General features: G+C 40.0%; 1 protein-coding gene and 1 long non-coding RNA gene across 2 annotated transcripts; both read right to left on the bottom strand.

Moving 5' to 3' along the window:
• Nucleotides 1–25608: 25608 nt before the first annotated feature.
• DCHS2 (dachsous cadherin-related 2) lies at nt 25609–133592 on the bottom strand. The gene is given in 24 exon segments (XM_040555375.1): nt 25609–29730; nt 30744–30879; nt 33513–33799; nt 35313–35443; nt 38250–38401; nt 39906–40117; nt 42529–42639; nt 48667–49521; nt 50741–50950; nt 51195–51329; nt 55457–55696; nt 56352–56658; nt 56660–56705; nt 56707–56762; nt 56764–56975; nt 56978–57197; nt 58221–58378; nt 64451–64550; nt 65351–65538; nt 66894–67913; nt 68867–69103; nt 83166–83397; nt 93393–93584; nt 131748–133592. Coding segments are annotated over 24 exon segments (9906 nt in total). The 3' UTR covers nt 25609–27106.
• LOC121068961 lies at nt 113617–117411 on the bottom strand. Its single transcript, XR_005819167.1, has 3 exons — nt 117082–117411; nt 116554–116667; nt 113617–114474 (listed from the first exon to the last, which is right to left on the bottom strand). It is a non-coding gene; the product is annotated as an uncharacterized LOC121068961 (long non-coding RNA).
• Nucleotides 133593–138159: the final 4567 nt, after the last annotated feature.

Genomic DNA, 138159 nt, shown 5'->3' with positions numbered 1-138159 from the left:
TTTTCTCCTCTTCCTGCACATCAGTCTGCGGTGTGGGAAGGCCCTGTGGCAGGCAGAGAAGTACCTGTCTCGTCCTGTGGACATCCCACCACAGCGTACGGACCACCTCCTGTTTGGTGCTCTGTATGTAAAAAGTGAGGTTTATTTACAGTCACACACACATGCACAAATAGCCCTGAGGGCCAAAAAGAAATCCACAAGAGTCTGAGTTGCATCCTTGCTGATCCCTCTCATAAGCAGTTGGTGCGGCACATATGGTCCATTAGGCCATCGTCCAGCAAAGCACTTAAGCAGTCCTGTAACTTTAAGCGTATGATTAGTCCCATGGATGTCTATGACCAATAATGTGCTTACTCACTGCCTCTGTAGTAGATCCAGGAGAGGAGAGGTCAGATTTTATCAAATCCATGGATATTTGGAATAGTAGGTAAAACAGTATATTATGTCCACATGGCATGCAGTTTTCTGCCATTGATAACCTTTTCAGTTCTTAGAAACAGCTAATTTTGCCATGAGCATATTCCTTTCTGAGCACTAGTCTGGAGGTTTTAAACCTACACCTTCCCTTAGTCAGTCTTGTATGCAGTGATTTTTATTTTAATGCCAAAATACTTAAGTGGACTTTCCTGAAAATTTTGCGTATGAGCTGAGAAGTATGTGTCATTGCTGCTTTGGAGGGAAGGACGTCTAAACACCTGCAACTAGTCTCTGAAAAGAAAATGCCATGCAGAAGCATATACATTGTTTTTCAGGGTATTTCACTGGGCATCGGCAGTAAAGCAAACTGTGAACATTCACATAACCAAAATGTTTGCATTAATGTATCATGAATCCTACAAATTTCTCCTATGAACAAGCACGTTTTCAGAATTAGGACTGGTAATGCATCTTTACTGGCTGCCCCACTGTTCCAGCTACACCCATACCCTGGGGATCACAACAGGGGGTGATCACCCGCATCTGACAGTCATCTGCCCCGCCTCCCCAAAATACAGAAAAGGGAGAAAAAGAGAGAAAGGAATATAATTGCTAAAACATGGGCTGTACTGAGAAATTGCTTGTTTTTTTTTTTTTTTTTCCCCAAGTAATATACATTGGAATCTCAAGTAAATGGAGTGTATAATTCTTTGTGAAATGGACACAGAGTTAACACAGAAACAAATACCCAGAAACACAAAACGGCACATGCACACATACGCATATGTGACTGTGTCTGGGTTTGTTATACTCAGACACACACAGAAATTGCGATTCCTTTTATCCAGTTAATTGTATGGCTTCCCCTAGCATCTTACTTTCTGTACTTTCAAAGCCTCATTTTTTAATTAAAAACACTTAATTTATTTATATATATATTTTTTGAATGACAAAGCCACAGCAGACTTGCGGTAGGCGGCTGGAGTGCAATTACCCAATTCCACAGCACCAGTCCCTTTTCTTTTTGGATGGCAGTCACAGACTCCAGATGCCAATGTACTGAGGCTAATTTTTTCCATCAGCAACATCCAGCTATTTGGCAGGCTGCATTAGCATTTTTGCTGGCTGCCTCAGAGCAGTTCAATGGCAGTGCTCTCCGTATATTGCCTAGGAAGCTGATTTACCTGGGTGGTATTTTAATCAATGTTTTGCCTTACCCATGCATTTTATGCAGTGGTTTCCTACCAATAAATATGCCTGCAAATTATCTTCTCATTAGCTCTCCGCAAAGGTATGTTTTTATTTTTGTAGTTAGGAATCAGACTCCTGTGCTTAAATGTTCTTTTGAGATTCACAGGCTCCTGCGGTCAAAAACCCAGGGTAGGAGGATTCCTGCATCCCTGGGCTGAAGGGCAACAGAAGCCATCCAATTAGTTCTCCTCAATTCACCAGCCAAACTGGGAGAGATGGAAGTGAAATGATTTCAAGCTGATCCCAATTTCAAATTGTATTTGCTTGTTTCATCAGCAGAATACTTCCCTTCTCAGCATTACTTCAAGTTGACTAAAATGTTCTGCGTGGTTCAAGGCTTTTAGAACAAACTAATTTCAAGGTGAAAAGCTATTTAAAAAAATCTATTTTATTTCTAATTTGCATAGAAAATGTTAAAATATGCATTCTTTTTACTTTTTTTTTTCCGACCAGAAGTGTTCATTGATTTTTATATGAATTTAGGAGTAAATGTACTTACCTTGAAGCTTCAATTTTTTAAACATGTCATTAAATTCATATTATAACATATAACTTATAAAAAAATTATTACTAGCTTCATATAAACATACACATGTGTATATGTACACATGCTTGTGCATATTTTTATATATACAAATATATATGCTATTAGTTTATATATATTATATATATGCTATTGGGTGTCTAACATCAGTAGTTTACTTGAAAATATAATGTATGGTTAACGTTTGCTTGACTGAATGGAAATTTGGTCTGCAGGAGCAGAGGGCATGGTTCAGTCAGGACATGGGCAAGGTTGCAGAGAGAATGGAGGCGTCCATGTGGCACCAGACAAAAGGGATGGACCTGTACCTAGGGGTGCTTAAGTTAGATACGGAGAAAAATGTCATCATAAGGTAGCTAGCTAAAAACAGCCTGAGGAGGATGGAGATGCCTAAATGCCGGTTGGAAAAGGTTTTGGTGCAGCTGATGTTGCAGGACAGGGGGGAGTGTCTGGGTGGCACCTAAGCCCCACTTCCACCCTGAGAGCCCAGCCTTGCTCTCCCGGGTATCCTCAACTCTTAATTTCACCAGAGCTTTCCTCCTTTGCAAGGAGCACTCCACATGAGAGATGGCAGGCCACTGCTTACATTTCCTCCAATCAAAACATCTGATGTTTTCCAGGGAACGATGAAAAGTAGCTTCTCCTCGCAGGAAGCCAATGCTGTGCTGCTGCTCAGCTGAAAGGCTGGACTCCTCTCCCATAAGCTGGGTCACAGTGACTAAGCCTTCTGCTGGTTTGCCTATTAAACCTGCACATTTTAATTAGGGGGTTAGGAGAAAGCCTGTTTTCCTTGGAAGGGGAAGGTTGTCATTTTAATTTTTTCCCTTTGCCATTCCCTCCTTTTGGGAAAGTCCCCACGTGGAGCTGAAGGTAATTTGCTTCCACATCAGGAAAAGCTTTGCTGTGGGAGCACAGCCCCTACGATGGGCTGTGCTGCCCTTCCTGCTGCTCCGAGCAGGCAGGAGATCTCCTGCCCACCCTGTAGAAGCAGGTATCTCTGTGCATCCACACTGTGAGGGTGCAGGAAATGTCCAGGAAAAGCGACAGTCACCTGGTGCTGATGTGCCCCCAGACCTCTCCGCATCCCTCCATAGCAATGGCACTGCTTGGTGCTCCGCTGTGAGCTTTCTCCACGTGACAAACAGGTTCTTTATGTCGAGCCTTTTCCTCCTGTGCATTTTTTTCTGCAATCCCAGCTGGGTTTGGTGCTGTCAGAGCCTTCAGAAGAGCCATGCCCACCTCCCCTGGAGCTAGTGACAAGCCACACCAATGACCACAGGAATATTTTGTTTCATCCTTCTGCCTGGAGCCTTTCTCCTCCCCTCCCCAAACCACAGCCAACCCTGACCTGGGGCTGGGGAATGGAGGCAAAGCATTAAAACACATTTTGCTTAAAAAAAACAGTAGCTTAGCAATCTCTCCCCCTCCCTCCCCTCCCCTCCCCTCCTCGTTAGAGAGTGAAAAAGGCATCGTTTTCTTCCTTAATAGCAGAATTTAAGAAAACTCGCCCCTGTGACAAATGTGCTATTACACAATTCATTATCACTTATGAGCAGTTATATATCATGTACAGCCTGACCTCATGGGCTACTTAGCAATCTCAATTTCCATTTAACTCAGCTGGGGGAGGTTCTGTACTCTGGAACTAGGTAAAAAACAAATCAATAGCCTCATTCTCTAGTGCATTTCTCTCAGTCATACTGTCTTACAAAAGAAATTGACAGAAGGAGACCCAAGGGTTAAACTGCAGAGGATGTGAAGCCAAGATAAACCTATGGAGGCCTGAAGAAGTCAGGGTTCGGTGTCAGCCAACACCTCACTCTGGCATGCTTGGGTCATTCAGAAATGAAGGCAAGTTGTGTGTACATGCTCTGTTGATACTGCCATTTGTCCCACGAAGTGTTTCTCCTTGGCCAGTGACAAGTCAGATTCTGGGACATACGTCCCAGTGCTGTTTTATCACCAAGTGCTGCCACATGGCAGATAAAACTCCCTGCTCTCTCCGTTTTGCTGTCAGCCCTTTCTCCCTCAGCAGCTTGTCACACGCCATTCAGAGATTTCACAGCTTTTGTCTATCCGGCAGCCGACGTCTACCTTGTGTGATTTTGCATGCTTACAGCTGCACGTCACGGGAAGACTCAACACCAGCAAGCTGTGACACTTGCAGCTTTCCTTCCCAAACTCCTGCCGCTCACTGCCATGGCCTTGTTTTGCTGGCAAGCCACCAGGAGCAGCGAGTTCCTGCGCTTGCAGCCAGTGACAGCACCCAAGTTGCAATGCTCTCAATCTGGTTTTAGGCTGCAATTTCTTGTGTCCTTACCCAATAACAATTTGACAGCTGTCTTCATACTGGTTGGGCTCCCGCACAGCTTTGCTTCACCTTCCCAAAAGTGGCAGTAGTGGAAAGGAAATACAAAGAGATCAGGGACAGCCGTGTGATGGGCGGAGAGCTTTGCTCGAGGATGGCAGCTCCTCATCCTTTACTGTTACTGTATGATCTGTCACAGATGTCCATAGGCTACAGCTTCCCAGCCTTCTGTAAGATCAGGCCCTGAGAAAAAGAGATCATATGAGGTTTTTTTAAGTGTGGGAAGTGAAGAAAAGAAAAACAGCCGGTGAGCTCTCTGACAGCACACAGCAATCATCTGTCTGTGTAGTTCTGCTTCAGGAGGTGCTTCCAGCCACATGAACCACCAGTGCCACCAGCCAAGCGCAGCTCCAGGAGTGGGTCTCACTTTGCCCTCTCCCACCCCAAGCTCAGGAGCATCTCTTGGCTGACTCACAGGCTGCTGAAAATACAGTCTTGAAGAGATCACACTGGATTTCTTCTGCTTGCATGGCTTGATGCTTAGGAAGTAGTCATCAATCAGACAAGAATGGCGGTAGCAAATAAAAGATTTTTTTGCCCTTTGATAAATATGCTGATTTCTAAAAATTTGTTTTCTTTATTTTTATAAACAAAAGTGGGTAAAATTAAAAAATAATGGCACCGAGTGTAGCACTGCTTAGGTGCTCCACATGAGAAGCCTGTACAGTGCCAGGTCTTCAGAAATCTTCTCTGCCAAAAACCAATCCTTTCTAAAGTTATTTTGTGTATGTATCCAAGAAATTTGACCCATAAAATGGCTGTTTATGTTTTAAAACGTTTCTATAACCTGGGATTCACTTAACTATAATAGACATAGAAGTAATTAATCCTATTCTGCTGGATATTTGTACATACTGACATTGATGAGATTGTTACTTTCTTACCTCTTGTTAAGCTAATGTTCATATTTGATTGCTTGCATAAAACCGACTTAATTCTTACTTCAGCTTAAAAATAGCTTTTTTTTTTTTTTTTTTATTTTCTATTAAAACATTCTGCTTATCTCCTGTAGTTTGTCTAATAGAAGATCTGAAACATGGAACTTTTTCAATATCAAGAAAAATATCGCTTTTGAGGCTGTTTCTCAGTACTCAATATGAAAAGAGGGCCCTGCCAGAAATGAATAGTGACCATGTGTTAGATGATGGAGTTTCAATGCACTTGTTTAATTTGCAATCATACACAAACTTAACAGTAAACAACTTCAGCAAATAATGAGCAATTGATGTAGAGCATTTTTACTGGGGACAATGAGCATGAAAGTCAAGATGAATACATTGCTTCAATTTCACGGACAATGTGAATTAGAAACAGGCTGCATACATTCTGGTTTAACTTAGAGAATAAAATGTTTTCATTGTCTAAAAACTAGATTTATTTTCAATAAACACTCAAACCCTATTTTCTTCCTGCAAGTGATTTTCCTGAAGTTTTCATGAGTAGGGAGTAGCTATCTTAAATATGGCCAATTGATTTTGTTACTTACTTGGCTGTGAGACAGCAAACAATAACTTTCTTGCTATTAATTGATAACTATAGAAAAGATGCAGTGGATCACCTCAGGCAGCTCAGATCAATCTTCTTGTGTTAACATTTGTTTTGAAAACATAACTTTGCAACTGATGGATGTGAGGAAAATTGGCTACAGTCTGTTTTCTGCAGCATTGGTCAAAAGCGTCCATCTTTTAATGCCCAGGAGACTAATTTCAATGTTTGTTGGCTTTCTCAGTTTAATTTCTCCTATGTACATGTCCCAGACCATATCTAAGGGTGCCTAAAGGACACTACAATGACAGTGACAGTTCAGGGTATTTTCAAAGGCAAGAAAAATGGGTAGAGGCCCCATTTTATTCCTTCTTTCACAACTGACCTGATAAGCAACTTCTTGTCTCCCTGCCTTTGTGTCTCCCACAGAGTTTCTCAGCACCACACTTCTTGCTGGATGACTGCAAAGTGCCATCCCAATGAGCCTCTGTCGGTCCCTCTGTGCCCCTAGACTGCAGGAGAGCTCAAAAAGAAAGACAGAAAATCAGCTGAGACAAGCTAAATGAGCCCAAACCCACAAAGTAACAACCACATTCTTACAATAAGAAAGAAATGTCTACAGAATAAGTACTGCCATGGATATAAAATGTGCAGGGAAAGAAATACAGCTCAGCAAAGCGAAGGGAGTAAAGGACACTGGGAAGAGCAAGGGAGAGGTGGGGAGGGAGCTGCCCTGAAAGATAAACAAGCAAGGGGATGGGAAGCAAATGCTGGAAAAACAGAAGAGAGACAAAAAACAGATGGTGGTGAGTAAATAAAGTCAGGGACCTAGCAAGGATTATAAAGCATTTTTATTTAAACATCAGTAAAGGAAAGAACCCATAAGGCTGGTAAAATATTATTTATTAACTCACACTTCTTGCGTTTTATGATGCTCCTCTCCTTTGCAGGTGTATGAACCCAATTCCCTCGGAGAAAACTCACTCTTCAGGTGCGAAAATATTCAGGTGGAAAATAGCCTTGTTCTGGATAAAAACAGAGGGAACAGTACATCCTTGATAAACCAAATACCTCTACAACAGAAATGACGTGCTAATAACTACCGTGTTATTTCTACTGAAGCAACAAAAGCAAGACACACAGAAGGATGATACATACTGACGGTGTCACACAGGGACTTTGAGACAGAACTCTAGCTCTCAGTTTTCTGTTTAAAAACTATACATGGGAAGCAAGGTTTTGATGTTGCTGTCCTGAAACATCTTTACAGATTAGCTAATGACTGTGCAGTTTTCTTCAAGAGCCATTATCTTATTTCCTAACATTTTCCCCCTATGCGTTGGGTTGAGCACAACAGAGATGAGTAGTTACCTATCTAAAATAGCACTTGGTGACAAACTGGCTAAAATCATGCCTCCTGAGTGAAATGTGATGTGTCATGCATTGTATGAGTAGCATAAAACCCAAAAGGCTAAATATGAAGAGCATAATATTTAATGATTAAAAAAAAAAAGGTTGTTGAGTCATGTCTGACTAAATTAGCTGCATCCTATGTCTGTTTAGTTCTTGTCCCTCTAACAGTGGAACTAAATTTGGGGACTACTGCAAAGGACTGACAATACCGACGTAAAATGAGAATATATTTTTCCACAATAAAGGTAAACTCACTGAGAGGAACTTCATTCATTTCTGTCCCTTGCCCAGGGAGTTTTCTTGGCCACTGACATTAACTCTCTCTTGTCTGGGTATACATTCTTGGCATGTATGATAAGGTTTATTGGTTTTGTCTGTTCCTTTAAGGAAATAAATAAATTTTACACTTCTCAAATGACCTGAACATATGTTATATTTTCCCCCATGCCCAAGGAACCGCTTATCAGGCATCTAAGGAAGTCACCTCTTGATGCCCCACGTAGGACAAGAGCTGCAGTCCTGGTTAGCCCTGCTAGCAGCCTCAGCATCTCAACCCATGACTGGCCACCACAGTCTGTATTTTCTCAGAGACTGGACATTTTTGCAAGGTTTCTTACATCAAACTGATGTGTAAAATTCCTAGTTCCTTTCCTCAAATGCTGTAAAAAAATAAATAAAAATTTTACAAACACCGAATCTCTTCCAGGCTTGCATTCAATTTGCAGATGATGTACACATCTGTGTGTTTGCCATCTGGAGGTGAGGAGAACACACTAAAAAGGCCCCTTTTGGCAATGTCAGGATGTTATTTGTGCCAGTTAACATGGGCTTCCCACAAATAAAGACACTAAACCTTTAGCAGTATAGCCACAGCTGCCTTCTTTCTTTAAAGTTTTTGACTGTAGAACACTTTAAAGTGTTAGTGTCTACAGTGCATAAACTGCTGATCTAATGTTTTAGCTTTTAAATCAAGTTGACACTTCTATCAGTCTTAGTAATTCATTTGTGGTTACACAGAAATATTCCCAAACATACACATCACCTAAAACAATTCATTTTGAATGCCACGGAGAGAAAGAAAGGCCTTTTCCCACACAGTGCGTAATTAAATGGTGAAATGCATGCCTGTTACCTTACGGAAACCAGAAGTATTAGGGGGTTCAAAAAGCGATTAGAACAGTTAACAGAAAACGGGTTAGCACAGTGGCTCAAGAGCACAAGTTGCCCATACATCTTGCATCCTGCCACGTGTCACAGCAGATGCCAGACCCACAATGGATCATACCGTGCTGGTTTTGGTACTCTTCTCCCAGGCATCTGCTGCTGGCCACAGCTGGGGCAGGACGTGGGATGGTTCCTATGATCTTCTCCACCATCCTTGGGAGCTGTGGGTATGCTGAGCCTTCCTGCAGCTGTCTCCAGAATGAGCTGTTACACTCTGGGAAGAGACTGCTGAGGCATTCGAGCTGTGCCCTTGGGAGCAGATGCCCTTTGCTCTTTCGTCTGGTGGTATATGTTCCTCTGCTCCAGTATGGTCACAGATCAAGTCTGGGCTAGATGTGCACGTGGGTGCAAAGAACAGGACAGCCTCTGGAAAGCCAGATACTACCACAATCCCTCCACTCTGGGACTATTGATGAATGTTTATGCTCATAGCACTGACTGTTCATTAGCAGAAGTTGTCATTTTTTCATCTGAGATCACTTAGCTGAAGTGTTTTGCCAGTAAATTTCTGGCACCCCTCCTTGTGAGGAATGCCAGACACAGCAAACAGCTCACTGCTTGCTGCATCTACATTTTTAAATAATTGACAGTTCCATTTTGTTAATTTTTACAGAGACATTGATGTATCTGGCAGTTCCTTGAGAGATGCCTCTGTGCTCAAACTGCAGCCACATCTGAAGAAACAGCAGACTGGAGATGCAGTATTTTTTTTTCTTTTTCCTCATCAGGCTAAATACCATCAGTCTCAAATGACAAATATTGGACTCTACCATCTCTTTTATCTCTATACATGATAAAAATGAAACATATTCCCAAAGATGATGCTTTCATTGTGAAATAACCTGTTGCTTTTTAAAATACCATTTTAATTTCCTCTCTCCTTTCCCAAACTCTTCATAGACCACCAGTCTAACTTTGGGATTTCTAATGCTGTCCATCACTAAAAAAAAAATCTAAGCACCCTTTGTTTAAGTTACTAAATCCATTGGGACCTTTCTACAAGCTCTGTCTTGTTTGTTTTTGAGGAAAACCTGATTGAGAAGAGCTGGGGCAATAGAGCAACTGGAAAGGGAGTAGCAGCAATTGATGGGAAGTTCAGAGACAAGTTTTTTGAACAGCAGTTCTGAAGGCAAGAACAATGGAGGTTTTGCTTTTTCCCAAAGAGAGCCACTATTCCTGCTTGCCTTTTCTCTTCTGGGTTTTTGTGTCCTAGCCAGGCCCTTTCAACGGAGCTGTTACACAGTGCAGTTGTGCCTGAAAATCAGCACTGTCACAGCTGCTGTGGTGGCCCAGAGACTGAAATTCAACCTCCTAATGTAGCTGGGACTTGATTCTTCAATGTCAGGGAAGACCTGGCATCCAAAGCTAGGAGCCAGCTGAAGGACTTGAACAGAGGCCCAACATGCTCGCTACATGGAGAAGGCACTTTTGGAAACTAGACCACTTGGATTAAACTGCCTAACTTAATTATTCTGGGGAAAAGGAGGGGAAACTTTAGCCTTATACTCTTTAGTTTATTATCATATCTAAGGCCTTTCTCGGATTTTTGATCAGATGGAATGGATATACTCAAGAGGGAATATCATTCTTTGGTGGGGTCTTTCCATAATTTTACATAACAGATTAATGATTTTACTTGGCTTGTTTATAATGCTCTGTTGACTAGAGAATGGTGACATTTTTTTGGAAGAAATGCTTTTCCTCTGAAAAATGCTTATTTAAGTCCACCAAAATTCTCTCTATTTTGGCTGATGTTTTTTGGCCAAAAACCTTCAAGTATTTCAGAAGAGTTTAAATGTTTTGATTTTTCATTAAAATGAACTGCTTTGATTCCTGCTATACTCAGGACTTTTTAAAAATAATAACAATAATAAAAAAGCTCTTATTCAGCTCTCAAATTCATTTTTGGTGGTGTTGATAATTTTACAAATAGTCAATTCACTGAACCTTCTCCACCCCTTCCTCTAATTTTGGGGGGGTTGTCTATCAAAATCAAAAGCTTATTGTCTTAGCATCTCTGCCATTCAGGGAGCCGGGAAGAATTATTTGTCCTGTTTACTGCAATTTAGAAACGCCTTTTTAGTGGGACGTGCAGCTACAAGGCACCAACACATTCTAATCCAGTTGATTCACAAGAAGAGAGTTCAAAGACAAAGTGGTAATGCTCAAAACAGGGAGCTCATGATCACTGCGTGGACACTGCTCCAAAGATGGGTGGACAAGTTCCTAGGTTTTCCTTGAGTTGGGTCTATTTTTACCTGCATGAGACTGCATGTCTAGAGCTTCTTTTATCTCATTAGATGTCTCACACCTGAAGTTCTTCACAATGCCAGCTTGGCTATACTTCTCATGCCAGCAGAGGCAGCTTCTCACTTGTGAAATGGGGTCATGCTATTGCTTACTACTAGTGATTCCATATTTTAAATTCTGCAGTTCCCTTGGAGGTAAAGGCCCTGATCAGCAGTTTACAGAGTCAGGCTCATTCTCTTAAAACTTTCCTTATCTGACCTTATCTCAGTGGCACAACTTCAGCAAAAGGAAATGACTGTAACATGGCAATGCTTAAATGAGCATCATTTAACAATGGTATTATCACTTTCATGGCTCACCTCTAAGCCCAACCCATATTCAACATGCTCTTGAACAATGAGTGACAGAAAAGGACAGAATTTTTGCCAAGTACAGACACAAAAATGTCCCCACACCATATCCTATCTCCTTGATTACAGGTGCAAGGCTGAAGGCTCAAGTCACTTTTCTAGCCAGAGCACTGTACAGGGAGCTTGAGTTCATCCGTTAGCTACCATGATCAGCTCTTTCTCTGCATCACTCAGTGCTGTGACAAATGTGGCCACCATTGTGCCAAGACAGAATGCCACACTGCAGCAGAAAGTATCTCACTGAACCCCTTTCTCCAAAACGTATCCCTTGACTACTTGTCTTTCCTTGGTCTTTGAGTTAACTGCAACTTAAGGTTTCAAAACATTTATAAGAGATAGGAAACTACTTTCATTCAAGATTGATCCTGTTCATTTCATTGACTAGGTCATGAAGATTTTGCATTCTTATGTCAAAACAAATATGGGGTGGTGGCAGGGGAGTATAATACCTTTCAGGGTCCAAGAACCTCACATAAGTACAGCAAACATTAGCAGGTAAATTCACAACCTCAAAGTTCTATCAAATTAAATTGGTAAATTCTCTTTTCCCTCACCTTGACAAAATTCTGTGCCAGCCTTTGTGAACTGGCATTATGCAGCTTACTACTATTTAATTCCCTCTTGATTCACACCTTAGCCTTCCCAGTATTTTGTTCAGTCAGGCCAACAAGCCCACAGTGATAATGCCAGCTGTCTCCATTTCAACATTGACTTAATATTTACATTTATATGAGTCACCTAGGACACTTATTTGTCATTGAGGACATAAAAACCACCCACATTTAAAGGGCAGCCCTTTCTCAGCGCTTTCAAAACTCTTGAAATCTAATTACTGAGACCTGTGGCTTAACCTGCTTAACTTGTTAGCAGCCAGCATTTTGCCATCAGCTAGGATAAAAGCATCACCTACTTGCCTCTTCTATCTGTCAGCTCCAGTATTTTCCTGACATTAACTTCAGCGCTAAGTCTTTCTGCTTAGCTTCATCCACTGCAGCTGACCCGGCGGGATTAACAGCTCGGAGTAATTCAACACTGCAGCCAGACAGAAACCCAAAAAGCAGCCCCCAGCTCCTCATCTTCACACAGCCACAGGAAGGCAAGACCCTTCTCCAACTGTCCTCTGCAGGAGCAACAAGCTCAGCACGTCTACCTCCAGAGCATGGTGCTAAAAGCACCTGGGATATTTGCAATGAGCAGCAGGGAGGGCTAAGCCTGTGCTTCCTCCATGAAACTCAGGACAAAGAAGTCAAAATTCAATCTTCTCACAAGAATTTTCTCCTCACCCTACTTTTGTTTTGTTCACCCAAGTTTGAAGGTACTGGATAAAAGGTTCGTCTAATCCAGCAACGCTAGTTTTTCCAGAACAGGCTTCCAAGCTCCAGCCATTTGCGGCTAAAGGATTTCCTTAGCCAGAATCAGTGTCTTCCTATTAAGAGTCCTGGGTGGACTTCTTGCACAAATATACACAGGAAGTTTTTAAACTTTTAAAACACAAAACACAGGCATACATAGGTATGCTTTTCTTATTTTTCCCTCCTGTAGACACACATTTGGTTAGGGGAAATTACCTACCATTGATAAGCAAAATCATCATTAGAGCAGCTGCTCGATAGGACCCAAATGGTTACATACACAAAACGAATCCAATTAAAAGCCTATTTTTCTCACAGCCACAGTTTTTGGAAACATTCATTGTTCAGGCTGGAGTTTTCCATGCCTACAGAGATTTTTTTTTTTTTCTTATCCCCCTAAAGTTGAAGCAAAATCTCTGCAACCATTTTCAGGTTATGGGAGAGTGATTCTGACCAAACTTTTTCCAGAAGAGCTACAGTAAAAACAGATGAAGTTTAAAACTTGGCCATAACTGAGTAATCAATGAAAATTAGTGCTTTTGCATGCTTTGAAAGGAATTGGCTTTAGTTTAGCAAGGTTGTGGCTTTTGAAAAACATTGTTCCATGTTCTCATGGCTAAGATGTTGTCTACAGGTAGATGTACTACAGGGGTCACTGAGTGCATGTACTGATTTCAAAAAAAGATAGTTATTTTACTGCAGAACTTGTTACTCAGTGAACTTAACACATGGAGGAATAATTCCCTTTTTGGGGTATGATGTTTGAAATTTTACCTCTGCTTTTTGGAGTATTTCCTTCTATGGTGGCCACATCTGATCATTTTTAAAACTCAGTTGTGCTTGAAACAATATAAAAAACTGTGTAAGAATGTCCAGCAAAGCAATAAACCAGACAAAAACCAGCCTCAGCTTCACCCTGTGACATTTCCTGAGAGTTCTGAAATATTTCCTTATACCTAGGTACCACTCATTTGCACATCTTCATTTTCTTTACATGAATAAATGCTTCCTACAGTGTCTGAAAGGCTTCACTTCTGGCATTAATCTTAAAGAAGGTCTTACAAAGCATATTCCACCAAGTCAATAGATAGCTCTTTAAAATAAGATTCCTCTTCTGAGAATCATTTCCTTGGACGGCTAATTATACCAGCAACTTTTTTTTTCCTTTTTCTTTTTGTCAGGTTTTTATAAAGGACTAAAGAAAGATAAAACCATTCTGACTCATCTGAAAATTGCTATGGTCATTTATTTCCTATTTTTAAAGTCTTTATAGCATTTAGGCAACGCATGAAAGATTACTACCTTGAATTTCTGCACTGCATGGAAATTTTGTTATACAGCCAGCAACACTAAAATTCCAAAAGTTATTTATATGATTAACAGTTATTGTACCAGCTTCCTCCCGGCCCCTCAAGCTCATCTGTTCTTCTAGTCTAATACACTTTCCTATTTTGTCCTTCACCAAAGCTCACAATGCCATGTTTTGAGCCCTTTGAGAAAATAAAGTGTATAAAAAAGATTTGCCAGGTAACATCACACAGAAGATTATGCAAGAACATAATGCTAGAATTGCTTTTAATACTAAAAAAGCTATCATGGATGGCCTCAGGCAGGGTTGGGTACAAAGAAAAACTTTCTTCAATTCTGTGAAATCTTAGGTTTCAACTGTTTTACAGGCTAGAATCCTTTGGCAAAGATGCAGCTATAATTGAATAAAACCTGTTAATATAAATCCAGAAAGAGACAACCCATGACAATTCCTATTCCTTTCAGAATTCAGAACTACTTTCACTATTAATTTTAGCAGCATTCCAGACTGAATAAGCATCTGGTACAAAATGAGCAACTTGTGTACTTTCCCAAACATCCCAAAGACATTTTGATGTTGGGTTCATCAACCTCTAATTACTAGTGTAGGAAGGACTGGAATACTCTGAAGCACCTCAGCATCGCCAAGCAAGAACCAAATCAGACCTGAGAGAAAAGCCAGCTTTGAAATCCTTTGGCAATGTAACATAGCTGTTTGTGTTGGAAACCCGAAGTTACCTTTGCTTTTATGGACAACGAATCCCACTCAACGAGTTATTAATTTATGTCACTTGCCACAGAAAGATTTTAATCCCCTGTTAAATGGTTTTACAGTAACCGGGTAGGACTGTGAGTAGCAAGATACAGAATAAGGAATTTATCCTCAGAGACTGTCTCATTTTGAAGGGTTGCCTTTGATCCCACAAAGACCGAGCTGCAGCTTTAAAGTCAGTCCTAGCAGTGGGTGGATCACTTCAGGAACTGACTGGAGAACAAAGCACATTCCAAACACAGAAGCTGTAGGAACTGGCTTCAAACTCCAAGCTACAATTCAGGGACTTCACCAAAAAAATAAACCTGACTCTTGTGCCAAGCCATATGACAACCACAGAATTTGGGATAGCGTTCAGCTCACATCCTTTTTTTATCTGTTTGTCCAGCCTCCAGCTTTCCCCTTTAAGATCACCAGGTTTGTTCTTCGGCAGTCACTGTCAAACAAAGAGTTATTCCTTGAATCATATTCTGTTTTGCCTGTACCTTGTGAAAATGGCAGGAACTATTTAACATTTATGAGAATGCAACAGAGAAAAGATTCTGGCCTTCTGCTCCTTAGGGCAGCTTAAATACTGGTGATGCTTTTACAATGTTGAAATTCTTGAGGAATCGGAAGACAAAAAAGTGAGAAAAGCATTCAAAGTGCCTATAATAAAAGAAAGGGAAGGAAATAAAAGAAGTTAAAGATTTATTTTTCCTTTGGTGAAAGCCAGCAGGGAATTCTTGAAATTCTTTAATCTGTACTGAGCTACATCTTCTAGATCTAAATGTGAAACTGTACAGGATTTAAATGTTTGCTTCCAGATGCATCTCAACCACTGGCAATTTCTGCTCCCATGGAAAGTCTCCCTCGTGTTCCTCAGCATCTTCTACAGCGTCTTCATTAAAAGTTGTTTCTGACCCATAAATTTAGCTTCTGATTAGTGGGGTTAGTGAAAATCATAAAGCTATAGATTTCTTGCAAAGGGAAGCATAAACTGAAGTAATTTTCACGTTGTGAGCAATCTTCTACGTATCTAAGAGAATAATCCTGAGAGAATTCTCACTGAAGCCCTGGGGAGAAATGGATTCAACTGAATTATTCCCAGATGGCTAAATTGCAGTTTCGCATTTGCAGATATTGAAGAAAGGAAAACTGTATAGGTGCTGCCAAGAAGCTGAAAAGATGTTAGAGATAAGAAAAAGAGTGGGACTCCTCTTTCCTGTGCCCCATCACAGAAACAGGCACCTGGGTTGAAAGCCATTTGAGGAAGGGAACTGTTTGTGTTGTGTTTGTATTGCAGCACTGCCCAGGAGGAAAATCTGTAGGAAAAAACAGCTAATTAAATCACCAACAAACTATTCAAAACAACAAGTAAGCCACTAGGGAAAGTTCCCAGGGAGGAGATACTACTGTTATGTTTGGAGTGTTTCTGCCAAAATTTCCACAAATGTGCCATAGAAAACCATCCACATTTTAGATTAAAAATGGATACAGAACGTCCGAAGACCTGACTCAGCCTTTGAGCCACAGATGACACTTTGCAGACTTCCAGCAAGGAACTCGGGATCCAGATGGTACTTTCATTTGTGCAGGATTTACATGACTCAGATCCCAGTCAAGCAAGATGCCATTTTCCCCAGAATACCAAGTTTCCAGCTTAAAATTCTCTGGACCAAAACATTAGGCTTTTTCTTTAACCTTGTTTTCCTTTCACTTGTGTCTGTCTTTCTCCTTGAAGACTACTTTCCCTGCCTTTTCCTTTCCATAAAGCCCAGCTCTAGCAGTTTTTCTCTGTCGGTATGTACTCAGCTGAGGAAATAATGTAGCATGGAGGACTACCCATTAGTAGAAAGTCAAGCCTCATTGGAGATGGCACTGGTTTTCTATAGAGCCTGGGTTGGCAGCAAGATTTCTTTGCTGGGCTAGCGCAGTGACAGACAAAATGAAATGGTATTTTATCTTGTTCCTCTGGTTGCCTACCCTGCATTTTGCTCTGTTAATCCTTTCTTACTGCATTAATTTAAAATTATCTTACCTCCTCAATGGTTTCTAACAGCCACCTTAAAAAAATGTCCCAGACAAGGAAAGTGGGCTTTTCTCTCCACAAATAAATTATGAATCTCCCCTTTGGAATTACTCTGCCCCAAATAAAAGCTACCTGTAAGCTTAATGACCCTCCCAGGTTGCAAACAAGAGATTTAAATCTATTAAAAAGCCAGGAAACTCTTACTACTTAGGATATAGGATAAAACATCTCTCTGTGGCTCTAAGGATAAAACATCTCTCTGTGGCTGAGTATCATGAGACATTCCCCCTTTAAACACTGCATCAAAAATTCTGCAGATCATTTTAGAGGCTTCTAAATATGTTATTTATAAATTCCTTTCCTCTCCCAGAATTCTTTATAGTTGGAATTGTAGCATTAATGGAGTTTGGCTCTACAGACAGAGACAAAAATAGAAACAATAAAACTTTAAAACTTACTAAAATATTTTATGAATAAGCTGCTGTAAAATATCAGGCATCTACAGAGAAAACTGTGGTGTGAAATACTCTAAAGGTCTTAGAGTATTGTTGCTTATTGATGACAACCTCCAAAACTCACTCATAGCATCTTCACTCAGAAATAGTGCATCTTTCCAAATACACTCTGCTAAACATTTTCAGACCACATTCTGAAGTGTTACACTGTTTATACATACCCCAAATACATACCTTACCTCTTTTGATATCTCTAAAATGGAGAAGATTTCAGTAATAAAATATTTAAGAGAAAAGTATGCTCTCGGTCCTCTGATTACCACTCCCCAATCTGTGTTCAGTTCCCAAAACAACTCTGGCAGGAACAGATATGGGGTGGGGGAACAGAGGTGGTGGAAACAGAAGATGTAGAGTCATGCAATTGGAAGCTTAATAAAATGCCTTTGAATTATCATGAATTATTTGTTAAATGTGATAATCCGTATCACATTTCAAAATACTGGGATGAAAATTCAAGCAAAATATTTTAAAGTATTTGATTCTCTGGGTAAATTTTGAAACTTCTCTATTGATCCAAAATTCACATCAAGAAATGGCAGTTCTACACAGCCTAACGTAAACAGAGGTCTGAGTTATGGTGCCTTTAAGAATACTTAAGTCTGTGCCAATACTCACCATCCAGGACGCTATTATCTCAGCGCATTCCCTTTTATAACTGTATTCATGTTTTATGCAACTTTTTTTGAATGACAGTATTTTTTTTCTCTGTGCAAAGCGAGGTAAATTCTTTCTTCAAATACAATTATGTGAGACATTAGCTATTTAAATATTAAACATATCTTTCTGGTTTGTACAACTGAAGATACATGAAGAACCTCTGACATTGTTTAGGGATAATAAGCATTATCCAGTTCATTAATAAGTGAGAAGAATGCTAATATTACTGAGGTCAGAGAACATATATGAAGATGAATACAGATAAATTAACAGCCAGGATATTTTATATTCAAGAAACAAATTGGAACTGCTTGCAAATACTTCAGGTCTATAAATTGTTGTTGTAATAATTTTTGGTATTATAAGAATGTTAGAATAACAACTACATTCACTTCAAGATGCTGAAAAAATAGGTTCAGATGATAGCCACAAAAATTACTAAGAGAGAAAATGACTTACGATGTGAGAGTAGAAAAAGTCAATATTTTTAGGAGGTAAAAAAAATAGATTTGCTTCACAGTGAGCAATCATACCAGAAGTTCAGGTGTGCCTTAATCTAGAGCAGAAAAAAGTATTATAAGAAATAATAGCTGCAAGATGAAGTTTGACAAATTCAAATATGAAAATAATCCAAATTTCCTCCAATAAAATAATCATGCTCTATTCCAGACAGTCTTGTTTCCACCATTACTTCTAACGGGAAACATTGAACAACCCAGAAAATCTATCTGCAAGGATCTCCACTAGTCACCTCATTCCCGTGCTGTTCTTCTGTGGTATTCCACTTGAGCTAATATATTTCCAATAAGTTAGCTGGAGCAAAGCATGCAGTAGCACAAAGCATGCAAATGTATTTTTAGTTACAGACCGATTTCTTCCTTTTATCTGAATGGTTATTTTTAAATCTAAACAAAACTAACCTGTGATCATAGATGCAAGCTTGTTTTCTACAGTCAAGTCTTCCATAATTTTCTAATAACTTATCTGAATAAAAATTAAGGTAGATAATCTTTTGTCAGTGATGCTGTTAATTAACTATGTAAAGAAACATGTTAACTATAAAACAAATGAACACCTTGGTCCTGGTATGATTTGTAATATCTGTTCAACAGCCACGTACATGTTATTACAGAGAAGCATACCACAATAACAGGATTTTCCATAATATCTACAATATGCCTGTGACTAAGCCAACTTTAGTATCTACAGCAGACTCTATAACCAACCAAATACAAGGGAAATAATTCAACTAATTTCTTCCAATGTAACAGTAATCCAAAGCAGCTTTATTTTTGTGTCCCTTCCCATTTCTTAACAGTCTACTACATTAGCAATCATTAGCGACGTGCAGTACTATCTCATCACCTTTTGCCTTTAGTTCTGCTCTTCCTGATTAAAACACATTTTTTGATACCTGTGTTGCAATTGTAATTATTATATTTGATTTCACATCCTGCAGGAGTAATTGAAGTTTCACTGTTCTGCAAGGCATCTCTAGAAAACATACAAGAACCTCAGCTGTAGCTGACTAACCTCATCCAATACCATACCTGATCTTTCATTGCTCATTGTATCATCTACCTGATCACTGTTGATGATGGCAATACTTCTTTCTTACTGTAACAGAGTTACCAAATAACTTAGACCAGAAGGGACCTCTTGAGGTCTGTAGTTCAACCTCACGCTCAGAGCATTGTCAGCTTTAAAGTTTGATCAATTTGATCAGGGGCCTCATTCAGTTTTGTGAAGCTCCAAATCTGTGCCCACTCCCTTTGCTTCTGTGACTTCTTTCTCCCTTATCTCTTCCCCACTTACTTTCTGTGTAATAGAACCAGACTTGAGAAATTGTGTGTCTCTTCCCTTATCTTCTCTGCACTGTCTTCCCCTACCCTTATCCTCCTTCCAGATGGGCTGGCAAAACTCTGCTGGAGATCACCAAAGATGCTACATCTTCATGCCACAGCCTGCCATCACCATCCTTCATGAACTCCAGCAGACAGTTTCTTTTGTTATGAGATCATAGGCGGAGAAAGCAAGCTTTTTTGTTCCTCAGCGGGCATTTCTCCTGTTGGGTCTTCAACACGTAATTCTGTTCCTGGCAGGCAGCACACTACTCTGTCTTCTGGATCAGCTGAGCTGACTGGCACTCCGTTCTTAACAGAGTGTTCTTTAAGACAGATCTGCTCAGTGTCCATACTTATCTTCGCTTTTCCTTATCCCATCTTCTCTGCTATAGACTTTCACATACTACCCTTTTTGCTCATTGTTGAGACTCACAAAAACTCTGCTTAGGAGTTACACCACAGTAGTCAAGTGTACACGCACTCCAGAAATATGTAATTCAGCAGTCACTGGAAGGATTTTGCTCATATGATTTATAATGAATTTGTCTCTTAGGAAGAAGACCCTGAAATTTCTCCTTTCATTATGTATTTGAGGCAGCTTTTCAGTAACTTTGGAAGCTCAGCAGGTCATGGATTTGATGATATTCTACCAGTCCCTACTGTTGCCAACAAGCGTGACTGATTTTACTATGGGACACAATACCAGGCACTTTTGTTTATACATGTGAGCATTATCATTGCTACAAAATGAAAGAGCTGTAATGCAGGACTACTAGCCCTACCACTAGGCATCCAGAGCACTACACCTAGCAGTCTTGACTACCACAAGACCTGCTTAAGCGCTTAGTATCTCAAGCAGGTGGGCAAACTGGACATGCCTTTAATTCAGCCTAATGTTTTAAAATCCAATTATCAATATGTCCTCCTTACATCATCATTTAAACTTTACACTAGTTGCAGTAATTACATTTCCTTGTTTCTTTTTGTTTGTATGGTATAAATTAAGTAGTGATATTCAAGTCATAAAAACCTCATTAAACCCCATCCAGAAACTGTTGGTAAGAGGAGGCTTTGTGTTACTAAAACCTCATATATATCTAATTATAATGATGGAACAGACCACATTGTTTTAATAGGAAACTTTCACATCTTGGTTTCACACCTTAACTGATTAGGGTCAAAATCCCCAATTTTCAGTTATTAAAACTGAGTTACAAGAAACATATGGGGGATGAAATTGTACACATTGGAACATTTTAGCTAGACATGGAAAAATTTTGGAGGAAAACTGGGCGAGTTCAAACATATCATTGGTCAAGTACAGTACACAATATCCAGCAATGAAGATATATGTATTTTTCTACCATTCTGCTGCCAGAGCAGAGTAGGCTGCTGAAACCTTTCCTCGACTTCCATCCAATGAATATGTGGTCAACCAATGGCACACCATGTTCCAGTAGTATGACAGAAGCCAAAACTCAGAGCGCAAAACTGTACAACTGTGCGGTTAAGCTTAAAAACAAAACAGAAAAAAAACATGCACCTCTCAAAACAAACTAACAAAAACCAACCACCACACAACAACCCATTCAAGAAACGCCAAGCCTTTTCCTGCTACTGTGACGTTAGTAGTTGTTAGTGTCATTTTGAAGACTAATTCTACCCAGAACTTGACCTCAGGTAATGTGCTTACAGTATAAAGATGAGTAGCGAAATCACTATACAAAGGCATGGTTATTCTGTGCGTTCAATAAAAGCACTAACAAATGAGGCAGCAGACCATAGTTTACACAGAAGTAGAATGATGAAACGGTAGGGTGACCTTTTCCTTACAGACCTTCTCAGGCTTCTCTAAAAGGCACTCCAAAATAAGCATATAAAGCAAGACTCGCATCAATCACCATGTAGCAAAGAGGAACCTCCCCTCCGAACCTCCCCCCACCCCATGCTGGTTCTACTCTCTTTTCCAGGCTCTTGATTTCACTTCTTTTAATGCTTCTTCCTGCTGGTTTACAGCCCTGCACACTGGGGAGCCAGCTCTCTGCTGCCAGTGACTCTTGTTACAGTACCAGTAAGGCACACATGTTGTCCATTTCTTCCAGGTGCATATTTTATCTAAGCCCCACTGAAATCTGTGGAAGAAGTCTTGGGGTGTTGGATCAGAACCCAGTATTTTCAAGCCTTTTGAAATTAAATGAACCCTACAATTTGTTAAAAGGGAGATGCTGGAAATGTGTCCACACCCAGATATGCAGGACTTGAAGCAGGAATTTCTGAGGTCAACACAAGCAGGCTTGACTTGCTACTCACTTCGTTTGGTTACGGAACCAATAATGCCATTTTAGAAACTCTCTTGAATTCCCCACCTGAAAGTTTTCAACCAAATGCAGTGGGCATACATAGGGAACAGAAAGGTATTCCTCCAAGTTGGGCTGATGAGCGGGCATCATGTAGCTCCATCCATTCTCAAACATGTCAGCTCAATGCACTATGCACAATTCAACTTCCATTTTCTGAGACCGCTGACAGCTTTTCACAAGCGGTTTACATGCAGTTTTAGGGCAGGCAACTCAGAGTGTGTTAAATACTCTAAGCTTCAAAACAGTGTTTAATATAAGATTATTTTCCAGTGGATAAGGTGACATGGACAGGGCTGATATTTTTAAACATAGTTTGTAGTGCTGCAATCCATTGTTTTGAACTACATATTCAAGATATTTTTCTAGTTGTAGTGAGATTTTCAACTAAAGTTTTGAATATCACAGTGGATAATTTCAGTCCTTTAACGTGACATCTGTATTTTCAGGTATTTGGTTTGGCATCTAATGCTTCATCAGGCACAGGACTCATTTGGGTCAGTCAAATGCACAGTAATGGTGCAGAAACTTTGATTCTTGTGACTATGATTAGCTAAAGGATTTGGTACTTTCTACATTGCTGAGGTAGCACATACATATCAAGAAACAGAACCATTTCACAATTTTAGACTACCCTAATACCTCTCAGTATTCCTTATAGATGGTCTTCTATTATGTTTCATACTTTGTACAACAAAAGCATTTTTATTTTTTTTATAAGTAATAGAACTAGCTGCAACGTAAAGTGCAAGCCTAAAAGAGAAGGTTTTATAGGCTCAATTTTCCTTTCTGTAAGGCCCCTTCTTTTGCTTAGGCAACCACATTTTTCCACTGTTTTAAAAATATTGTGCGTATATACAGTGGAATTTTCAAAGCCACCACGAGGATTTGGATGCCAGACTGCAGTTCAGTTTAATGAGACCTGAACATCCAAATCCCTACTCAGACTGAATATATATTAGACTTTGCATACATGATGGTGAACAGCTAGCAGAACGAGCAGCTATGCAAGACCCAAAAGTATACTCAATTTGATATTGCAACATCTTAGTTGTTCCAACCAGATCATCATCAGCAAACTGAGCCACACAATGCCTTAGTCAGTTGGTTCTGTTGAGCCAGATACTAGGAGCAAGAAGCTGCAAAGCCATTTCATTTGCAAAGTAAGCCAAATTCTAAATATAAACCTACCATTACAGTATATTCCATTACAGTCACAAGTGCGTCCCATTCCAATTAGTGTTTTTACAGGATTTTAGGGAACACCACCCTCTATGCTCAGCAAACTTGTGCCAGTTCCCTCCCTGCAAGGATTCCCCATGTCCTTCCTCTACCCCAGCGGCTGGTTTTCAAGGACCAATGAAGTTAGGACATGTTGGGAGCTCTGACCAAGGAGAATGTTTAATTACAACACCCCTGCACACTGCTGCCTATGATGGCCACCTAAATCACCAATTGGCCTTTGCCTCCATGGGCTGTAAATTTATAAAGCCATACGGACACAACTGTCTGTCTGGTGTTAGCTGATGTTCTAGCAATGTTGTTTTTTTTTTTTGTAAGGACAGCACATTTTTGTCTTATAGGTCTCCCAAGAAAGGTTTTGCATATATTCATACTAACTGTGAGGAAGAAAACCTAGGGAAAATTCTTCAGAAAGCTACATGTCAGTAAAAGAAAAGCAAAGAGAATCGATAGCAACCAATTATAAATAATAGTAGGAATGAGCCTTGCAATAGACTTGGCAAAAGACTTGGTTCATTTTTATCAGAACTTTTTTTTTTTTTTTAAATCTAGACCTGGTTTAGGACCAATTCCTGTCTTTAGTTGAAGATAAACTACAAACTAAATATGGACTTATGTAAGTTACCAGTGTTTTTCTCATATCATTTTAGAAAATAGGTATATATATTTTTATAATCCTTAAATGATGAATTCCCGAAAACTATGAAAGTTTTTCCTCTTTGCACAGGAATCTGCTTGAATGTCAATTTAATGATTACTCCTGGTAGATGGAATTTTGATATCCATTTGGTAGTGATTTACACCAGTGTTTTCAAGGCTGCCAACAAGAAATCCAGAAGGCAGGCAGCCAAAATTCCAGAAGAGACAACTGTCTTTTATTTTATAGCTTATGCATTTTGAGCTTAATATGATTTTCCACTAACAAGTCCTGTACCTTCTCCAAAGTGTTAAAACTGGTGTGCAGAATTGCAAGTAACACAGCCTCTTCAATTCAAGCTAATATTAAACTCATGGTAAATTATAGATGTTACACTGTTTACTTAGGGGAAAAAACAGTAAGGTTAGAAGAACTATGCATGATTTATTGCAAACATTTGTTTCAATAGCCACTTCTTTAAGCTTGACAGTATACAAAACAACAATATGTTACCTAAGTGTTGTTTCCTGTTTGATGCAGAATGAGCTAATACACAAAAAGACATGGAAAAAATTCTCGTAGCATTTAAGAGGAGCACAAAGTATGTCTTGGTTATTTCATGTGCTTGAGAAATAGGATATGAGTCACAATCCTTTCAGAGAGGCATCAAAACCAAAATATATTTGAAGGAGCAAAAAGAACAGACACAAGATTTGCTCATTTTCAGGCAGAATTACAGCAGGCCCATGTTAGCAAGCATGGTAAGGTCCAAATCTTTGTACAAAGTATGACTGCATGCCTGAAGATCTATAGCACTAATATTATTCCATTTGCAACAGCAATATTTGTGAAGAAAAAGCTATTAATCCATTAATCTATAATCTATACTTGAAACAACACCCTAGATACCACTTCATATTCATCATTGTGAAAGATAGTTTTGCTTTTTGAAGCATTTGATCTTCCACCAATCACCCACTGCAAAGACGATCCCTCTATCAGGATAGCATGTGCTCATTGCTCCTACTAAGAGCAACAACAGCTGCCACTTGACCGTGGCTGCCTGAAACTAAAATGATAGCAGCTGAGATGCTGACTATACAGAAAAAGCAGTTCTCTGTGTCTTGTTTGCCTCCTGAAACTACAAACACGCAGAGCTGAACATCACAAAGAATACCTCTCATTTAATCAGAAATGACTTTACAGTCAAGACACATGTCAAAACCAAACAAGCTGTAGATGGTGTAATTTTAACAGGTGGAAAACAAGTTTTGTGGATAACCTTTAGCCTTTATAATAGAAAAATCTGCTAAGTTTTAAAATAGTGTTTTATTATTTGAGCTATGAAACTATTACGTGTTGATGTCATGGCATCACATTACAGTTGCTTTTTATGTATACAGATTTCTCACTGAAACGTCATTCAAAAATTAGTATTTTCCATTCAGTTGCAAAAATAACTACTGCATCAATAAGCAGCCAAAACAAGTTACTTTGAAAGCTCATGAATTAATCTTGAAACTTCGGTAACTGCACATGCAGTCTATATCGACATAAAAATGCAAAAACACATTTTTTGCCTTCTTCAGATATAGGTCCAAAGAAGTTTATCCCACAACCCTGGGGTAGCCAATCTAATGGCCCAATTCATACTGAAACAATGGACTTGAACTGATGCTCTATAACCAGATATGAACTGGGAATGGCTCCTCCTCTTTTCTTCCTTCTTCCTGGTACAGGTTTTCATCCAACTATAAAACTTTTATTCCTGTCTTCTTTTTTAGACTACATTTTAGACTATGTGGCAGTGTAATGAACACATGCCAGCTTTAAAAGAAACACTCTTGCATGGATCTCATTGCATGTTTGCACCATGCAGGTGCAGCCTTAGAAACAGGATCTTATTTGAAGGTAGGTTATGAACCCACAGGTTGTAAACCAGCAAGGATCATGACATGTATGACTGAAAAAACAAAAGGCATTACACATGATACTGATCCTACATGATCATTCAATCTAACAGCACTGTATGCATTTCCTTTTAGCTGTTACAACCTATACAATATACACCCTCTGTACATATCCAACTTGGAACAGGTTCCCACGCACTAATTGCTCTTACCTATAGGTCAATTTTACTATACATGATGCAAAAGAACCATCAACGACTTTTAAATATACACAGAAGAGAAACCAGAGTTACTCTAGATGTATTTTCTGTGTTTTATTGATCTGATACAATATACAAGCATACACAGCAGTATAGGCATGTGTACATGTCTGGATATACGTACATAGACGAAATGCAATATGTATGATACATACAACAAACAAGGCCAGGTATCTGGTCTTACAGAGATGTGCCCAGCACAGGTCCAAAGAGCAGGGTGGAGGCATATGAGCCCTTCACAACCGTAACACTGTCCTATCCTACAGCTGCCTGGGGACCGGGATCCTTCTGTCCTATTGACAGAAAGACAATAGATATTTATTACTCTAGGAATAAACAGGAAAGTTACTTTTATCTTACCATTGGTTATTATGTTTTCCAGTGGACCCTATGAGTGATCTGTTATTATGCAGATAAATCATGACTTTTTGGCCAAAACTGCCATACTTGCACATCCCTATAGTACCCTCTCCTGAAGCAACCACAGCGGCAGTCAGAATCTACCAGCATGCTAATACAGGTTTTCCACAGTAAACAGTTACTACCATTAATTTGTTATTGACACATTATGAGAAAAAAAACAAAAACAAAAACTGTAAACTCGATCAAGTTGGATATCAGGCACCTGTCTGTCTGATTTACATGGGAAACCACACTTGCTGGGAGCTGAAAAAGGAGAAACTTCATGGACTCACAGCATACCCTACAAAGAATAAGAAGGTTTGTTAGAAAGTTTGTGGCTATGTTAATATATTAACATTTTCAGCTCTTGAAAACAGAAAGAATACTGGTGATACAGTTCCAACAGGTGTATTTTGCTTGTTAAACAAAAACATTTCAAGCCATACATTTTTCCACAGACTACCATCATTTAATAACCTAGACCTGAATTTCTTCCTCCGTTGCAAGTTCATGGCTTGGACAAATAAGACACGTTCCTATCATTCTCCCATTAGACATTACTGGAGAAGTAGTAGGTGTCTGCATGGTAAGCAAAGAGAGAGAGGGAGAAAAACTGGGGGTCATAGCTGGTGAAGGGTATCCAGAATTTTGGATAAATGGAGAACGAGGGTATTTTTTAAATACTTGCACTGATATTGTATTTGGCATTCGAGGTGGCACTGTCCTTACGCCAGGCTGAGCTATTGACGTTATCAAGGGAGGAGGAAAATTAGATTTCTTTTCCTTAGGGAAGCTATGAATGTGTACACTTTCATCCTTCAGTTTTGCAATATCATTAAACACTGAGGCAAGAGGTTGAAATCTGGGTTGCCAGATGAGCACATTATCCCAGTTGTAACCAACTCTAAGATCCTCGTCAGAGGTGCCACGAGTTACAAGCGAATCACACCCAGAGTCCTGCCTATCTGATATCAAGACATATTCTCTTGTGAGGTCTGCCATTATGTCCTTCTCTTGTATTCCAATTTTCTTTAGTGTCTGGGACAACACTGTGTTCTTTGTATAGGCAACATCACAGGCTTCTTCTCCACCTTCACCTTGAATGGCCTGCATGCTCTCCATACTTCGTGTGGTAGCCACAACATCAGTTTCACCAGACTGCCAGGAGAACTGGTCAGACTCTCTTGGGATTCCCGAATCTGGTACCCGTGAGCCTTGCTCACTCAGCACAGAGCCGGCCCTATTTCTACAAGGATATTCATTGATCCTTTTGATTTCCTCATCCTCCGCTGTTTCTCCTTCAGCAGAACTGCGGCCACTGGAGTCTGAATGCCTGCAGGGGACACCATCATCCTTCCTCTCTTCGATTCCTGCCAAGCTCAGCCATTCTGCTATGGCACCCATGGGAAGCATACTGCTCTCAGTACTTTGGATTTTCTGGCAGTCCTCATCTTCTCTGGCCAAATTGAAATCAGAAGCCGAGGAGGATACTGCTTTTTCCACACCAGAGTTCATTGTATCTTTCCGCTTATGTCTCAGAATCAGTGCAATAAGGCTGATAGCAAGCAGCAGAAACACTATCAAGGAAACAGAAAGGTTAAAGGTCAGGCTGTATGCTGACACGATGGGATAACTCTCAGAAGAATTAGAAACATTCACAAAAACAGTGCATACAGTGAACTTTGATTCCATTTTTGGGCTCTGTGCTTTTATCAACAATTCCAGGCTGTCATCATTCCATTTGCTGCCATTTTTCTTTCTACGTACACTTTCAGTCAAATATATATTACCACTGGTTTGATTTACAGAAAAGAATGGAGAAGTTTTTAGCAGTGAGTAATGAACAACTCCATCTAGTCCACCATCATTATCTGATGCTGTCACTTGGCCAAGCAACTGGCCTGCTTCGTTTTTCTCAGGGAGACTGAAGAAATACCGATCTTGTGCAAACACTGGGTCAAATTCATCCTTCCCCTCAATATCTACCTGAACTGTAACTGTGGCCAGTGAGTCACCTTTGTCTTTTGCTTGGATTATGAGACAGTACCTATTCTGACGTTCAAAGTCAAACATTTGCTTTGTATGAATATCTCCTGTCAAAGCGTCAATGAAAAACATATCATGGTCTCTGGGAACTTCACGTTGAGCCAAACATGAAGACTGGATGGAGTAGGTAAGATGCCCGTAAGAGCCTTTATCAAAATCCAGTGCATTAATAGAGCACACAAAAGAAAAAGTAGGCAAGTTTTCACTGACTATACAGTTCATGCTGGGAAACAAGAACAGTGGGGCATAATCATTGTCATCTAGGACACTAATATGGACAACAGAAAAAGCCACATTTTTCACATCAGCTCCTCCATCTGTGGCTTGGACAAGTAAAGTGAATTTCATGGTATCCTCATAATCCAGAGTTTTTATCAAATCCACTGATCCAGTTTTCCCATCCAAGGAAAAATACTGTTTGTCATTTCCAGAGATTATAGCATAAGTGATCTCTGCATTAGTGCCCACATCACGGTCATTTGCTGAAACTTCAGTGACATGACTATGTACAGAGGTGCTTTCTTTAAGATTAATATGGTACTCTGGGCTGCTGAATACTGGAGGATTATCATTGACATCCAGTACAGTTATTAGCACAGTAGCAGTTGAATTCAAGGAGGGCATTCCATGATCAGAGGCAAGGAGGATCAAACGATGGGAAGCAGCAGTTTCCCTGTCAAGAATATTGCTCAAAACAAGATTGCCAACGAGTTTGTAGGATGTTTCTGACTCCATGACGCTTGTTTCCACGGTGAACAGATTCTCAGCATTGCCATCAATAATAGAGTATTCCATGTATGTATTTTCATGTGTCCAGTCATAGTCAACTGCTGAAAACACGAGGACACTTTCTCCAACTGAGGCATTCTCTCTCACACTGAGATTGTACAATGCCCTTGTGAACTGAGGGGCATGGTTATTTACATCTTCTATGTGTACCTCTACGGAGGTGACTGCACTCAGGGCAGGATTGCCACCATCCATAGCAGCTATCAGAAGCTGAATACTGGTATTGTTTTTCAGCTGTGACATTGGTTTGGTAGTGTACACTGAACCTGAAAATAAAATAGACATAATAAAAACCCACACTCATTAAGACATGTAAATGTTATTGCAAAAGCTGAATCTTATCGGTCATGTTTAAAAATGACATGGTTGTAATGTAATGGTTGCACACCCCAAAGTAATTCTACGAAATCACAGCTAATGCTCTAAGCCAAGGCCTACCCACAATGATGCAGTATCAAATACACATACTGCATTTAGACTACCAAAAATTTATCTTCCTTATAGCAGGCTGAACATGTAAACTGTAGAAAACAAAAGGCAAAATAAAACATTCAAAAAATTCATCTCACAAATGCCTGGGAACAGAAAGTGACATGCACTTGCTCACTGAACAACAGTTACACATTGTTTTCACAGTATCTAATAATCTCTGAAGCTGACATTATCAAAAGTAATACATACACATGCATACTGAGACACACACCCACCCACAATTTGCTACCTCCCAGAATGTTACAGACTTAGGTCGGAAAAACCAGTAAATCTCTTCACTATTAAAGAAAATTATGTACTTTGGAAAGTGTGTTCTCAATTTAGAAAACTTTTGAATTCCATTTAGGATTATTGAATAACAAGTACTGTAAAGTAGAAATCTTAAAAACATACAGCCCAAGCTGCAGAAAAACTCCATTATGATATGTTCATCTTATTCTGAAAAATAGTAGATATGAACTTAAATTTAATGCAGTCTAATATGTGATCTGAAATGTCATGAGACAAAACAAAACATATATCAATGTTTTATTAAACTACATCAAGGAAATAGCACCTATGAAATGCTGTAAGTAGCTATCTTGTGCATGGTTCAGGGTCAAACAGAACCCTGGTCTTTGATATTATCAGTTCTACAGAGATAATGGCAGATTTAGCCAAAATATATGGTAGACTTCAGTCATCAATGATTTCCAGAATTGATCACTGGAAATAGGTGAGGAATGGAATAAGACTTTTCAGTTTACAGTGAATAAGCTGAAATAATAAACTACGCTTACAGACTCACCATTCTTATGATCAATAGAAAATCCCTCAGCGGAGAGGATTTTGTAGGAAATCATTCCATTATGCTGTGAATCCCTATCCACAGCAGAGATAGTCAGAACAGTGGCACCCACTGAAATGAGTTCTGGAAAGCTCACCTGGCAGATAAAGTAAAATGACAGTTTTGATAAAGCTTAATGAAATATTTTGAACATAAAAAGATACATTTCCCTTCATTTGATCTGGTTAGGGCAAAAAAAAAAAAACAACAACAAAAAAAACCCACACAAATACAATTCCCAACTTTGTAAAGTTTCACCTACCCATTTCCTTCAGGGACAAAACGAAGAGCTGTGATATTGAAAATATTGCATACAATACAGCCAAAATTTATAGTAAGATTTAAATAGTAGTAAAATCCATCTAGTTCAGGTTTAATTATGAAAAATTCAATGAATTGCTGAATTTCTCTTCAGTAATACACTAACGGAAGGAATACTTCACAGCACTCTGCAAATATGACTGGCTTTTCTCCCTGCTTTCAGAAATATCTTGATTTCTACGGATACAATACAGTTTGCAGTGCCAGTCTGGGGAATCTAAAACAAAAACAAAAAAAAACAACAACAAAACCAAAAACAAACAAAACCCCCACAACTCCTAAACCCTGAAAATTCCAGCACTAGAGCCTGAATAATCACCAGATTACTCCTGTAATTTAATTTTAAAAAACATTTTTTTGTTTTCTTCACTTAATCTGGAAAGCCAAGCCAGTCCTTGCTCTTCTTAAGAGCTTCCATTATCTTTAAAGGACAATAAAAGGGTAAAAATTACAGGACTGTGAATAGGGAATTAGACATATAGTCTAAAAAGAAGCAGTGTACCATACTGTCCAGGCAACATATCAAAACATCAGGACTGTGGAGAGAGTTCAGCTGTTTATGTTAGCATAGTCAATAGAACTGTACTGATTTACACCAGTTCATAACCCTGCCTGTAAGTTCTGCTTCTATCTACAAAAAATTCCTAGCACCTGCACAAGCAAGTACTTGCCTAAACTATTTGTCAAAATCAGACACACACGAGCGTTGAGGAAAACTTAAGGCCAGATCTAGAAATCACTTGAGCATTAAAAGTGCATTTTTTTCTGGGATCTTGACCTAAAAGTCTAAGTGGGTGATTTACACAAAGCCTGACAACTCAGATGCCTGAAAGTTTCACAGGTGCCTAGAGTCTGACCCACAGTTATCTGAGTGGCTGAACTGCTTCCCCCACACATGCTCAGAGGTTGAAATTTCTCTACTAAGCCAAATGTTTAAACTTCTTTCTTAAAGCTGTCTGAGATTTATAAATGAAGCATTACTAAATCCAAGTCTTCTGTGGTGCCTCATATATTTGGCTCTGAGCACATCCAGCACACAAAAAGCACCAAGTCAAGCAAAGAGCTCGGTCCACGGGCCTGCAGAACAGCTGAGGCCTGCAGGCACCACAGGAACCAGCCATCTTGTCCAAGCCCTGCTCAGAGCAGAGTCACCTAATGCACATAGCTCAGGAGCATGTATGCTTGTGGTTTTGGATAACTCCAAGGATGGAGACTCCACAGCCTCTCTGGGCAACCTATGTCAGTGTTCAATCACTTAGAACAACAACAAAGTTATTCCTGAAGTTTAAAAGGAATTTCCTGTATTTCAGTTTGTGCCCATTGCCTCTTGCCCTGTCACTGGGCACTATGAAGAACTGTCTGGCTTTTCTTTACTCCCCCCACCAGGTTAGGATACATTGGTAAGATACCTCCTGAGCATCTTTCTTGCCAGACTGAACAATCCACGCTCTAGGCTCTCTTGGGCAAGCCCCACAGCCTAGCCACATATGAATGAGGCCTAAAGAGAGGACTGCTTTGGCAGCCTCATTTCCCCTGCAGCTCCAGACTGTCTCTCTCCTGTCTGTAACCCTCATCGAAGCCCCACAGCCTTCGTCTCCCATGAAGAAGGCAGGCCAATTATTTAATTAAAAGACCTTTGTGTGGATTCCGATTCTGTGTGCTTATTGGCATGGCGCACCGGGCACGAACCCGTGGACAACATCTTGGTGGCCTGTGGCTCCTAAAACAGCTTTGGTTCAAAAACATTGTCAGACAACTTGTCTTCTACAATTGTCTAGTAGTTCAAAAGCTGAGCTGTGCCTTCAGTCTAGTAGGAGCTGTTAGGGAGGTCAAAACCGATACACCCCCACTGCCTAGAAGAGTGCCATGGCTATAAAGCAGGGCTACATGTTACAAACATACATGTTTAACCTACCACAGGGACATTTACTACACCTCTGTAGTGCTGCATAACTGGAAATGAAGAAATGCATGCCATAGTAATTGGGCCAAAATAAACGTACCAACTTGTTTACCATTCTGTCAGAAGGAACAATCAGTCCTGAACAATGGACACTGCTCCCCAAACTGGTTTTGGATTATATCCAGTAACTGTGTGATGAATGCACAGTGTAAGGAGTACAGCTAGCATTCACACCACTTTTCTTCTGAAGCCAGAATATACAAACACGAAAATGGAACAATTCTTCCAGTCCTTTCAGCAGAATTCTTAGGAAAGGGCAGGGGTTTCCTAGAAGAGCATTTTGCACGATCTGCTGTTTCTGTTCTCAGTAATAGTTTGCAGATACCTCCCTTCTTAGTGGTGATCAAATACATTTTTAACACATAAATGTAAACAAGCACTCCCACTACTTATCCTCATATAGAGAAGGACATCACACATTTGTTGTTTGCTTCCCACTTCCCCACCTGATATGAATCCTGAGTAAACACTGGTGGGTTATCATTGATGTCCAAAACAAGGACTGTGAGTTCTGTTTCTGTTTGATGGACAGAATCTGAAACTATGATTCCCAGCTTATACACAGCAGTTTCTTCAAAATCTAATGGTTCCACCACTGTGACTACACCGGTGTGTTGATCGATAGCAAATTTCATTCCAGAACTATTGTCATCAGTAAAGCCAAACTGAAGTGCTGGGTTGGAGTCCGCATCAGTTGCTGACACTTGAGTCACTGTAAAACCAGGCAGGACATCTGAAACAATAATTTTTGGAGTAAGTAAGTCATAGCTAAAGATGATATTACAATTTCTGAGGATTTTGCCAATTTTCTAATACTAAATCTTAGACATATGTAATCTTTCTGCCTTAGATTTTTTTGTCTTATGGCTTCATGTTTTAAAATAAAAGCAAGATCCAGAAATAATACAGAAACAAGTAGCAGATTTCTTCACATGCTTCTGCTTCTTCCCAGTTTTAGTCTGGGTTTTCTTTAGGCTTTCACAGATGCAGTATACTGATAACTGCTTCTTCACCAGCAACAGGAACTTCCATGTTTTTCCACATGGCAACATGTGGAAATGTGATATATGTTTAGCTGACATGAATTTACTGAACAGTGTCACAAAATTCCACAGGAATATTTAACTGAGGCATTAACTGAGTCTCCTGGTCTTTCTAGAATCAACAACCGCAGTTATGATAGCTTTTCCACAGGAGGAAGAGGCCACTAGAGAGATATCCAGCCAGAGCCACATGGCACAAAATCTTAAGGGCTCAATATATATTTTTAGGAGATTTAGAAATTGTATACAGACAGCTTTTGTCATGTGTCAAATTGACAGTACCACAGATTCCAAATTGAATCCGACTATCAGTGATAATCTAATCAAGCCTGGAGCTAACAGAAACTAAACCATTTCCCATTTGCACGCCTGGGGCATTAAGCCTCAAACATGTTGTGCCATGCCCTCAGGCAAATGTTCTTAAACTGAATACAAAAAAATAAATAAAAGCCAGTACTTTACAGCTGCTGTGCATCCACGACTCCTGTTCTTGTCATTACCAGTGGGAGCTAAATTTAGAAAAAGCTAAAAAAAATCACTGGAAAGACAGCCTTGATACGTTCTGTTAACAAGAGGATTGGACTAAGTCTTTATAAACATGCCGCTGCTTATCTTAATGCATCACATATATGATGTCTGTAATTGAAACTGCTGGGCTTAGGACTTAAGATATGCAAGTGCTGAGCTAATGTCACACAACATACCAGATGGGATGAGAACTCTGGAGGTCTGGGCCCTTTTCTTCGCGTTCATCAACTAGATCAAGCTACATAGCACTTTAAAGTTTCATTCAAATTTACAGAAATAATTTCTTTCATCACAATGAACTTCAGAATGTCTAATTTCTAGCAATGCTGGTTTTAACACCAAGTATTGTTATTGCAAAAAAGAAGAAATTGAAGACATCTGAACAATATGACATTGGAGTCCAAAAGGAACAGATTACAGATGTATTTCTGTAGAGTTTGTTTTTCTTTCTGAATTGCCTATGATTTTATTCCAAACTGTTCTTAAATACAATGTCTACAGAGTAAGAACAATGCCTCTGAGAACAAAAGCAGATCACAATTTACTTTGATATTTCAGTATTAATATGATCCATTATCCTTTTGACTATAATCTTATGGTTCAACAAATCACTGAAAGTACTGTCGTGGTCTGACAAATCCTGATCTTATCACCTAGCTGTACCATCACACTTACTTTCTGGGACCTCCACTTCCCCCGGTGGTTGGACAATCGGAGCATTGTCATTAACATCTACCACTTGTATCCTCACAATACTTGTAGCAGAAAGTCTAGGGTTTCCTTTATCAGCAGCTTGTACAACCAACCTACAATTAAAGGAAGCAGCAATTGTCACCATCTGTCAAAAGTCACAGAATTATTCACCAATGATATAAACAGGGAAAAAAACAGGTTAGCTCTTTCAGCTCCTTATTGCTCAATGTAAATTCCATCTTTCTTCCCATAAGGGTCACTGTCTGCAGTTTTATGATTTGTCTCTTGTATGAATGATGTCCAAAAGACTCTAGGTGGCAAAAATATACTGAAAACATAATGACAAAAGGATGCATTTATTTCACGCAATTTCATATGAAATGCAGGTAGTTAAAAAAGCTAGCAAGACTCTTGCAAATAAGACATTTCTCCAGAAAGCAACTCAGAGCAGGGAATAAATTGTAAGTATTGAATTGTCCTTTGGAGGAATCTGACTGTCCTCATTGATTACGGAGAGACAACAGAAACAAGAAAATCAGGTGGTATGAAAACTTCCAAAGTAATACTCAGACAATGTCTGTGGAGATATAGAATAACCCCCCCCCATTATACTGTTAAGTGATAAACTGAAACTACTGAATACAGGCACCATTTGTCAAAGTTCCCACTGGTTTTAGTGGGACCAGAATCTCATAGTCAGATTAAGAGAGCTTGCCTTTAGGCATCCATGTTAGACCTGCATAAGGATCAGTAGTGAACTGTCAACAACCTTTTGATTTCCACAAACAACGTAGCAAAGAAAACAATAAGCAAAGATAAACACAGATAGAAGGATGTTTACTCTGTGGGAACCAGCTTCTAAACAATAAAGAGAAAACTGTTACTGTAAGCAAAAAATTCTTTCTTCACTCTTCCCCACAATTATGAATTATCCAGAATGAAATTTAAAATTAAATCTAACTCAGCAGGTGCTCTAAAAAAAGAGATGATTGAAAACAGATAACATCAAGCTACAAGAAAGAATTTACATGTCAGGGCCCAGCATATCTATTAAATGTTTTGGGTACTAGCAATTTTTATGTGTGTCATGCTTCCTGGGTCTCCTTACAGATCTTCTGAAAGTTTAATTTCTCCCTCTAAGTCACAATTGCTGTTCAAAGTGTCATGGAGATACCAACTTCTAAATGCTCACATGACAGTACAGAAAACCAAGGCTGTAACTCAAGCTGTGGATTGCACTTCCACTCCTGAACCACATAAACTCTGCTCTGGGTGCCCCTGTGGTTTCTGACACTGAGAGAATACAACTTGAATTGCCGACTAATATTCAGTCAGTGACCATGTATAATTCCATACATAAAGTGTATTTTTTCTAGAATGAATATTGGGAAAGTACATATGGAAATATTTTACTAAAAATAATCACTTTCTAAGGTTTCAGGAAAAAACTCTCATAAAAACATCTCAGCCAAGGCATTAAAATTAAGGTTCTGTCAACACTTTCATTACAATCCCTCTTACAAGAGGCTTAGAACTTCTGGGGATGAAAATGTTCAATTTAGATAAAATAAACAACTCCTTGCAAATTGGAAAGAACCAATGGTGTCATTTTGAAATTAAACAGCATAACACTTTTAAAAGCTTCTTTTGCTATTCACTTTTCACCTAGCAACAGGATTAAAAAAGTATTAATAAAGAGAAGGAATATGAAGCTTCAGACTCCTTGAACAAATTGTCTATTTAAACTGCTAGAATTCCAACATAAATACTGAAATAAGTCAGGCTTCCAATTAAAGATAGATATCAGAATTGTTAGACTTACATGTTCAATGCTTCACTAACAGCAAACATCCTTCCTTGGAGGATTTATTACAGGCATTCTTTAAAGTACTACTTGTAAATAAAATGTATTATGCTATTTAAATGACTAAAAATCAGGACTGATGTTTCTGATTCAGTGAAAAACTGAAAAAGAAACTCCAAATGAAGTACTCTGCATATTAAGTTAACACAAAGCATTCCCTTTAGGAGACTATTATCTTACACTGATATTTAAAAAAAATTCATATTCTGTTCATCTTTTTAATGTGGTTTTCTAAAAGTTATTCTGGTTCATAAGAACTGTGATTGGATGATTAAAAATTTGAGGCCCTGGAGGATCAGAAACTTGCAAATACTTTAACTGATGCCTCAGCCATATGGGAAAAAAAAGTAATTTCCACTAACACATATAAAGCAACCTTATTTTTGTAGAGATTGCAGCATATAAAAAGGGTATATTTATGAATCAGGATGCTCTTACTTTCTCTCAAGGCATAATTTGTTTTCTTTCTAAATTCAAGTATGGCACGACTGATAAAGAAAAACTGTCACATCCACTTGATTGTATTTACTCACAATTTCAAAACAGGAAAAAACTAATACTGAGCACAAGACAACTTATAGATGGAAACAGATTACAGAAGAATCTTTATCTGATTATACAGGAAGTTTGAAATATATTCTATTTTAAATCAAAAAACAGAACATGTCCCTGCTTTTTGGATTTGGTTTGAGTGCTTTCCCTCTGCCTTTATGTATAAAAAAATGGTTCCAGAAAAGGAATGGCTGTGTAGATCTTAATGAACTGAAAACCAGGAACTGTCATCATTCCTCTAGTGAATCATCATGCTCACTTATATCAGTAAGTGTTGCAATTGATTGAATAAAACTATTTTCCTTCTTAACTTTGAGAAGTACCCAAGAATCCATGGTAAAAAATGGCCAGTTTTAGGGCTGTTTTCAATGCTGCCTGGCTTGCACCCAGGCTCTGTGGCTAATGGATATCAACTGAAAACTGTAAAACACATACCATGAGCAATCTCATGCTAAAGTGAACAAAAAGAAGAATAAGGTTTTATAAGATCCCTGCATACAAACCTGTAAGATGAAGTGTTTTCACGATTTAGGATTGTGTTAGTTGCTAAAATCCCTCTTGCTGAATCAATTAGAAATGTTGCATTTTCGTTACCAGATAAAATTGAATATTCGGTTTCTCCATTCAGCCCACTGTCAAGGTCAGTTGCAAATATCTGTTTAGGAGGAAACCTGAGGCTTAATTCAAAATAGCAGAACATTATTTCAGCAAGAAAAAAGTATACTACAGTTATCTATTTCTACTTACTTTCCTCTTGACAGCACAGATTTAAGCAAATAATCATATTGGCCCTCAACACAAGTGTCATGTGAGGTCATGAAATCTGCTTATGAATTGAGATAGTATGCGCATAAATTCTTTGCCCACACAATTTGAAATTCAACTACGTAAAGCATTAGAGGTGAATGTAATCATTTTTACACTGTTTACATTACTATAATGTTTCTGTTAGAATCCTATCTCTGTTTAGTGCCTAAAAATGAACTTTCTCAGTAGTCCAGGACTACCCTTTAAAGCATTACTGCTATAAAGATAAAGGGTAAAAGTAATTATTAAAGTTTTCAGACCTTTCATTGGATGGTTCATTAATTACTTTTTAAAATAAAAACCAGCAGCGTAAATGTTGCTATAAAAGCAATATTGTTAATAACATTCAACAGCAGCGCACAGGTTCCCTCAAAGATTTTTCTGACTCTTCAATGAGTTGTCTTTGTATTTTTCTGGTTGTTGAACAAGCATTATAATGAGTACAGGATCCAAACCATGGCAGAGACAAACAGTCAGACGGAATAAAGGAAACATAGTAGAATGTATCATGTCATAAAATTTTGACTACACATCTGGGTTGACTGCCTTTTGATTTTTCTCCATTGCTGGACATATGTTTCTCTAAATACAACGTCCATCAGTTTCTAATCACTTTGCCTGTGAGGCATTTGTAGCTTTCCATTTATTTATTCTCTAGAGGAGGAATATCTTTAGTACCTAACATGACCCTCACTGTGACCTGACCTGCAATGCAAGAACATGTACTGAGGAAATTATGTGTTCTTCTAGTCCAACTGATGTCTTCTTTTGCTCTAACATGGCCAGCTGGAAACACTTTCAGAGAATGGATCCATTCAGAGGAAGAAGTGTTTGCACATTTAAATTGAGACAAGCTGCTCTTTAAGCATCAGATTTTAAATTGAACACTTGGATTTGACTCCACTCCTAGTCTGATGGGTTGAAAGTATTCTTTTTATTGCTACAGCCCTTTCACAGTAGATGCATTAATGCCGGACCCAGCCTACATTGTAACCAGAACCATAGCTTTGAATAATTCTTTTCAACTACTTAAGAGATAAACAGAATATTAAAAAAAAAAAGAAGAATTTTAAGTCCAGCTGCACAACTAGTAAATATATAAAGATTTTTATATAATATGAGATATTTCTCCTTCAACTTGATAAAACTGAAAGACCTGAAGCATGGTCTAGACTAAATCATTGAGTATTTTAGATATGCAAGCAAAGTAGTAGCTACACCAAGAACCCCACTCTTGATTTTTGAAAGATGATGGTGGTCCAAAACAGACTGAGTAGGACTGCATTTGTGACCAAATTAACCAAACTTGTATCTTCGCAGGCTGAGTTCTGTAGTTACAAACATTTACTTACCTGTATGATGTCCGTTTTAGCAGTTTGGCCTTCCCATACCGATGCTTTGTAACAGCTTTGCTCAAATTTCGGTACGTTGTCATTCACATCCTGTATCAAAATAGTCACTCCACAGAGCGCTGAATCCAAACTATTTTCAGCCAAAACTGAAAGATGTATTTTATTCTTAACTTCATAATCAAGAAACTTTGGCTGTTTTACTGTGATTGTACCTGTTTATGAGAGAAAGAGAGACAGATGACATGCATAGTTAGGAAAGAACGCCAACAAAAGCAGTTACGAAACCTATAATGTATGTGGTCTCCTTTGCTGAACACACCACAGAAGTTCAGCAAGCTTCCCACTGTGTCCTCCCTATACCTGACATCATTTTCTAAGTGCAAGTTATTGGATAAATCTCAGCTAAGTTCTTACTGATCAACCACTGTGTTGGCAATTTCCTAAAGCAAAAGAAATCAACTTGTAGAGGGGTTAGAGAGGAAGAAAGCGGCTGTGTGACGTGGGTTCCTTGACATGTGACAACAGACCAGCTGTGTCTCAAGAGACTTCTGGCTCTCATCTGCAGAGTAGCTACATCTAATGCTCCATTTATATACAAACAGGGCAATAGCTTTATCTGACAAATAGGCAAAGCACTTAGATTCCTTCTGATGCAGTGAGTTTCCCCACCAACTGTTATTCTGTCAAAAATAATCAGTGACTGAGACAACAGACAGAACTAGACATCTCCATGTTACACCTGAAATTTCCTTGGAAATCTGTCGTCATTATTTCAATGTTCTAATATAGTGATATATTAAAATTCTTCATTACCATCAAACATAGCCCCTTTGTATGTCAGTTTCATTAGATTTCAAAGAGTTTTGCATTAATTTTTCATTAATGATGCCATGAATATCTATATTCCGAACTTGTGATAGCGTAAGACCCCAACTACCACGTCTTTCTAAGCTAATACTTCTTATTTTGTTTTCTAAGACAAGCGGCAATGATTAATTGCTGTTTATGGATCTCTCCAGTGATCAAGAGTTGTGTTTTGAACATAAAGGTGGCAGGTAGTCTCTATCCAGCACAATACTTAAAAATTATCACATTCTGTATACAGAAAAAAAAAAGTACAGTGGCAGAAGGAATACATTTCAAGAAGGCAGAGAGTAACTGAAAGATCTTTGGGTAGCAACATGGAGCAAAGAATCAAGTTTGAGAAACATCACCTATGAGGACAATGTGAAAGAACCAGAGCCTCATTCTAGAGAAGTGCACGCAAAGAAGAAATAGGGTAACGCTCTTCAAGTACATTAAAGACAAAGGGAAAAACTCTATATCTATTGCTATTAGGTTAAGAAGTAATGAGTTGAAATTCTTTCAGCAGACATTTGGGTAAATTTGAATAAAAACTTTCCAACTGCAAAGACTTGTAAAGACTACCAAGTTTGCAGAATTACTATTGCTGGAGGTTAAGAACATGACAGACTAATGTCTGTTAGATTTAGGCACAGTTGGTTCCCTTTCTGTGGCAGGGGACAGATTAGTTTACATCCTTGGGTCACTTCTAGCTAGAGTTTATGTGATTCAACAATATAATAAATCCCACTAATAAGGGGAAAGTTTCTAGATAGTATAGTGGATGTCTGATAACAGCAAACAATTTTGGAGATTTTTTTTTTTCCAAAGCAGGGTTAATTAACATCAGTGCTTGAAAACTGAAGAGGAGCAGAGCTCTATCTGTTATGAACACCTAAGTTACAGAGGGCATCAATACAACTCCAAATACTTCTGCTTTACAAAGAATGGGTAGAGAGTCACGGGTGTCAAAATTAATATTGAGGAAAGAACTGCTCTTAAAAGTATGGAAAGGCAGCACTTCAAAATTTTCTAAGAAATGGGAAAAAGGTTTTATTACATTTACACCAACTATTTCAATACTCGACTACAATGGCTCAAAAGTCTCAAAGGAAGATTTGCGACATCCTGGGCTACACAAATCCCACTGGTGTTTGTGAAGAAAGTGCTTATGAGACTTAAAACATTGTGTAACCATTTCGCAACTTGGCTGATAAAAAACAAAACAAAACAAAAAACTAGTAGCATCTCTTTGTTTTTTTGGCATTCGATTTTTTGGGCAGTTGATATTGGAGAAGATTTACTTCCTCAGGGATAAACTTGCCTCTGACTATGACAGTCATTCAGCTTAACACTTCTAGCTTTATTTCAGTGAAATGAGAAGGACTTGGAAATCAAGCATATGCACTTCTAAGTGCCTCTCATCTGAACAAAACAAAATCATTTTAAACTGTCCATCTGCAGCAAACATTAGCAGCTCTGCAGGAGTTCACTGCTTGGTGCCTGGTGACAGCAGAATAATCAGAGATGAAAGCCACCAGGAAGTCAGACAGAATGGCATTTGTTAAGAGTACAACCTATCTATGCTACTTCTGAGAAAAACTGCTTATACTGTCTACGGCCAGCCCAAATAGACTATGGCTGTTCAAAAGACAGCTCTCTTGCTGCTCATATTCAGAAGGAACTGAAGCAAACGGAGAAGTTACACTCTCTTACACACCAGGGAAGAGACCACACTCTTTAACCTAGACATACAGTTGAGAAAAACTACCAAGTTTACCTGTAATTGGGTGTACGGAGAATACGCTTTCCTCATCACCAAGGATACTGTATTTTATGCTTTCTCCTGTAAATTTGTGTTCGTAAGCTTCTACAGTTAGAAGTGACGTACCTATGGAAACAAGACATTTTCATAATGTCCACTTAATAAGGTTTTATTGCAATTTTATATTACTTTGAGTGATAGCAGATGCACAGCCAAACACACGTGAACTAGCCTAGCTTCTTATTATCGATTTGAAATAGTAGACAAGAAAAACAAATCCTCGACAACCTTTCACTGTAATGCAACTTCATAGGCAAGGCACTATCTATCCCTCCTTGCCCAGTAAATTACTTGTCTGATTGCGACTTCATCACCTGCCTAATGAAAGTATAAGTTTTTAACTTCTGTTGATTGCAAACTCCCAAGTACCACCAAAATTACCTCTTAACTGAAGTTATATTTGGAAAAGAAAAATTATTATTTTTTCTTTCTAGTGGTGGTGATAACATTGATTGAGTTGAAGGCCAAAATAGACATTGAATATTAAACTCCCTTTCTGAGGTTGTCTGAGAAAGTGTCTTTTTATTTGTGTGGTCTTCTTATTCGGGTTATGCCACCTTTGGTCATTACAATCTAACCTTTTCATGAATTCTTTCAAGGAAAATAGTCCTTTTTGTAGCATGCATAAGAATGCGTGTTACTTCTAAATCACTACAAAGAGGTCCTCTATTTTTCCTTCATTTATCTAAGTTCAATTTGAATTTTTGAGAAATACTTGAAATATTCTTAAAAATTTTAAGTAGTCATTTTCTGACAGATGGAATGAAAAACTGAATGTGTCAAAGGCAGATGAGTTGAGCATTATCTGAATTCAATGAAAAAAAGTAATGATTTAATACAGAATATAAAAGATGTGAAATAAAAATCCTATTTGAAATAGGATTAGAGAAAAAAATCAAACTGAATACATTATCCTAATCAGAGTCATGTTAAACAGAATTGTAGCAAGTTTTATTTAAAAAAATTATCAATATTCTCAAGTAACTGTTCTTTTCAAGAGTTATGAAATCTTTTAGCACATATGGTAATTGATTTTTAACCAATTTTAATTGTTTAAATTAATTTTAATTGATTCCATCCAGCTGTGATGGAATGAGGTTACCATACATCCTGAACTCTTCCAAACAGCATTACAGTCAGCTAGCTATTTTATTACATTACAAAGGGCATGCTGTTCACATTGAATTTTGGAAGGAAGGGCTTTATCTTTAGTGTAAAGGTGAGAGGAAATGTTGTTCTTGGTACCGTTACTTATTTTATTTTAGTACAGTTAGCCACTAATTTTTAAAAACAGGAAATCTTGTTTTATATGCTTTGTAATTCACTCCTAAAATCTGCCAATTAAAAACACAAACACTCTGATTGTGACAGATACGTTTTCTGCACTAGTGAATATATTTATTATAAGGGCTCTGGAAATAAGATCTACCCATCCAACAGACAGATATGAAAATTGTGCAGTTGCTTTTAGGATCTAAAATGGGTATCTTCTGGATGATAGTAGGTTGAATGTTCATTGCTGGGCAACTTTGATTTACAGTCGAAGACAGCAAAAGGGCAATCATTTATAGCATCCTCCTACCAGAGCTAAAGATAAGAAAAAAAAATTCAAGGTCCAGACTGTTTATATTTATCTTCCAACACTGTACTTTTTGACTGCTGGCTTTAGAAGAAAACCTACCACAAACACAGCAAGCAGCAGTAGTTCCATTTGAATCCGTTTTTCAGGGATTAAGTTAATAAAATGTTGCTCTGGGTCCTCAAATTCTAATACTTTAAGTTTTATATTTTCATGTGATTAAAATTGTTTAAACCTTATTTATTTATTTTTGGCAAAGAACATGTTTCCTTTCTGATAAATTTCACAGAAAATGACTCCTTTAAACAGCATTTTTTTTACAGCTCATTGTGAAAAAAATACGACCAAGCTCTGACATCTCTATTGTGATACAAATAAATCCTATACAGATAAATATTAAAAGACAGCACCCATCCAGTAGCTTACAACATCGAGCATATGTGACTCAAACACTGCTCAAGCAGAGGTCACAGCATGTCGCACTGAAGCTTCAGCCCCTACAGCATTCCAAATCACAGTGACTTGTAGCTGCCAAGATGTTGCATGCCAAAATATTGCCTGCCAAAATATTGCCTTCACCTGTGGTTCCTCACAGTCCTTTTCTCCCCCTGGAGCTGAAGTTCAGCAGACCCCTTCTTGAGCCATTTCACTGTGTCAAGCTGGTAGAAAACTAACACAGGAGAAGGGGAGCTTTCTGGCTGTAAAGCACAGTGAAATGTCACGGCAAGGATCAGGTCAGCACTGAAGCCAGTATAAGGAAGGATGGAGATGAGGATCACAGCTGAAGATAGTCAGATGGGCTTGAAACACTACACAATCAGCTTCTAAATTAGTTAAGAATATTAAAGGTATAAGAAGCGCGGTTTAAAATGTTTATGCTTCGTTTTTCAGTTAAATCACAGACATACTGCTTTTGAAAGTATCTCAAACTGTTTTAAAATATCATGCATACCAACTTTTACTTTATGCCTGCAGACTTGAAACTGAAGTAGGGCAGCTTGGGCACTATTTGCCTACCTGGCAAAAAAAGCTCATAACAATGTTTGTTGTATTCTGTGTTCGGACATACAATGCACACCAAAACTGAGCTACCATATAATCTATACAATTCTTTTTCTTCTGTCTTCTGCAGTCAGCCTTGCAGTCTTTTTCTCCTCCTTTATCATCTAATTCTGATTCATCCTTGTCCTTATTTCTTGAGATCTCTTAATTGCTAATGAAAGAAAAAGCTAACTGAGCACAAAGAGATGACTCGCAGAATAAGAGGCTACATATTTTATATCTGTTAGAAAAAAAATGATTCTGCAAATGCAGAGGAGTCAACAAGGTTTTTTGCTGAATCTGTATTCAAGGAAGTGCTATGCATATAATCATTCAACTGAAAGCCTGGTGAATAATAAGGGTTTCTCTGGGTAGCCTCTGAAGAATGCAGAGACCTAATTACGTATTGACTGGCTTCTAAATGCAGTTTATAATATTTAAAGACATTAAATATTTGTTATTGAAGAAAAAATAGAAGAATAGGGTTTTCTGAAGATCATTACACTTGGAGGTCATACACTTTAAGTAAAGAAAATCTGACCATAAGAGCCAGTTCCTGAGGTACTTATCTAAAAGACAATTTTAGACTAAATTCAAACTATGGACCCTTGGCTTTGACTTTCATTGTTTATATTGTTTTGAGTTTTGATTCTTTTAAAAATAAACTTAGAGCTTTCCCACTCTATTAGTTAAGGCAGAAATAAAATGAGGAGGAAAAGCCACATTTATTAATACCAGGTCTACAAATAATCAGTATGTAATGTAAATCTCCCTTGGACTGAATACACTGCTGCTATTCATACTTGAAGGGGTCCCAGATCACATATATCCTGTAAGCTAACTTCTATGGGAGTTTTAATTATAATCATGCCTTTTTTCCTGAGAAGTGAAGTATTTGATATGCACTTATGCTTATATAAATAAGAGAATACTATAAGCGGAGCAAAACAAAGATTAATATTTGGTAAAATCTTTCATACTCTTAAAAGAATTTGATCTTCTTTACAAATAGCCTTTTATTAAAAATACAAACTAAAATTTTGGGTTGAAACCCTCTAGCTTACCCTGAAGCTTTGTGAAATTTCTTTTAATCAAAACAACTTAAATCAAATCTGATTTATGTTTTCTATAGATTGAGTGGGAGAACATCTGACTATGGCATTCTGTTACCACAGTTCCTTGGGGTATTTCCATGATTTCAGGCTGGATTGTCTAGCCTGACCCATAAATGTATCCACACTTAGGAAAATTTAGGATCAGATTAGTTTATCAATTGCTGCAAAGTTCTCATTTTCATTTTCTTTCTTTCAGCTTGTTTCCTAACAAAACCTATCTTTGCTCTTATTATCTTTTCCTGAACAGAAAGAAATTTAGATCTTTCCTGATATAATGCAGGATTAGTGCAAATTAATCCAATCTGTCATGAAAAAGCAGATGCCAGGGTCTTCATCCTACTCTCCATGGAAGAGTGACAATTAAGTTCCTGTGACACATTCTAAAAATATAAGCTTGCTGCATCAACAGATAGACAAAATTCAGAGTTCAGGGCTTCCCTCTCCTTTGCAGAGCAATACGCAATTAATTACTGTACAGTGCTGATTCTAATAAAACAGGGTGTATCTGTGAATCACAGTCAGAAAAAAACAGGTTTAGGCCACCCAAAATTACTTGCAAATCCTGGTCAAATTCATGGAATAAAAAATATATTTTAAATGTCAAGACAAATGTACTTAGGAATTTATACATTTTTTGTATTTGAAATAGAAGCCATAAATGAAGCACTGGTTTCACACACAAAAGAATAGTAATAATAATAAACTTTTATCCTGTGGATTCAGTACTTAAAGTACTCAGAATGGAGTAAGAAAAATGGAAATACTCCTCTGCCAAAGGAGACCTGAATCTACACCTTTCTTATTTCCAGAGGGTGTTGTAACCACCATTCTACTGCATTCTCTTCTATTTCCTGTAGGAAGTCTTCCACTTTTTCCAAAATCATGCATGTTTTTTGACAGACAGTGGGAAAACAAGATGGATGCTCTAGTCTCGTGGCTTGGTCACAGTTCACAACTTTTTTGTGAAATGTTTTGTTTTCAGGCTATTTTATCTATGGTCAAAAAAAAGTCACTTAATCTAAAGTGTTTTTTCACCATATTGCATATTTTTGACCTGTTAACTGAAACATTATTAATACAGCATTATCTTAATTTTAAAATACACTGCTGAAAATTTGGCTTGTAGTCTCAGCGACGTACATAGGAAGAAATGTCTGAGCAATCCTAGCAGTAGTTTCTGCCACAGCCATCTTCGCCCTCAGTTCTCTATTCTGTTTGTAATTACCCATGTATATTGATTGGTTTTCCAAAATTATTAGCACATTTTGTCTTTACTGATTCCTAATCAAATATATAGGCTGTTATTCAAGATCTAAGAATTCACTAGTCTCACGATACCCTTAGGATATAAAGGAATATTGCTCTCATTTTACAGAGGGAAATTTGAACTATAAAGAGAATAAATGACTTGTTCAATGTGAACCTTGTGAGGCAGCTTTTGAATCAAGAATGTAGTCCAGGTCAGACCTCTAAATACGTCTGGTCAATTGTACAGTGGTATTTGTGGGTGGAAAAAAAAGTGAAAGGCACTCCTTTCTGCCCCTCATTATGATGAACCCATCCCCTGAAGCCGGAAAAAGTACTTACCATATCTAATCAGCAGGATGCACAACTACAAATACCCTCTAAATGATAAAAAATTAAAGCAGTAATTCTCATCATTACAATGAACAAAAAATAAATCTGTAAGCACCTTGTGATTTAAGCCGTTTATCTGTTGGTAGCAGGCTCTACCTAGAGATGTACTGTAGAAGTCTGAATGTTGATGTACTACAGTCTCCGAACTTCTTTCCCCTTCACATCACCCTACCCCCTTATTCTCTTTCTGGAAAGTCCAAGACTTAGGTAAGGTTTTACAGTCTCTCTGAAAGCTATTACAGTTCATTAAGGGTTTTGCAAAAGTAAAAAAAATAAAAATAAAAACTTGTGTTGCAACTGGTACATACCACTCATCTCGTCTGAATCTCAGTGTGTTGGCAAGTGAAACAAGGAGTAAGCGCTGTCCACCCATCATTAAAGTCATTTTGCTAAAGGAGTTAACCCCCTGATGTTCAGTGCTTCGCAGGCTGAGGGGCTGGGAACACACCATCTCTGGTACGGGAGTTTTCTGCTTAATGTGAGCAACACCACTGTACACGAGCAGCAAACCTGTGTGCCAGACAACACCTCCAACTAACAGATTATGATCCTTTTGCTGGTATGCTGGCAAAGGGCAGAGGGGTATTTGCTCCATCCAGCTTAACTTTTCCCCGCTGCTGCACAGGAAGGACATTTCCCTACACTGTTTGTTAAAATTACCATCCCAAATGGAAAGGATCCCAACAGCTGCAAGAATGCAGATGGGAATTTGATACCTACCTGCTGCACTGTTCTCAGGCACACTTGCTTCATACAAGTTACGGCTGAACGAAATCTGCTCCTCTTGTCCCTCTGTAAAGATAATGACCATGGCCATGGCTGTTCGAGGTGAGCTACCTTGATCTGAAGCCATCACAAGCAGCTGAGCACTGAAGTCTTTGGAAGCCAAGGGCTGCTGAAGAACGATGGCACCCGTCACTGCGTCAATCTGAAAAACAGTTTCTGGCACCAAGCTAAAGACAACAGCTCCATTTGGCCCCAGATCCACGTCCTCTGCTCTCACAGTGGCTACGGTCTCGTTGACAGCAGTTTCAGCAGGCACGAAGGCCCTGACAAGGTTCTGCAGAAACACCGGGTCATTGTCATTGACATCGTCAACGTACACTACAACGCTGACAGTGGCACTTCTCGGCCAGTGAGCGCTACAGTCACTTGCCACAACCCTGAACGTGTACTGGGATTTGGTCTCCCGGTCCAGTGCCTTTGTGGTAACTATGGAACCTGTTACGCTGTCAATGGCAAATGCTCCAAAGGTGTCGTCTATAAGCCGGTATGTAACTTCACCGTTCAGGCCATCATCTTCGTCAGAAGCAAAAAGGTCCAGGATGGCTGAGCCTTCCTCTAGGTCTTCTCTCACGGAGACGTGATACTGGTTCTTTGCAAACAGAGGGCTGTGGTCATTTTCATCCAGGACTGTTACGTACAACAGTGCAGTGGAGCTTCTCGAGGGCCTGCCTAGGTCATGGCACTCAATTACAAGGGTGAAATTGCTGATATCCTCTCTGTCTAAGGTACGAGTGACCAACAGTTTTCCTGAAGTATTATTTAGTGTGAAGTATTCTCCATCGTTTCCACCTTTCAAACACACAAAATAAAATGATGACAAACAATTGCTTTTGAAGAAGAATCCCTTGTGAATACCACATTAATTGCAATAACACAATCCAATTGCCAGTGCAGCTGGTGTGCTCATGTGTCTTTCACATATTTTTTTCCTCTTATAAGAATTAAAACCTGCATTTCATTTAAATCAGTGGGTGGCAATGACAGTAAATACAGAATATCATATCAATTTACAGAGTGGCTATTTTGCCAGATGCATGTCTTTTTTCCTAAAGCAGCACACCTTATAAAATCTCCTGCAACTATGCTGCTGCACAAAGTGACCTCTTCCCAACCTTAGTTACAAATTCCAGAAACCTATAAAGCATTGCTGACGATTGTAATTACATGCTCCTTGCTCTCTTCTACAAACTTGTCTCTTGGAAGTGAAGAATTGTGCAAGATCTTGATTTGCGGGGGAAGGTAAATATGAAGAAGTTGACAGAAGAAAAGTTAGCATTTTTAGTAACAGTGAATGGCATACATACTTTATAACAAGTAGAAAGACCATTAAAGGTAATTAAAGATCATGAAATTAAAACCAAAAAAACACAAAGGAATTCTTAACTGCTTCTTCAAAGAAAAATTTGTTGGCTGTTACCACAGTAGCTATGTGCCTACCTATGTGCCTCAGCTATTGCTGAGAGCCACAAACCAAAGTAAGCGCAGCGTGCTTGTATTTCTGCACAGATTTTACCGGAGGCTTTGAACAGCTGTGGAGCTTACATTGGCATAATGGACATGTGGAGAGTTTGGCAACATGAAAATTAAGTATAACTTTAATTGGTGAGTGAAAGAAGCTCTCAAGAAACAAAGTTTAAAAAAATATATAAAATAAATAATAAAATAATAAAATTCAGTTAGTTCTTGTACTTACTTGCAAGGGTATATTTACATTCAATACTTCCACAACTATTACAACAGGGACAAAACTATGCTTTTGTGATAAATGCCTCCTTCCAGCATTTGACTGTTTTTGTTCTTCTGTTCTGTACTATTTCAAATCCAGAAAACAGACAAAGTGTGCTTGAAAAGGGCTTATTAATGCTGACAAAGGAGTGAAAGATTTTTTTTTTTTTCCTCTCTACATAAAAGAAGGATGTGGACAAGGCAGGAGGTAGTCTAAAACCTGGATACTGCTGTTTACATGCTTCCTGATTTATACTAACAAAAATGATAGGGTATAACTTACCAATTATTTGGTATCTTAGAGCTCCGTTATTGCCAGCATCCATATCTACAGCCCCAGCAACGTAGACTACTGAAGGCTGTTGATTCTCCAGAATATGAATCTCAGAAACAGGAAAGAGAAACTTGGGAGAGCAGTCATTTTCATCCAGCACTTTGCAGGTAACTGTCACTGTGCTTGATAGTGAGGGAGTTCCACCATCTCGAACCAAAACTAAGGTTCAAAAACAGAAAGCAAATTTTGTACAGAGGGTAGGCGCAACGACGGATACTCTTTAGCAATATCAGAGCAGTAGAGTTATTTGTGTTATGCAAAGTGCACATACTCTCCTGCTCCTGAAAATACTACCACTTCCATCTAATCCAGATGGCAAGAAGTGAACGTAATGATGACGGCAACACCAATTCCATTCCCACCTCCCATTTTACAAGCAGTCCCAGGTATTTCACACTGTTACCTTTAAGGCTGAAAAACTCCTGGGTTTCCCTGTTCAGTGATACAGCTGTTGTGAGTTCTCCATTCTCTGAGTTCATCCTAAATTTTTCAGATCCAGTTCCTGGCAAGATTTCATACTGAAGCAAGGAATTTCGTCCTTAAAAGCAGAATAGAAGCGTTAGTAAAACCGAGCCGCTCTCCTTACATGCTCTCTTTATTTTCCCCCCACGTTCTGGGAAATGGATTATGGATGAAATTATTTTTTTTAATGCAGTGATTAACTGCTTCTTCATTAGCACAAGAGATTAAAATTTAAAATTGGATCTTCAAAATGCTTGTCCAGCTGCTGCATTGTACCTGTGTTGCCTGCCACTCAAAGTGACCCCAGCAGCATTTCTCAGCATCCAGGGCAAGTCTCCAAGCAAGCTCACATATTGTTGTGGTGTAATACAGCACTAGCTTAGATCGTGGAATCTGTGCATCTGTCTTGTGCTCTCCCTGAGGTAATTAATTATTTCTCAACAGGATGTCAGGCAGTGCACCAGGCTGGTCTGGCAGCTCTGTTTCTCCAGTTTCCTCACTCAGAGCCAATACAAGCATCTCTATAAAGTATGATACGGAATAGCATAAACATCCAGAGAAAGCATCCGCTTCTTGGCATGCCCACAAGTTGTAAATATTTGTAATATTGAGCAGGCAGGTGCCTAAGTCCCATCAGGATTCATAGGGTAGGCATTTCCTAGTTGTCTTCAACACAAAAGCCAACTTGGTGGACATTCCCACAGCACATCTCAGGCCTTTTAGACTGTTCATGCTTGTAGCCAATCTCTGAAATCATACTGCTTGCCTTTGTGAAGTCTTGTAGAATTTCCAGAAGGGAAGATTAAAGATTTTCCCTCCCTCAATGTTTTTCTGAATGTCATCTCCAATCTGTTCCTAATTGCACCTACCATTTGCATACAGTACACAAATATTATTCTTCCTGTCCTTCTCTAGGAAATACTAGGCTAAAACCGTACAGGCTTTTACAACTCCTTCTTCCAAAGCTGCCTGAGTTGAACAAGAAATGGGATTCCACATTCCTATGAGTTATGATTATTTTATAATTTATTTCATATTTCATGTAGTTTCAACGCCCATCAGAGGAAAATACAATGTAATCTCAATTACAAGATCGCTAATGAGTTTAACCCTACATTACACTTAAAAGGCAGCAACCACTCATCTTGTACAACTGTGCTCATTCATTTGCACATTCTTCTGTTTCATGCAAACGTGGTTTTTTTTTTTTGTTTTGTTTGTTTGGTTTTTTCACACAATAAACAATCTTTTGGTCACACAGAGACAGTTAGTGCACCCGGAAAACTAAAGTACTCCTGGTAATACTATAACTGCTATTCCGAGTTAACACTGCATCCCTGATGTCAGCTACAGCAGCAAAAAATAGGATGGTCTGCAATGGAGTTGATGGAGAAACACCAAAGTGAGAAAAGAAACAGATTCTACAGTTTTGATGCCCGTGACTGCCTTTGTTTGCCTTTGAATAGCTTTGCTAAGTAGTTGACAATGCTACTGAAATTTGATTGAAGGAATTATTACTGTTATTTGCATCTAAACCAATTCAAGGAAGCAACATATTCATGAAAATACAAAAAAAAATGAGTTACAGAAATCCTTCCAGCTTTCTGGAAGAAAGGAGGAAAATCATGGCTGTAGGGACAATGAAGGAGAATATCTTGAAAACTTGATATTACCAACAGTCTATCAACTCTCAACTACCTTTAAAAAGATATTTGCAACTCTGTCTGCATTTATCCATCCTTAATTACCAACATGCTACAGGCAGAAAAAAATGCATGCCTGTATGCACTGCCAAGAGAGGAGGGTGATGACTCTATGCGTTCATGCGCTATGTGCTTGACATAGCAGCTGACACATCTGCACTTAATCCAACCTCCCAGTTAACTGGTTACTAGTCACATTTTGGGGGGCTGAAATTATAAACTGGAATGAGCAATTGAAGACGTGTGTTTACTCGCATCACACAGTTAGATGTTGGCCTTGGGGCAAGTAGAGAGCTCCCACACTGTGTAGAAGACATATAATATGAGGAAAGGCAGGGTTGCAGTAAGTACAACTAGAGATAGGAGTCAGCGGAACAAGAATTTTCATGGATATCTATGCGGGGAAAAAAAAAAATCTGTACAGGCAAAATTTTAGCAGTGATTTCCACAAAAGACCTTTTGAAGTGGCAGTGAGCTTAAAGCTTGGGTCAAACACAAAGTAGATGACAGCTGCTTGCTCTTTCCTTCACAGATAATACATAAAGTAGAGAAACAAATAAAACCAAACGGTTGATGATGGCTGCAATTGTCAGTAAAAATCATTCCATCATTCCTCCCCGTGGTCAGTCAGGGAACATATGAGGTGAAAGAAACAATACAGGAAGGAAAGTCCTCTTCTGAGACTGGAAATATTACTGAGATTTGAATTGCAATTTAAAGAGCAAATAAAAATGATGTTTAAAATGTGATAAAAAAAGGAAAAAAAGAACACCATGAGAGCAGTTGTCTTACTCAAAAATTATGTCCCAAAAGGATAAGAAAAGTTAGTTATGTTATATTTGTATGGTGCCTATATAAATCTTTTCTTACATTACGAGCGTCATTTCAGTATTTGGAACAATACTGCAACATACATATGAGATTGGGCCAAATCATGAAAACGTGAGAAAAAGACAACAGAAGGGCTCTGATTACTGGAAAAATTATAAAGTAAAATATAATTAATAATAACAAAAATAAACACACACACACAACCACACCCCCCCCCCCCCCCCCCCCCCAACAACAACACAACAACCACCAAACAAAACAGGAAGGATCCATCAGCTCCAACGCTGCTCCAGCCTCAAGTATCTGTTCCATCAGGTGCACAATGGCTGGCCACATGCCACCTGGTAGACCTAGAGTGCCCTTCCTCTCCAACCTGCCAAGCCAGTCCCGCTCCCTTCTACTAATGGCTCCCAAAATTTCCCTTCTGTTGTATTTCCCACAAAAGGTGGGATAAAATAATATAAGGGATGGAGAAAGGAGACAGAGGAATTCAAGCAGATTCCATTCTTTTTCTATATTATCTAGCAATTTTTAACATCAATTCAGCCTTTGTTTTTACAGAGTGATGCACAAAGGAAAGAAAGTACATGGAAGAGTAAGGGAGACAGAGGTAGACGGTAATGCTGCTCAACTGGCATGAAGATGTTCATATACAGGGCTACCCACTCCTTCCTAACTTCCAAATACTTTACATAGTTGTGGAGAAATAGCTCTCCCATACAGCATCTCTGATGAGCTGTGCATCTCACATCAGCCTTTCATAATCAGTATGTGCTCTACTTTAAAATGGTAAATCTTACTGGGAGACGAAAGATGATTTTGCTCAAGAGCTTTATTTTTTGGATAGCACAATCTTAAACCATTCTCAAGATGTGCAGAAAGCAAACTCATGGTAAAGAGAAAGTCATTCACAAAGCTGAGACAAGTTTTAGGACAATTGCAGCAATATCCACAAGTTTAATTCTTTCCTCAGATTTCATTTTACTACAGATCACAAACTCTGTGCAACTGCTTCAGGTTACACCAACTGCATATGCTGTGCTTGGTATTCCTGAAGGTATGATTATCTCCAGCACACAGACCACCTGTAGCATCACATGCATTTCAGATATTCCGAAAGAACAGGTAGTTGAAGAACTGGATGGAGTTTTTTTTATTTGCTCAGCAAAGACTCTCTCACATTTCACCATTTTCTGTGAGCTTATGAACCACCCTTTTTACTCATCCATTTCGTGTATGTTTGAAAAGCAGTGCATTAATATTTTTAGGTATGTAAAATCGTATTTGAAATCCAGAGTGGTTTCCAAAATTCCTTCACAGCTCAGCTACCTGGAAAATCTTGGATGACAGTGCCCCTCTCTGGTCAGAAGAGATTAGTGCATATTTACTGGTTCTCTTACAAAACCAGGACCCTATCTCCTAACTTTTAAAACTATGCAAAACTGATGGAGAGAAACAAAATGTTCAAATATTAACTCTAATGGAGATGAACATTGTTTTCTGACTTATAAACAGAATACTCCGACTGTTTTCACATGAAATCTAGAGCATGCTGAGCTATCCACATCACCCAAGCACTCAGTTTATATTTAATATACTAATCAGGCACCAAGATTTGATCAGTCCACAGTGTTCACAATGAAATGTATAGCAAAGGGACTGAAATTACCTGCGTCTCTATCCATAGCTTCCACCTTTATGACCAGCTCCCCTGGATCCTGGTTTTCACGAACTGCAGTCTCATAAAGTTGCTGCAGAAATATTGGTCTCTCATCATTCACATCAAGAACAACGATGGTCAGAACTTGAGTTGCAGAGAGAGCTGGGCTGCCATCATCAATAGCCATGACCGTCAGACTGTAGCGCTCCTGAACCTCACGGTCCAGAAGCTGGGCTGTACTTAGGAGTCCTGTTATAAAGAAAGGAATCATTAAAGAAGTGCTCTGCTCCAGCTTAGGATGCTAGTCGTTCCAGCACTCACAGCTTCAGTGTAGCAGCGCAGGGCACTCTGTGCCACTGTTGCAAGGCTTCCAGACTGTGGAGCAGATCATTCCCTTTGGAGTCACCCAGAAATACTCATTTTGACATCAGGGAAAATTGGGATTCATGGAAATTGAAGTGAAGTTGAAGTTAAGAGATTTCTTTTTATTTAACTCTTGGCTTAAAGTTTTTATTTAACTTTATTTTCTTTTTGCACATTAGTTCTACAATTAGCAGCTCTACATATAGCATCTACATATATTAATGTAGCTGCGTATACATGCTTTAAGTATGCATTGTGTAAAAATCTGAGTGAAGTATTTCATTGCACACACTTTTTTCCCTGCTTCCCTTAGTGCCCTACTGGAAGGCATTTCAGTACATCTGCACAACACAGTCACAGTGCCATGCATAAATTTCTGAGCTGAGTCTCACTGAGCATGCATACTGAAAGTAGCACCACCATGCTCATCACATGGGGTAGAGTACCACAGTAATGTGGTATTTCAGTATTGCACTGTAAATACTCCCAAATATGACCCTGAGAAGCACAGCGTATGGACTGTAGACAGAAGTTACAGTACCTGTGATTTTATCCAATATAAATGATTTGTTTTCATTGCCTGAAACGATGTGATATGTAACTTGTCCATTTCTTCCCTCGTCAGGATCCTTTGCATTTATGCGGTGCACAAGAAAGCCCACCTCTGCATCCTCCATGACATAGGAAAGAGATGAAGACATGAAACTGGGAGTGTTGTCATTGATATCTAGAATAACAATTTTTGCAGTCAGGGAATCAAGTCTGCGATCAGCCATGTTTATTGTCTGGTCTGTGGCAGACACTGTAAGGATCACAGAGCGAGTGATCTCCCTGTCCAGTGGAAATGCCTGTGACCAAGGTGCCATATGAAGGGTGAATAAGAAAGGATTTTCAGCACGCTACTCATTTCCACAGAATACTCTATTTTGCTGTTCAGAAAACTGCCATCTCGCATCTTTTGCATTGAATGTGTAAACCAGAGTCCCAACAGGTACATTTTCCTCTATGCCAATCACTATGAAGTCATCTTGGAAACATGGGGAATGGTCATTCCGATCTTCTACATCAATACTGAGGAACACGGTGTTATTCTGTGGAGGATTATTATTGTAATCCTTTATAAAGGACTTGTAAAAGGAAGGTGGTGAAGCTGTTTCATAGTCAGTTCCTTGGAAAGAAAAAGGTCTCCCGTCAAACTATCTAAATTCGAAATGAACTCATCAACATCTTCAGCGATACCTAAAATACAATTCCTCCTGTTAGTTGCCAGATGATTACCAGGCAGCTTTACAGAAGTCAGTATTTGTGCAGGTTAAAGTTCTCAGGTATGACCAAGTGCTATGAAATCTTGAGAGAAGACAGGCCTCCCTGGGGAAAGTGGGATTACCTATAACAAAAGCACAAAGACTGCCACATTTTCCCATTGTTATTAGAAGTAGTGTAATGAAAATTATTTTCTTGACAGTTTAATCATTTATCATTTGTGACTATGTAATTATACTAACTATGCCTTGGAAAGCCAGAAAACAAACTTGACATGCTCTTAGCAGAGTTCAAACAGCCCTTGGCTAGTCACTACCAATAACTCTCCTCTTTTCATTCCCATATGAAAAAAAATAAGGGACAAGATAGTCTGTCATCATCTGATATTTGCAGGCATCCAAAGACAGGAGCCGGTGCTCCAACACTGCTACCTCTGCCCCTGCTCCAGAGCACTTCAGCTGCCTTTCTCCCTGGGACAGCAGCTCAGCACTCACACAGCTGGATTGGACAAGGAAGTACGGGTACTATGCTATAACATTTTGCCAAACACGCACAGAGCAGGTGACACCACAACCTGTGACGAGGAGCGTGCAGAGGGCCATGGCCAAGGCAGACCTCCTGCCTGCAGGAAGAGCACAGGCTGCATTTCACACTCCTGTGCAGAGCAGCCCTCTGTGAATCAGCACAAGTGAATGAGCTGTCCTTGCACAGAGAGAGAATTCAGAAAAGATAATATAGCTGAGAAACAACATCTACTCCAACAGGTGTTTTAGCTTCTATCTGTCCCGCTTCCAATCCCTCCTGAAATCTGCTTTTCATTCTGCCTACCTGGATATTTTCCTTCTCTTTTCCAGTGTTCATAAAGACCTCCTACTAAAGCACAAACATCATCTATTTGCAGGACAACCCGTAATATTGTGTCTTCAAAACAAATCAAAATGAATTTGGCCTCTGATTTCCTCACTCAACAGAAAAGCAGTTAGACTAAGGAAAATTGAAACAATATGCTTATTTCCAGATTTTTCCTTCCTTTGATTTATTTCCCTAGATTCTTCCCAAACTGCTTTTTTATTTTTTATTTTGTTATTATTTAAAAGGAATGAAGTATGCAGCATAGTTTTTCTACTGGCACAATACAAACAAGTACCTGGATGGAAACAGCAGTGTGTCCTTGAAGGGAAGGCATCCCCTGATCCCTGGCAGTGACTGTTATCCTGTAGTTTGATCTCGCAGTATATGACAGAGACCGGGTCGTTCTCAGCTCCCCAGTGACAGCATCAATCTGGAAGCATCCTGCACCCTCTTCTATAGGGGAAAAAATGGGTATCTGTTATTACAGATCTCTTCAGCTTGCCAAATGCCTCCATGGCACTGAACATGGTAATTTAATTAACGAGTAAGAAGGAGCAGGGCACAAAGGAAAGGGAACTGCTGCAGCCATTTGAATTTCACGGGCTTATTCGGTTCACCTCATTGAATAAGTAATAATTATAACCTGCTTACTCTAAATTTAAAAATTCAGAGACAGAAACACCGTGGAATACAAAAGCAACTGCTCACTTTTGTACTGATGTTGCTCACATTAATGGTGTGTGCATCAGGAGTGCAGCAGACACCCAAGGACTACCACTCCTGTTTCCAACCTAAGTTGGGAAGCAGGGCCAGAGTAAGTCTTTTTCTCTGAAGTGGCATGAAGAGTCAGTTAGGTGGTGCTGAATACACAGGTGGCTCACATCCCTGGTGAACTACGAGTCAGCAAAGAGACCCCTCTACCCCTAAAACAAAGCAATCACGGTGATGCAGCCTGCCCTGCCTCTGCTCTGAACAGGGAGACATCTGGGGGTGACTAGCATCTTACACTGATTTCTTCCAAAGCAATGTGAATATTGGAAATTACATTTTCATCCATCACCAAGAACTGGCCTCACGCTAATAACTGGCAAGTTCTAATTAAAATTACTACCAGTAGTTGCATCATATAACATTTATTTCAGTTTCAAAGAAAAAATCTACCACAGAAGAGTAAATAGATCTTTGCAATTTCTCCTCCACTTTCAGGGAGCACAATAGAAATCACTCTCCAGTTTTTAGTAAAATTGGAAAATATCTAGTATTTGATGTAGATTACCAGAAATGGAGAAAATCAAATTTGTCCTTACTACTTCTCTCTTAAAATAGTACACAAACAATTTTGCTACATGAATTTTTAATAAGGTGTGCTGGTGGGTTAAACAAAGTCATGTAGCGTAACAGCTGCTATTCTAATAAGCAACTGTGGTAAAAATAAATTCAATGCAGATGTAGTACAGAAAACACCCATAAAAAACACTGTATTTCCATAGGCACCTAAGCGAGCATGAAGCTGTTTATATTCTCCAAATCTGCACATGAAAATTAGTTAGCTGCCCATATAAGTGTTCATTCATATACCCAATCACATTGCCTCTAACTGCAAAATACTTGCACCTGTAGAATTTGAACAAACACTGAGCTCGCTAGTTAGAAAACAGAGTTTTGACAATCTACAAATAATTTTTCTAACGTTGTTCTGTTATTTTGACTGACTATACGGTTTTTAATGGCTCCACGAGCCCTTCTGGGTTGACTCTCACAGTCTGGAACAAATGAGGAAATTGCCAACAAAGGAAGCAATATGTAGTGACAATTATATTGAATGATACAGTCTCACATTCTGTATTGCAATAGTTTCAAATATTAATGCCACATTACTGTTTTCATAAATTGCTTTTGGTTACTTTTCAGTTTTAGGACCCAACAGTATATCTACATACACAGATATGCTATTTTGTCCAATATAGTATTTCATGACACAAAACCCCAGCTAAGAAAAAACAGCAAAGGAGATATGAAAAAAAGAACACTATGTGAATTGCATGCAAATATTTTCAACATTTTGCTAAAATTGACATTTAAAATAATTGATAGTGAGAGCTAACACGAAAAACAAAACAGTAAACAAAAGTGCATGAAAACCATTCCCTTTTTTCTATCAAAACAGATCCGTTAGTTACAAAATTGAAGCCAAAAAGAATACCAGTAAACAAGAAATACTGCATATAACTGCATCTGAGACAGAAGCTACAAGGATTCACCATGCTCCAGCAGTAATGAGGATCGTCAGTATCTCTACCATAAAACACCAATACCCATTTTTCTGTTTGAAGTAACAAGCATATAGTTAAGGTCAACTGAAACAGGCATCATTCAGAGCTTCAGGAGGCTGACGCTTGTCTCACAGGAGAAAGGAATTTACATTTCCTGAATAACATAAAAGAACTGGTCAGAAAAGAAACTACCGTAGTGGTTACTCATTAGAGACTATCATTCTCCTAAATCCAAAAATTGCTTGAAACCATCAATTTAGCACATTTTGCTGGAGACTTAAGTAACAGACAGTCTGCTCACGTTGGAAAAGTGACTGTATAACCAGAGTCCTTCAGAACCTCTAATATGGAATTGTTTCTTATTTTCATATTTTTACCTGGTACTGCACTATCTAAGACATTCAAAGCTGAAATGTCTTGGTTTTATTTTGCTAATATTTTTAATCAGTCTATTTTTTATTTTCTTCATGGACAATTTCAAAGCAGAGCATTTGATTCTAAATAAAAACATCAAGAAAAACAAATCTTGCCATGCATGGATTTCCCTTCATCTACAAACAGCTTAAACAGCCTTTTACGACTATATTCTGATGCTAAAACCATTTTATTCAATTTCTGAATTTCAAAAGCCTACTTAAACAGCCAATCTTGTTTGCCACTGATTTAACAGGATGACACATGCTAAGAGAACAGACAGATCACTTTTAAATACTTTTGCCCAAGATAACAGAGAGCAAGTGGATCTAAGTCCTTGCTTGCTCACTTTCTAAATACATTCCAAATACTCCACATTATTTTTTTGGGAGCTCAAAGCAATGAAAAAGGTGGTTTTAAGTTTTATGCTCAAAGAGTTTGTTTCTCTAAAAAGCTCATGCTCCCTGAGCTTCCAGAAACATTTGCCCAACTTTCATCTCTGTAAGTCACCTGAATTAGGCAACTGCTCCTTTTATCGTACATCCTAAGGGCTTCCCTTTATGCATAAAGAAAAAAAGAAGTATGAGACAAATGGATCAGAAAAGAGATAGAGAAGAGCAGATAAACCATAGAACAGAAAAATATATATGTCAGCGACTAGACTCCAATGCCACCACAATTTCTTCTTGTGCTTTTAACTCTACTCTAACCTGCCAATAAACCAACACGCTGTTTCACTCAGGTTTTCTAACTCTTCATTGCCTGACCTGTCCACCAGGCTTTCATTCACTTGAGTTCTCCAAAGACCAGGCACTTATTCAAATCTGTGCTCTCAAACACAACCACAGAATCCGCAAATCTGGACAAAAATATTGCAATGCAATGTGTGGCTGTGAACTTTGGGAGAACATTCAAGCCTTCCAGGAGGACTGGCACTCAGGCAAAATGGCCCAAAAAGCAGACAGAAAGCAGCACGAGATTTTTCCCCCAAAATAGCAACCTCAGTATGCAGTCACATACATTTTTGCCTCATTTCCCAAAGAAACGTATTTTACATAGTCTTTAAAATACTTGGTGCCTTGGCCATCTCATTGTCCTTTGAGATAAAATTAAAATTGTTTTTCTTAACAGAAAAGAGGTAAGCAGTGCCATGGCTCTGAAATAGTTTGAACACCATGGGGCTGCTGCAGAAATGTAGCCTTCCACCAGGCTAGGAATGCTCCCTACATGATGCTTACACAACACCCTGGAGTGAATCGCAAATATTGGCTTTTCACTTGTCTACAGACGTACATTCAACACTTGCCAGTTTGTGTTTTAGCAGTGCAAACTAGTCTTCTCACAGCACTCTAGTGGTCAAGTTTTAATGTATTTGCAGAATAGGCCCAAAGGCAATCGTAAGAGCCTCTACTTCGCCAGTGCTACTCTTAGCACACAAGCAATCATTTATGATGCACTATAAATACAGGCTTGTTTCTGGTATAAAGGCTATAATATAATCTATTGACAATCATAAAGGTGACCATAAGGGATAACAAACATAGCTGGGATTTACTTCCTTCTGAATTAGGTAATTAGTGATACTACAAAAGTGAGGGATCATGTATTTCCAGACATGTGAACGTGTAGGGATGATTTGTTTTCATTTTCTTGGAAAAGGGAGGCGCATTTTGAAGGAAACACACTCTGAAAGCTGATTCCTCCCAACATTTTTATTTCTTTATTTTTTACTTTACAGATTTTTGCTTGCATAATTTGCTGACATTTGTTACTAGCCCTCCTGCATAGCTTAATCTATTGTTTCTATTGTTATCTGTTGCTACATTTCTTTAAGGTATTTCTTTTTCTCCAGTCCTCCAATTAACCCAATAACTGTGTTTAGTAAATATGGCTTTAAATCAAATCATATTTCTTCCTCAAATTTTAGCACTGAACAGTGTCTCCAAACTAGAAAATACTATTTTAAATATAAACCAGGCAAGAACTTCACCATGAAACAAAAGAGCAGATGTTCAAGGCTGTAAGCCAACCAAAAACAATGACAAACATTAGTATCAGAGAAGCTCAGCTGTTTCTGGATTTGTTTATCAGAAAGATATCTAATTCCAAGACTTAGCTATTTTAGTATTGTTTTTTGTTGTTGTTTATTTTTGCTGCTGTTTTTATCCTTTTGTCCTTTCTAGAGACAGAATTTACAAGACCAGTCGTATTTGTGTTGCTAGTCATTTTTATATTTTGAATTCTTTCTCACAGAGGGGACTTGCTGGCTCTACAGAGAAGCCATAAGAAAATCCAGTGTGCTGTTTGAAGGAAGAGATACAGTGAGATTTGCAGAGAGGCAGTGACCCCTTAAGAACACTTCCCATGGTTGCTGGACCATCACCCACCAAACAAAGGGTTGGATACTACCCATTCTGCAGTTTCGTTTTTTCTTCCAAATCCCTTTGGAAGAGGTGGTCACTTGTATCCAAATTAATGCAATAAAAATATGGCAATAAAACTGAAGACTGATTACCTAAATACATTTCAACTGCAAAATTTTCAATAGAGTTGTTAAACGTCTCATTTCTTTAAGCATCTCTTGGTGGATGAGAGCAAAGTTAGCTCTCTGGCCCCTGTGTATTTTGGATCTTAAAATCCTTCCATTACCCCACAGAAGTCCAAAGGGTACATAAAAGACACAGTATAACATAATCCATAGGAATCTTTCAGTAATTTCACCCTTGGCAAGAAGAGGCTTCAGACTCCCTTTCCCTTAAAGACTGAGGAGTAAAGTAGCTTTATGGTATTTTGTTCTTTACTCAGCAGCGACAAATAATCATAATGAGTTTAAACCAACTGAGCACCCATTTGCACTCTCCCTAAGGAGGAAAGAACACCTGAGAAAACCTGCTGAGCAGACAGAAATATTGGAAATGCTTTCTTTCTCTGATGAAACAGTGTGTTGAATGTGAAAATTATCAAAGTGATACACCAAGCTTAAAAGACACTGATTGCAGTAAGCTGGTAAAATAGAACAGGTACAAAATAAAAGAAAGTTCAGTTCTTGGCATCTTTTGCTGTTTTGAACCAATAACAAATTAAAACAGGAGGAAGAGACACTTTCCTCACTGTTTGCAGATGGAAGTCTCCCTTGTGTAAAAATGCAGTAAGCGATACCTGACAAAAATAGATGACATCTATGTCTCTTACCAGTATCCATGCCTCAGTCCTGCTTGCATTCTCATTTTGGACTACTCTGCTACTGATTCTACTGCCAATAAAGTTGGGTGCTACACATCTGAGTTCAGGGAAAAACTAAAAAGAAGTGTTTTTAAGCAGCTATGCTACGTCAAGCTAATACAAGACTAATAAAAGGGTGCAATATGAACTAAAAACCACAAGCCTCATTGTTTGCCCAGATTATCTGCTGATCCTTCTGAACCCTGTCTCAGACTGTCAAGAACCATTCTTCTAGCAGGAAAATTTTCAGTTGGTCATGGGAAAAGGGAGATCATCTTTCCTTTCTGTTGTTAAACAACTGACTGAAACACTAAACTGTACTGTACAAGATCATGGTCCTAATCCTTTGTGAGTGCTGGGTGAATGCTCTCTGGCTGGCCACAAAAGCAACCAAACCCTTGGGAAAACAGGGCAGTGGGGAAGGAAGGGAAAGAAGGAAGCTCCTCATGCCTCCAGAGATGCTTAATTAGACACATAATGGTCCTCTTTCCTATTTACACAAGCACCACTACTCTAATAGAGACAAGAGAGACATGAAATCCTGCGTGTATATATGCCACTTTGAAAACTCTATTTCATTGCACTTTTGCTTATGAATTCCACTTTAAATTCTTACCTGATTCTATTGAATATAGTACGACACCGTTGTTCCCAGAATCAAAGTCCTTTGCAAAGATAGTGGTGGTAAGTGTTCCTGATGGCTGCCCTTCCAAAACCTGTCATCAAGCAATTTATAAATAACTTACAAACACAAATGCAACAGTAAGCCTTAAAACAAATTCATTCCCTTAGCACAAAAGTTTAGTGCTATGTTTTACATTTTAGTGATGTTTATGGTCAGCACAAATAACATTTCAGAAAAAGGTTAACGCAGTTCTAGCAATCCCCTTTTACTGTCTGCATATATATATATATATATAGCATATTTTGCTAATTCAAAAATATGCATTAATATAACAGACTTGGAGGTCAGAAATTAAAAAAAAATCTACTACATGCATAAACAAAATTATATACACATCCTTTGTATCTAGCAGTCTACAAGGCTGGAAAATCATTTTGCAAATTTTGAAAGTCCCAAATATACCAGGGTCTAAATTAAGAATCTGCTATGTCTCTGTTTCGGTGTTATACTGTTTCTGTTTAATGATTTTTCAGTTCTACAGCAAAAAGGCAATTTAAATACTTCAGGGGTGATAAATTATTCATTTCACATTGATCAAAAAACTTCTCGCTGGTAGATGAGTCTCAATTAATTAACCATAACTGAATCTCAGTTAGATCAGGCGTTGCAGGCAACGTGCTGGCCAGGCAGACTGGAAAACGTCTCATTGTGACCGACTGCTTCACTCTGCAGTGCACCCAGGTAGCAGCCTGACCGCATGCACTGCACCAAGTGCAGACTGTCCAGGATGCAGACTGAAACCCCATTTACAGTTTGAGCTGTTGCCACAGGGTGGTGCTCAGAACAAGCCCTGAACTACGCAGCACAGGCTGGCCGAGTGATGCTACGGACCTTGGCGCTTAGCTCTTTTCCAGGTGCAACCTGAGGGAAGATAGGCTTGTTATCGTTGACGTCCGTCACCGAAATGTACACAGTTGCTGTGGCATTAAGGCGTGGTGACCCATGATCAGTCACTAGCACAGTTAACTGGTGGTGAGCTTGTTTTTCATGATCTAATGCAACCCAGTTTATAATTTCACCTGAGGGACAAAGAAAATGAGGGAGAAAGGGAGTTACATATTATTATGTGTTAGCACCATTCTTACGACATGCAGTAATTATATGTCTTTTGATACACCTTGCTGCTGCTATCAAACCACAGTTTTCCAAGCTCCAACCCACAGAAGTGTTTTGTCAGTGAAAGTGTGTGCTTGTACTTTAGTACTACATTACATTCTTTGCCATACTCTAGGTAGCCCCAAGCAAAGGTGCAAAAACATTTCAAACCGACATACTGACCTTCCAAACAAATCCACCTGTCCCTTTCTTCATCACATTTCAGGACAGATAATCTATGAGCACGGGGTTTTAACTACCGATAAACGGCGTTTACTATGCCCTTGGGTTAGGAAATTCTCAGTACAACATCTGTGAGTTAATCAGGAAGCCTTGTGTCTCCTACATGTTTTGGTAAGCCCAGTAAATAAATCTGACCAAATCTTGTCCCCATCTGCTCAGCCATACTCTATATAGCTGAAGATTTGTGGATGACCAAAGTCCTTCACACAGATAATCACATATTAAGATGATCTTCGTTAATTCCTTTGTTTGCCTTTAAATTTTCATAGATGCACTCAATGAACCTGCTCTGAAATGACAATTTTGAGATTTATAGAAAGAAATCCTACAAGAGCCTCTTCACTGCCCATGAGAACAGAATCTTTGGGAAATGGTCAGACTTTTGCTCATTACATGTTTTGCCTAATTGCATTATTTATAGCACCTGCATTCCTTACTGGATTCCCCTCCTCTGGGCTTTCAGTGTTCTGTTCTGCATCGTTACACTGTGTGGATATAGTATCTATCACACAAGGCATTTGGAATTCACTGCAGAGTACACAGTGTGGTGAAGAATTTCTCTCAGCCAACCTGTTTTTGTGGTAGTCTGTACAACATGAACTCCATCTGGATGTAGCTTGCAGAAGCTTTCACAAATGTTTTAAAACATTAACCGTCAAATATCATAGTCACCCTTATAGTTACTTATGGCTGATCTGTACTTTTCAACTTTACTTGAACACAGGCAATTAAGTTCCTCATAATCTATTGAAGCTATAATTTAAAACTCCCTCTTTTAATTTGGAACAGTCAGAACTTATAACCAAGCGGTCAGAATGAAGCCATGAAAAATCAGATCCTAAGGGTTAGTTTATCCTTCATCAACACGTATTAGATTTATTTCACTCCCCAAATTTTGAAGCTTTTAGTTAGAATATTCATGTACCAACCCGAGATTCACGGCAGTTCCTGAAAGCTTTACACTATTTCCATTCCCTTAGGGAGGGCTGCTTTCCAAAAGCAATATTAGGCAGATTACAAATCATAAAAATGCTACCTGTGTTGGAATTCATCTTGAAATACTTTCCATCAGACAGGAGGAAATAGGAAAGTTGTCCATTTCTTCCCGAGTCTTTGTCAACAGCTGTGACAGTGCCAACCACACCCCTGGGGACCGGATTTTCTTCCATTTTAAAGAAGTAGCTCTCAGGCATAAATACGGGGGAATTATCATTTTCATCCAGGACATTAACTATTACTGATGTACTTGCATTTTGCATGGAGTTTTCATCCTCTGAGGTGCTGACCAGGGCTCTAAAACTTAGTAACTGTGCATATTCATAGTTCAAACGTTTCCGAAGATAAATCCAGCCAGTATCAGCTCTGATTCCAAATGCAACAGAATCTGTGCTAGACTCTAAGGAATACGTCAGCTTGTAGGTAACACCGTGTGGATCAAGTGAGTGGGCTTGAATCTGAAGGATTTGGGCACCCGGAGGGGTAGCTTCACTGACTTCTACTTGATACACCAAGTTCTGAAAAACCAAAGTCGGGCCCATCTTCTGCTCTTCAACAACCACTGTCAATAACAGCAAAGAACTCAGAGGAGGACTTCCATGGTCTTCAGCTGCTATGCGTAGAGTATATTCCTGCTGTTTATCCTCAAACACTGTCCTGGTGAGATTTACCACTCCAAGGCTTGGATCAATGCTAAATGCATTTGACTGATTGCTTGCAAGACTGTATTTGATTGCCCCATTTAGGCCACTGTCTTTATCTTCTGCGTGAGCAATGTAGACAGCAGTGCCAGGAGGCTGGGTGTGTGAAATGATTACTTTATCAGATTTAGTAAGAAATACCGGAGGGTTGTCATTAACATCTATCACAGATACGTTGACCTGGGTACTGCTGTAGACAGGAGAGTTGCCCAACTGTGACTGAACCATGAGCATCACGACAGATTGGGTTTCGTGGTCAAGCTTTTTCTTGGTGCGGATGATACCAAACTGGGGGTCAATACAGAACCTTCCTTGTGGGTCACCAGAGGAAATTCTATAAGAAACCACTTCTACAGAATCTAGAAATGGAAATAATAAACAAAAGTAACAACAACAACAAAGTGAGAGCATGAAAGTTGGTAAGAACAGCTGTGAAGAAGGCATGCTGTTAAAATTAGCAGAATAGATGTAAGCTACACAGATGTTTGACTTTCTTAAGCTCTATATGCTTCTTTGTTCCCGTCCCTGGAGCCCTTCAGTAAAATAAATACTGCACAGGTTTGACCTGAGTGTATATACTTTGCCCATTTGTGCACTGTTTGCTTTTCCTCTCACTGGTATGATAAAACTCTATAGAGAAAATAGTATAATAGCCTCTTGTTTTTCTCTGATCTAAAGCACAGAAAAAAGCCCCTATAAATTAGTCTTAAGGGAATAATTTCACTATACCCAGGCATTCACTACAGCAAGGAATGAAACAGGTAGCAGTTCCCTGAAAGAATAGTATTTTACTGAACTTACTGTTCATGGATGGCCATTGCTATAACTGGCGTACATCAGATGCTATCTAAAGCAAAAACTATCTAAAGTCTTTCTGACAAGGCTGCCCTGCAGCTGCTACCTCTCTGGGAACAGTGGTCAACATCCTGTCCCTTCCAAGGAGAACTGACTAATCATAGATACATGAAACCTCTGCCTCTACCACCTTGCATGTATCCATCACCTGGTACATGGACTCATGGCTCCTACTGCTCTGCATAAAAAACAATTATATGGCTCTCAAGACAGGGTATTTTATGATGGGAGCTTGGCAGGGGTTAACCCATTTCCCTCTAAAAGCATTAAAAAAACCAACAAAACTATATATCTTTAAGGCCCCATAAACACTCGTCTGGACTTCACCATGGGGGGGAGTGGGGGGGAGTAGGGGCAACACATCCAGTAGATTCTTTGAAATTTCTGAATACTCACTATTCATGAGCATTGCTCTTTTTATTTTTTTTTTTCCATGACTAGTGATTTAACAGCTTACCTGGGGGCTCTTTGGCCTTTACAGTTCCAACCAGGCTGTCTTCAGGAGCATCTTCGGGGACAGAAAAAGCATACCGGGATCTCTCAAATATGGCAGGGGCCAAAGCGGTCTGAAGGATGTGTACTGTGACAGCTGCGTTGATGGCAGAAGAAAGACCGCCTCCATCCCGTGCAGAAACAGTCAGGAAGAGTGCAGAGTGTGCCAGGTGACTAAGGGCTGAGATCAGGTAAATAATTCCTGAAACCGTACAGAAATAAGAGAGTAATAAAATAAGTTAAGGATGCACTCTGCCAAATCTAGCAGGATGTCAAAATGCCTTCAACAGGTACCTGTGCTCTAAGAGAGGACCAGACAATGTTGACAAAAAGCTTTTTGAGTTTGAGAAATTAGTAACTTTATTTCAAACAGGATTTGCAGAAACATCTTAAGTCCCCAAATAAAACATCCACACAGGAGGCAGTTGAGTCCCCAGAATATCAATCTTAGGAACAGTGGGCTCTGTGGGAATTATCTGGGAAGCAATCACCTGCTGTCTGGTCACAAGTTTCTGGTAAAATACCCTTTTTCTGAGGTAAATTCTAAGGTCTGTTGAATTTGCAAGCTGCCACAAATCATGTTTTGTCTAAACTACGTGAAATAAGTAATTCTTTGAAAAGAAAATGCAATGCTTTGTCCAGAAATACAGTACTTTGGAAGTGCTTTCCTCAAAATAAATACATTTTCATCCTTTAGCTCTGATGAATGAGACTAGCTGTCTCCAAATACATTCTCCTCTGACTGCTAAAATAAGTCTTTAGTAATATCAGATAATTATGCACGATTTTCAGCTACTCTGTATATTACTACAGAAACCCGCATCTACATTAGCAAACTATTATTACCTAAGATGGTAGTATGGATAGAAAGCATGCACAAGGCAGCAATTCTGGGCCCTCTTCTGCAGTAAAAGCTTGTCTAAACTTCACAGAAAGCTTTGTCTGAGCAGACATCAGTCTTAGTAGTGACAATTACATCTGAAATGTAGATCTCTATGGGATGTTCATAATGGTTCACCACTTGCTGTTGTTCCATGTTAATGATTGTCCTTTGCAAACAAATTAAGGATTTATAAATGAAGATACAAAAACACTGAGTAAGACATTAAACCTTAGAGCACTTTGAAATGTCTGGTCTAGATGAAGTGAGCAAAATACTTAAAAACGTAGGGCAGCACGCTAAATTATAGGGCAATATAGCAGATCACAGTATGTTTATTACTTCAATAAATCGTATTATTTCAATGAATTGTATAATTAAATAATAAACTGTGGCACACAGTTAAAGACCAGGCGCTTTCAGCCAGGTAAAAGATGGAATGAAAAAAATATAATTATGCCCTAGTGAGCTTAGCATTATTTTGTTTGTCTGCTGTCCAGCATTTTCTCTATCACTGAGCAGAAGGAAAACATTTCCACCTGTTCTGAAGGGAGGACAAAAATCCCTCAGTATTCAAAGACTCTTTGGGGGGGGGGGGGGGGGGGGGGTGGGGGGGGGGGGGTGGGGGGGGGGGGGGGGGGGGGGGGGGGGGGGGGGGGGGGGTGGGGGGGGATGGGGGGGGGGGCGCATGTCACAGAATTTGCAACACACAAAGAGACATTTGCAAAGTACGGTTTTAGACATGAAAATGAAGATGAGGTGACCAAAGCAAGGAAATTCTTCTTAGTATAAATGAGTTATTATTAAGTGTACGCTAATGTAAAAATAGCAGTGAGCTTCTAAGTATGGAGGTTGTAGGAAATTCACCAATTCGCCTAATAGGGACCACTTTCTATATATCAATGGATATTTTTAGAAGGTGCCACTGCTTTTTGTAGAAACTGATGAGATCACAAAGCCTCTAATAGCTCAGTAAAACCAAACTTCAAAGCTTTGAGCTACCTTTATAACTTCCTGGCTCTCAGTACAGGTTTAGTAGGGATGATTTTGGCATTCATGCTAGTTATTGAGTGGTCCTATTTGTTAAATGGGAAATGGGGTAAATTAGATGCAATTCAAACTGCCTTAGGAGAATCAGTGAATGATTCAACTACAATATATATTCTGAAAATTGAGTGTGAAGCCACATTAATTGCTACAATGCACTTTTAAGCAGGATAATGGAAAATGCATAAAATCCTTATAAATTTCAATTGGAATGCAGAATATATTCCAATTATGCTGCCAGGACATTATAATAACAACTGTGTCTTGACATGCAAGGGTCTTCATGATCAAGGAAGAATGCTTTCCACTAACAACAAAGGACACTTATACCAGTGTGACAAACTACAGTAAAAACTCAAAGATACAGATAGATTAGATAGATTCAGAATTCATTGCTAATCCAGTTCCTAGGCCAGTACTGATGCAATTCCACGAATAAACCTTATTTTGGCCTTTTTTTTTTTTTTTGATCTTCTGATGATTGGGTTTTACGATTAGTTAGCTTAACAAAGTAGTATTCCAGGGACATAAACTTCTGGCATTTCCTGAGGTAATCTGAGTAACTGTGGCTTGAACAAAAATTTTTAACCTTCTTTTCCCAGAGGTTAAATGTATAGGCATGGATTTTAAACATTGTTGCTGTCAAATTAAATGAAACCTTCAAACGGACTGTATTTTACAAACTTGACCAATTCACTATTGGATATTTTTCTATTGAAAAGGCCAAAAATATCATGTTGGAATATTCAATATATATGTGAAGAGTGGGAGAACTTCTACAGAAAAGCATCATGTTGAGATTCTTACTCTAAAAGCAATAAATAGTGAATCAGAACATCCCTTAGCAACAGGTAGAACAAAAACTGCTTCAGTCCTGGAACTCTGATGACTTTGTGGAACAGAAATATTTCAGAATCAAAACTACTTCTCTGCTGACCTACACAAAACAGATTAAGCACAATCCATGACAGTTCAGACTACTACAGAAAGCAGTCAAGAAAGAAAATGTTTTTTGCTCCTGTTCTTCATGCTTTGCTGTGCCCTAGAGGGAAGAGGCAAGTATATCTCAGCAACTCAGTCCTCTCTTTCAGGAACAAGGATGAACTAAGACAAGTGGCAAACTCCAGGCAAAAGTAGTGTTCCTGATGGTTTCTTCCAGCCTCAAAACTATAAAATTTCCAACATATTATAACCTGTTTTGAGTTTTAATTATATACATTCCGTTTCTTTCAGTATTTGTATGACTAGAGATTAGCTTTGAGTCTGGTGATATGGATTATAACCTATACAGACGTTTCAGACAGCTCTGTCATATGCTAGGGAACATGACACATTAAGCTCTATGACGACTGTTTAATAGGAAAGAAGCTGTAGAAATAAACGGCACCTGGGACTCTACTTTCTATTTAGTTAGGTAAAAATCCCAGACTGGCTAAAATGGACAGCCATGACTGCTTGGGTCAAAAAGAGCTACCACATAGGTGCATTTGATCTCCTGAAGCATGGTGGGGAGAACTCCTGGTACTACATTGTACAGACTTCTGTCTTTGCCCACAGGACTAAACCATAAGATACACAAGGCAGGAGCCAGCTGCATAAGTCACACATCGGTGTACAAAACTCAGCAGGTATGCCTCCACTAAATAGACTGCAGATGAGTCATAATTTTCCTCTCTCTCTCGTTCTGTGATTAAGAAAAGACAGTGGGTTATTATTGTTATTATTACCATAGTCATTTGCAGCCTGGAATTTGTGGCTTCAGAGAACTTAAAAGATAATTGGGTTGCTATGGTACAAGTATATTCTTCCATTATGAAGAACAGCTTCCAGGAAGGCTAATGATGGAAAGGGAACAACGCAGTCGTTAGACAGCTCCTCTGTGAGGAATGCCTTGTTAAGACCAAAACTCCCAGTGTGGGACCACACAGACAGAAGTGTGGTTCTACTTTGAGAAGCGGCACCTTCCTTATGGCTTGGCTTCCCATATATATGGACAGGCTTATCTGCTGTCTTTAATAACATTTAATTCCCACTTCTTTATTCTTTATATTACTGCACTGCCTTGAAGATTTTACCTTTGGTAATTCCTCATTCTGCAGGAGAGTGTGCTGGAATCAATTCTGACTCACAGGTGAGCAATTATATAATTAAATTCCAGATGAAATGTCATCATCCAGCCTCACTTACACCTTTGTAATCCTGTGTTCTTGAATAGATCTTCATGGGTGTGACCGACTGCGGATTTGAACCTTTATAAATCATAACATGTCCCAGAGAATGCCTATAGTGATCTGCATACACATTTTAGATAGAGCTGCAATGCTGGTTGCATGTTGGCAATTGCCACTACAAGGTATGGTTTCGGAAAAGCTCTGCACCAGGGCAGGTTAGCTCAGCACAGCCACACTGGGAGTTAAAGACATTTTGCTGCAGGACAATCTATGCTTACTAGCTAGTGTAAATTGTTACGACAATCCAGGGATTCAATATACTGCTGTGAGAGCTAGTACTAATGAGGGGTGAAATCATGAGTGCCAACTATTTGACCTGCTTCACCCTTCCTCCCTCATGACATGTGCTAGGGCACTTCCAAAAAGTTGTTCTCCACATTGTGCCTATACACAAACAAAGGTGAAACAAAGCTAATGTTTGCCCAAAACATGCAAACACAATAGTGAAAGACAGGACTCTGTGGTACCAGCCATTCTCTGGCAATGTCAAAGTTCCTCTTGGGTTTGATTTTGCTGCACTTATTTTGTTGAGGTGCATTCTACTTCCCCAGGTGGGTTTGCTGCTGTATGCTATTTCTCAAGGGTTAAAGGTAGGAGACAGGGGCCACATGTAATGATTCTGTTAAAATAATTCCTGATCTTCTCTGTGACCCTACGTTCAGTCTTAACATTACAGCAGCATAGATCAGCAAAGTAGGCTCACTCACCAAAGTCATATTTCATATAGAGGAAACAGTGATGGTTATTCCAATAGGATTTCCATGTAAGCCTCTAGCTGATCACTTTGAAAATGTAGTAGTTTTTCCACAAGGTCTTCAAGTAATCAACACAAAAAACAGTTCTACATTTAGCCATTAGTAGGGAAAAAAAATTTCACTAGTCAAGCACTGAAAAGGCAAAGATATAAATCAGGACAGACTAACTTCAGTAACATAGTATGGATCACATAGAAATGTGTATTCATTTAATTAGCTTCTATTTTTTCTTATTGTTCATGGAATAAAAAAAAGCAACTTCAGCACACAGGAAGAAGAATAAAGTTCAACACAACCAATAATGTTCTTTAAGACCACAAAGCTGAATGCCCTAACAACTGCAGATGATGGCCATATTTCTTCAGCACATATCCTAGAATGCAGACAGCAAGCAGATGGCAAAAAGGGATGTATAGCTCACCATCTCAATTCACCTCCAAAGCTGGCTGTTGAACCTGCTGTTCAGTACCACATATAGGGTGGAGCTGACCCACTGACCTGTTGGGAATATGTCTCACCCAACCCATCACGCTAACTTCTTGGTACAGACATGCACGTACAGCTTTGTTCTACACATGTGGCAAAGAACTGCACTAGAAAATTTGCCTTAGACAGGCAGATACAGTTAGGGGACACAGACTTTGCACTAACATTAAAAACAGCATTGTTCTAGGGAGAAAACATTTGACATTTCTATTTGTCTGGCTCATTGCCTATCCTCTAATCTTAGCATCACACTTAGGTTCAAGCTTTAGCCATTCACCTGTATTTAAAACACGCTATTTATTTATTCATTTCAAGTGAAGCTGCATTCTTGATGGTAACCATAACAACACCCTGCAGAACACATTATTTGAAGAGCCAGTTTAATAACTGTCAGGGGAAAGGGAAGAATTAATGAGGAATTACGGTGTTATTTACAGTCTATTCGCATCAATACACACAGCTTCGGCTTATAGGAAGTTATTTTTAAAAGCTTAATCTTCGTGACACAAACACTGTTTGGAATTTCAGTGAATAAGAGGGCTATTTCAAGTTTGAAAGTATTTAGTATTTTAGTGCTTCTATAGTAAATAACTGACTCAAGTTTTATCAGTCACATATCTATATTTGTTCTTTACAGAAGCCTCATCCCCCTGCACCAGGAATGCTTTAGACAGTGTCCCTTCTCTAGCAGATTCTTATGAAGCATCCTCTGTAAAACGTTCTCAGGTGCGGGACAACCTTAAAACGGTGCTCATTAATCACACAAAAAAATAAAATTCATAATGCTCTTAAAAATAGATCACCTCTAATGATTTCAAGAAGTTGAGTTTAACAAAGGCAAGTTTTTGAGACCACTGGTTATATCCTTTTTTTTAATTATTTATAGAAAAGTGTGGTTGCCTATTGATTTCATGAGAGATGGTAGAATCCCAAAGGTAGGCAAGACTAAGAGTGTATCTGAAAGGTTTCAGATACAAGCTGGATCAGACCTATTCAGAGCTTTTAAGTGGGTTCTAAACAGAGTGTTTCATTTAACAGGCTCCCAACAAAGAGCAGGCAAAGCAAGCTGACTGTGCTCCCACCAGCTGCAAGCCAGGCAGCAGCACTCTGAACAAGTTAAAAGGCAACAGGCTGGCCCCCCATTAGCAAGAAATGCCACGGCATTTGCAATGAAGCCACTAGTACCTGCAGCTAACATGAACAGGGAAGATACTCCACTCTGCCTGAAACACTTACAGAAATAATAAGCGAAATAAAGCCCTATGGCTCTAGCTTTATTCAGGTGACTGCAAAACCTGCCTGAAGGCTAACAGATCCAATGGTGCTCAAAGCAATTGAAGAGCTACAGTAGGTCTTACTGGTGACCCAATCAATCGCTAAACTATGAGGGATTACAACTCCTCACCTACTTTGTGAAGCTATTGCTTCATTTAATTTCTTTTTGATATTTAAGTCAAAAAACATTTTGCTTGATTTTCTTCCTCCCATGTTAAATTTCAACATTAAAAAAAAACTCAAATTTCCCACAAGCATATTTGCTGTATATTCTTCAGAAAACTGTCAAATCAAACATTCAGCTCTTCAAAATGCATTTCCTACAGTGCATATTAAAAAAAAAAAAACACCTAGAGATGCTGAACTGACTGCTTGTCATATTTATTCATTACTCTCACAATTTCAACTTGCTATAAACCTCACAGGACAGGACTAGGTCAGTCCCCGTCCCCCTCCCCCCCCATTTTTTTTTTGCTTAGTACAATGATAATGTTAGTACAACAAAGGCTCCTATGACTCACCATAGGACACCAAAACTAAATTGAACACAGAAAAAGGAAGTATTACATTGACATCACCTTTTCTACTTTTTATACTACCACATGTTTAAGTGATTCCTCCCTACCAGGAAAAAAAAAAATCCAGTTTCTCAATAAAGCCCCACATAACTGAAAAGACCCAATTTGCTATTGCATGGAGATTTCATTCTGCCTTGTTTTGTTTTCTTTAATCTAACATAACAACAACTCACAGTACACTTGTTCTCCTTGTATGCAAACAGGTAACACTTCCACATGACAACTGAGTTTAAAAACAAACAAACAAAAAAATCAAAGCATATAACAATGAAGTGGGCTGGACTCTTGCCCAACAAACAGCTGCATTTTCAAAGACAAAGGCAGAGCCTTCCCCCAAGCAACACACGCAGCTCCAGCACTGCCTCACCACCCCCACTACGTCACTTTTGGTTGCTCAGCTTACTGAAGTTTTCCAAAAACTCAGTCAAGGACCTTCTCAACCAAGCTGCCAGCTTGCAGATTCAAAACCAGCTCAATGCACAACCTGATAACAAATCTCCACTGCCATGGTAACCAGAGATAATTTCTTTGAAGGCACTGTGCAAAAAGATGCACGTTTCCAGCACAGATACTGACTGAAGCATAACACAAGCCCAAGAAGATAGATCTGCTGATCTTGTATTAAATTAAGAGCATTACAAAACATTCCAGATACTCATCTTAATCCTCACAAACTGATTTTCTACTACATGGACTCCCTACCGTGTTCAGTTTAACAGTCTAGCAGCATGAAGGCATTTTTTCAAGCCTATTTGTTCTTTGTGTGACTTGGCACTTTTTTCTTCAAGTTAACTGAGAACATGAAGGAGAGGCTTCACTTTTCCAGAGAGACCAACTGCAAGGCTCCAGGACTGCCACCTCCCTGAAAACTAAATACTGGGCAGCCTCAGGAAAGAGGCAGTGAAGTGCAAACCCCTTCTATCTATAGCTTCTGATTAGAAAGACAATACCACCAGTACCTTGTTCTACTGAAATGGAAGAGAAAATAAGAACATGATGTGCTCACTGCCAGCAATAACTAGTTTCTTACTTAACGTTCTGTACCTGAGAACTATACAATCACTATTAAAGAAACACGTTGATCGCCTGAACTTAACTGTATAAACCTTGCATTATTTCTCTCCTCCAAAATGTGAGGTTTGAGTATAATCTTTTCCTCTTCTCCATTTTTCTGTTACCGGCCCACATCACCTGCCTCTTGCAGACCAAGAGCTGTGGCAGTCTATCACCACAGCAGCTCGCTCTTTGTCTCATCTGGTGGATTCTTGTTTCTGAGATCTGACAGTGACTGAAGTACAAGAAAGGGGGGTGGGCTAGAGTATCTGGTTTGGGTAAATACTTTGCATTCTGTTGTGCACAATGAATCTCAAGTACACATGTCGCTACTATTGCATTGTTGAGTTTCTGGCACACAGCTCGCAGGAACTTTTCTCTTTGTACATGATTGATTCTACTGAATTTTATTCATAAAAGAAAAAAAGCTACATACATGAAGAGCTGGCATTATGTATTTTTTTCATGCTGTTCTGCCACAGAGCTTTCTTTCAGGGCCAAAATCTGCACTCTCATACTTATTATAGCAAAGTTTGTATGCTTCAAGGATAATATGCTATTTCTGGTGTCCTTTATGTCATATTACTCAATAGATGAGATCTCTGTGATAAAGGTAAAAGTCCACAAATTATTCAGCTGAGACTTCTACTTTTTCCTTTGTGTCTTAACATGAATAAAATTCTTCAAAGTCGAAAGCCTAGTGAGCTAATCCAATGTCTGAGATATACTCCTCTAATTTACAGCATTGGTATCAATTTCATATGAAAGATCAGAAAACAGTAATTGAAAACTGCAGTTAAAAAATGTGGTCTCAAAATGTTCCAAAATAAAAACATTCCTAATTTTAAATGTTATTTTTGAGAACCTCTTCATATGTTTAGCAAATGTACAATATGCTGTATGAAAATGCCAGAAGTACTTTAAAAATAAAAAAATTTTCCTACAATACTATACGAAAACATCATTAATCATCATAAAAACAGCCTTGCTTTCTTTAAAAAGGATGTATTCTTTTTCTTTTTTTTTTAATGCATATTACAATCTGCTATATATTAAATATTGTGTAATACACAGAGTTGAGCAAAATTTGATATTTTTTCCCTCCAAAAGAAATTTTGGCATTTTAACTTTTATTTTCAACCTGTAGTGTAATAAAAATCAAACAAGGCATTTTAATGCAATGAAAATCTCCCAAAATGCAATTGTCAGAAAATAGCATTTCCATTTTCTTCAGTAAAACAAAACTTGTCAACATTCTTAACTGGAATTAATCTATTCTGGTGCTCTGAACCAAATCAAGAAGTTTGTTTTAACTCAGTTTGACATTAAATTGCATTTACATATGGTACCATAGTACAGTAATGGAAGTAGTACAGCACTAAATTGCATGCTGCCAAAGCAAGGAAAACGTACCAGTGGAAGAAACATGCTGCACTAGTTCTATTCTTAACCCCTCCTTTTGCTTCCATTACCAGACACCGTTAAAGAGACAAGATACTGGACTTAAATCTGCCTTTTGGCTAAGTTAGCAATTTTTACATTCTTAAACCTGTATGTTCTTCATGTGCCTTCTTCCTTTATTCCTCTCCAATGGACTAAGACCCTAGATTGCCCTACATCTCTTCCAAGACATTTTAGCCACATGATGCCTTATGCTATTCAGTTAAAAAGAAATCAGAATGCATCTTAAAGGAAATTGCTTTTTTTTTTTTTAGCAAGTTAAAATTTCCTCAAAAGAATAGTTATTTTGTAGAAACTGTACTTTAAGCTGAGAATTTTTAACACTAAACTACTGACCAGCTTGTAAAAAGGCTGGTCTGTTGTACTCAGTACAGATTTATTAGCATAAGTAAGTAACAGAAGGTATCGTGACAAAGGCCTGAACAAAGTTATCTTCAAGTCAGTGGAGAGATCTCTAATTTCCTCGTGGAAACAATCTTGGTAATATACAAGAAGGATAGTCATAGCCTTTGGTTTAAGCATCTAATATAGTCAGGATTTACAGAAACAAGAGCCTAAATGCCTTATATTGTCAAAAGAAAGAAACAGAGAAGCTAAGATAAATGCTTATATTGCTGCAATGTTGACTGTGAATGCTACCTTCTCTAAATCCTTTTCTCACTACGTTTAAATCATTAATACCTTCAAATGAACATAAATTGATGGCTGTTGCCTTTTACTTCAACTTCATGTCAAAGTTTTCTCCATATACAACAACCAGCTATGGGATTTGTTCTTCAAATACGAACAGACTGCTTATCTGAAGACTGCCATGATGAAGTCACACTGGCCCAAAATAATTTTCAAAGACTTTTATTAATTTTGTTGATCTGAAACAGCTTCCCTGAACCAGGATTGCAATGAGATGATAACCATCTTTTATCCAGCTCTGAAGAAGGGTATCACTAAGATCCACGGAAAAATTAACTTTAAGCTCCTGGGTGAAAGAAAATAATAATGCTTGTAACATAATGGGAGTTGTAAATACAACTGTTAATCCCAAAGTCTTAAAGTTAAGCACTGCATAGGTTTTCTGCCACACTTCTGATTGCACCCTGTGACTTACGTTTTTAATTACCTGCTCAGCCATAACTATAACACTTTCAGATAGGTTGTTAGGTAACGATAGGGAAAATAAACAAGCATAGTCCAGACAGTTTCTTAGCCAGAAGAGCTCTTCAGCTTGCTCTTTTCTAATCAGTTCACGAGAGCTGTTCATAGATCATGCATAGATCAGATATCTACAAAAGGAAACATAACAAAGCCAAGATGTTGTTTACACCAACACTAGAATCAAATGATAATAAGAGTCATGAACTAGCAGAAGAACCAGTTTACAGTTCCCTATTCATACATTTTTCTAGTTAAACAATTCTTAGAGTGTTTTTTTTTTTCCTGTGGACAGTCTATCATCAATCAAGTGAAAAATACTTCATTTCAATTTTTATTGCATTTTCCTTTGAGAAAAGTGTTATTTACAAGAGTGTAAGAGTGTATCCCAAACAATAAATAGAGAAACTAAAAGCTAAAATAGCAAATAAGTGCCACTAATAAGACTGGTTTAGAATTCAAAGAACCTTTTAAATGAGTATCTCTTGGCCAGTGGAAGGCTCTTCTTTCCCGTTCCCATTGAATTTATCAATACACGAAACCCACACGTCACAGTGCTTGAAACAAAAGATGGAACCCGTTCAAGCACCTTGGATGTAGCTCAGCCTCGTGAACTCTGTGTATCAAAAGCACCATTGATATATTACGTCCAGTCAGCGTTTTACCAGCTGGTATGATACCTGTATTGTGACCACAGTGCGCTATGCAAAGCTAATGGCTTTCTTGATACACCCATATAATTGCTTCAACAAAGCAACCGCCAGAAGCAAGCCATAAAAGTGAAGAATTTCAGCTACAGTTTTTATTACTTTGCCCATTTCTCTTCTAAAAATGAAAAGGGAGTTGGGAAAAAAGTGCATCTTTAGTGAGTATTCTAAGTGCAGCACACCAAAAACATCCCTGAAGAACACTAAAATGAGATGAGTTTTTCAAATGCACAACCTAGATGCCATTACCTATGCTGTGGAGAACAGCACCATCTTGCAATTATTTTCATGTACCATGGTGTACTTTGACAAACTGTTAAGCTAATAATTTACATCTCATATTACTGAATATATCTCTGTCCTCTTATACCTGTAACACTACGCATCTCCTTTTGGGTCCTCTAATAGTGATAAACACGAAAAACAATTTGCATCATTGCAAACTGAAAAAAATGCAAAACAGATCAGTGACAGATTTCAAGTCCACAAGAAAGATCAGAAACCCTAATACCAAAACTGCAGTGATATCACGTTTGTCTTATGGGTTTGGTGATTTATCTCCTGAAGAACTTCTGTTCTAATCATATTTGTCTGTCACCCTCTGTTCACAAAATGCAGTCCGTGTAACTCGATGAAGTTCCACACGTAACCTTCAGAGAGACATATCTAAACTAGGACTTATGAGTGCACGCAGACAGCCTTAGCAAGATGAAAACAGGGAAAAATAACTGTCCTAACAAGAGGTGAGGAGGAACGAAGAGCTCAAATCTCTGCGCAGTAACAGTAAGCCACTTTTTCACTTTCCTCTGAATACTGAACAGATTTCACAGGTATTTAATCCACAAAGATTGCACAACTTCTGAGTAGCAACTTGGCAATTTTTATGCTTATTTTGTTTAAATATTGCCAGTCTAAAAATAATTCTTGCTAGTGATTAATCCTAAGCATGGTTGTGAGTGCACAAGGAATAAATACAGAAAACATTCTTCAGGAAAAAAAAAAAAGAAATAACAAAACACCACCCACACCATTAATATTAATAAGTGAAAACAAACACAGCCTGACCTCTTGAATTACTCGGGAGATCTGATTAAGTGCAATCAGATTCCAAGCACTACAATGTTGGGAATAGTGTCTCTAACCTAAATACTTTTCTCATCACGAGATGTCAGTAATAACAACCTCAAGCTACTTCATCATGAATTTGGTCTGCCTTTAATAAAACACTACGATAGATCTGCGAGATAACGTTATCTTATATGTTCTCTGTGATTAAGGATGACATTTTTCCTATGTAAAGTGCCAAAACTAGGAAAAAAAGGGCCAAAAGGTCATGATCTGAGGAAGAACCCTTTCAGAAGAAAGGGCTGCTGCACAGCCAATTCTTCCAGCACAATCCACAGGGTCTCTCCGACCAGCCTACCGGTGCAGTTTTAAAACGACCAGTTAAATGCCTGTGGAGATCCAGCTCCCTAATTATTGATTGACCTATATATTTTTGGCAACAGTTACGCCCTAGAGGATCTGATTTGAAAGGCAGTTGAAGTCCACGGTTAAAGTAAATTATGAAATAGCCAAGACAACCAGGCCAACTTCCTAAGAATATTAGGCTCTTCTGTTCAACAGAATATTTGGGGAACCGTACAAGAAAGTGAAAACAGGCATAATTTTGAAAGAATAGAGACTCATAGTGGTTCACATGCCAAACAGCTTATATATGCATACAATACTCACAGCCCCAAAAATTCTTTTAAGAATATAAAATAACCCACTGTGCCAAGACCATCAGAAAGCAAAACTTTTGATGAGGATACAGTCATTGCAGTATGCAAGGGCTAGCTCTCAAGTTAAGTGGCAGCTGAAGCTTAGCTTTCACTCTCTGAAAGGTACCACGGACATTTGTGGATACATGGTTCACGTTCCTTCTAGCTGACGTTGATAATTATTTTAAGATTAGAAAGCAGACTATACAGGCTGCTTTGTGGACACGGGAAGAGCAATTCAACCTGCCAGATTCAAGCTCCCTTAGAAAAAAATCATCCAGGTTTGCTTTTGCCAAAATTGTTTTCTTGCTTTCTTCATCACACCTTCATTGAACCTCCTGCCAGAAATCAGAAGGGAGAAGGTTCACTGCCAGAAATAAAAAGCGGAAGACACCCTCCTGAAGCTAATCACTGAATCAAACAGGGAGGCAGCTGGGTATGGCAGACTGTGAGCAGAACAGGAGATGCACTCTAGCACAACGTAGGGAAAGATTAGGAAACAGATGAAATGAAAGAAGCATGCTCTTCAAGAGTAAACAAAAAAAAAAAGAATTCAGATATTATTGTATAAAGTAATTATTTTATTTATTCCTTAGAGCGATGATATATTTGTCTGAAACACTGGTGAAGTGACACAATTGCTTGTCCTGTATTGTACTGACATGTACTGTTTCCCTTTTTCCTGTTTATTCCAGTGAATACAAAGGCTTCATGTTAAACCTAAATCCCTCCGTCCTCCTCTAAATTACTTTTCAGCAGAATTTAAGTTTCAGCTTTATGACATGACTCCAGGTGTGTGTGGGGGGGGTAATCACACAACAACACATCATCAGGGAAGAGACATGTATAATTATAGCCTTTCTGAAACACACACAGTACCTGTAGTGGCATCTACTGTGACAAGAGAAGAAAATTCTCCTGGGACCAGTTCGTATGTGACTACTCCATATATTCCCGAATCTCTGTCCGTGGCAACAATACTGATGATCTCTGTTCCTGGCTGCGCGTGACTGCTGATGCTTGTCACATAGGTGGCTTGTTCAAAAACTGGTTGATTATCATTAATATCTTCTATCTCTATACGAACAAAAGCTTGGGCACTCAGCCCACCCTGTTGGATAAATCAGAAAAAAAAAATAAATGCATACAATAGAATGACATGAATCTAGCTTCAGCACATCATTAAAGAACACACTGCAACACAACTGAGCGATGAAAATGTCTACCAAGAAGAATTTAAGGTATATACAGAAAGTATCCCAAAATACTGAGTTCAGACCAGCTACACGCTGAGAACAGCTCCAGTGTGCTCGCTAACAGAATACACAAAGTTCAAATTCTTGTGACTGTGAAGCCTAAACACAAAACTACTTTTGTTAATGCCAACAAGCACTACACACATCAATTCCTGCTAGTCTGACTTCACACGTGTTTACGTTAATCACCTACATGCCGCTTACTCTTTCACAGATAAGATCAGGGCTTAGTAACTTTTTCTGTCTATGAATTTTTCAGATTTAAAAGCGTGACCATTTTAACAGTGAATACAATACTTTTTCAACACTGATTAGGAACACAGGCTGAGAGCAGAGCACTGCAGGACAGCTAGAAGTCTACCTGCCAGGCTGCTGCATGGAAGATCCATTCTCAATTTACCACCCTGGCAGGTTTAAGCAGCTCTGCAGCATACTTATGTGTGCTTATATACATGCACGCTGTATATAAATATGTAAGTATATATGCATGTAAATTGCATCCATATACAAATTATATAGTACATGCACAGTGTCTATATATATACGTCTACATACCCCCACTTCACGTACACAGAACAAAACCAAATTCCCCTGAAGCACATAGCTGAAAAGATTTTTTCATATCAAATTCATAACTGCTTACATAGTTTTATTTCAAGCACGCTTCTGATTTTGAGGGGGAAGAGGTCTGACCACGCTTTCCAGGGGGCTTGGCTCAACTTCTCAGACCATGTTTCTTTCCCCTATGCTAATAGCTGGGAAAAGAGCCAGGCAGCATGCATGGCTTCAGTAAATGTCCCCCTTTGCCATCCCAGGCCTGACTGCTAGGCTGTTCTCACCTGGGTTGAAGCCTCTGCTACAGGCACCCACTCAGACCTCCCCTAAATACCACCTGGGCAGCCAGAAAGCCACCTTTAGCTCTACAGCGAAATCGGAGAAGCAAGGAGCAACTGCAAGCTGGCTTATCACATTACACTGCAGTGGAATCATAATTTGCCATGGCAAAACAGTTTTGCGGCAATCTGGAAGAGATAATTCTGTGGGTGCTGAAGCATTGACCCCACAGGGCCCTGGAGTGAAACAAATGGCAATTTGTCTCTCATAGCCACATAGCCCCTGCGGGGCAGTTGTGAGGAGGGGTTATATTTAGGTAGTGTTTTCTTAAAAAATAAAAACTCATGGCAAATTCTGTGGCAGTGGTGTGTATAACATAGGCACAAACCATCACGTGCACACATGCATGAGTACCTTGCACACACCATACACACTACATCAAGGCACAGCTGGAGGAAGAACCCTGGGAGCACGTGTTGGGAACAATTAGTCATTTACAGAAACTGCTGAGATAGATGGGATGCTGGCACATACAAATGACAAGCTATGCTGAGCATGTCCAAACTTCATTTTGCAATTGCAGTACTGGTGATATGCAACATTGCTTGTAGAGATATAAAAAACATCTAATCCTATGTCTCACTTACTTTCATGAAGGTTGGGTTTAACAGTATCAAATGATTTAGACTCGATATTATTTTTTCTTGCAGTGTAAGAATGTCTCTGAAATTATTTTTGAGTTTATTACTCACAAGATGAGAATTAATTTTGTGGAGAAAATATTATCAGTGTTCTCCCCAGCTTTCCATCAGGATTTTTGTTTTGCTTTGTGTAGCAGTAGTATCCCTGTTGGATGGAGGTGACAGTGCCATAAAAGCTCAAGTATGCAGAAAATTAAGACTGTGTTGTTTAAGACTGTTGTGGATCACAGTGCTTATATTTCACCTGGAAACTAGGAGATCTGGCCCCCATCCTCCTTGTAGCATGCTTGGGTTTTCTTCTGAGAAACGCAAGGCCACAATGAGCCATAGAGCAGTCAACCAGCACCTGGGGACCAGGGCAGGGCAGGGCACTGTACTTCAGACTGCCAAAACAGATGCGAATCACGGCACTGATATGGGGAAGGGTAGATGTGCATACCTATTGGTCTCACTGCCTGCACCCCAACCCTGCTGCAGTGCAAGCATTGCCCCAAGGTCTTGATTTCCCTGAGAAGGAAATCACTGCACAGGAACTAAAACCTATGTACTCTGTTGAAGCCCACTCTCAGAAGATGCCCTGGGGCTGCAGCTCTACAGCTTTCAGGTAGTGCTTTCAGGTATTTTAGGACAGGAATTAGAAACAACATTTCTAAGGAAAGTGAGCATGCCAAGGAAGAAATTAGGTCAAGAACATAAAACATCTAAAAAGAGGCAAGGTTAGAGCAGCATGAAACCAAACTGCAAAAAAGCTCATGATAATGTGTTTAGCTGCTTCTTGCAAGTCTCATTATTGCTAAACAGACATGAAAAACCAAAACCCTCTCCAGAGGATTTATATTTATCCTATGGTGTTATGTAAAGACTGCAAAATCTTTGGAAATAGAGTCAGTCTGGCGATATGGGAGAAGCAAGTTGGAGACCTACTAACTAAATCTCTCAGACAGACCGAATCTTATGATGGAGGCAGACCCTACTTTTCCTGAAGCAGTGTATTCCCTCACATGAGTCAAGAGCAATATTAACTTGGTTATGGCCCAGTTCTTGCTCTGGCTATGAAAATCTTTAAGTAACATCCCAAGTGAGAAGGAACAAACTGCTTCTATTTCTAACCACATGGATATACTTCATCTACTCAGAAGCAAGCACAAAGCTGATCTTCCAAAACATGAAGGCTGATTTAAACAAGTCTGTTGTTGACAGAAAATTACATTTGTCAAAACATATTACAAGCAACAAAAAGCCAGTTGTTCATTTTGAAATCCTGTTTCTCAAATGTTCAGATATTTTAACTATTGTTTTGATGTGACAAAACTAACAATTATGTAGGCTTGTGTAAGAATCCTGTGATTTTGTGGTCCATACAGTAAGAATAGGACATACAAAGCTACCACCAAGTCAAAATAACCATGAGATATATTTTCTTTTCTTTGACAGGACCAAACTTGTAAGAAAATATAAAGCTTTTAGTACCCCTCTTAATTGTCTTTGAAAAAAATTCATTGCCTGTGGCAGGAGAGATACTCTAGATTAACATAGTAGAAGCAGTGCTGTTTTGAATAGCTCTATTTTCTTGACATTATAAAATTTTTAAGAATCTGTCAAGACTTCCACTACAGTCTCCAGCCTTTTTGATCAATGAAGGGTGCTGTCAAATTCATGATCCCAACTGAACTGTGATATCTGACAGGATCTCTGACATGAAAACGTTTTCTTTTCTTTATTAAACCTAGAAGATAGGTATGTAATCTTCAAGTCACCATCCTGTCAAAATAGAGAGGCACTGCCAATTATTTCAAAAGCTTTAACTTCTTTAGAAGCTTTGCCTGTGAGTGTTGAGTGCTTATCTCTACATTAATTGCTTCAGTGTAAAATACAAAGAAAACTAGACAAGTAGCGTATTTACCAAAAAAAAAAAGGATGAAGAGCAAAATATTTCTTTATACTCAAAGACAGCAGAAGAGCCACCAAGGCTTCAGTACCATTAGAAGTTCTTCAGAACCTAAATAAATACCAGCCTACTTAACTGGCCTAGTTGAAGTGTTTAATGAACTGTTGTTCATGTACCTCTATAAAAGTGAGCTGTAACATAAAAGTTAGTAATGGCATACTCTGTGTTGGTAGGCAATTTCATGATCTGCTGTAAATGAATTTGAAAGACAAGATACACTTCTTCGGGGGGGGGGGGGGGGGGGGGGGGGAGCGGGCTGGAATTTAAAGTACTGCTGTACTTCAGCCCTGAAACCTAAACCTGATCCCTTCTTTCAATGAAGAATCTTTCACTTAGAATCTCATGACAAATTGAAAATTATGCCAGCTTTATTTTTTTTAGTAGGGTTTTTATTTTTATTAAAGGAGAACATCTTAAATACTCTTACTGTTCAGGTGAGCTGTTTACCTACTTGTCTCTCAGTATGTCAAAGCTCCTGTTGTGAACAACAGAACTTGAAGACTTCATATACAATTACTTACAAAATGAAGGTTCGGCAGGAACCCAGGCACAGTACTGTAGTACTGTGTAGTGCTGCAAGGCAGCTTTAACCATGTATTCTGTGACAGCAAGGTCAGTTAATGCACAATACATAAAGCTCAATTTCTTCCTCTGTTCTTATTTTTCAAGTATGTGCACTTTGCCTATGCAAGCATTCTTAAGTGTATTTTAGCGGAGTTTTGAAAAACTACTTCATAACAAGGAGCAAGTGACAACACCCAGTGTAAGGCCACACGTAATCCTGAGTAAATTCAGTAAGTAACCATCTTGAGCATGCAGCACACAGATGTGATCATAATGCTCTATAAAACCATACCTTCACATTTAGCAGATGCACTTGTATATGCAAATAGATGTGACTAATGATCTACTTTAAAAAACTGTACTTAAAAGTCTTAGTTTCTACAAGGACATCTGATTTTGAAGTAGTTTTCAGCATCCAAAAGACATCTGATCTATTCAAAAGCAGTTTTTCAGAAAAGGATAAAAAGACTAATGACTCAAAGATAAAAACCTAGAAAAGCTACCAATTAAGTCTTAACTTAATACTAATAACCACAGATGAAATGAAGTATTCTAGTTTCTTCTATATGGCATTCTAGGTCTTCAGTTTTTCAGCTGCTACATTATCTCTGCAGAAGGTTCAACATGCCATATGCAGGCTGCTTTGCTCCCTCTGACCCTGAGTAGTGGACATACCCTGTAGGCCACGTACTAAAGGAGCTTTGTTACTGTGTCATTGTCTGCCAGCAGCCTGCAGCAGGAGGACAGGGAAGGAGCCCATACTAACTGATGAGAACATGGGATAGCATCCTTCCCCACTGAATCCCAGATTAAGTAGTCAAGGCTTCCCGAGGGCTGCAGGGCACTCACCCCGCTCCAGAGCCAAGACAGAACCAGTGATCTTTGGCTCACTTCCACCATTGCCTGGCATAAATTATTTCCATGAGTTTATCCTACAACATGGTATCCCTTCCCCTTGGAGGAAAATATGGCCTAAAGTCAACAGATCTTAGTCTGGGCAAAGGCTGAACAGGTGGGCAGGGGAAGAGATGCATGGACAAACTAAGCATGTACATGCCAAAGGGTGACTTTAGCAGGCAGAGAGCTTTCTTGGGCCAACAAGTTAGGATAAAAGATTTATCCTGTAGTCCAGGATAAAAAAAACTCCAACCAAAAAAAGCCAAACAAATACAAAAAACATCCATCACACCTTTCTCTTCTCATCCAAAGAGCACCAGGAAAAGGTTTAAAAAAAAGCACAGCTATAGGGCATGAAAGAAAGTAGGGCTTCATATGGTACCCACAGCACTACATGCCAGTCAATCCTGGAGTACGCTGAAAACAGAACCTAATGGATCCAGACCTGAGGAAAACGAGCAAGATGAGAAGTCACCGTGGCACAGACTTTCAAACAAGCCCACCACCACCATTCAGGGACAGCTGTCAAATCCTAACGAAGGGCAGTCTTATCAAAGCTCTCAAAACCTCACCTGGAAAGTGCAAAAACAAAGTTCACCCTTTAAAAAGAAAAAAGTCTTTGGGGTGTTTCCATCATCTGAATTCTCAGCATGGCATACAGATTTCTCCTGGACTCCACTGTAGCCAAGCATGTGCTTCTAACACAAACTTACAGTCATGAAGAGGCTTTACAGAGGTCACATGGATCCAGCTGGGATTAGACACACCTTAAGCCCGTAATGATGCATACAATCCCACCACTGCAAGGATGTGGTGTGGCACCCCTTACGGTGTGAGGGCCAGAGAAGCACAACATCCTGCCTGTCCTCTGCAGTTTTTGAAACCTCTTGCCATGCTGATGAAGAGAAGTGGTAGACTGGTACGCGCACTGTGTTATCTAGAGAGGTGTTTGCTGGAGCTGGACAATCCCTGAGAGCAACCTGTGCAAGCACAGGTCATTAGGTCTTCCCCATTTTTGGGGGGAAAACTGCATGGGCCAGGTCTTCAGAGAGTTGAAGCTGGACACACTCCTGAAGGCCTCTCATTGTGCACCAACCCCAAAATTGTGCAACTCGAAGATTTTGGCTTTGAAAACCAGACAACTATTGTCTCTAAACAGATGGTATAGGTGCCAGTAGATAGAGTTTAAACTAGCATTATTCCAATTAAATTTCCATGGACCATAACAGGTTTTGTTTATTTTTGTTTTGCTTTTTATTTCTAAACAGCTGAAGCATTACTGTTGTTGAAAGAAAAAGAAAGATTACAGGCATAAAAATGCAAATAAACAATAGGATTGAAATATGCATGATACATAGCAATAAAGTTTGCCACCATACAGCAGCAAAAATGTGTGCTGTAAAATATAAGCTTTCCTGTATGAAAATGAATTCATTTTAGGACTAAGATAGAATCACTTAAAAGGAGTAATGGAAGCATAAATTTGCATATGTAACTGTTTGGACACCCTTGGGCAAGCAGGAAAAACACTGTAGTACCCACTTCAGTCATGTTTCAAAAACAAAAAACAAGCAGCAAAACTTATCAGATCTAACTTCCACACATTCAGATGGGAAAGAGTAGTAACTTTGTTTGAAAACACTTACTAGAAATCTTGGTTTCCCATATTTTCCTTTTGTAAGGCTTGATTTCACAGTAAGTTTGATCTAAATCTCTAAATTGTTTGTGTTTTCCAAAACAAAACACCTTCATCTGATTTTTTTAAAGGAAAAGATTTTTTTTTAAAGGAAAACATTGCAGTTTCAGTATCAATACAGGAAGTTATCTGACTAGAAGTTCAAAAACTCCTAAAATGCCTACTGAAACCCTGATCTGTCACAATTGCACAACACAGCTGTTTGCAGCCAATTACCCCGGTTAGTACTGGGGTAATTCCAGACAGAGCTGGTGTGCAAGTGACAAGAGTGTGACCCTTGCTATGGGAGCAAGATGTTGATCTGCCACAATCCATGTACAAAGACCCCAAAGTAGGGCTAAATGCAGATGCCATGGGATACAGCGCAAACTTTTCTATAAGCTAGCTACATGATTTCTTTCCATATAAAAAGCATTTCAAGGAGGAGGACCAAATACATATGAAGTAAGAGACTTTGGAACCCAAATCAGTGCTGTCAGCTGATAAAGCTAACACTATGACCCCATTTAAGTCAGCACGATGGCTCCCACATGCTCTCACAGGATGTTTATTTAACACCAGTTTAACAGAATCTGCTCTGCACCTTCCTGTCCATGGGCTCTTGCGTGCCATTTCAGTTCTCCCATTACTGCTTCTAAACAAGGCATAAGAGACAAGACCAACAAGATCCAAAACCATGTAATGGAGCAGGCCTGAACAGGTGGAAGAAACTGATAGCCCTACTGTAAGATTAGCTGAGCACCACCTGGAAAACTTTTTCTTCTCATTTCTAATTAACTTTGTTATTTTCTCTCCTCTTCATCTCTCTTCCCTCCCCTTTGTCAACAGTGACCCTTCACTCTTCCCTCAACTTCTCTGTATACGTTTCTCCCATGATCACAGCCTCCACCTTGAACTGCACACCTAACACATTTAATCCATCACAAACAGCAGCAGAGTGCCAGGAGATAAAATAACCCACTATAGTTCTGCTGTAGAGGCGGCTGGTGGCTCAGCATTTTTTCAGGCATACTGGAAATTTTGAAAGGCAAATATTGATTTTTGGTGCTTTAGTATTGAGGTGTCAGATGACCTAATTTTTTGAAGTGCAATCAATGGAAGCTGTAAAGTGCTGGGTTCCAGTAAAAAGATCAAGTCTTGTCTGTCACAGACAAGGCAATCAAAAATTGAATCCTCCTCCCATTACTGAACTACTGAAAACACAAGGTCCCTAAATGGAGATAAATCACAGACCTACCTTAAAAGTGAAACAATCTATAGTTTCAATGCATTGCCCATTTTCCTATAACTTTTGACGTGAAGTGTATCATCAGAGCAACAATTTAACAAAAAAATGGATCTACCTTTTTCACGTAAACCTATTTTCTTTTCCATTTTCAAGCTAACCTTCTGGACCAGGCCAAAAAGTGTATGTGAGAAACGTGTCAGAATTTCAGTGCTGTTGTTCAGCTCTCACATAGCCTTGGTGAATAGGAATAATTCTGTTATTCCAAGTATTTGTACACGTTCTTTATACAGATCCAAAACATGTGAGGCCCTGCACAAAATCAGCACTGGATGTAGGAGAAAAATGAAGCTATGAACTATTGCAAAGTAGTTTTCTCATGTTATATATTGTATTATTGACTGCTTTATTCTTCATCTTTGACATCTGCACTTAGGTGTACACTATGAAATTTTGCCTAGAAAGAAATTTTGAAGACAAATTACATCCCAGAGAAATTCCAAAACGGCCACAGACTTCTGCTGGGGAAGTTTCAAACATCGTCCCAACAAAAAGACTTAAATTCAGAAATAACCTATATGATAGTTGTATGTCAGGAAACAAACAAGAAGTGATATTATGCTATTTCTCTTCAAAAATAAAACTATAGAAAAAACATATTGCAAAAGGTAGTGTTAATGTAGAAGAATGCTTCTGTAGCCTCTGAAATAAACACTGATTAGTCACAGTTAAAGAAAAATACAGGTGCATCAATTATACACATATATCCAAATTCAACAGCATACAAATATAACATACCCTTGACCACTACATCCTCCAAATAGCATCAAGCATCAACTGCAGCTAGTTAAGTCCATCTACTCATGAATACAGAAATTACAGTACACTGAAGAAATTTGGAGAATTATAATGAAAAGCACATATGTTTTATGGAAAACTTCTAGAAAAAACAGCTTTTTCAAGAAGTGTATACTAGATAGCTTAGGACTACTTTAAATGCAAGCATAATATTCAAAGTACAAAATAAAAACTTTATAGACAAATAATTTATTTTTGATGTTTTTCAGCTCAACTTGTACTGTAAAACGTGACCTGAATAACATGAATCCCTCAGTTTAAAACAGTGCCTTTATGTTAAATGTAAAATTTGCAAACAGCCAGTAACCTCTCTCTTCAGTCTTCTCACAGTTCACTGCTAAAGAAAGTAAGAAAGTTGTGAATGGTCTCCCTTCTGGGCACCTTGTTGCAAACAGCCTTCAGATGGTTTTATGATCATCACTAAACGAAGCTATGAGTTTTTTTTCCCTTCTTTTTGAGAAGTCACTTTACCAAAACCTTCTGTTACATGTCCACCCTATAGAACAAGTGTCCACACCCTGAACAGCTTGATATGTGATGTGAACAAACATCTCCACAGTAATTTCAAAGGAAGACAATCTAAAAGAACGACTGCATAGTGCTCTTTTACAGCTTTGGGCAGTTTTACCCCAATGTACAACTGGGTTTGACAAGCTGATACTCTTCTGTATTTTCAGTCCATTGGCCTGTCCAAAGAAATGGACTGTTCTTCATAATGTTCTTTGTGTGTTTCACTACTCTTCTGACTCCTCCTTTACCTGCTTTGGTTTGCACTGGCCTCAAAGCATACAAGCTAAACTAAAAACTAAATGAAGGATATACTCCATGATAGCACTTAATGCTTAAGCACTCCAGTTGGAGTCCACCATTCCTGAAAAAGAGAAAGAAAATCAACAGGGACTAATGTGTCCTAGAAATGTTTTTTCAATACCTTGTTTAGGAGTGACTCTGGATTTTACAGTGAACCTTTTTGTGGAAGTATCATTCTGTCCTCTGCAGGGGCAAGAAAATTTATTCAGAAGTCATGCAATTTTCACATACTCCATTTCCCTTTAAGGGTACACACACAGCACATCCAAATTGCTAATATAGTCACAAACCTTGCATTACAGCAGGGCAAAACTTACCCCATCTGTAGCTTTTACTAAGAGATCGTAAGTAGTTGGATCTCCTTCTCTGTCAATATCTTGAGACACACAGATTTGACCAGTACGGGGATCAATCTGGAAGGCTTTGGATTTTTCATAATAATGGAATCCATCATAAAGAAAATATTCAATTTCACCAAACTGGTCAGCATCAGCATCTGTTGCCTTGACCTGCAGGGAAACAGGAAAAATGAAAGCAGTAAAACTATACTCAAAATCGATACTTTGTTTTCAAGATGCCTGTGTTTTGAAAAGCAAACATGCATAACACATGATGCCCTATGAATACAAAAAATGCCCTAAGCTATCTGTTTGCATTTTGTAAAATGACAACCTCAGATGCTGCACAGCGTAATTATTGAAACCAGCATGGAAGATCGATTAGACCCTTGTCTGTAACATACTTGTTTATTGTCAATAATCATCTCAATCAAATTAACATCCCATAACTGGAAAGCCATGCACATTAAGCCATGTCACTAGCCATACTTAAAAAAAGGGAGAGGATCTTAATCAGCAGAGGTAATTCATACAGTTCTTGTATGAATTATCATGAATATTACATGTGCATCAGAGAAGTGATGCAGGACATTCTTATCTGAACGTGTTGTCTGAAAGATTTCCCAGAGCTTAATTAAATCCTTAATTTCATTGAGGGCTGGTTTTCATTGAGGGCTTGGTAACAGTGATCCATGAAAGGGAAAGGGCTGGAGGGTGCTTATAATCTGCTTCCTCTGCAGAGCCCGAGCTCTGCCAGCACTACTGAACACAGCCATCCCTGCGTGCACAGCACAAAGCAAAGGATGTATGGACTGCAGTAAGTTCCTGGAGAGACCAGATTCCCTTGGTCCCTAGCCACAACCTTGGATGGAGTTACAGATGCTGAACAAGAACAATATTTTTTTCAGCTATATTAAGTACATTTAAAAACGCAGCATGAAATCTGCTGCAAATCCCAAACACTGTAAACTGAGTATTTTAAAGCAAGACTGTATTCAGAGAGATGTCCACTACACCAACGTAGCAGAAATCAGTCTTTAAAAAATATTTTAAAAAGCTTTTATAACATCAGAAGGCTTTGCCATAAAATATACACATACCCTATGAGAGGTTGAGGGAAATGGGCTTGCTTAGCATGGAGAAGAGGTGGTTGCAGGAGATCTACTAGCAGCCCTCCATTATCCAAGAGGATGTTACTGAAAATACATCAGGGTCCCTCCTCAGGTGCAGGGCAGGAGGAGAAAACAGCGGTCACAAGCTGCAACAGTACTGTATGTCTTTTCAATCCAGACTGTTGCTATGAAGATGATGGACGCTCCCTGCCCAGAGAGGCTGAGGTCTCCATCTTGAAGTTCCCAGACCCAAAGGGACACAGCCACGAGCAGCCAGAGCTGTCTGGCCCCAAGATCACCAGAGACCTCCCACCAACTCTCCATCCACAGCCCAAGGAATAAAAAACTCTGCAGACAACATTAGCACTGCAACAGGCCTGTGCTGCCTCACCAGCCACTAAAAAACAAATATGATAGGATGCTGAAGTGTAAAGCTGTTGCTCTTTTGCTGAGGGGGTGGATAGCTTAAACATTTGATAAACAGAAGTATTGTACATTACAGCAATAAAACTGAAGGCACAAAGTCCCTGATTAAAAAAACTGTGCTGAGTTTGGCTTTTTTGTGGTATATTCCATCATGAAATCTTTCACTTTTTAAATAAGATTTCTTTGAGATATCTGTAAACATAAGTACACATTAAAATAGACTGCATTTTTAGTTTGTGACTACTGGAGATACTTGAAGGATTTCTCTTCCTCATCTGGCTTCATTTTCCACTCTTTGAAGAGAAGTCCTGTGCTTTTTCTTGCCTGTTGGAGTACAATACCTTACCAAAACTTCAGAAAACCTTATGACCACCAAGTATGGAGTTTAAAACCCAGTCAAGTTCCCCAAGAAGACTTGTGACACTGACCACCTGCCCTGACCCAGGTTTGTAGGCTACACCCACGGTCATGAACCAGGGAAGGCAGAGGTCTGTGTGCTACGCACAGCGTCTGTACTGTTAGACATCTGGCACGGTTTAGGCATGGTTAACAACAGCCAAGCAGGACATACCAGGGAATATTCCTAGCACAAGAGTCTGGACTGAGCTCATCCTGTTTCTTTGGGAAGGGGACAATGAATTAATGTGCATGGACACAAGCTGTTGCAAGTCAGTGGCCACAAGGCTGGAGAACAGGCCCCAGCTGCCTTCCTCACTGCTATAAACATGTGGTCAAGGCCACTCAGTGCCTTAGTCATGCGCTCACCTCTTGGCCCTCAGAGGAATCATTTTGGCATTAGGGTACTGAACTGGGACCAAAGTAAACTCACCTGAATGAGAGCATGGCTTGTGAAGGCACAAAAATGTAGAAGTGAGGGAAAAGAAACTGCGTACAAAGGGTTGAAGCTAGTTATAAGGCTAAAGCTTACCCTAGACCAGTTACTTATATCAGAACTTCAAGGTGACAGATGGCCCAAAAGATGCACATTAGTTCAGACACTTTTTTTCTCCTTTCTATCTTAAAGCACCGTATGGATTTGCCTGCTTCTGCATGAGATGATCCACAGTTGCTATATGTCAAGAGGTATCTGACTGGGATTGTGCAGCACACTCCAGCGCATCCCTTTTTCAAGTTTCTTACAGCACTGCAGGCCATTATACCAGGATTTCTGGCACTGCAAATGGTAGGGAGCCCTGCAGTTTCAGAGCCTTTTCATGCTCCCTTGCAGTCTGCAGCCCCCAGCTATAGCGCAAGGTGCATGCAATTCATGGCCAGTCCTGACTCCAGTCCAATGATTCCTCCTGGTTAAGTTATAGGCAAAACTCATCCTCAGCTTCAGCATAACCAAGATCTGGCCCTAAGCGTAAGGTAATTCATAAGAATGAATTCTACCACACATTTTACCACTCTTGCACCTTGTACTACTATTATAAAAGATAATAGAACAGAAGTCTATCATGCCCTCTGTATTCAATCACCCTGATGTTATGGAACAGTAATTCATTTGGTCCTTAGGAGAAAAATACTTTAACTTATTTTTTATGCCTGAAATCTAATGCAGGTGACAATAATGAAAGGTTCTGTCTCATTATACCTATATGTAGTTACATGTGTAAATGCTGACATTTGTCTGCAATTGAATGTGGGTGAGTAATTATAAGTGTGAAGTTAGAGAGCATGTTAGAAGCTTAGCAACTTGTTTTCCTTCTTTTAGATTATGCAGTCCTTAGGCTTTTAACAGTACATGCAACGGAATGATGACCGATGAATTAAAGGAAATGCTTCAGTTCAAGAAGTATGGCTTTGAAGGTCTAACTGTTACAATAAATGATGCCAGAATTAAATGGCAATGTCTGCATTTATAAAATATGATCTCCTGTCCAAGTCCTCAGCACCCATTCAATTTTCACCCACTTAACAGTTTTTTTAATCGCAGTTTTACCCATGGAGTCTCGGCTCTGAAGAGGAAAAAATCTGAAATCACAAACGAAAGAATAATTTACTGTAGCAAACAAAAGTTGAATAGCACCTGAGGTCTGGGAGCACTTATCAATACAAGCTAATTTAGAAGGTTGTGTGTTTTCACTGGATTCAAGTTCAAGCTTTCAGATACAGGTGAAGAGAACAAGTTACCACACATTTTCAGAACTGAAGCATACTGTAGTCATGAGCTGAAGTGTGGCAGGGTATAACAGTTGCACTAGGGCATTACAAGCTGCACTAGTACCATTCCTACAGGGTATTACAGTAATTAAGTGTTCAGTAGCTTTGAGTTACAGCAGTCCCAGCAAAAGGAAATGAAGGCAGCAGCCAGAGTTTTCACAGTGCATTGATCAAGAGCATTGTGTGCTGGCAATAGCACAGAGGTGATAGAGCTGAAAGGATTTCTGGGCCTTGGAGGTGGGGAAGGCAAGGAGAGGCACAAAGCTGTAACTTCAACTGTTCTGACAGTCAGACTGAATGTGATATGATATCAGGAGCTGGGAGAAAAGGGGGGGGTGGAATTAAGCTCTCAGGGCCTTATTCTTTAGCTAAGTACATTTTCAATGTGCCAAATTGAAGATGCGTGTATAAGTAACTACAGGACAAAGCATTCCCCAACAAACGTTTCTAAAAGCCAACAAAAGCCATGGCTTAGCACCATGGTAGCTGCTGGCTGGACTTCTCCAGTCAGTCATGTTTTCTGTAACCTACATGCTTTATTTCTGCACTTTCTAGACCACAAGTTTGTCAAAAGAAAAAAGTTTCTTTTGCCCTGCTGACACTACCAATAAGGTAATAAATGGTTAGAACGGAGATGTCCTCTCAAGAGGAGGAAGGTAGAACCTAGAGAAGTGTTATGGAGAACAATTAAAAAGCTGATCCATCAGTGTGATGCTCAAACAGATTAGTGCATGAGGCAACAAATGGTGGGAACTGTTAGAAAAGAAGGGTATAAAATACAGCGATAAAAATAATTGGTGTCTTTAAATGACCAAGTAATAGACAACATTAGAAGTGCAGAAACAACTTTCTATTTGCACATGGAAAGAAGGCCTCATCTCAGAGAAAAAAATAATGGGAACCACCGTGTACTTGAAGATCATTAACTTCATCTATATGTACACTTTAATCCTACAACACATGTGGAAGTCCAAATGGAGAAAAAATGCTGGCACCATGCTCAGATAGATGGGAACAGAAAATCTTTTTCCGTATTATACTAAGGAAGAAGAGACTTTACAACTAATAGAAAGCAAACATTTGGTAGATTGTCAGCTGGTTCCACTCACTCCAGTGGGACTATAACAACTCACAGCAATGGGCAATCTTTCCCCATATTCTAAGCGCATGAAACAGTGTTGTCAAATGAGTAATAGATATTATATAGAAAACTTATAATTCTCTAAAGTCCAGATTATTTCAAACACTAATCCATTTTGACAGAAAAGTTCCCACTTTGATTTGTTTCCACTGCTTCAAAATCTTCAAGCATGTGTTTAACTGTCACCCTACTGTTTTGACAGATGAAATAAAGTTCCTGTCTATAGATTTAGGTATTTTCGATTTTTCCTAAGACATTATTTCCTGTTTATTAACAACTGAATGTATTTTGAAAAGCAGAACAAATATTTTAAAACTATATACAAAATAGAAGTGACCTATGCACACAAAACCACACCAGAGAATACAGTCTGATTAACTCAACATGAAGACCAAAAATTCAGGGCATGCATTTTGCATTCTATGTAAAGACCATTTCTAGGACTTCAGTAGTGTGCAGCCTTAAAGCTGACTGCTTTGCAATGCTGAATTGCACATGTGGGTGACCAGATTTCATTTTATGGCTTTCAGATTGACAGAATAAAAATAGGCTACAATGGGAAAGAGCAGGCAGTCTGGCCAAAACATTCGTGACATTGGTCATCTCTGATAGCAATTAAACAAGACTAAAAAGTACTAAATTTTTCACAGCTTAAGAATTACTCCCATACAACACATTTTGTCAAGTTTCCTCAATTTGATTCCAGCAAGCCAAGATGCAGCTTTTATAGTTCATGAAGCCTGTTTGGGGGACTCTCAATGTCAAAACTTAAGACTTGATTTTGTGTATAAAAGGTGCGTTCAATTCTTTCAAGTGAAGTGACATTGTGAAAAGCAAATTAACTGCTGGTAGTCAAAGAAAATCAGATTGTAAATAAACCCGTTCTCTACTACTCCAAATCCTCCTCATCAAAATATAAGGCAGGACACTACAGATGGATACGGACACAGGGAAACTGCCAGGACACTGAAAGGAAGCAATTCAACAACACAATTACGGGGCTGATGTGTGGTATAAAATAGTCCTGTCCTACAGACATCCAGGGGTCACCAAACCAAACTCCAACACCCTTCATATTATGGGACACCAGAAGTGTTCATGGCAATACAGCAATGCCCTACGACAAACCCTTACCAGACGAGTCCTGCAGTACAATCCAAATGCCACCACAATGACTGATCACCAGTATTTCGGAAGCAGCCACCACTCCTCTCCGAGAAGGAGAGAAGCAGCCTGCATTGTTGGCTTTTTTTTTTGTACTTGTGAGCCAACCATGAGGAGCATGGCACATACAAATAAAAATCCAAGGCTTTTAAATCAGATAAGCCTAACCCCATTTCACACATGAATCTCTCATAGATCACACCAATTTTTATCTTTTTAATAACACATTGATTTTGTTTTGTAACATTTGCTACCTTCACTTCATCTTTTAAGTAAATGAAAGGAAACATTTGACTTGATGTATGATGGTGAGATTTTAGCTTTTTGTCTTCTTTTCTAACCAATGACAATGAACAAACCTGCCAATATTGACATATCTGCAATTTACTGCTTTCAGTTAATCCATAGAAAGAAGAAAAAGAAAGTCATTGGTGGAGAAAAACCGCATGAGTACATTATAGCATCACGCTTTCATTCTGAAAACCAGACATCATCCAGTAAACCAAGGGGGATCGAGGAAGAACTGTGCATGTCAGTCCAAACAGTAATCTGCAATTCCTGCTCTGATGTTACCCAGAGCCTGAATTCACTGCTATTTAAACCAGAAGTTCCTGACATGCCTTCAGTTTTTGTTTCTACACCTCCCCCAAAGTGGCGTGAGCAGCTAAATCCCTTTGATGCAAGCCAGGATCCAGAAATCTGGGAGTCAGGCCCAATCTGCAAGGCAGGCCCTTATCACACTTAATACATCAATAGGATCAGGACCATCACAAAATACAGTTGTCAATATCTGACTTCATAGCAAACAGCAGTGCTGCTAATACCTACTTACTACATGGTAGAGTAGCGATTAGAAAGTGTGTTTTGGGAACAGGAAGCTTAGGGTCCAGTGCCAAGATCATCTGCTAAGAGATCCAGCATCTATTTGGTCAGTCCACTTGGTCTACATTTCCGTCCTTCCTTCCTGTGCAAATACAATCTGGATTTATATAATTTTTACTGCCTATGTAAAATGGAAAGAACAGAAATGGAGAACATATTCTGAGGAAGGTAAACTGTCATAGCAAATAAATATTTCCAGGACTAAAATGTTATTTAATCAAAGGTGACCCCTACTTTTCAGTAAAAGCAATCAGCATGTTCATTAATGCTGCTCATATACTGTTATAATTTTAGATTTTATAGCATGCTAAAGACCTGCTATGCGCAGTTAAGAATTTAAGTACAAATCCATTTTTATTCATTAACTTTAGCAAGCTGCAGAGCTCCAAGTCTAAGAACCTCTGCCAAGTAATAGCAAAGAACAAAAGTTTTCCTATTCTGTGCTCATTGCATAAAGCAAGGAGTTATGAATAATGGCTTTAATAAACTAGAATATGTCACAAAATATTTCGTATAGGCCATGTTATTTTGATGATCTTACACTGGACTGTGTTTTAACTTTTGGGGGTGGTACTCATTTAATACCGCACTTAACAAGATAATTTATAAAGATTTGTAACGAACTCAGGGTACCAGCTATCTTGTTGCTTAAGATGTTTTTCCTATTACAGTTCCTTCCTATAAATGATAAGTGATTAGATGACTTTTCTTTGCGCTATATTACATTAATTTTAGTTAGAAACAATTTCTTGGTTCAGATCAATCAATATAATTACTATATAAATATCTGTAATGTGATATACTAGCTAATTGAGCCTAAATGATCAAAATAGATATCCTGAATGAAGAGTAGATGTGTGACCTTAAAACAGAACACTAGGGATAAAATAATCTTTCAATTATACCAGTGTCTGTAACAGAGGAATTGAAGGAGGATGGTTACAAAGGAGAGAAAGAACTGCAAATGTGGATAAGCAGCCTTATCCATTCCTTGGGGGCACCCAGGCTTGCGCAACTGGCCAGCTCTAGGAGGTGACCCAGTAGAAGCCAGTCATTAAAACTTCCTGTTATTGTTGCATTATTAGATTCCAGCCAGCTCTGATCCTGACGCAGCTGAGCCCAGGGCAAGTGGTGGAAGGGCAGCAGGAAGACACCTAAAAACTCTTGCAGTAACAGCACATACTTAAGACAGGCTGAAACAGCACACTTACATGTGTTTATGCAAGCATTTTCCAAACCCTCAAACCAGTCTGAGCTGCTAATTGCTGCCCACAAACCACAGTGCTCAACCAATATTCCTGGCTTGACTGATACAACTATTTATGGAGCCACGCTGTGAACAAGATCACTAAGAACAGAGCTTAAATTCCTATCAAGACATACCAATCAGAATAAAATGTTCTTGGATTTTATTTGTATTTAGTCAGATTACTTTAAGAATTCTTTTCCTACTTCACTTCAATTACACTAGGAAGGATCAATGAACAACCAGGATGGAAATCAGATTGATTTTTCTGTGAGAGAAAAAGGTTTTGTTACCACACCTTCATAGTAAATAAATACCACGGTGTGCTGCCTAAATTGCCACTTTCAGATTTCTGTATTTGTTAGGTAAATGTGGTGGTTTAACATAGCTGAAGGGCTCATGTGGCAGATTAACAGGAAGGCTTGCTGCCTCTGGAGAACCAGCCTTCAAAATACCATTACTGGCCAGAAAACCCTTGCAGAAGGTTATCTCAGGAAACACGCTGTTTTGATCAAGCCCAGAGGATCTCAGAGAGGGTCCATCCAATGTCAACTCCCTCCCAGGCTTGCCTTATAACTGAAGCTGTGCTATGCATTGGGTTTGGATGTTTTCCGAGCCACCAAACTGACCACCTTTCCGTAAATCAGGAAGAGTCTTCCTTTAAAAAACAAGTCAGTCAATGCTACACAGGTTCTTTTGCATTCCTCACAGTAGCATCCTTTGACTTGCATATCTAGTTTATTTACTTCTTGAAATAGTGGTGGCTCCCTTCTATCCCATACTTCTTGTGCAACAGATACCAAAAGCCTTTCAAGTGTTTGGCCCATTTCTTGTTTATGTGCTACAGCCTGCTTACCCTCCCATATTCTTCCATAGAAATCAGAGCTTTGAAAACCCCATGGAGAGGCCTGCAGCTTGTGGCACCTATATCCCTTCAGAAAACTGGTCCCTAGTGCCCTCTCCCCTTGTGAATATCTGTTAATGCGCTTACCTGCAAAATAACACTACTGATGATTTGAAGATGATATTAGTAAGTGCCTTAGCTTGGCTCTCAGAAACACAGCCTGCACTGCTTTCAGACATTCCCTGTAAGAACTGTGTGTTAAAGAGAACAATTTCTCTCCTAACAAAAGCATACATTTTGTGTAACTAGCCTTATAAATCATAGTCATTTTATATTTGGAAGAAAGAAGATGAGGGCTCTTAGTTCATTTCTGCTTTTATGGAAAATTTAAAACATGGCCAAACTCACAGCTTGAATAATGTATTCATAGCACTTTAAAAAATATTTTTATATTCTGTTCATTGCAGACATAAAAATTAGCAAGGGATCTATATATCTCCTAATGATTGGTGCAGAAATGAAGCCTAACACAAACTATAGAGACATTTCTCCCCTTTCTTCTGAAAGAATTTTTCATATACACACCAGTTTTGTTTCTCATCTCTCCAACACTACAAATCTGTTCCTAGCTATTTTTGCTCTATACAAGTCTCACACACACGTAGTCTAGAGGCTTGCAGACTACAAAACATAACAATAAGCAACCAGAAAGATCAAAAGGCATGACACATGCTATCCAGGTTAGGGTTTTGCATGACACTAAACAATATTTGGGAAACTGTCTAACAAAAAAAGACTATTCAGTCCAAAATAAAAAAGAGTGTGTGCAGTAAATGTATACAACTAATCCATCAATTTCTTTGATTTGAATTAGGTATACGTTTTAAAAGTGATTCAGATGGCCCATCTTTGAATATGTGGAGGTGGCAGAGCCATTCCCAAGAAGTTAAAGAACATACCTGCATATTGTTGCTTATACATCATGGGGTCACAGAAGCACCACGAAGCCACCACCCTACTTTGTGCAAGATGCTCTAAAGGTAGAGCTTTTAAACACTTTCAATATCTAAAAAGAGAACTTACCATAAATAACTTCTTGCTCCCAAACTACAAATCTTAATTGGTATTATGGGAATTATGCTTAAGTGCATACAAGGAAAAAACTGTTCACTGAAGGACTAGTAAAGTTTACTTGATACCTATCACGCCAAACAATCCTTACTTACCAAGAATGAAAATAATTCTGCATAGCACCCTTTCCTACGCTACAGATCTTTAAATGAACACCGTAACATTTAGGTCATTAACTGCCCCAGCACAAGACTACAGGCCCAGAAGTACCTCTGTCCCCAGGTGCACGCTGGCCACAGGCTGAGTGTCTAAATGAAACTGCAGGGTGCACCAGCCTTTCCTCTCCTATGATCCCTCTCTGTTCATACACAACCCCAATTATGCAACATCCACAAGACCAGCATGTTACCAGTATGTAAGTCAGGATACACAGCCCGAGCCAACTAACAGGATCAAATTAAAGAAAATGAGGAGAAAATAACCATTCTAGCCATGAACCTGCTGCAGAAGTGGATCCTGTCCTGCTACAACTGATTCGTCTCAGACTCTGCTTATTTTAATCATAAGTTTTTTTCGCCCCCATAAATGCAGAGTTTTTAAATAGTGACACCTATTGAATCCCAAGCCTTTTCAAAATACACCAGATAACAAAAGGAGCATCGCATGTGGGAGTAGCTCAAGCACATCTACAAGCACAGAATGCGGCTACTTTTTATAGCATAACATCTAAGGAAAGCACACTGTGTACCAACAGCATATTTTAATTAGTAAAAGCAACAGATGGGTTAAGTTTCGGGAAGGAAATGAGAGATGCTGACAGGGTATAAATTTGCCACATCACTTACACAGATCGAGGCATCCCTTCCCTTCCAACCCCCCACAACAAGGAGTTCTCCCACAAACAGTACACTGCAGCCCTATGCTGTTCTTATATTTCCTGCACAGCAGCAGAATTCAGAATTGTTTTGAAGTGGGAGATTATGAAAGCCAGATGGCCAGGTCCATTTGCTCAGCTCCAGAATTCTCTGAAGTCTCTTGCTCTCTTAGAGAAAGGAAATATTCTGTTCTGAAGACTGGTTCTGAACATTTTGGATGTGGCCCTTTCAGTGATCAAAACAGCTAACCGAAATGAATTTCAACTTCAGCAACCAGAAGAGCATAATGAGTCTGGCAACTAGAAGCATTCTTCAGTATCTGCTTCACAGAAACAAGAATTAAGAACACAGTAACTCCAAAAAGAAGCGTATGTCCAATTTGTGCATGCAGAATTTGCACATCCATATGGTTAGGAAGGACTGAAGCCTCCCTGAATATTCAGACAGTATGTTGCTAATACTAAATCACTTTATCACATGTGCTACTTTTAGATGATCTATTCTTTACTGACTCACTACATTTTTCCTCAAACTAACAGATGAGACCATTTGTAGCATGGTATTTAAACTATAAGCAGACCAGATATTCTTATTAAGCCAAAATGATGCCTGTAGTTTTGTCCCATCTACATGCTAAATTTGTAGCTCTCTAATTTTCATTGTTGCTTGCATAGCATTCCTCTGTTTTCTGGAGAAACTAAAAAGGTATGTTAGAACTCAGAATAGGGAACTGCTGAATAATGAGATCCTGCTCTCAGTTGCTTCCATCTCTCATGCATAGTATTGGTACCTGTCCACAACATTCATTAATCTCAGCTGCTTGCATTGGAGCTTCTCACCAGCTGGCCCCAAAATACCTTGTTTTTCCCAACCTTTGCCATGTCATTTTATTCCCAGCACAGGTTCTGTCCTTTCCGTAGCTCCAGAGGGTGGCAGCTCCCCCTGGCCAGCAGCTACACAGCAGACACATAGCAACAGCCTTTTCGTTAACCTTGTAAAACAAACAGTTTCTTACAGAGACCTGGCTCCTGTTAAACAACACAAGCGGGAATCACAGCAGCTATGCTTTCACAACAGGACTATTATATTTCAGCCACACAAGAGACACTGGAGAATGTACAGTACAGAGATGGGGATATCTGGGCTGCAGCGTGTGCTCTTTCCACTTTGCACCACGGGTTTCCAGTTGGCTTGTAAATACCCTGTTGTATTTTATTCTCAAGATCTTGTTCCAGTGCATTTTTCTCATTTGTCCTGCCTCATTATAACCTCACTCCCCCACCCTTTCTCAAGTGGGACTGTAGCTGTTGAAGGGGCATTATAAAGATGCAAAGCTTCCAGACCAGAATGGAACAATTGGCTCTCTAGTTCAGTACCTTGGTCCTGGAGGATGGCTAGTGCCACATCCCTGTGAGTAAAATGCAAAAAACCCATAGCTGATATACTACTCCCTTCGCCTCATCTTTCTCCTGCTCCATGAAGGATTCAACATAAATTTAATAGTTAAATAGGTAAGTAAACAGAAGTCAGGCTTATATTCTTCCCCAAACTTTTCTGAATGAAATACCTTTTCTTGCATTACACACATAAACATCCAAGCTTTCTCCAAACACATTAAACTACTTCTGAAGATGTGCCACGGCTACAAGGTTCCTGCTCAGGAAGAATTTTATTTCATCATTTTGGAATTTATGCCTTTTCAGTGTAATGGAGTATATTTTGTTACATGAGGAATTAAAAGCTAGATACCTTTCTACTCCAAACTAAAAAATGGGTAGTTGGAAATTGATACTAAGACAACAAAAAGACAGGAGACTTCAGCCACCTCTCTGCCAGCACCAGTGTCAGGGAGGCTCCTGGTCCTCAGAAGTTATGACAGTGACCAAGTCCTTGCACTAGAGGTGCAGTCTATGGAGTGAAGTAACCAAGACAACCCGGAAACAGGGATTGCGCCTGAATCAGTATTTTAAAATCCCTTTGATTATGAAGCTGGCATTGGCCAGCACTGTAGAAAGGAGTAACTCCAGTCCCTATGGGTGTCCTAGAAATGGTGGAGCGGTGCCAGTAGAGATCTTCCTCTACCAATGACGACCTATTAATCCTTGATGTCTCTCCATGCTTCTGCCCACAGGGAACGCAGCAAGGTCTCGAGCCTCCAAGAATACTAGCAGTGACTAATAACTAATAATTGCTAATGGTCACTTGCTCATGAAAGCTAAAAAGACATGAACTGATCTCTTAAAGGACAAACTGCTATCAATGGGTCAGTCCTCAACCAAGAAGGGAGATGGAGCTGGTTGGTCCAGCTTCTTCAGATCTTTATCATTGTGGGAGCTGGCATCAGACACTGCTATGGCCTATTTCCACAACTTCTGCTGTTCAGATTCACTTCACCGTGAGGTATGGAAGTTGGTTAACTGACAGATGTTTCAAATTTGGAAATACCACATTTTCTGAAACACTAGAAGCATCCAGCATGCAGATCTGCAGATAGGATGCAGTAATGGAGCACAGAGCAGGACTGAACTCAACTGATAGAAAAGCCAAAGAGTATGCATTGACATTGGGGAATAATGGAAGAACACATGTGGCCTAAAGGAAGCATGGCACCTGCATAGCTCTAATTAACTCCAGCAGAGAAGTGACTTGGGGAGGGCAGGAGGCATGCAGCTGGAGGAAACAGTGTCCTAGCTGCAAAATGTGTTACCAAAGTACCAGACTTTGCATAAAAATGAAAACTAAGAATGAAAAGAGAAGAGAGCAATCAAATGCTTTTTCTTGTTATCAGATCTTAAAATATCATTCTTCATACAAGGTGTTAAAAAACACTTAAGAAATTTATTAAAGAAAAATGATGCTTAGAGTGAAGGGTTTTGGTGGGAGAGCACCTGCTCTAGCACAAAGTAAATGTAGTCCATCTCACCCACCAGCTTCAGAAGTAGAGAAGCCTGCACACTTAGTTTTATAGACAAGTTTGTGTGTCAGGAAACGATCTCCATATAGCCACCATACTCTGTGCACCACTAAGATTCAGAACACTGTCATTTGAGCTGTTTTCACATCTGTAACCAAATGCTCCAGCAGCACAGCCTGAATGTTTATCTGGTAATGTCATGCACATCACATGCACCAGGAGTGCAGGTGGGTCAATAAAGAAGTGGGCATATTTTGAAGTAAATGCAGAGCGGACTGGAAGAAGTACATCTAGCAGTATTGAACAGTGATCTTTCAGTAGCAGCCAAAACTCATGAACAGTGAGCTGTCTCTGATCACCCTTGGTAGAGCTACTTTATCATTAACACCCACCCGTAAACAGCATACATGGGGATAAAAACTGCTGTTTCTTGACAGCAGCTGAGCTAAACAGGATTACCACACAGCAGGAGATGCTGCCAAGTAGTTGATTATAGTAATTATTTGCAAGGCTGTGCAATACACTCAAAAAGATCTGCAAGCAAGGTAGAGATTTACAGACAAAAACACAATATTTCTCCACAGTTAGTCACACCAATTAAAGAGAAAAGGTCCACAACACTGACTGTGACTCGACTCCCAATGACAGCACCAGTGCTCTGTATGTATACAGACACTAAAGAACCAGCTCAGAAGACTGGGTGCTGTATGCTGTCAGAATGGCTGGCAATAGAGCCAAATGCTGAGAGACAGTTCTGCTGCCCTAGCTGGAACTGAATTTACCTGTCTTCTCACTAGAAATAATACTGAAAAAAAAAAAGAAAAAAGGACTCAAGCGGGAAATTCAGCACAAAACTCTGGGAAAAGTGAGACAATCAGAGAAATCCAGGTCTTCATCCTTCAGAGGAAGCAAGAGATGTACGTTGGTTACCAACTGGTACAGCCCTTCGTAGTAAAGCCACCCGCAATACTAATACCACATTGACAACAGCATCAGGCTTTTCACAGCCCACAACGCAAAGGTCTTTCTTTTCTGATCCTGTGAAGATGCATTTCCACAGGATTAATGAGCATAATTCATCTAATCATAGTAAATAACATCAATTTCTAAGATAATTTGAGTCAAAAAAAAGTCATTATGTCCTTCCACCTCAGCCTACTACCACAAAATAGAGTCCTCCACACTTCAAGGAAAAGGAAGTTTAGCAACCTCAGTTAATGACAAAAAAAATAAAGCAAAATAACGGAGTAAACTGAGCTAGGCAAAAGGGCAAATTCCATTTGTATTTTGCTGGTGCATGAAGAACTGAAACAAGTGAAGGGAAGACAAACGAGCTTTCACGTAAAGCCACTGATGTCAGCACTGTGTGTTGTTCCTGCATGCCACAGCTTTTAAAGGAAGATGTGCAGCTTCGCACATGTAGCGAACAAAGTCCCAGGAGCAAATTCAACTCAGTATGTTTTGTAAATAGATGTCCACACACCAACACCTTTCAAAGTATATAACATACAGAAAAGCAAAGAAGGGATATGCTGAGACCAAGCAAAGTACAGAAAGAAAACTACAAAAGTTACCTGAAGGGAAAAAAATGACTTTCTAAAGCCATAAGAGAGGATAGGAAAGATGCATTTAATATTTTTTCCACACAATCCTAAAAAGAGCAAGACAGAAGTTAAGAAATTCCAGTATTAATTTGATATAAAGCTACCCTACAGAGAAAAAGGCAAAACATGGTAGCCTATGTGCCAAAGATAAGAAATATGACAACATTGCTGTGAATTTCTACAGCATGAGGAATTCAGGATTTTACCACCACCACCACCACCGTAGCAAGTAAAGGCATTTGCAAAATGTGAATCAAAATCCATTTCCCAGCATAGACAGTATTCTCTATTACAGCACAAAATCCTGGGGGACTGATTTGAACTGACCATGACTGCACTTGAACACATTTTGAAACTAATCCCACCGTCACCAGTGGTGGGTTGAAGACAAAAGAAAAGCCCTGTATGCAGACCAACACACAGAAAAAGGTCTTATTCCCAACATTATTCTCCTCCCTGCAAGTGCCTCCTCTCTGTGGTGCCATCCAACCTGTAACATTTCATGATGAGAAATAACTACTAGTTTGCTCTAACTTCTCTTCAGCTTCAATGCCTCCTTTAATTATAAAATAATTGCAGCTTCAACATTTCAAAATTCTTAAGCTACAGTTTTCACAGATAAAGTCTTATAAAATTTCATATTATGAAATTAATAAAATATTTAATACAAAATTTAAAAGAAATCCTGCAGTGGTATGTTTATCCTCCTTTACTAATCTTTCCCCTTGCATTGAATTCCACAATTTTCAACATGCTAGCAATGGCCTGGGAAATTCTGGAAGAGTGATCATTAACTTTAAATACCTAAGGTAATAACATTATAAAGTAAAAGGAATGAGCACACACTACCTTTAACAGGGCTCATTTCACACTCAGTATAGAAAACAATATCACTCCAAAGCAATGATATCAGTGATAAAATGTCAAAGTCATGCTGGCATGCATTCATCTGATACCTGTGCCAAAATCAATCATGTTAAGATATTTTTTTTTCCCCCCAAAGGTTAAGAAAATAAACTAGTACTAGATAACAGCAATGTTTTGCAAAATAAAAGGCTAGAGACAGATTACAGGAAGCCTGCAATGGCCAGGTGCTTTGGACTGCAACTCCATGAGAGCCCTGTGCTTCTGGGCAACTGGGGCAGGCACATGGGACTGCTGCAATAGACAATGGTGCTACAATGAAAGAACCTTGCCCACCAATCCCCAAATATTGGATCCAACAGGGAAAAAAAGGCATTTCAGGAGCTACACATGCTGTAGGATTCAGGCATTGTGTAAAACTTCCCTTTTAAAAGCAGCATGGGAGTGTTGGTATTGAACAGGACATGATAATTTCATGATTGAAGTGAGGAATCTCTTGCATCAAAACACAGGGGTTCAAAGTGCTCTTCAATCACATCAAGTTACCACAAAACTCAACGGGATTAAGTCCTTAATGAATACCCACCGGTCTTATAAGCACATCCATGTCTGAGTGAATTCACCTTGAAAACTCAACTCAAAAAGCAAGGGTTACATGACAGTAAATAACTCAAGATAAGTGTAGAAAAGCAGAGCCTTCAGTGTGAGGCATATTTACAATATGTCTGTGTCTGCCTTACTCTACATGCAGTCCCAACAAGCTCCAAGCAATACCAAGAACTGTTCATTATCCCCTTCGCAACATCCTGCACCCCTAAAATACACCAGTCACCTTCACCTCTGAAGAATTAGCACTGGAATTATTACCTCAAAAGATAGCCTGACCTCCTCCACAGGCATATTGGTCATTGATAGGCACCTCAGCAGTATTCAAAAGCTTCTCCTTGACACCTGTGTCACCAATAGCAGCTAGATAGGAAAAGCAAGCCCTTTCTGCTGCTTTGTTTGATAAGAAGCAGTTTTCAGCAGAACCAGTAGAAATCAGAAAAACCTGCAGTCAGTTGTATCTCACTAGTCGTTTGGTAGCAAGACGGTTCTGTAGTGAAACACCATTTTGCTGCAACACTTCAAAGCACAAATAGCACTGAATCCTCTCTATTGCACAGAAAAAGAGGCTCATGTGGACTTCATCTCTGTGTGAAGCTCCAGCAGCTGTCTCACATTAACATTCTTAAACACAAACAGTTACAATACAGATGTAAAATTACAAATGTTGAATTAATTTTAAGCTAGCATATACTTGATATAAGCCCTTTTTTCAGTGAGCATCAGCATCCCATAAATCTCAGCTACTGTTGAGGTCTTGGTCCTTATTTTCTTTGGCAGGGTAGTATCTAAGCAGATCTATTTTCTCTTTTTCAGGCTTTAATCACTCAGTAAAGTAACTATTATTATTTTGTCTATTGGGGTAACCTGTCCACAGTTACATGCTACTTCTATCAAACTTGAAAGGTCACACAGAAGTCATTTTGTGTGCAACCAGATAATGTCATGTGAACAACTGTATTTGGCTCTTTTAACGTAAAGAAGTGTAATGAGACTTTATGAATTTTGTGGGAAACTTTTAGATATTTCCTTACCATACATTTGGTTCCCATAAAAGCCCCAAACTAACCCCACTGACAAAATGAAAACCTCTCTCCCCCCTCTGACAGGACAAGTTTCCTTCGATGTGTATCAGCACCACACATGAGCGAACACACTTTCAGTACTGAGACAATTTTGCTATCTGAACACTTTAAACCTTTTTGCTTGGCTACCAAGAAGAGTGACTTCCTTCATGGTGGTTTCTGTGACAAAGACAAATGAAGGGGCAGTAGCCAGCCTGAGATGTTCAGTCCCAGTCCTAAAAATTAAGGAGTAACAAGTAAAAATGTTCATTAGTAACATGCTACAAAGCTATAACTAACAACCTAGGCTTTTAGAATAACAACCTAAAACTCTTCCTTGTTCTTCAGTTATATCATCTTACCTTTTAAAACTCTTTGAGAAGAATGTCCTTTAGAGCACACCGTATTAAGCTCTCCATTTATCCAACTCCTCTGTCTACTTCCCATCTGTAATACCACCTCTCAATTCCTGAGGAAGCCAAATAATAGACTTGACAAGAATTGCCTCCAAGTCAACACAGGGATTGCCAAAAAGCAGAATTCCTCCCATCTGGGAACACTACTGCCATAAACACCTCACAGGGGTTGCTGGGCTTGTGCTGAGATGGTTTCAGAGCTCTTTTCAGAAAATCGTAAAACATCTCTGCTCTTCCTCTCCACAAAGCCCTAGGGTAGAGTTAAATGTAAACACTTATGTACTGCTAACATCCCTCTCTGCTATCAAATGTAAGAGTGCTATTTCCTAGTTATCCACAACATGAATAAGATTCGCATGCCAGACAGCTGGATGAACCCTAGCAATGCTAAGATAGTGTTGGTTGAAAAATAAGAGTTGTTAAAATAAAAATACCACCTTTCTAGTATCATCCACACCAAAAGTAATCTCCCCACACAACATAAGGCTACCAATTTTGGTATTTACCTGAATTTATAATTCTTCCCAAACACTCAAAAGGCCAGACCTACTAAGAGGGTCCCATTCCTGTCACACTTGCACTTGATCACAAAGATCACAAAATTTATCACCTTTAGGCCTCACCACTTCAACTGCAACTGAACAGGTAACTCCACACACTACTTCAACTCCTGGGCAAGCTCTAACCAGATCCAAGTACAGCAAAGCCATTGCTCAGTAGCCACAATCACTCAAACCTCTTCTCCATTTGTTCATTTGATTAACTCTCCATTAAATAACAGGTCAAGTTGAAGGCTCTCATCCTTATCTTCAAACCTCTTCATTGGAATTAAAGTTCAGCTACCAGAAAGATTGCTTTTAGAAAATGACAGAACCATCATAGTCACACTTTACACATCTAAATGCTCCCCCCCCCCCCCCCCCCCCCCCAAAGGACACAAAAATAATGAGAACCTTTCCAGAAGGGATGAGGACAACAAAAAACCTTAGCTTTACCAAAACAGAAAGCAAAGACTATTTCCTTAAACTACCCTGCTAACACCAATAGCTGAAATGAAATCCCCACCCCTGCCTCAATTATAAAAATCTGGTCAGTGATAGCAAAAGAAAATTTTTCCCTTGAAAAATGTTAAATTTCTTTCAGATGATTTTTCTAACTTCTCTTTTCAATAACACAAACACCAAAGTAGCTGTTCAATAGGAAGAATCCACAGTTGCAGGTCAGTTACATCCCATGTCACAAGGATGAGGTCCCCAGATTCTGGAGCGCCTGGAGGACACGCAGTGATAGCACAGGTACATCAACAAGGAGATGGGAAAGAAGGAAAGGAAAGAGAATCACTGAAGGAACGTTGCGGCCTAAGGAAGAATACTGCTATTTGAGGCCTAAAGAAAAGGTGTTGCCAACATCCAGAACAGGAAGATGGATACTGGATATTTGATGAAATATTGAGGAGGAAGAGGAGAATTCTCACGTTTTAGCATCATTTATCCTATACTATCATAGAATCAGAGAATGGTTTGGGTTGGAAAGGACCTGAAGATCATTGTATTCCAACCCCTCTATCTGCCTATGAAGTTCACATAGTCTTAGAGACACTTTTAAAGCCAGACTGAACGTAGCTCATAAGGAAAGTTTAAAGCTTTTTTCTTATTACTTCACTACACCAACGGTCAGAAGTGCATCTTTTCAACAGTGATTTCTACAAGCTAAGTATACATGTAACCACTAAATGAAAGTCTCACAAGAGTGTGTTATAATAGTATTTTTATAGTATTGTTATTAGTACTTAGGAAAAAGTGTTTTTCTTATAACGAGAAATAAAAGTAGTACATTGACAAGTTTTATAAATTAGAGTTAATATGCTCCTTCTCCACTCATTAACATTACACAGCAGTGTCTCATTTTACATATTAATAGCTCCTTTGTCTCTGCCATCTGGTAGTACCAGGCTAACAGTCCAAGGGACTGAATAAGGAGGTGGCACCACAGCTCTGTTGTGCTCCACAAATATTTTTTACTCCTGAGAAGAAGCAGGTCAACTGTACTGGCCCTGGAGTTTGACACCTCTGGTTGGTTTTGTCCCAGAAGATAACGCACACCCAACTCCTTCCTTATTCTAGGCTTCTAATGCCAGCATGGAAAAAGTAATCTTCATGGTTTGTTTCCAAGTTTTGCCCTGTGTAGTGTTTTCCCCTCCATAACATCCACATTTGCTTTTGTCACTTAGCCTCAATAACAAAGTTGCGCATGAAAACACATCTACACATCTATTCAATCTCTATGTAGCTAAAGATGAGTATCAACAACCATGTAAAAAGCCATCAGCTAGCTCCAGAGAATAATATCCAGGAAAGTGGAGACAATGAGGTTTTGGGGGGGGAAGCATCAAGTGTCCACCCCCCTTCCTTCCTCCTCCAAGCAGCCAGGTTTCTTGCTAAGGACAATGAATGCAAGCCTCATGGAAGCATGTGATCCTTCTCAAGAGAAACTAAGCAGCAGCTGTTAAATTTCACATTCTCCTTTGAGCCCTGATTTCATGGTGAGGAGTCAGTATCCTGTTTTCCAAAGAAAGTGGGTGGCTGGTTTCTTTTTCACAATAGGACCTGACCTGTTGGTTCTGGAGCTCCTCAGATGAAGGCATTTGGACACACTACAGCTGCTACACTCTGGAAGAAAGCAAATTTCATTCTGTAATAAAATACTGCCCGTGGTCATCGTAAAAATATAAAATGCATATCTTTAAATTTGTTTTAGGATGGTTGTTGAGGAATTGTAAGATATATGGACAATCTACACAGCTGGGGCGGAATCTCCCAGCAATGAAGACACTTGGAAATTTGACAGTTACTGTGAACTACAATAATCTCTTAAGGTTTTTCTATACTTGTTGAAATACTGCTTTCACAGACTTTGGGCTTTGATTCTTGTGTTAAACGTCCTTGAACACAGATACTGAAATCAAGCTGCACTTGTATATATGTATCTAAAGACAGGCTGTAACAAATCTGAAAATTCATTTAACGTAACTCTTTACAATATCACAGAAATGGAGAGAAGAATTCACAATAGGGAAAATGATAAAGCAGAAGACCTTACAAAGGTTACTCAAAATTATAAAGATTTTATGCTATAATGCCAATGCAAATAGTGCTGGCAAATTCCAGAAATAAAAGGAAACCTAAATGCCAAACCCAAGCATGCCGAAGTTTGATGTTCTCCATGGCTGGTATCACTGTAGTCAATGGGATAGATTAAACTGCTATATGACTACGCCCTCCAAATTTAGACTTAAATAAACAGGAATAGGAGTATTATAACAGACAGAGAACCAGTCACGATAAAGTTAAAACTGGTCTTCATCTTCCTACCTAAGGCCTAGGTTACTATGTAATTACACTTAATGTAATTGTCCTTAAATATCTCAGAGCCCTCAATACAAGGCATTTTCAAGTGAATTAAAACAGGAAAAGAAGTTTGTCTTTCACTCTGACACCTTGGACAGTGTTGTCCAATGAGGGTTATCAACAGCTTTGACAGCAGATGCTTGTTCTGATCTCAAAAAAAAGTCAGATGACACTAACAAGGAAAATGAAGAATAATGGCAGTAAGAGGAACAAATGGCTGAGAAATCATCCCGGAGTATCTATTTTCACCTCTTTTTTTTTTTTTTTAACCAGTTTAAGCTTCCAACTTGAGTGGACAAGGAATCCAGAATTAGGACTATCAGGACTAAGCTTCACAATTACTAAACTCAAAGTAGAGAAACATCATGGCCAGGAATACAAGAGAACTTAAACTCTGACATAATATGGCAACACTAACAGAACCAGAGAAGTATGACGGTTAATGTAATAAGCTCTGACATTTTAAAAAGTTCGCCAACGCGTGTCAGCAATTCTCCGCAGGAACAAAACAGATTGACCGCTATACTGGGTAATGCTGTTTGGGATTTACCACCACGTTGCAGAAAGACAAGAAAGAAAAATGAATAGTCTTTGGTTGACTTAATTAGAAAAAGAAAAACCCTGCCACACACCAAAAATGCATCATGACAGGACTAACTGTTCCGCATTTGTCACGTTGATGTTACTAAGTGTTCCTGACTGCTAAAGCATGAAATGCAAATATTGCTGACAAACATAAAAGCTTTTTCAAGAATCTACTGCCATCTGTATCATTAAAAGCACGTTTTTCATATGAGCAAGTTCTTTAACAGCACAGAAAAGAAGTCACCATTCTGGCTTATGATATGAAAATTTATAATGTAATTCTATTGAGCTGATGAATGTTAGAACACAAAAGTTTAACACGAACAATTAAAAAGAAACCCCACGTAAGTAAAAATCTCTATATAATTAGAAATGCTATTCTGTCAAAATCAGACTTCACAGTTCATATATCTTCCAGTTCACTACGGTGTCACAACATGAAGGGTTTCATGGGATAAAGCAAACAGTGTAGCACTACGTGCCTTTTCTTAGTGACTTTGGGAGAAAGTATTCTTTCCAGACAGAACGCATGAGACAAACGTAATAATTTGAAACAGCTTCAGTTGCAAATCAAAGAAGAAAAATAAACTAGTCATATGGTCAAAGCACAGAAATACACGTCTTGATGAAATTTTAAAAATACAGAAGAAGAAACAAAACAAGTGTTTCTAGTTTGTGCAGAGAACTGGCAGCAATGAAAACCCATCCTGATTTAAGCACAGCCACGATCCCTCTGACTGCTCAGTACTGGCTTACCTGAAAGCAGTCTGCCTCAGTAACATGGGTGTGCTTCATGTTCCATCTTTTGCTGAGCTTGGAGGCAGAAAGCTTTACACTAGGCTGGATGCAAGTCAGAACTAAACCACAGAACTGGTAGGTGAAGTGGGAAAGATAACTAAATAGTATTTTTAATTCCCTTTATTACAAAAATTATGGCCAATGGGTGGGGTGGATGGGTGTCTTTTCACACAGTTCCTAAGGAAAATAGAGATATCTAAAATTTACTAAGTGGTTCATTTCAAATATCTGCTAGACTTCTAGAAGTTCTCTAGGTACTACCTCTACTAATAGGCAGAAGTAGAGCAACTTTTTCCATGCAGGTTCACCATGACCTAGCATTTACATGTAAAGAGGACTTTCCAATCAAACAATAAAGCTTGTAAATGGCAAAATATTTGTCCTGTTCCATTTAGTATCACGCTAATTCTAACACATTACTGTGATGATCTCTATAGCATAATCTGATCATTTTACAGCAAGTAGGTATTTACTATGTCTCGGTACCTCAAGAATACTTTCCAGATGCTATCAAAATGGTTAAATAAAGACAAAAGGATTATACAGACATCTACTGCTACCACCTTAAACCTATCCATTTCCAAAACTAGAGCGTACTGAAATATAATCCTTGCTAAAGGAAAAAAGGATGTTAGACTTTTAAATACTTTAAGCTACCAAATATTTTTCCCACATACAGTTAACAAACTGCACAGTTTTACAATTATCATACATGTAGCATGCCACCTACACTTACTCTGGTCCTAATTACAACATGCAGCTTTACATTTCTGGTAACCTATTTTTCCTATCTGCAGTGCACGACAAGCAAAGAAAGACTAACACAGAACATAGAGGTCAGTGATATAATACTCCACTAAGTGACTAGCGAAGGCAGGAAGCAAATTACATGCTGAGCAGGTGAAATTTCTAGGGCATGGGAATGAAGCCATTAATAATCTCTCCTGCAGAAATGAAATTAGGTAATTACCTTCCCCAAGTGTTACATCCCACTGCAGTGAATGCAGCTGAGGCTGTACCCTCTAAGACTGCTAACACCTGGAAAAAGCAATTAGGTCCCAGAGTAACTCATTATCACTCCCAGCAAATGCCAGGGAGCTTCACCTCAGTGCTCCTGCAGGGAGAAGCGTTCCTAAAGACCTTCACAAATCTATTCCACTTCTACAACCTCATGGTAGGTCCCTCCTTGTCAACCACAGATGTTCAGTCTCCTCCACTTTGTATTGTACTCATTAAAACAAGACAATTAAGTCAGGCTTTCAGTATTAAAGAGGCCACTGGGGGAAATACACCAGCAGAAGTCACAGGGCAAGAGTGGAAATAAAGAAAACTGAAATTTCACAGTAACCTCTTCTTTGTGAAACAGAACCTCGCGTTGCTGTCCAGGACTTTTCTTCCTCTTTCAACTTTCCTTTCTTAGGTTCTGTTTCTGCATGGCAAATGCTATGTTCTGACTTTCTTTTCCAAAAAAGTGGATCATGAGAATAATGTCACAACGATTAAGAACACCTTCAGGACTAAAAGTATTTTCCAAGCACAAGCCTAAACCTGTGATTGTGGAAAACATATTCTGAATTGCACCTGTCTCAAAGGATCAAGAAAAATCTTTACTTACAGATATCACCGTGCACAACCCCCTCCAGAAAATAGAAGATGGGTGCTTGTTTTCTGCCTCAGTCCCTGTGTGAGTGAATTAATCACTGAGCTATTAGATAAGAAGAGAGAACATTTACACTTTTACTTAAATTTCTTTGCTTTCTTTGAAGGATCAAAAAAAAAAAAGTGCTTTATTTCCAAACAAAGCCAATGTTTCATCCAGCCTGGGGCACCTTATTAATTTCATATTTAATCTGAAAGGGGAAAAAAATAATAAATACATTTCAGGTTTTTTTCAGACTGAAAGCCTGCATTAATTTTTCAGCTCAGACAAGGCAGGATATGATGTAAAGCACTGAACCAGAATAAGTGTGATAAAAAAGCTAACAGAAGGCATGACTTTAGGGATGTGAACCAGAGAAGATAACAACCTAATACTGCTACTACTTATTCCGTGCTGCTGGTCTAAATGTCAAAACCATACTGATGACCCAGAAATTTCACCTAAAGGAACTTCTGATTGGTGATGCTGGAGTTACTAAAAACTGATAAATTACCCCAAATCACATCGATTAAAAGAACAAATTAAAAATGGCTCTACCAAATTAATTTTTGTATTTTACATTTTTGAATAATTTATCATATTAAGATCATCCACAATATCAATGCTCCAGCTACAGATGAATATGCTGACAGCCTGCAAACCATGTAGAGATACAAAATCCTCCTGGAGTTGTTAGAAATATGCATGATGTTCCCAAGACTTTAAATCTGTGTTCTGTATTCCAGTTTGCAAGGAGGTCTCTAATGACTGCCCATATGAGGAGGAGGTATACTGTTCATGGAAGCTGAATAATTCTAGGCTAGTTATAGTTTAAAAAGTGTTCTTGAACTTCACATATTAAACAAGAGTATCCAAATAACTGGATGTAAAGTTATGTTTCTCTACCTGATAGAATCCCACTTTCATTACCTTTTAAAGAAGCAGCAATACTACCACTTTGTTTTTAGAAAATAATTTGACAACTTAACAAACTTAAAAGGACAGATTACTCTATGTTTGATAAAAAGCATGTAGATATCTAAAAGGAAGAAGGTGTTTTGGATGTATATGGAATGAAATGGGGTTATCAGCTTGAACTCTAACTCAAGGAAGGGATTTTTCAGCAGCAACAAACAAAAATAACCCCAAATGCCTATCATTTTATCAGGATGTCCTCTGTATTTTTTTGTAACTCATATGTTTACTACTTTAGAGGAAATCTCTTCTTTGAAATGTGTTACTCTTTTTTTCCATGCATTAATTGCAAATATTTTTTGACCACAGTTTGTTATCCAATGGAAATATGTATCAAACAGAAGTCTCACATACCTACGCTCTGACATTACCTTGCCTTAAATGACCAGAACATGTCAAGCACATGAAATGGATATGATTGTGATGGTCTTCAAAAGATGCTGCTGCAGCTTATGGTCAGCTTCTGTCTCACAGCTAGAATTTCCCTGCAGATGAGTAGTAGACCAGTACATTTAATGGTAATCACATGTAGCTTCAAAGCCATATGTGCAAATCCTTACTTCATAACACAGCTTTTCTAGGTGAGCATCCTTCACTTTGACAGCTATATACAAAAGGAAAACATCCTTTTGCTCTGAAAGCTCATCTGAATCTCAGGCAGTGTGCAGATATTCATAATGTGAAACTCTTACACCAGCATTCATCCCAGAGCTAAAATTCTTTTTTCAAGTGTTTTTCAAGGGTCTTCTTTTCTCCAATTTGGTACATGCAACAGTGAAGTTATAAACAAGAGTAGGCTGAATTATAGCCACCAAAGACCTCATACTCATTGCTACACTGTACTTGGCAACCTTTAAGAACTTCACTGATGCAAGAGGAATAGAAGAACTAAGATGTTTATTCTCCCCAGTCACAATTTCTCATTTCTTGCTTTTTAGGGATGCATCTTATTTAATTGAGTAAATATTAATTCTGAAAGGGATTACAGCTATTCTAAATATTCAGAAGTCCTGAATTATATAGAGCATTTTTAAAAGTAGGATGGGGAATATGAAAAATGACTGTATGTCTGTTGAGGCTTTCTGAAGGCTTCATTAACAATTCCACACAAGAAAAGTGTTTTTGGTAACTGCACAGTGACAATATCCACACTCCTTGTGACAGTTCAGGAATCTTCCCTGTAAACCACTCATGAACTTTGTCTGACATTCTGAATTTGTTTTATAAATAGTGTTTTTTTCATCGAGTAAATCTCATACACACCATTTCCAGTAAAAGTTTCCAACCACACCTCCCCAACCAGATAAAGTAACTGGCCATTGAAAATAACAATTGCTTCTTTGGCTGAGTGATTAAAGCCAGAAGTGAATTTTCTCCTGCTTGTCCACCAGGAGGAAGTGGAGAAAGCAGAGAATACCCAAGCTAGAAATACTCACTAAGAGAGTGGCTACAACACAAGCTTAGAAAAAGACTTGAAAGATGAGCATAGGGGGCAATCTCAATAATTTTTGGACAAGAGATAGAAGATGGGGTCTTATTTAACTGGAGACATATAAGATTCATGTGAGAAAAAAGTGGGAGAGAAGCATAGTTACTGAAGAAATGCCGGAAGCTGCAGAAGCCAAGAGGAGCTGGGCAGGATCCCAGCAGTCGCTTGAAAGATTTATGGTATCTCCAGAAGGTGCTTAGAGACCCCACGGAGGTCCAGATTCCAGGGGCTTAAAGAATGCATGGCCTAATGAAATAAATCCCTAACATATCGCCCAGTGAAGTGTCCCAGCAGAGAGGAAACTCTACCAGCAACCCCAGCTAACCCCTATTTTATTATTAAAAAAAAAAAAAAAAGGAAAAAGAAAAAAACACACACACAAAACTAGAATGAATTCACATGTGAGTTTGTGAGCCAAGAGAAACATAGATGGTTAGTCCTTAGAGCAAGAAGATGAGATTTTAACAGCTGTAAAGTGTTGAGTTAATGCTCACAGGGTATGTTGCTTGGTGGATTTTTTCCCCATCATCACATGGAACAAAGCTCAGTATCTGCTATAGGCCTCCTCAGCCCTGGGGTTAGATTAGAAGATATCCAGAAAGAATTACAATGCTCTTGGAGAAAGAACATCACCAGGAATCATTTCTTTATGAGGAGCTTTAGCTTCTCAGAGACTCACAAATCAATTAAAGTAATAAAGATATTAGAGATGAATACTTCAGACCATATAATTATAACTTGAGTGTAAAATAAAGAGGGAAATAAACAGTCTGTATCTCAGTTTTAAAGTGATAAGCAAGTAACATTAAAAATGAAAGGGACAGTTAAAGGCAAACAGACAAATACGGGGGTTTGGATATGAGAGAAGACTAGGACTTAAGTCAGTCAGGATAAAAATATGTAGATATTCAGAAAAGAATGAGCAGAACTGGGTGTGCTAAGATGAGAAGCTAGCATACTGTTAAAATTGGCCACTGCGTGAGAGGTGAAGGAGTACCTTCCTCACTCTGGTATCAACAATTATCATAATTAATGGGAATGAAAATGCGAGAATGGAAGTTCTACATGTTGAAGTTAACATTAAATCAGTGTTCAGAATGGGAGGATCCGACCTAGAATTGTTAAAGAACTTACAAATAAAACTACAAGGTTGCAGCCAAAACTATTCTAGGTCTTAACAAATCCACCTCTCTTGAAAATACTGAAAGGAGAGGCAACAGTGTAGAAAAGAAGAGCAAATGAACGTGGGCACTGCAGTCCTATCATGCTGACCAAAACAGATACAAACTTTAGAACAAGTTCTGAAGAATAAGGAGAAGATAGAATAAGTGGATAAAATACAACATTTTGCCAAGTATTTTGGTATCCTTTTGACAATGGATTTTCTAGACACACAAAGCTTAATAGATTTAGTCGATCTGCATTTTGTGAAGCAACATTTCTTTCCATTTTTATTTAGTACAGACTCAGCTATTAGTCAAAAGATCATATGGTTAGAAACCAGGTAAGAAGAAATGAAAACAAGATGGGAAGGGAAAAGGGAAGTAACAAAGTACATTTTAAGTGGCCTCCAATTAGATACGATAGACATCAGAAATCTCCCAGGAAACAGAAATGTTCTCCAAAATGGTGTTTCAACAACAGAGTTTCTGAAACTTTAGGATAACATGTATCCCATAACTGCAGTGTTCTGGAAATGCAACACATTGTCTGGTCTAAGTCCCGAATGTTGGCCTTGGACCTCAACACAAACAGCTTCAGACAAACCTTTCAGAAAATGAAAAGCAGTTAGACTTTCAAAATGAGTGTTCCCACTGCCAACTATTTTTCCCCTCCAAAGACACAGGCACAAATGGAGAATTAAAAAAAAAAAAAAAAAAAAAAAAAGTAGTAATTAGTGATTAGTTCCAAGAAAATTCAAACCTTACTTCTTTAATTGCAAATTATAAATCTAAGAGATTTGGCAGTTGATTTTTTCAATGAAAAGAGAATGCAAAAGCAGCCTGCTATCAGAACAAAATCATTATAAGACTGCAACACTGCCAAAATTATTGCTAAAGACATCAACTTCAAAGACAGCTAAAGAAAGAAAAGAAACAAATTCCAGGATATGGAATTTTACTTTAATAGTAACAAAAATGAGAGAACAAACAACAATAGAAGCCAAATATACATTTTTGTTTTTCTTCTTTCTTTTTAAAACCAGAATGAAATGTCCCCTCTTAGCTCCTTTAAAAATTATATGAACGCGAAACTAAAAGCAAAAGAAATTTTGAAGCTGTGAGTCTGTCTTCAACTGCAACCTTTGGGGAAAATCATTATTCTAGTGTCACTGGTGATGGAAGCACAGACTGCGTTAAAATATGTGACATTAAGAAAAAGTTCTGTGCTCTGGGAAAGTAGGTCATGTTTGTACTGCAGTTTATTTCATCCCCTTGCTCCTACAGCACCATGAATACAGCTCTCTCTCTCTCCGCCTTGGAGACACAGACACACATTAAATTAGCTGGGATTTTCAAAATTCAGAGAACCTGAAAAACCCCCAAAGAACAAGTCCTGGCTGATTTCATCGAGGCTTATGTTCTTAAACTGCCTGCACACTTGTGCAACAAAGGCCCTTTTGAAAACAGCCTTCCAGCTCCCCACTGCCCCACAACTTCTGCAGCCATCAAGGGGCACGAGGTTGTCGTACAGCATTACCATATGGTAGCATTTTACACTTACTTTGCACGGGCTTAGAGGTCTATGTAAAGCAGAAGGCAGGCAGGAATTACCAAGTTTGTTCGTTTTTAAAAACACACAGTACTGACTTGTGCTGTGAGATAAACAGCCAATTTTCCCCCTGAGCAATGTTGCTCCATCCTATTACCCCAGCACAAGCTGGCGACTGGATTCTGCTGAGGCTTTGAGCGCCGACTGCCCCTTGGCACTAATGGTGCTAAAAAGCTACTCCAAAGCTACGCCAGAGTAACTACAGTTGTAAGCAAGAAGTCTGAAATGCCTTCAGTGATTTCACCTCTCAAAATGCTATAAAATTATACTCTATTCAATGTCTTTTTGAGCATGAGTAATAGTGCGGCACACAAAATGCGCAAACAGGGACCAAACTGTTGGAAACAGAGCAAGCACTGAGCTGGCATAAATCAGGTTACTAATCCCCTTCCCCCAAACATATCTGTGAATTTTAAGGTTTAAATTCTGTGTTGATACATTCTTGAGATTAATACATTTTCTAATACCACACCAGAAAAAAACTATCTATCCAGCAGGCACTTACAGTACAACATACAGCACAAGCATTAACAAGGTGATAATCCTTGTCTCAAAGAGCTTATTCTCCTCCATCTGACAGCATCTTAAGACAACTGAAAATCTTTTCGGAACAGAAATTTATGTTACAGAACATGCTTTATCTTGTCCATTCCCACATAAGGGCACAACATCACTCCTACAGTAATATCATCAAGTATTACAGTGGTAAAAGTACCAAACTGAAATGTATTCAAGAAATTAGCTAATTAATAGAAGTGTGTGGAATTTCTTACAGAATCAAACTGGATAAATGTCCAAAGAAATAGCCTATCAAAAGATTAACAGTACATCCCTATGTAAAAATAATTAGGTGTCTATATGAGAATGCTTAATATGTAGCTCTACTTTTATATGGAAGCAGAGATGAAGATATCAATAAAGCCTTGACTTTGATAACAATATTTGAGAAAACCTCTTTTCTACAAACGGTCAGTCTATTATCAAGGCAGTCACAGTGCAGAAGGCCAACTGGGAGAACAGGCTCCAATAAACTATTACTTTGGTATGACTGGCCATGAGTTCAGAATTTAAAGAAACTACAAAACATAGTATGAAAAAATGAATGTGTACTATAAAATTATACTTTCTGGGGTTTTACACATTAGGAAACAAAAGATGGTGTAGCATGTAACCCACCAGAGGCTGAGTGCAGGAGTCTCCAGCAGTTTCTCTGATTGGTGACATACATCCAGTTCCTTGGACGCTGCATTAAACCATATGTGTTTATTTATAATTGTAAAGAAAAAAACCACCAAGGCATACACAAGTTGTTTGTCTCACATATGTTCAGTCAGACGTTAGTTAAAAAAACTGCCCTTCCTGTTACCCCTTTCCCAGTACCAGATGTAGGTAGAAGCCAGTGGAAGTGGAGCAGACATAAGCATGACAAGCTAATTCCCTGCATGAGGGACATAGCTGGAGAAGGGGGAAGGGGAGACGAAAACACTACACAGGAGTCCCACAAGGTCAGTGCGGGAGATTGAGACATCTGTCAAGGCTGGAAATCCGTACGTTTGCTTGTATAATAGCAGATATTGTTGTTACCGCAACAGTTTTACTCTTAAAACAGTGCAGCCTGTGAGTGCAAGTAAATAGGCATGACAGCATCCGGATTTTTAAGTCGCATCTAACAGGAATCAGACGAATTAAAATCTGGCAGAAATGTAATGCTTGTTTTCATTTAAGGAGAGGGAAGAGAGAAGACAGAACCTAGAGCTGCATCTCTAATGCTGTGCTGTCAGTTACAAAAGGCAAGTCCACTTCTCAGCAAAGCAGTGTCTCAAAGTCCATAGATGTGACCCACTCTGGAGTAACCGACGTATCAATGTGGAGCGGAGGAAAAGGGGTTGCAACAAAAGCATCTTCCCTTAAAACATGTTCTGCTTACTCTCATGTCTCACCCATGACAGGTGCGGCTTTGGGGTGTACAGTAAACTTCACCTACATAAAGAAAAACCTAGTTAACATTTTCTTTACGCTGCCTGATTTAAAAGGGGCTGAGCAAGGAATGAGAATGATACAGATTTGGCACACAGAACAATTTCCTCGGTGATCCACATGCTTTGGTACATAGCTCCTGCACCTACCCTGAAAACCCTAACCTAGTAATTACCAAGAGAACGAGGCAGAGATTTTACACCCACACACCGCTGGCCAGCATACAGGTCCTTAGGGACACTCCTGCTGCATTACTGTGTGCTGGTGGTCACTGTGAACGCTGACAGTTACTACATGTGGTCCTGTACGTGTTAAATAGGATGCAACTGTTTAAACTCCTGCACATTTATATATATATAGATATAGATATATAGGTACACACATACGTTTATTAGGAAAGCAGTTCACTACCAGAAGGTGAGAAGTGTTTGCACATCTTCTGTTGCCGAATCAAATACACCATTACTGGACATGTTCTCCAGGTATGATGCAAATCCTTTGCAATTCTACATTCACCAGAGAAGAATGATTTCACTCGAGTGCCAATGAAATTAAAAAGCTCCTGAACTGACTGAATGAACTGTGGTTTATAAGTAATATATTAAAAATCTATTACTCTTCCTGAAAGAAGCCTCTTTTGCACAGATTACGTACAACATCTGTGCCAAGTGAGCTCTGTAGTATTTTCCCCAAAGTGTATTGTGTCAGCTGATATCTGTGCCTCTGTGCTGTTGACACCTATTGTGGGATTTTCATAAACAATCTGGCAGAGTCCCCCACTCTTTGCTACAGCGGTGTTCTTACTCCTTACCATTTAACAGGGAACAGGGAGAAAGGGTTGCTCAAACAAACCCTATCATTAATGCATCACAGAACAAGTTTCTCCTACACACACAGTGCACCAAATCCCATAAAACTCCTGAGTAGGTTCTAAATCAAACTCATGAATTTTAAAAGACAAATGCAGACTCTATAAATCATTCATGTTTTTTAAGCGTGCAAATAGAAGTTTGTTTTCAAGAATGAATAAAGCAGTGAAATAAAAACAAGGGCTTGCTCTGTGATGTGTCAATCTCTTTGCATGGCAAGCTAGACCTTAAGAGGTTGTGAACTCATATATTTCCCAATGCTTTAAAACCTTCCAGGAAAGACTAAACCTTCTGCTTACCCAGCAATTTATGAAAATCTATATGGATGATAAACTGATGTTAATGTTTGATAAATGAATAGACAGGCCATACCCAGCCATTTACAGCTTATTTATAATTTGCTCGAGTGTGGCATAAAACAACTGCTGAAGTCAGCTCTTTGATTAAAGGTGAACACCAGCAAAACCATTACTTTTCTGAAGGGGACTGGCTCCCATCCGAAACAGTAGCACACCAACCACTAACCCAGAAAGTCAGTGGCTATGGAGGAACTTACTTCCACCTCCCATTTCTCATATCCATGCATTGTTAGGATCAGTGCTTCCTGCACCTACAAAGCATGCAGCCTGTGCTTAAGACCAGCACTGAAAGGATAGCATCAAGAATCGGACTCTCATTCCTACAAACTTTTCAGTTATTGAACAAAACTCTTTTCCTATTATTAAAAAGCTAAAGGGCACCAAAATTAGAATTCTGAAGCAAAAGAATATTTAAAAATCCTATTCATTTAAAGAGACTTTAAAACAATCATTAAAATTATGTATTTTGCTTTCTGAATTTTTTCCTTTCCTCCATCTCCATACAGGAATCATCAGAATATTGCACAGTCAAAGAGCCACTTATTATTCTCTGGGCCCAGACCATCCATACTTGTGAAGCTACATATTTTATAGATCAAATAAAGTTCGGGGCAGCCATGAAAACTGATTTTATTCTGCAAAGCTGTTATAATCTACTGAGAATCTACTGAATGGCTTCCGGAGTGCAAAAGGGTATCTGTTGTGAATTTATAGAAAAATAATTGCTTCGAAATCATATACCAAACAGATAAATCATGATATGGTGACTGCTATCAGACTTAATAATATAGTATTAATTGGATGGATGAATGAATAAATAGTGTTGCATTGTAATTAGAGGTGAGATGATTGATTTCTTTGCTGTAACTGTAGTTCAGCCTGGCTTTTGGTCTCCCCGTTGTCAATTACAGTAGCTTTAAAACGTATCATTCTAAGTCAACAAACAAAAGCTAACTCTTCCCTGCAGCTGAATTCTTGAAATAGGATACAGTGAAGCTAGACCTGGAAAGCTCAAGAAACTTAAGAGATGCCCACATGGCCTGATCTCTTCCAGCCTCTTTTTCTCTTATGTCTAGTGAGGATGAGCCAGATTTTACAGCTCCTTATAGTCTAGTTTGTTGGCTTCATTTCTGTTTCTAGTAACCGCAGCATGGATGAAATGATCTAAAACCAAAACCTTCAGAGAAAGGACAGTCCTTTCAGCTCCCTGCTTCAACATTCAGGGAAAGAAAAGAAAGGAAAATGCAGTCTGCAGGCTGTGCTGCTACCTGGTCAGGGGCCCAGCGAAAGATTACAGCCTCCAAGCCTCCATCACTTCTAGTAGGGATGTATCCCTCATCCCTTTTCATACTCCTACTTTTCTTTCTTTTTATTTTGCAGAAAGCAGAGAAAAAATGAGGAACAGCTGCATGTTAAAATGTCCTTTTTAGAACTCTCTCCTTCTGGTAGTGCCTCTTGGAAATGCGTATTTCAAGTAAAAACAGTTTATCTGAAATATACTAAGCACTTAAACAAAAATCAAAAACAAAGCATCCTTCTTATTATACCTTTAAATATTATTTTATAGAAACCCGCAGGCCTTTCCCTAATCATGGACTAATTGCAAGTATACTTAGGCTAGCTTCTAGGGCTTTAAACAAAATCTTTCTTTGCTGTCATTGCATTTACAAACCCCTCACAATCTCAGCACCAGAAGGACCGTCATTTTTAAATAAAAGGAATGGAGGAGCTCTAACCAGTGAGTTAAAACAGCCTCCTTAATGGACCAGAAAAGTGCAAGTTGTCATAACAGCGGAATGTACATAGGTCTTTATCATTTGACAGATAACATATGTTTTTTCTCCTCTTCTGTGCTGTCAGAGATCACTCAAAAGCCAATAAACATATTTTCTGATAAACCATGAAAGAAAATGAACTTAGGAAAAAAAGAAAACCCTACTGACATGACTGTCACTAATTCATGACAATTTATGTTCCCTTCAAGATGCAATTACAGGCTTGTAACACATTATTATACTTTTCCTAAGAACTCATGTGCAGAATTAAGTGAGCTACGTTCCTGCCACAGAGCACCGCACAAGCTCCAGCACATCCCTGCTGGGGAAGCAAGTTTAATCTACCAGTCCCAAACATATACAGAATGTGCCGTGCTGTGTAACACAAAATAAACACCTCCATTAAGCTTGAAATAGGAGTTCAGCTGAGAGCTGCAATAGCCACCAAATCTCTTTCTAACTCTAAGCTCTGCATAGCCCAATAAGGGACAAATACTCATTTATGCAGGAGTCCCTGGAGGACACAAAGCAGAACTGGCACATTTTTGCTTCACCAAGGTAAAAGGTACAACCTAAGGAAAAGAGGCGCCAACCTGATGTACTGAATTATTTTCCTTTAAATCAAGTTTTAGCCTGCTGCATGAGAGACAAAGAAAATATATTGCTGCTTCAGGTAGGAGACTGAAAATCCTGACAGACCTGGCAACTCAGTACTCTAATTTTGAGATAGATGTATTGTACTAGAGAGAGCCATTTCAATGAGTATTACAAAGCACTGCAATCACCTAAAAAGCTCGAAAATGAAATTAGTAATGAGAATTTAACCTGTGTTATCAAGTCAGGTCAATGGGAAAACTTTATTCCTCAATTCATTACATTAGGAGTAAGAGAATGGCTCAGAAGAGAGACACTCGGTCACACTCATCACCCTTAGGCCACAGAGATGCAATCATCACAGAGGCATAAATCGTCGTCTGTTAAACCCAACTGAACTTGCCAAGCTGACACCAAGGAGCACAGAAACAGGACATCATCATCATCATCACTCAGCTGTCCACAGGCTTTGCAATAGTCCAGTAGCCAAAAAGAGACAAAAATGTGATAAACTCTAATAACATCTTCAGAAATCTAGTTATACGTGTTTCACTGTATACCTGTGCACTACTTTCCAATGTCCAGTCACTTCCACATTGATCTTCCCTTTTCTTCATTAAGATTTTTTCCCACCTGTCTGCTCAGATTTCTGATCTCACCGGTGTTATTTTCTTCAGTGATGCAATCATTACATTGCCACGCTTCTTTCTATCTTAGCCAACACAAACAAACACCACTTATTTTTCAGGATGCAGATTCTCCTTTCCTGGGAAATCTTCACCGGAAGGGAGAGCTTTTTGCCAACACAGAAAATCCTGTGCCTATGCCTGGAAAAGAGCAGTGGTTCCAGCAGCTGCTGAAAACTCCATGTCCCCTAAGTGCAGTGCAGTTAATTCCTCCAACCAGTGACTTTCTACAAAACAGCAGAAACCACTGACAGACAGGCTTAAGTGCAAGTTGACATGCTTCATTTATCTACCCCATGAGATATTATCCCACAGGCAAGGAGGCAGAAGGGAATGAAAACCTAACTGATAATCACAGGCAGAGTAAAAGGCCTCACAGAAGGAAAGAAATCTCCCATTAACAGCATGCAGCGAAGAACACAAGGGAACAAATTGCCCAGCATTTTGTGGCATTGGTTTTCAGAAGCAGCAATAACACATTCTGGGGTTACCCCCTCTTCATGCTAGCTCTGAAGTTCAAGAGCCAAGTGAGAGCCAGGACTCCTACCACGGATCCTGAAAAATGGCTTGGCCAAAGCAAAAACTATTTTCTTCATTCACAGCACCCACTGAAGCTCCAAGAGCAACGAAAATGAAGCCACCTGCTTTACGAGAGCTTTTCCTGTTTATGACAGGTGAATAGGATGAAAGCAGGGAAAATGGATTGGAAATTGATATTTTAAAAGGGAGCATGTTTAAGGATTAAACCTATTAAGCCTAGTAAGAAATGTGGGCATCACTCTGATGGTACAGGATTAATCTGCATGCAGAAACAGCAGCTTCCTTCCCCTGCAGTCCAAGGGATGCTCATTTCCTATTCCTCCCACACTATGGGTCACCTTTGGCTTTAATCTCGCAGGTCTGATCATCCACCCATGTAACCTGCCTACTTTTTCCTACTCTCTAAGCAGGATCACGGCAGCCTGGTGATGTTTGCAAAATTCAGCACACCCCGGATAATACCCTCACACGGGGTGCTTTGACCTGCTAGAAAACCTGTATCGAGCAAGTACCAAAACCCAGCATTTCTATTTTTTTCCCCAGGTCCTTCAAGCAGCGCCTCTCCGACCAAACCACACGCACGAGTCGCTGCGTTTCAGCACCACGGACCGCAGGGGCCCCGCGCACCAGCCCCGCAGCCAAGTTTTCTCATTGCTTTGGGATACGAGATACAAAGCTGAAGGCTTTCCAGTGTAGAAATTCTGAAATCTTCCTAGCTAAAGGCAGAAAGGGTATCTGGCAAATCCCGGCCTTGAAAAACCTCCATTCAACCTCACTTACACAGGATTTTTGATGGACAAAAGCGGACATTTTTTCTATCAGCATTAATCACTTTCTGTAAAGGCAGGGTTAATTGATTCTCTTCATTATCCGAGAGAGCTCTGACAACATTACAAAGCCCCAGAAATGCTTTTTAATGTCAGGTCCCTCTGTGTCACACTTGCTGTCTGCCATAAAGTTCCCCTGTGCGCCACACTTACCCTCCGAGATGTGTGATCTTACTGATTCTACACTGAGGACTCTCCCAAATCCTCCAAAGCGGGCAGCTTAAACAGGCTGTTTAACTGTGTGGGGCTTGGAGAGAGCCGGCACCTGAATCTCCGCAGATCCAAGCTTTTGTGCTCATTGCCCGGGCTGCTTCACGTTGCAGAAGGCGTAAGCGATATTTTTATTCTAGGGCAGAAAACCTAAGGCCCTAAAACCAAAAAAATAAGCACCCGTAGGCTGTGTAGGCTATGACTTAGCCACCACAGTGCACGGCGCCGCTGCTCCCATCCCGCCCGGAGGGCCGGGGCGGCCGTCGGGGGGACGGGGCCGTCGGGGCGGGCTGGCCCTCGGGGGGACACGGCAGCCGAGGTGACACGGCCGTCGGGGGGACACAGCCGTCGGGGCGGGCCGGCTGTCGGGGGCCCGGGGCCGTCGTGGGGCCGGGGCCGTCGGGGGGGCCGGCGCCGTCGTGTCCCGCCCCGGGGCTCACCTGCAGCAGGCAGCGGCCGGGCGCGGCGTGCTCGGGGAGGCGCCCGCGGTAGACGCGCCGCTCGAAGCGGGGCTCGTTGTCGTTGGCGTCCTCCAGGCGGACGCTGAGCCGGGCGGAGGCGGAGCGGGGCGGGCGGCCGCCGTCGCGGGCCACCACCCGCAGCTCCAGCGCCGCCTGCCGCTCCCGGTCGAGGCGGGCGCGGGTGCTGACGGCGCCGCTCCGCGCGTCGATGCGCAGCAGCGCCAGGGCGGCGGGCGCGCCCTCCAGCGCGTAGCGCACCTCGGCGTTGGGCGAGCCCGGCTCGTCGGCGTCCGAGGCGCTGAGGCGCACCACGGCCGTGCCGGGGGAGGCGGCCTCCGAGACGGCGGCGCGGTAGTGGGGCTGCGCGAAGGCGGGCGCCTCGTCGTTGAGGTCGGCGACGCGCAGCAGCAGCGGCTGCTCGGCGGAGAGCGGCGGCGCGCCGCCGTCGCGGGCCACCAGGCGCAGCTCGTAGAGGTCGCGGCGCTCCCGGTCGAGCGGGGCCGCCACGCAGAGGAAGAAGACGCCGGCGCCCGCCGGGCGCAGCGAGAAGGCGCCGTCGGCGCCGCGCAGGGCCAGCGCCACGCCGGGCTCGCCGCCCGCCTCGTCGGCGTCCGAGACGGAGACGCGGGCCACGTAGTCGCCCGGCCGCGCCCCCTCGGAGACCCGCGGGCCGCCGCTCTCGGTGAGGAAGAGCAGGCGGATGGCCGGCCGGTTGTCGTTCACGTCCAGCACGGCCACGGAGACGAGCGCGCTGGACACCTCGGGCTGCGCGCCGCCGTCCCGCGCCTCCACCACCAGGCGGTGCAGCGCCCGCGCCTCGCGGTCCAGCGGGCGGCGGAGCCGCAGCACGCCGCTGCGCTCCTCCACGGCGAAGTAGCCGTCGGGGTCGCTCTGCCGGCGGTTGATGGCGTAGCGCACCTCGCCGTTGGCGCCCAGGTCCGGGTCGGTGGCCAGCAGGCGGCACACGGCCGTGCCCGGCGCCGCGTCCTCCCGCAGGCGCGCCCGGTACTCGGCGCGGCTGAAGGCGGGCGCGTTGTCGTTCTCGTCCAGCACCCGCACGGCCACCCGCAGCCGGCCGCGGCGCCGCGGGCTGCCGCCGTCCCACGCCTCCACCACCAGCCGGTGCTCGGCCGCCCGCTCCCGGTCCAGCCGCCGCAGCAGCACCAGGTCCAGCGGCTCCGGCGGCGAGCCCGGCGCCGGGCGCCCGTAGCGCAGCGCGAAGAGCGGCGGCTCGCCGGCCGCCAGCAGCGCGTAGCCCTGCGTGCCGAAGCGGCCGGCGTCGGGGTCGCGGGCGGCGGGCAGGCGGAAGGCGGTGCCGGGGGGGCTCAGCTCCGACACGTCGAGCCGCAGGCGGTCCCTCGGGAAGCGCGGCGGGTGGTCGTTCACGTCGGCCACCGCGATCTCCACCTGCACCACGTCGCCGCGCAGCGTGGCCGCCGCGAAGCTGTAGCGCGCCCGGCGCTCCCGGTCCAGCCGCCGCGCCGTGCGGATGATGCCCGTGTCGGGCTGCACGTGGAAGTCGGCCAGCACCGCCGACTCGCCGCTGCCCTCCGACAGCAGGAAGCCCCCCGGCGGCGCGGAGCCCTCCGGCAGCCCGGCGCGGATGTCGCCCACCAGCGTGTCGGCCGGCAGCCCCTCGTCCACCGCCAGGCTCAGCTTGTAGGCCGGCGCCGCGCCGCCGCCTCCCGCCGCGCACAGCCACAGCCACAGCGGCACCAGCGCCCGCCCCGACGGGGCGGCCGGCGCCGGGGCTCCGCCGCCGCCTCGCCCCCCTCGGCCGCCCCGGCACCTGTCGCCGCCGCCGCCCCGCCGCCGCCCCGCCATGCTCCTCCGCTGCGCCGGCAGGAGGAGAGCCTGCGAGCCTGCAACGCGCTGCGAGGACGAGCGAGTGCGAGGGGGCGGGCAGGGCGGCTCCCCGCCGCCGCCGCCCCGCGCAGCCCCCGCCCCGCCGCCCCCCGCCGCCCCCCGGCGCTCGGAGGGCTGGGGGGGCTCGGGCGGGAGCGGAGCGCCCCGAGGAGCCGGGGCACGCGGGGGCACGGGGAGGAATTTAAATCGGACGGAAACCTGCGAGGGTTTGCTGTGTTCGGCCAGGACTTTTCTCGCCTTAATGTTCACGTCTTCGCTTTCTAGGCTCGCTCTTTATCCCAGCGTTAGGTCAGTAAATAGCACTCGGCAAGGCAGGGGAGCGCTTACCAGAAGTAAGCTCTAAGGAGGAAGTTGGGTCGGCTTGAGTGGGACCAGGATTTCCTTCCTTTTTCGCTATTCCTGACTCCCGTATCTGACTGGGAAGAATTAGTGATTCTTCGGTGCCACCGAGAATATACGGCATCATATAAATGCTAAGTACCAGACATCCATCTTCCCGTGAAAGCTACGTGTGATGCTTCAACAGTTACCTGCAGCCTCCTGCTGCTCCCGCTGCTCCCTTCCCAAACTCCATTTCCCCTTTCTCCTGCCGGCCAGTCGGAGAAAAGCACGTTCATCCTAGGGCAGACAAGTGAAATCAGGGCAAAGAAAATCAAGTGGCAGGAGGAGCTGCTGCAGGTTAGGTCCCCTGCTATGAAGGAGCATGGGGCACTTGGGAGAGCAGTTCTTTTGCTACTTGCCTCCCTAGGAACTGCTACCCACATCCCACTGCCAGAGCACCAGTTCCCTGAGGAAGGGGCAAAGCCGCTGCAACAGCCCTGAAAGTATCCACGTAGGGGAGGAGAAGGGAAGAGAAGGGTGGCTTTTTCCCGCGTTGCTATAACCTAAAAAGTCAACATATCGAGGTAAGAGAGAAAAGCAGTTTCCAAAGTAAGTCTGGAAGTCTGCGAGCATGTGTGCCTGCATGTGTGGGAGGGGAGAGGCACAAGATCGTATCGCTACATCTTACTGGCCTCCCTACGTAGAGAGACAGGGCTGAGTAAAATCTAGATTTTGTCAGATCTTCTTAGGCACAGTGCAAATTCTGAGAAAGTCTCTATATATTTATATACTGCGATAATTACAAGCATAGAAGCAAGAAGGAAACGCTGAGGCCCTTGCCAGTTCCATTCATATTCATTGAGAAAACACATGGATCCTCCCCAAGTCACAGATGTTCAATATGAAAATGCCTAAATTCCATTGAATCACAGCAAGTTTGGAAAAACTGCCATGTCCCATGCAGCCCATGCAGTCACTAAGAAAACATGTGAATCATGTTCAATCAGGCGCATTTACTGAGGAAATAAACAAAACCTGCTGTTGCCAAGCTCAGGCAGTGCCTAAGGAGCAAGGTTCTGTATTCAGATACAGCAAGCATGGAGGCAGCTGGAAAAAAAAAAATAAGATGGACTTAGCTGTCTGAGGTTCTGGCAGTATTAATAGATAACCCAGCAACCCTGTCTTTTGTGAGGCCAGGGCACATCATCAGTTTTACATCACATAAAGTCATGTAAAACCCTGCCCAACTGCAGCATGTTTCCAGAAATGCCGCATCTGTGGGACAGCACAGACGTGCTGCCTACTTTGAGCCCTACCTTGTGAGTGCTCCTCCACCTTCTTTGTCCTTCTGCCTCCTCTGAGCATTTTCTTCCTTTCTCCATTCCTTCTTAAGCTTTTTCTCCCCCTCTCTTTTGCCGTGTTCATGACCTCATTCCTTTTCTTCCATAAATCACAAACAGAAGTTTCTAAATTTTGAGGAGATGCTTGCAGTCTCCTGGATATATTTAGCTGCCCCTGCTGTTCCCCGTCTTCCCAGTGACATGCTGACCTACATGTAAAATAGAAGTGGCATCACGTCAGGCACAAAGGGAAGCCACCACAGCAACATTATCCCAAAGGAAGGGTGCAAAGTTTCAGTGCACTACCCCGACATCCCAAATGAGTCATTCTTGCAGCAACAACACTTGGCTGCTACTTACATCTTCTACCTAAGCTTATGGTGTAAAGAGCAGACAGGATAGTGTGCTGTGTATTTGTACCTCTACTTATTTTGTTGCACTTAGACATGACCTTGTTTGAAGGCAAGGGATGTTGGCTGGAGCCAAATGCTTTCCTGGAGGTGGCCACCCGTGCCTTTATAGGCAGGCGAAGAACTCACGCCAACACTTCCAAAGCAGTGACATTTCCAGCAACCTGACGTTCCTCCAGGCAGCCCCACGTCAGCACCACTCTGCTGTGCAAGGCAGCAACCTGCGGTGATCCCGGGGCAGCTCCGCGTGCCAGTTCAGCTGTCCTTGTGGCAGGGACCCAGCCTCCAGGAAGGGAGCGAGGAAGGAAGCGGGGCCAATAACTGGATCAGCTGCTCAAATGTAACCGGCCCGTGTTTGTAAGTCGATGCTCACCATGGTTTAATCCTCCTTGGGCTATTTGGAAATTCTTCCTCCTTCAAGGAGAATTAAACTGTAGCAAAGCAAAGCTGTGGTACAATACTAGAGCACAAAAGATCACTGAAAGAGATCATGTCGTCACAGTCATGAAGGTCCCTCACTGCTAGACTTACTGGTACCTACACACATCGCCTTGCCCACGCAGCAGCTGTGGCAGCCTCAGATGTGTCCCCCCGACACTCAGGACCCATGGAGCTGAGGTGGTGCTGAAGCAGCACCACTGCTTCCCTTCCTGCAGCAAAGTCAGCTCACAGCAGCCGCTCCAGCCAAACCAGCCGGCTCTGTACTGACACAGAGCGGGAGCTCTTCAGGTCCTTTCCAGCATGCATTATATGGGAGGTAGCAGCCAGCTGAGGGCAGAGGGTGGCTGAACTGCTCCAGACAGAGCTGAAAAAAAAAAAAAAGTCTTTCCATGAGGTTATTTCCTGTGCTGTCTGAGGACAGTACGGTGTCAGCTGCTTGTTACTGCCTTTCAGCAAGTGGGCACCATGCTTGCGTTTCTGCCTACCAGGTGGCGTTCCCTGATCCTCTGTGGGTTTGGTTTAAGGACACGAATTGGGTTTAATCAATACTGGAACAACAATTTCCGTTAACCCCAGTGCTATTTTTCCTACACTGGATTGCAGAGATCCCATACAAATCACCTTTCTGGCAGAACTGTGGGGTGGGGAAGCACTAATATCTCCAACTATTGCAGCTGGATCTAAGGAAGAATGCCTGTCCACAGCCTTACCGGCTGGGGTCACTTTGAATACTCAGCTTGGGATACATGATGTATGGAGAAAGCGTTAACTTTGCAGATCATCAGGCGTTTCATTATTTATAGCTCCCCAGGCAGACGTGTATTGATTTCAGCAACACCTCTCTGAAGGAGTGTCAGCTGCACAAAAGATTTGTTGGTGACCAAATGAAGGCTGGTCACAGTGACTGTAATAGAAAGCAATGTACGGGACTGCTTTTCCTACTAATGCAGCACAATGTAGTTAAGAGTGATTTGATTTTATTTAATTTTCCTGGGAGCCATCCCGTCACTCTTGAGCACAAAGTGTTTTGCAGAACTCCTTTTGCTGCGGAACAGATGCTTGAGCATTCACTAATCAAGAATCATTTCATTGCCAGAATCCGATGGGAAATAGCATACCTGATTTTGCCTTCCAACATAGGAGAGGCTTTCAAGCTGTTTTGAGAGAATGAGGCTACAGGTAGGAAAAGTAATAGGTTTTTTTTATTATTATTATTTTTTCTTTGTAGTTCCAGGTGTGCTGCAGTGCCTTTGCCTCTGTGGAGTGGGTGTTGCTACTGCCTTCCATGTGCAATCACTTCAGGATTTGTCACTCGGTTATAACCGTCTAAGTAAGATTACCCAGATCGATAACTTCACATTAACTTTATTTCTAGCTCACTTATCTCATGTGCTATCATCCAGGCCTAATCTGTCCCAATGTTGTGTTTCCGTCACAGACCTTTGGTAGTCCCTCTGCCATCAATCTCGCTCCATTTGTACTCCATGCCTTTCCATCTACCGGCCAGAGCACTGCACCACTTGTCAAGTGTACTGCTCCTAGCTGCCTCGCAGCCAGCAGGTAGGTTCACCAAACAGCCTGGGAAATCCGAATTCCTTCTTCTGTCCACATCACATTAATCCTACTATTGCTGGCAGGATGAAGACCCTTCTTGTTTATGCATAATACATAACCGATCCTTTTTTTTAATGAAGAAAGTTTCTGAAAAAAATCAAAGTCAAATTATATATGAAATTAAATATTAACAGAAATAAATGAGATTCTGCTAGATCTGTGTTCATTCAGATTTTGACATTCTATTCACTTATATATATATATACATACTCTCTCTATATAGTTTATAAGCTTAGCCACAGATTTTATTATTCTAGCAATAATATTTATCCAGAAGCAAAAGACCCTATTTTTGATTGCTCTTTACTTCCTTGTGTGGTTTGCAGTATATGTCACACCTAACATATTATAAAATTATTTCTAAAACAGAAACAGGATTTTTTCTCTTGTTGTCTGTTT

This window comes from Cygnus olor, chromosome 4 (assembly GCF_009769625.2).
Source record: "Cygnus olor isolate bCygOlo1 chromosome 4, bCygOlo1.pri.v2, whole genome shotgun sequence".
In the NCBI taxonomy this organism is placed as follows: domain Eukaryota; kingdom Metazoa; phylum Chordata; class Aves; order Anseriformes; family Anatidae; genus Cygnus; species Cygnus olor.
Note: the sequence above shows the minus strand (reverse complement) of the source record. Positions and strands in the feature narration are given on the sequence as shown.